The sequence below is a fragment of the Pseudopodoces humilis genome, chromosome 19, assembly GCF_049639895.1.
Source record: "Pseudopodoces humilis isolate 2021_Gansu_Grassland_sample_001 chromosome 19, ASM4963989v1, whole genome shotgun sequence".
In the NCBI taxonomy this organism is placed as follows: Eukaryota; Metazoa; Chordata; class Aves; order Passeriformes; family Paridae; genus Pseudopodoces; species Pseudopodoces humilis.
The window spans coordinates 3,092,588-3,232,064 of NC_142218.1; the positions used below are offsets into that span (position 1 = coordinate 3,092,588).

The window sequence follows — 139,477 nt, forward strand, 5'->3', positions numbered from 1 at the left end:
TTCACTGATGGGTTTCAGGAAAGAGCTTCCTCACCCATGTGCTGGGTGTAATTAGCACTCATTAGAGCTACTTATTATACAGACACTCCCAGAGGCCCTGCCAGGATTTCTGCTGGGCACTGAGCAAATCCATGGAGAGGAACTCCCAGCTCCCAAGCCTCAATATCTGAGAAGCAAATCTCCCAAGGGCAAGGAATTCAATCAGAGTCAGATCAGATTCAATCATCACCCCAAGTGATGCACAGTGGAGTTTCCTGCCTGTTAGAGGTCAGGACTTGGTGTCACAGGAGCTCCTCTGCTCCAGTTCTCCTCCATAAGGAATCATGGAATCACTCAGGTTGGAAAACACCTCCAAGATCATCCAGTCCAAGCTGTGACTGATCCCCACCTTGTCACCCAGACCAGAGCACTGATGGTTTATTGAATATCCAGCAGATTGATCACTTGGCTGGATATTTTCCTACATCCAGGCTGAAAGATATTCCTTTTCCCAAGGAATAGACATCCAATACACACCTAAAACTGATCTCTGATATCCCCCCCTTGGAGCAGTGATGCTGGAGGCCTCACACTAATGGGCTCCAGGTGAGCTCCCATCACCACACTCTGCATGCAGGGGCTCCCTGACCCTGGGCACCTGGACACCCAGAAAAATAACTATTTAACGTTTTGGAGGCTTTGTTGGAATCCTGTTGCCATCTCCCAAATAATCTCAGCTGCAGGCTACGCACAGGTTTTAGAAAAACTGGATTAGAAACAAACAGAAAATGACAGAAATAAACCAGTTTCTCATCATTTTACTCCAGGGTGGCTGTACCTGCTCGGGAATACCCTGTGTGACTACACCAGCCCTGGAGTTACAACCATTCTGTCTTTGGACAGCTCCTGCCAGACCCTCCCAAATCCCATTTCATTTTTATTTGTCAACCACAAGTGATGAGCTGCAATCCAAATACAACACGAGTGAAAACCACTCCTCCCAAAGGGATTTACAGCCTTTAAAAGATTTAAGGCAGGCATTCCAAAATTTTCCCAGGGCTTGGAGCTGGAAGGTTTGCTCCTCACACAAACTTTGGGGATTTACACGCTGTTTCCAGAGCAGCTACAGGCCATGGAGCAGCAAAGGGAGAGGTGGATCTTTGGTGACAGTCTGTAGGGGCACACCCTGCCCCCTGCAATTTGGATGTGGATGTCATCAAAAGGCTGTCACCACACAGCAGTGATGTAACAGTCTCAGGTTATGTCACAATGAAGTATTTTTTCTAATTAAAAAAGTAGCCCCCTGTGTTTTTTGACTACTACAAGAGTACCTAAAAAGCCAGAAGTGAACAAGAAGACATCCAGGATCTTTTGAAAATGAAGAATTCTCTTGATAAATACATCTCTTAATGAAATACAAGCAATTAAACTAAAAGCCCTATCGAATACTGCTTGTCACTCCACACATCGACATTTAATTGAATTTTTTTTTCCATCCCCTGGTCCTTTTTTCCTGATAAACAAATTCATTCACAACGGATCAGGTTTCACTAACCCAGAAACCAGATGATAGTCAATCAACTAATTGACACAACAAAGACTTTTATATGAAAAAAAAAAAAGTCTAATTAAAGCTGAAATTAAATTTAACGATACACAGACATCTTATAGTAATGAACAGTCTTCTTGTATTAATTACTTGGGGTTTAACCCTTTCTCTTCTGGTCACTGAAATCAGGAGAAGGGTGATGGAGGCAGATGCAGAGCTGAAGCTGCTGTGTTCATCCAAGAGTTTGCAGAGTTCCTGATGGAGCAGGGGGCACCTGGATGACCTAAAATCTCCTTGGCTGCTCTGGGTTAAATCAGTTAAGTGCCATTGTCACCTGTTTTTCTTCTTCCCTGCCTGCCCCATGGTGCTCAAACCTGTGAGAGTCCCAGACAGATGACAGAGTGTCCCAGGATGGATGATGGATGGATGGATGGATGGATGGATGATGGATGGATGGATGGATGGATGGATGGATGGATGGATGGATGATGGATGGATGGATGGATGATGGATGATGGATGGATGATGGATGGATGGATGGATGGATGATGGATGGATGGATGGATGGATGATGGATGGATGGATGGATGATGGATGGATGGATGATGGATGGATGGATGGATGATGGATGATGGATGGATGATGGATGGATGGATGATGGATGGATGGATGGATGGATGGATGATGGATGATGGGTGGATGGATGGATGGATGGATGGATGATGGGTGGATGGATGGATGGATGATGGATGGATGGATGGATGATGGATGGATGATGGATGATGGATGGATGATGGATGGATGGATGGATGATGGATGGATGGATGGATGGATGGATGGATGGATGGATGGATGATGGATGATGGATGGATGGATGATGGATGGATGATGGATGGATGGATGGATGATGGATGGATGGATGGATGATGGATGGATGGATGGATGGATGATGGATGATGGATGGATGATGGATGGATGGATGATGGATGGATGGATGGATGGATGGATGATGGATGGATGATGGATGGATGATGGATGGATGGATGGATGATGGATGATGGATGGATGGATGGATGGATGATGGATGGATGGATGGATGATGGATGATGGATGGATGGATGGATGGATGGATGGATGGATGATGGATGGATGATGGATGATGGATGGATGGATGGATGGATGATGGATGGATGGATGGATGGATGGATGGATGATGGATGGATGGATGGATGGATGATGGATGGATGGATGGATGGATGGATGGATGGATGGATGGATGGATGATGGATGGATGATGGATGGATGATGGATGGATGGATGATGGATGGATGGATGGGCAGACTTCTCTCACTGCAAGGCATCAAAAGCCCTTGGGAACTTCATCCTGGCCCAGCACCACAAAAAATACACTCACAGAGAGACCCCAATCCCAGTCCTGCCTTCAGTGAGAGCTCTGCATTTTGGAAGGACAACAGAGCCTAGCCCCTCCTTCAAAATTTACCAAATCATTGAAAACCTTTGGGATTTTATCTCATTCTTAAGAGCTTTCCTGAATAAAGTTGAGCTTGAGTATATGATTAAAGTTCAGCAGATCACTGAATGTTTTATTGAATCAGAGCTCACCACAAACCTTAGATAGCTCAGGAGAGAATCTGAAAACCTCTGAGCATCTCAAGTGAAAAATTCAGAAGCTGAACACATAAAGGGAAGCACAGCAGATACTTCATCCCTAAAGCACATCAAATCTTAAATATATTTGTAAAAACATGGAACCATAGATTGTCCTGAGCTGGAAGGGATCATTGAGTCCAGCTCCTGGTCCTGCCCAGACACCCCAACAACCCCACCCTGGGCAGCGCTGTCCAAATTCTCCCCTGAAAAATAGAAGGAAGAGAGAACAGCTCAGCAGAGGAATAAGAGATACATTTTAAAACTGTCTAATTGTTTGTGCAAGCTGAACCCATGAGGGTGTCAAGTGCCTTCTCCCTCCATGACACAGCGCTCCGGCCCTCGCCGCTGCTCTTGGCTCTCTCATCAAGAAGCAGCTATTATTTTCACAATCATTTTCTAGTGCACTTTACACCACTAACAGAGCAAGCTGTTGTGAATGGTCATTTTGCTTCCAGGCAAGTTTGGATACAAACAGCACTGAGCTCTTTCACCAACTGAAAACACCCTGGGCTCCTCTCCCTGCCCGAGGCTTTGGAGCCTGCCAAGTGCCCAGGGCAATCCTGAGCCACGCTGCTCCCTGGGCCAGGCCACTGCTCTGAGAACTCATTTATGCTAAATAAAAGTTAATGGGGCACAGAGGGAAGAGGAAAGGGGAATCAGCAGTTCTGACAGACTTCTTCAGGTAATTATGTTTTTTCTATCTAAAAATTACAACTGCTCTGGAAATGCCACTTTATTCTGCTGGTGTGTTTGGGATAAGTGTGAATGGAGAAGAGGTGTTTCTGCAGGGGAAAGCTTTGTCTTCCAACAGGCTTGTCAAAGATGAAATTGCTGCAGAATTGCTTGTGACCAAGAAGAAATCAGCTTCTGGTCATTGCTGGAGCCAAGGGATTTAAAGATACGAGAGCACACAGCTGGAACAGCTGGATGAAATCCTTCCTTATCATCCCAAAGCACAGGTTCCCCATCTTCACCCACCAAGGAGCTCAAAGCCAGGCAGCCTGGATAGGAGGTTACTCAGAAAATCCTGGGGCTGCTGGAGAGGACAAAGAGACAGAGCACGAGAACCTCCCCAGAAAGTCTTTTTTCACAGAGTCCTCAGTGATGGAAACTGCTTGTCCTGATCCCTGAGTGCTCCCAGCCCTCTCCCCAGCACCTCAGCCCACCAAAACACCCTCCCCAGCAGACGTTCCCGAGCCCAAGCCTCAAGCCCAAAGGCAGAGAGGCCATGGTGGCACTGGGACATGTCAGGAGAGGGCTGTGACAGGGCCCCATGCCACCAAGCAGGGTCAGCCATGACAATTGTGTGAGCACAGCAGGACCACAGAGCCCTCCAGAAACATGACAGGAGTGTCTGCAGCACCTGCAGAAAGCCCTTCCCCGACCCTCAGGAGCCACTCCTGGCCCCTGTGGGAGAAGGAACACCGGTGAGAGAGGCTGCAGGGCTTGTCTGCAGTGCAGCTGAATTTTCCCTGATATATTTAGACATATTCCTTGACATTCCCAGAGATGGCAGCCTGACAAATGCAAGTACTCCAAGGGTTAAGCGCTTTTAAATGTCTTGGGAGTTATTTGTAAAGCTATTACTTCTGAGTTTGTTAATAAATCAGGATTTAATACACCTGAGTTACATTATCTCCCTGTTCTAATGTATAAATCCTGTCACTAAACCTCCAGGCCCAAGTGCTGTGTGCTTTTAGTCTTAGCTTTAGCTACCTGGTTTCTAAAACGTTGGATTGTTTCACAAGTCAAGAGATGGATTTTTAAATCCTTCACATCTCTCAGCAAGTATACAAATCTGTGTCTGGAGTTACAAATCCGATCAGAAGGTTTGTAAATCCTACAAAAGATTTATTTGAAAAAGTTTTCATTTACAAATTCTTGCTTTGCCTCTGGGACGTGTAAGTGACTTATTTGCCAAGGAGGATTCGGCAGCCCTGGGTTAGATTGAGAAATCCTTCCCTTCGCTCGTCATACACAACGCTGGATAAATCCTCATCCAGCCAGTCTGTAGCTGTCTCCCAAATGAAGTTTGGGGTTTGCAGGGAGCTCCAGAAAAGTCACTGGAGAGGGATGGATGCTCTGGAGGGGCGTCAGCCTCCCGGGTCAGGCACGGTCTTGGGATTCCCAGGCTCTGGAGATGCCTCCTCTCCCCACTGCTCCGAGAGGGAACCACAGCTCACAGGAAAGGCTTCATGGTCAGAGAGCTTGGGCGTGGTGCACCTGGCCTAGAGGTGAACATGAGGATCACCAGCATCCTCAGGAGTTTGGTTGGAGGAGGTCAGTGAGGGGGAGGAGCATTGTAGCCAGTGCCATCCCCCCTTGTTGCTGGCTTTTTGCTGTTGTTCCTTCTGGAGAAGGATCTCGTGGGGTGTGAGCAACCACAGGAGCACCTGGAGCTGCTAAACAGGGGGTGACACCCAGCAGTGACAGCTCTGAGTGGCCCAGTGTGGGCAGGCACAGCACAGGATCCGGGCACAGCTGAGCAGGATCCCATCCCAGAGCATCCCACACCCAGCTGGCAAAGCCAGAGCAGGGCTGGGCACAGCCACCCCAGCACACACTCAGCTCTCCCCTCAGGAGCCCAGGCTCCTGAATGCTTGTGTCCTGCCAGGAAGAGGCCCTCATGCTGGAAAAATAAGGGTGGGTGTGGATGTGGGTGTGGGTGTGGGTGGGGATGGGGATGGGGATGGGGATGGGGTGGGGATGGGGATGGGGATGGGGATGTGGGGGTGGAGGTGGAGGTGGAGGTGGAGGTGGAGGTGGAGGTGGAGGTGGGATGGAAGGCAGCTGAGCTGCAGCACACACCTGGTGATGCCTCAAGCCCACCTTGGCTGCACAGTGAAACCTCCAGCACCCCTCAGTCTGCCCCTGAGCCAGTTTCCATGGCTCTGTCACCTCTGTAGACACTCCCATAGCCAGTATGGAATAAAGTAGTTAAAGAAATTGGGAAGATCAGTTTGGGTTACATCAAATATTTGACTTTTTAAAATAATTTATTTTTTACTTTGCTGTTTCACTTTCTGATTTCAGGCCCTTCCATTCACCTTAGAAAATTTTACTGAGACATGGACCTCTGAGGACACAGAAGCAAATACAAAATGAGATGGGAAAAAAAATCAAGGAGGTTTTATCAAAAGTAGAGCACATAAAACTAATTTAATATCATTTTAATAGGAAAATAGAGAGGAGCAGAGGAGCTAATCTGTCTAGCTTTAAACAAAATATTGCATATAGAGCCTGATGGGAAATCAGTCTTTCAATAGAGATTCTTCCCAGAATCTCCATGGAAAGAGTTACAGGAGTTACAGAGGGGATGTGGGTCCAGCTGAGGGGAAGGCTGTGCAGAATGAATTTACCAGCCAGGACAGCAGAGCCAAAAGGAGCTGCTCAGGGACCTGCCTGGGATCCTCCTGTGAAAATCAGGTGTGTGCTTATGAAAAGGGGGAGATTATGAAGTTAGAAGTTATTGCCAGTGCTGAAGGAGTCTGGGTTGCCAGACTAGAAACGTGGAGCTGGATCCCAAAACAAAACACGGTATGCCCACAGCGACTCCTGCCTTGCTTGCTGCTCCTGGGCTACCCCCATGAGGAGACTGGGGCTCAGGAATGCTGTTTTCCTGGGAAGAGAAAGACCAGAGGGGTTTTCTCTGCAGGATGGGAAGAGGTCTGGTGTCCAGATGATGTGGCTGTGGTGGGAGAAGACAGCAGCAGTGCCAAGGGCAGCCAGTGCTGCTCTGTCCCTCTGTCCCACGGGGCTGTGGGCTGATCTGGGAGGTGCCCGGGGCTGCACGGACCAGGCTGGGCCTGTGGGGCTGGAGCTCAACCTGGCTGGAGGTCAGAGAATCTGAGAATCATGGAATGGGTTGGGTGGGAAGGGACCTAAAATCTCATCCCATTCCATCCCCTGGCGTGGCAGGGACACCTCCCACTGTCCCAGGCTGCTCCAAGCCCCGTCCAGCCTGGCCTGGGACACTTCCAGGGATCCAGGGGCAGCCTGCCCACCCTCACAGGGAAGAATTTCCTCTTCAACTCTAATCCAAATGTTCTCCCTGCCAGTTTGAAGCCATTCCCCCTTATCCTGGAGCTCCAGGCTCTTGTGAATACTTTCTCCATCATTCTTGTAGGCTCCTTCAGGTACCAGAGGTGGTTGAAAGATGGTTACACCACCCTCCTCTGACCTCCAGGTCCCAAAGACACGGCTCTGAGCCACAGGAGACTGCATCCAGCCATCCCAGGGATGCTGGAGGTGCAGATTCCCTGGAGAGCTGGCTCCCTGTGCCCCAGGCTGGGGGTGTGCTTGAACACAGCAGCAAATAAACACCATCCCCTCCTTTGGTCCGCAGCAATACGGGTGGGCTAATAGGATATGACACTTCTTAATTATTAGATCACCAACATCAAATAAAAGATATATTAAACCTTCCAGGAATGGATGCAGCTTTAAACTTTGGCTTTAAATTAAAATAAAAAATCCCCCAAGGTGGTTCAGTGCTGCTTCTCTGCGCGCCTGAAAATCAGAAATGGCTTTGCCATCTCATACTGCTTCTGTTTGTCCATTCTTCCTGTCTCTGTTTTCATGTTTTCATTTTTCTATGGCTATGTGGAACACATTTCTCAGTTAAGTACTTGCTTTTGAGAGTTGTTGCCATAACAACCGTTTCATTCCACGATATGCACACTATCTCTGAAATACAGAATTTCTCCTTAAAGGAGCATGTGCCACACACATCAAAGAGGAATATGGACTCATTATTTTTACATTATTTTGTGGGCAAATAGATGTTTTCCAATAGTTTTGTGTTGTTTTTTTTTTCTTTTCTAACTGGATTTTCTTGTTCAGTGAAACTATGGGTTTTTTAAGCATTCCTATCTCATAGTATAATTTTTTGCCTGAAACCCAGAATATTAGAGGACAAGAATTTTTATTGTAGTTTCTTTTCTCCAAAGGTCTGAGAGAACTATGCTGCAGTTAATGCATTTAAAACCCATCTTATTAGACAGAAAAATTATGTAAATAAAATCCATTAAAAATGCATAGTTCTTGAAGTAAAACCTCAATTTTCCTGCATGAATTGATGGTGGAAGGAGGGAAAGGGCCAGGAATAGGTTGCTTCATTTTTTAGTATCTTGTCTTTGGTGGTCTCTGCAAGAACCATTGTATGTGCAGCTTAACAGCAAGTTTTTCCCAAAAAATGCCCCACAAAAATATTCTATTTCTGAAGTGTCAGAAAAACAGATTTTGGCAGGAGGTGATCTTCAAGGTCCCTTCCAACCCAGGCCATTCTGTGCTCCCATGTGCTGCTCAAGCACGACTCCTGTGGTTTGCCCACCACAGAGGTGTGAAGCCACGAGCACCAGAGGGAGTTTGGATTTATCCATTGATTTCTGGGATCCTTAGGAAAGTCAAGCTTTGCATTGCAGTCCCAGGGACACCACAGCCATAGGAGCTCAAGGCCAGGGTGGATGGAGCTCTGAGCTCTGGGGGAAAGGTGTTCCTGCCCCTGGCAGGGAGATGGGCTTTAAGGTCCCTTCCAACCCGTTCTGTGATTCTGGGATGGAGGAGGCAGCTCCTTCCGACCCCATCTCCCATTACCTGCACTGCTTCCCCCACCACGAGTGACCGACACCTCTTGGCACCACAGGGCCACCACGCTCCTGCTGCACCAGCACCAGAGCTGTCCCAGCCCTCCTGTCCCTGCAGCCTGGCCCCACTCAGGAGCCACCACATCCCTCCTGTCCCCGCACAGGAGCCGTCAGAGCCCATCGGCGTCTCAGCGCGGTGACCCCGCGTCCCGCGGCATCACTGTCACAGTGACACCCCTGCCCCGGCGCACACCACGGCACGGTGACACCCCAGGGCCACGTCACAGTCAGCCGTTGTCACAGCCCCTCGCCGTGACAGGGCCATCAGCCTGCATTACCATCAGGAGAGGGAAGCTTGAAGACCCAACAGCATGGAGCCGGCGATATTCCCAGGATCCCAAAGCTGTTTAGCTCACTCTCGCACCAAAATCTCTCTCCAGCCACGAGCACAGCCCGCTCCCAGCCTTGGAGCAGCCAGGAGATGCAGGCTGGGAGCAGGAATCTGGATCTGCAGTTCACACCAGTGCATGTTTAAGTCATGGTTACAGGCTGACAGCCCCAGGAGTGCAAGGATGTGGTAGCTAAAAACGCTGCCAGGACAGGAGCTCCTCAGCAGCTCGGAAAAAGGCTTGAAGGTGCCTTGCTCTGCAAGTCCTGGGTGCTGGGGAGGAGAGGGCAGCCAGAAAACACCTTTATTTCTGATGTTGCGTGGTCCTGCTTCCAGCTCTGAGAGGAAAAGATCCATGAACTGGTGCCCCCATGCCCTGGGGAAGAACCAATCACTCACTCGTGGCCTCTCCTTCCAAAAGCAGCTCTGAGCAGCGATGCTGGATCTTACACAAAGGAGAAAGAGGCCCAGGGGGAAGTCAAAACTCCAGGCTGGTTCTGAAGGCTGAGGGAGAGCAAAATTTAAGCTCCAGGACCACAAAAATGTAAAGTAGCTGCAGCAGGAGTGCTCCCTATGCAAAATATTTCATGTGGGGTGTGCATCAGCACAGGGGTTCTGCACCCCACACATGACTCGAGACAGATCCACCTTGTCAGTTCTGTCTTGAAGCATCCCAGGGGGTTTGTGTGGTCCCAGAATGAGAGAGATGAAGGAGACCTGTCCTTCAGGAGTCAGGGACTTGGTCCCCAGCATGTGCAGAAGGTCCCCTAGACAGAAATGTCTGAGTCCATCAGGTAAGCAGCAGAAGTATTGAGGGAGCAGGGGATGGAGGCAGAGAGAATTCAGTCATTTATCAGAAAGCATGGCTTTTTAAGGGCCATATCACAGCTCACTCTGACCTGCAACTTCTGCCAGAATCCTCTACATTTCTGGCTCCCACCACCCACAGCATCTGTCTGACTACCTGTGGATTGGAGCCACTCGAGATCCCCTCTGCAATGGATGCAGGACAGGAGGGAGGGCTGTACTCTGTAAAATCAAGCTTCCTTTGCCCTGGTGGAGTGCAGGGCTCTCCCAGACCACGGTCTGACAGCACAGCAGGAGCTGGCTGCTGCTCCTGAGCGAGCCCTGGTGCTGCAGGCAGATCTCTCCCTGTGGCATCCTGTCCCAGGACCACCCTCCTCCATGACCAGTGGTCACCCTCCCCTGGTGGCCTTGAGCACCCTGGCAGTCACCAGTCCTTCAGAGGCACAGCCAGCTCCTCTAGCAGCCTGGGACAGAGCCACCACCTCCAGCAGCTCCCTGAGAGCTGCTTTGAACCCTCTGCCAGCACGAACATCCCATTGATTTATTAATGAAGGGTGCTCACAAACACATGCTGGTGAGCTCCATGAAATAGCCTTTAGCTTGCTCTGATTACTCATGTTTTACATCAGCCTGATGTTTTCTAGATGCGTTTCAATCAATACAATGGCCTTTTTAGCACACATTACCGCTAGCCTTTGGCTAACCAACCATCACATTTCTTCTCAAGTGCCCATTTGCATCAAACTAACCCCAAAGATGCATCAGCTCTCCTTTGACTGCCACCTGAGCTGACGCAAACGTTCCCATTTAGGTTTCAAAATGCCTGGCACGCTCAAGCTTCCTTGCTGAGTGCTTCAGACAAGATGTTGGATGTGTTGTGTCATTCATGTCAGAGTTATTCTCCACACAACTTTCCTGGAAACCACAGCATGAATATTCAACTCACTCTTTTTTTTTCCAGACTCAACGTTTGCCTATGCTATGTTTTGGGGTCAAGGCAGCTCAAAGAGGTAAATGCCAGCAGTCTGCTGAGAACAGGGGAAATATTTTGGCTGAGCACGTGTGGAGCTGTGCATTGATGTGGTTTCATCCCTTCTGGTACCCATGGTGGCCATTTCCAGTTCAGCTCAAATTTGGCCCCCAGAGCTGTTCTCTTCTCCTTTGCACAGCACCAGATAACTTCTGCTCCTGGATGCCATCCAAGGTTTTCATCCAAGGTTTTCACTGGGAAGCAATGGTTTTGATATCTGAGTGACCTTTAGAAAAATAGTAGCAATAGAGAGATTTTTATTTTATTTTTTTTTTTATGCTGGATCCTGTCATTGAGTATCCAGCAATCCTTAAGGTTTGCCTTTATAGGAATATGTGGCAAATGGCTCTGCTCCTATAGCAGCATAATCGTCCTTTTGATCACCATTCCAGTTAGTCCAGCCAAACCCAACCATCCTTGCCACCAACTCTGCTTTTAATGCTCCAGCTGCACTTTTATTGTTTGGGTCATCCTGGCCAAACCTGCAATTCCACATTTCCCTGGAAGGGCACAGAGCATTTTGCCTATTTTAAAGGCCCATTCTTTGTTGGTAGTAAAACACACACTGTTAAATAACACAGCTGTTGTCTTCATTTGCTCAGGAGCGAGGCAAAAGCAAACAGGGAAGGGAGGGGGAAGGGACCCTCTTGTGCTGACGTTGCTTCCACACACATCCACCACGGACAAGCTTCCCGAGTCCATGTGTTTCCTTATTTAGATGCTGACTTTGGTGAATTCCTCTGGGCGTACCCCAGCCACTGCCTGGAGCTTGTTGGCGTTTATTTAGACACCGAGCATGACAGAGTGACGGCAGGCCAAGGACAGTGCCGCTCCTGCCTCGCCCTCCCACCTCCCACACTTCCTTCCCCACCAGTCACACAGGCCATCGAGGTGGTTTTGTCACCAGGTGGGACACCTGGACCCTCCTTTGAGGCCTTTGAGCCTCGCTGAGGGGAATGATGTAAGACACAGAATGAGATGGCAGGGTGCTTTGGCAGCAGGATGTCTGACAGCCCCAGGGAGCTGTGCTGCTTACAGGCAGTAGCTGTGCCACCAGACCTTCAGAAGAGGAGTGGGTGCAGCTTTAGGAACCAGTTAGACACCATGGGCACCAAGCAGTGAGAGCTTCCATCCCTGATTTGTGGGCAGCCCATGTTGGGCAGCGATCACTGCAGCCATCTCCCCTTCACAAGGCTCTCTGGAATAGCAGGGCTGTGTGATCCACGTCCAGACACGCTCCAGTGGCTCTCTCCCGCTGGGGAGGTGTTTGCCTCTTTTACTGGAGTGCTTTGTTCTTCCTCATGTTCAACATTCACCCTGGACTTGAAAACATGTTTCACACCAAGGAGCCCAAAAACTCCTGCTGCCAGCCATCAGCTTTTCCAGGTATCAGCATTCCCATTGCTTAAATTCCCTGTAAAAACACAGAGTTGCTCTGTCTTTGAGGTCTATACAAACACACAGCTCCCGAGGAGCCCTGCAGCTCCAGAAACCCAGGCACAGACTGGATATCTAAACACAGATATGTTTTACTACAGAAATGGGATAGATGAGAATTCCCCATGGATGCAATGGGACTTATGGGAGACCCACTCCCTCCTGACACTGAGGCACCTTAGATTTCTGTCTTAAGGCACTTTATTCACAGACCCCTGCTTTCTTTTGGGCTTCTGGTGAGAATGTTTGAATGGGTGGTCCAGGATTTGCAGAACACCTGCACCCCACGTGTGGTGGGTGCTGTGGATGAGGACCGTGGGGTAGGAGTGTGGTCAAAAACTGGCCTAAGCCATGAGTGGTTTGACAAAACATCAGAGAAAACCTTGGCCACAGAAATATTCCTGCAAGTAACCTGGATTGACAGGACAAGGATGTGTTAGGGGACTGTTGATTAGCCCATGAAGGACTCTACTCCTTGCCATGAGCACAAGGGGACCTTTACCTCTGGCATGGCTGTTTCCAATATAACAGCAGACTGATGAGAAACCTCATGGCCTCCTGCACTGTAAAAGCTGAGAACTGCGACAAGAAAGGGAGAGGGGAAAGTGGGGCAAAAAGGCAATGTGAGTTTCAGTGTGTGGCACTGGGCAGGGAACTTGACTGCTACTTTCACCAGCAGTTATCAGCTCATCTAACATTTCTAGCCAAAACAACTTTCTGAAAGCAGCAAAAGTGGATCTAGCTCAAGATCTTGTCTTCAGTCTGCTGCTCTTCCCTGAGAAGAGGGAGAGACCCTCACCTTTGCTTGGACAACTGAGAGGATGTGCTAATTATACCTTTATTCCATGAAGACAGCAAAGAAGAAATTCCATGAAGAAAGCAAATCCAAGTCTAATTTCTAGGTGGGCTCTCAGCTTGGGGAAAACTCCCTCATCCCACTGCTCCAGACTGGAGCTGTCACTGTGTTCTGGTGAGCTGCTTCCCCTGCTTCCTCTACTGAGGTGGCTGTTCCCAGCTGGCCTTTGCTCCTGGATTTGCTCTGGTCTCCACATGAGCTCTGGTTTCATTTCCTTGGTCAGTGCTGGACGGTGCTCTGTGCTGTGACAGAAATAGCTGAGCTCCAGCAGCTCCTCCCTGCTCTGTTCTCCTGGCCAGGAGAGGGTCTGGGGGTCCAGAGGAGACAAGAGAGGGTCAGAGACACTGCCTGCGCTGCAGAGCCCAGAACATACCTCATCTCTTCTTTCTAGAGGCAACATGTCAAGCTAAATTGAAGATACTAAATGTAATTGCAGTTTGCTTTAGCAAAACACGCTCTCAGCCGTCTGTGAGAGACATCTAAGCACTGAGTGCTCCTGATCCAAATATTAGCACATTTGTGGGATTACAGCTTCAGCCCACCCCTGATGGGAGCTTTGCACTGGCTTCAGTGGGCACTCCAGGGCTGGGAGCTGGAGTTCCCAGGGTGGGTTAACCCTTTCTGCAGACACCAGGTGAACAGGATGGCAGCGTTGTCCCTCCAGGTGGAGCAGGATGGCCAGGAAGGCCACTCCAAGCAGGGAGCACTTGTGCCTGTGCACCATGGAAACCACTGGCTTTAGCAGGAAGGAGCTGGTCAGCAAACCAGGAGATCCTACAAAACCAACCAGAGGCTTTGTCATGATGAGATGAAATGGGAATACAAGGTGGGCAGCAGGAAGCTTGAGTAATTTCCCAGAGTGATATCTATCAGGTTCTGGAATAATCCCTCCAGGGAAATGGTGGCAGATCCACACCTTTAGAAATTGAACCTAAATGAAACACAGGACAATGGAGAGGAATGTGTTTGCAGTGCCTTTTTCAGTGTGGTGGAGAAAGGGAGTCTGCAGAACGATAGTGAGGGAAACCTGTGGGCCAGATTTGCACCAGACTGCCAGAAATCGAGGGGGAGGAGGAGGGGGATGGCTGATGGATGGCAGTGCTGGGATACAGCTCTGTCTCCTGAGGCCAAGGGCAGCTCTGTGGGACACAGCAGCTGTGGACGGTGACAGTGCTGGAGCCCTGACCTGGAGGATACAGACCCAGCAGGGAGGACAAGCTCTGGGCACTGGGAAACTAAAAACCACAGGAGAGACTCACAACTGCGTGGTGGTCTGGAGTGGGATGGGGGGAGAGAGATGAGACTTTGATATAAGTGAGGGAAGGAAAGGGGGAGATGGTGGTGAGAACGGGAGGGCCCTGAGCATGACCCAGCCATGGGGATCTCCAGGCAGGCAGTGCTGGCACCAGCAGTGTGCCCAAAAGAGCTGATTCCTGGATTCTGCCCAGGCCTGCCATCCTGGGAAAAGCAGATTCCAGGCATGAAGTCCTTTTACAATCCAGTAAAACCCTCTCCTTGCTCTGGGGCTCTGTGCCCAGGAGGGGCAGAACCAAGGCACCAGCCATGGTTGATGCTGCTTCTTCATATTTTCCTCTTCTCTTCCCATTTTTCTTGGAGAGGGAGAGTGAAAAACCATCAAGATGAGAACTTCTGAACTTTCAAACTTTTAGGGGACTTCATGCAAGCTGCTTCACCTGCTGAACATGTAGCCTGAATCTATGTTTCCAACCATAGTGCAGAATTTACTTTGGCATTGGTTTTTTTGTTGAAAATAAAACTGAACTGAAGGCAGGATGTTGTCCTTAACTAGTTTGAGATGACTAATTATTATACTCATTTTCTAAAGGTTACCGTATACAGAAAAGCAATTATACAGAGATTAAAACAAGTTCAGAAACCTGATTCATTCTGAAACTATGGTAAACCCAAATCTTGTACTATTTCTGATTTTTAATGACCTCAGGAACATTTTATTTAACTTAGATGTCAAATGCAATTCTGAAATGAGAGATTAAATATATTTCATGCTTTTCTTTCCATTTTTTTTTTTTTTCCTTCCCCCTACATAGCACAGTGCACAAATTTCCAGTGCTAATTCTGTTAGTGGATTTCAGCAGGCTGGCAGGAAAGCTGTGCATGGAGAGAGGATCCTGGTTAACCCCTGGCTGGCTGCACTCCTTTGAGACACTCCTGGCTGGGGGTGCCTTGGGATGCAGCCCCAGAATCCCCACCCTCCATCAGACCCCTCCAAACCACAGGCTGTGATTTAATAATGTTGTTTCTCCTCAGGGCTGCTCCCCACTTGTTCTGGCCCTGACACAGTGACCCCGAATCCTCCCCTGGAGGCTTTTGCTCCCATGGATTATCTGTAAAAAGCAAGAATTTGTTTTGTTTTTTGGCAGTTCCTCTGATCCCAGTCTCTCAGGGGCATCCTGCCTCAGGGTGCTGGCACTGAGCAGTACCAGATCTTTGGTCTTTTCTGCCAGTAGCTGCTCTGGGACATGGGGCAAGGGGAAAATGCCCATTTTTAAGCAAGCAGAAAAACTCCCCTGACCTGAGGAGAGCTCGACATGAGAGATGATGTACACATGTACCATTCTTGCTTTTTTGGTGTCTGCCTCTGCCCACTGATATGGACCCTCCATCCCAATCCTTGGGGTCATTCCTGGGACTTCAATATCAGTCAGATCATGTTGAAGCAAATCTCAGCTCATCCAAGTTGTGAATGGGAGTGCAAGAGGCAGAAAGAATACATTTTGGAAGCATTCTGGGAAAAGTATCACCTTGCTTTTGTTTCTTGTCTTTATTTGTGCTCCATAGGGGGGAAAATGAGTAAAAGGGACTTAGGACCCTTTTAGCATTTGGGTTTGGGCTTCCAACAGAACATGAAGTTGTACTCCTGGACATCCCTGTTTCCCCCAGGCCAAAGACAGAAGTTGTTACCCACAGGAGCAACGCTGATCTCAGTTTCTGTCTCCTAAAGATAAAGGCAGCCAAGCAATGAACAAAGTTTTAAAAAACACCAACTGTAGGTGAAGAGTTCCCAAAATACAGCTGCACTATCGAGGAGCTCACACAGCAAAACACTCCCCCCTCGCTGCCCTTCAGCCCCACTGACACCAGTCCTGGCTCATCCCCCTCCCTGCCCTCACCCCCCATCGCTAAAGAGGCATCCCAGATGGATCTGGGACTGGCAAATTTGGGCTAATTGCACCAGTTTCAGGCCAGAGTTTAAAAGCTGTTTTAATGTTTAACGTTTCGTTTTGACGTGCACTAACCAAAGGCTCTGCTGTTATCGCGTCGGGGCGATCTCGTGTGGAGAAAGGTTTGAGGTCACAACCTGTGTGAAACAACACGAAACCCTCCATCCTCAGTTCAACCAAACCTTGCAATGGGCTTCCCTTTCCCTTCAGGAGCTGATTTCCCTGTTGAGGGCTATCCAAACCTCGCCGTTTGCAGCCACAGAGGGTTTATTTGCCCAGCTCCAGCCTGGGGTGCAGGTGGCAGTGGCACCTGTGGGACCTGCTCTGCCACCACAGTGTCCCACCTGTCCTAAATCTAATCTAAACCACTACACCAAGGACACCCAGTGGATGTGGCAGCCTGGCTCTGCAGGGCTGGAGGACAGGATCTGAGCAGGTCCCATGCTGGAGCCATGAGAGCACAGCAGGATTTCCCAAGCTTCTCCAGGATTACACAGCGCACATGGCTGGAAGAGCTTACCCATCCCTCCGGGGACACCTGTCCTGCCCTGGCCACCATCTCCTGTGAACAGGGCTCCATCCCACAGCAAACACGCTCCTCCCGGTGGCTGGGGATTAATTAGAGCACTGGCGTCTTAATTCAAGGTGCACACTGGCCTCTAGTGGGCACAGGCAGATCCTGTGTGATGGCAACTCCGGAGCTCTCCCAGCAACGGCGGGGACAGCACAAATTATATCAGTTATGTAAAAAAAAAATAAGAGAAAAAAATTATAAATAAATAAAAAATAAAATTAAAAATAAGAATAAGAATAAAAATAAAAAATAAAAATGAAAAAGAAAAAGAAAAAGAAAAAGAAAAAGAAAAAGAAAAAGAAAAAGAAAAAGAAAAAGAAAAAGAAAAAGAAAAAGAAAAAAGAAAAAGAAAAAGAAAAAGAAAAAGAAAAAGAAAAAGAAAAAGAAAAAGAAAAAAGAAAAAGAAAAAGAAAAAAAAAAAAGAAAAAGAAAAAAGAAAAAGAAAAAGAAAAAAGAAAAAGAAAAAGAAAAAGAAAAAAGAAAAAGAAAAAGAAAAAGAAAAAGAAAAAGAAAAAAAAAAGAAAAAGAGAAAAAAAAAGGAAAAAAAAAGAAAAAGAAAAAGAAAAAGAAAAAAGAAAAAAAAAAAAGAAAAAGAAAAAGAAAAAGAAAAAAGAAAAAGAAAAAAGAAAAAGAAAAAGAAAAAGAAAAAGAAAAAGAAAAAGAAAAAAGAAAAAGAAAAAGAAAAAGAAAAAGAAAAAGAAAAAAATAAAAAAGAAAATAAAAATAAAAATAAAAATAAAAATATAAAAATAAAAATAGAAAAATAAAATAAAAATAGAAAAATAAAAATAAAAATAGAAAAGTAAAAATATAAAAGTAAAAATAAAAATAAAAATAAGAATAAAAATAAAAATAAAAATAAAAATAAAAATAAAAATAAAAATAAAAATAAATATACACTGTCATATATGTCCATTCGTGCTTTATATATCTACACACATATGTCTGGTTTTTTCATGTATTTCTATACACACAAATAATTATCTACTTGCCCATGTGTTTATATATACACACATATACATGACCTGTTATCCTATGGATGTCATACCTAACCCCAGCCCTGCCTTGCCCTTGAGTTCTCTCTCATCTCAAACTCCATGAGTTTCTGTATTGTCCTGCTCTGGCAGAGCCAAACCAGCTCCCTCTGAGCTTGAGTCATGGAATTCAAATCCAGCAGAGCTCTGGGTGTTGGTGGTGCTTTGGGGGGTCTATGGACACTACACAGTGACTGGTGGCTCCTACTGGGTTCAAATGGGCTGGAATCTGGAAAGAAGAGTGACAAAACTGGGGGGGGGAATCTTCTTGAGACTCTGAGATGAAAAACAGCTCCTCTGTGAAAATTCAGGAGGGAAAAAAACTTGGTTTGGGCACACAGGACAGGCAGGACAATTTGGTCCATCAGAGGTGGACCCAAAAGTGGGAGCTCTGCTGAGCCTGAGGAGCAGGGACTTCCTGCACTGGGCTCCAAGGGAACAATCAAAGGCCTGGAGTTGTTTCTCCTGAAATAAGTCATAAATGAGTAGATTTGCTTGGTTCACTGACAGGTCTGAAGGGGAGCACAGCCAGATCCCACCCTGCCCGCAGAACCTCCTGCTGCACTCAGGCCAGGGGCAGCAGGGCAAGCTCCCCATGAGGCTCACTGGGAAGGGAGAAACTCCTGAGGTCCAGTCTGGGGTATCTGATTGCCCAGCAGCTGACAGAGCCCCATCTCAGGGCTGGAAGGATAATTTGGTTAAAAAAACTAAAGGTCTTCTAGGACAGCCTCTAGAGACCTCTCTCTGCAGATGGATCCAGCCCTGTTGATGGATTTGTTAATGAAGATGATACTTTAAGGTATTTAATCCCTGGGCCAGGGCACAGGACCTCCTAGAGAGCCAGGACAAGGGCAAGAGCCCCTCAGCACTGCCCAGTGCTCTGCTGAGCTCCTTCATTAGCTCCTGCCCTCCTGTTCAACCTCCAAAACACTGCCTCCTTCCCAAGGGGATCTGATCCTTCATTCCTCTTCCTTTCCAGATCCTGGTGCATAATAAATGTGCCCCACTTTCAAATATGTGTTTTGGCACCCCCAGCCCTCTCACTGGGCAGCTGCCACCTTCAGCACCCATCCAACCTGCCCCAGCTACCTGCACTGGGAAGTGTCCAGCTAGGATGGGTCTGGGGCAGCTCTGCAGAGCATCAGGGCAAAAACATCAGATCCACCACCCTCAAGTGAGGAAATGGCCACAGACAGCCCCAAAACCCTGCTGCTCCTTACATCTCCAGGCTGCTCTGGCCATAAATGCATTTATGCCGTGTGATCCATAGGCATGGCCAGCTCCCACAGGGAGGAAATGAGCCACTCATGGACTGAGGAATCACAGCAGCTTTAGCAGCCATCAAACAGCCACCTTATCTGCTAGGCTGTGGGAAAGGGATTGTCACTGACTGCAGGATGAGAGCAAAAAGGGAAGGAGAGCAAAGAAGAGAGAAGAGAAGAGAAGAGAAGAGAAGAGAAGAGAAGAGAAGAGAAGAGAAGAGAAGAGAAGAGAAGAGAAGAGAAGAGAAGAGAAGAGAAGAGAAGAGAAGAGAAGAGAAGAGAAGAGAAGAGAAGAGAAGAGAAGAGAAGAGAAGAGAAGAGAAGAGAAGAGAAGAGAAGAGAAGAGAAGAGAAGAGAAGAGAAGAGAAGAGAAGAGAAGAGAAGAGAAGAGAAGAGAAGAGAAGAGAAGAGAAGAGAAGAGAAGAGAAGAGAAGAGAAGAGAAGAGAAGAGAATTTTGAACACTGCTTAGAGGTGTATATACACATTAACATTTCTCACACTTATGGATCCTTTGGGTTTCCTCTGGCTGTCTTCCTTTAAACTACATCCACATCACTTTGTGCTTTTCCCTGCAAACACCAGGACACAAAGGTGATGCAGAATACAAACCAAATCTTTGTGGTGAATGTCAGCTCTGAGTCTTTAGCTGGTTCACTAACCAGCTACACTTCAGATGAACTGAAAATTTCCCCATCTGAGAGTTTTGTACAAAAACATTCACCAAGCTCCACTGGAAGAACTTTTTCTAACTGTATACATGAATTTTTGCCACAAGTGGAGCTTCAGGAGCTTCAGGTATAAGAAAAATACTGGTCCCAGGTGATACATCAGACAGTGATCTGCAAAAGTGTTGCAAACCTCCTAAAAGCCCACAAGAGACAGCAGATAATAATCTGTGGGTGTCTATTATCTGATGACTAATAAATGTTGATCAAAATGTTTGCAATTCTTACAGTGAAAATATGAGCTGGCAAACTCAGGTGTTACACAAAGGTCTCCTTCCAGCCACCCCACAGGGGCACTGTGAGAGGAGGGCTGTGGGATTTACTGGAAGGGTTGGATTGTCAGAGAATTGTGGAATTATTTAGGTTGGAAAGGCCTCTAAGATCATCCAGTCCAACCATTCCCTCAGGACTGCCAAGGCTGCCACCAAGCCACGTCCCCAAGGGCCACATCCACAGGGCTTTTGAATCCCTGCAGGGATGGGGACTCCAGCACTGCCCAGAGCAGCTCCAGTCCTGACAACTCTTTCTGTGCAGAAATTTGTCCTAATCTCCAATACAAACCTCTCCTAGTTTAAGGCTGCTTCCTCTCACCCTATCCCTTGTTCCCTGGGTCACCCAGCTGTCCCCTCCTATCAGGGAGTTGTGCAGAGACAGAAGGTCCCCCCTTGCCTCCTTTTCTCCAGGCTGAGCCCCTTTCCCAGCTCTCTCAGTCACTCCTCCTATGTTTGTTTAACCAAAATTGCTTGTCTTTCAATAGTTTTGTTTCAGAGGTGCATTTCATGTTACAGCTCGTGGTGAGAAGGACCAGAATAGCCACCCAAGTCTTGGAGGTGCCTCCAGGAGGCAAAACACCATGAGATCACCCATTCCCACTTGGTCCTCTCCACTCTCAGTTGTGAGTGTTCTGGTAGGAACTTCCCACCTTCAAGTCTTTGGGCAAGTTTACTTGAAATTAGCCATCAGCTGTAAAAGCTGTGCAGGACTCACAGGTGTCAGAAAGACAAACAGGCAGCTGGCATGGCTGGAGCTCACGGAAAAGCAGGCAGAAAATGGGATGTGTGTTGTTTTCAGCAGGAGCTCAGTGCCCCCAGTGCTGGGCAGAGGGAGATGGATCCTGACCCCAGGTTTTTATCCCACAGTGAGGAGGAGAGGCCAGACAGAGACATCCATCAGGAAATATACCTGGTTGCTCAGAGAAGCTGCGGATGACCCATCCCTGGGAACATTCAAGGTCAGGTTGGACGTGGCTCTGAGCAACCTGACACAGTTAAAGATGCTCCTGCCCACTGCAGGATGAGCTTTTATGTCCCTTCCAACCCAAACCAGTCTGGGATTCTGTGAAATAAGAAAGGCTCTGAAAAACACAAAGGAATTGCAGGCTCCCTTCAGAAACAGCTCCAGGATCTCCAGGGCAGAGCAGGGGTTAGAGCAAACTTAGACAAACATGGAGAAAAAATATTTTCTCTGGACCCTTCATCCTACAGGATGAGAAGCCAAAGTAGAGGGGCAGAGAGGAAGGATCACCACAGACATCCTGATCCCAGCATTAATTCTCTCTCTAACACAAGAAGCAGACCTGAGCTGCCTATCAAGTTGTTGCCATAAATATTTCTACTTGGCAGCCAACATAAAAATGAACACAAGTTCTTGATCCAGGCCCAGCAAGGACAGGGTTTTTTTTTCTCACACCTAAGAGAAATAGGGAAAAAAACAATATCAGGGAATGTTTTGACTCCCTTTGAAACATTTTGACTTCCACTGAAGAAACTCCCTTGGGTGCCTGGACATTATTTACCACTGAAAATGGGTTTTGTGCCTTTGTAGTTTGAGTTCTCCCAGCCAGGTGCTATCTCAAAATAAAAGTGGGAAGATTTTATTTTGGAGATTTTGAACTGATCTTCTTCTTCTTTTTTCTTTTTTTTTGTCAACTACCAAGTGAAACATTTTGTTCAAAAAATGCCTAAACAAAATATTTTGACATTTTCAAAATGTTCTCTTGTTCCTTTTAGCCAAAACACGTTGCTATATTCAAAGCAAATTCACAGATCCCTTCAGCCTTTCCAAAATGCTCTGGGTTTGCTGAACTGCACATTAATGGAGAGATAATCCTGTGGCCACTGGGGCTGAGCAAGGGGCAGGGAGCATGGAAGGAACTGAGATGGGCTTTGAGGAGTCAGAGTAGGAAAAATGAGGGAGGCAACAGCTTGGGGGTGCCAGGAGGAGGTGGAAGAAGCTGGGAGAGGAGAAGCAGCTCACAGAGATGAAAAGAGTCAGGGGGCTGAGTAGCTCCATGGGTGTGGGTGATGAGGTTCATGAGGTGGCTTAGGAGCAGAGAAACCTGCTCAGAACAGGGCCAGACACAGCTTTTGTGCCCACCACCTGTGCTACAGCCGCTGCAGGGAGGAGGAAAACCCATCCCTGCTCCTACCAGCCTGTGCAGACACTTGGATGTGCCCCTGGGCTGCGAGCCCCTTCCTCCTGACACACCAAAACTCCTGGAGGAGAGCTCTGCTCGCAGCTTTCCCCTGTGGAGAAACAGGAGGAAAACAAAATAGCCGCATCTGAAAGGCCCCAGTGATTCTGTTTAGCGGCAGCCCTGCCCTGCTGCCACACAGAGACTGTGGCAGTGGAAAGAACCCAGCCACCAGCACCACGGGAAGCTGCTCCCACCTCTCCATCCCAGAGCTGGTCCAGAGTGGATGGGGCCCTGGGACACCGTGTGTGAGGCAGAGGGATGGGCACCATGCATTCAGTCTCCTCCTCCTCCTGTCCAGGCTGGCCAGGACTGGGGGTGTCATTTGGGTTGGACATTTCCTGCAGAAGTCCTCTCCACCTCTCAGGGCTGGCAGAGGTGCACTGGGAGCTGTGGGGCAGCTGCTGTGGGGCTCAGCTATCCCTGCCAGCCAGCACAGGAGGCAAACCCAGCGCCTGGATTCAGGAGAGAGGCAGCTGCAGAGCATTTACCCTTCTGGGTGCCATCCAAGCCTGTTTCCATGGCAAAGGGAGAAGCACGGAACGCGCTATCGGCACGATCAGCGATGGGCTGACGTCTCGTTATGCCCATATTTCCTGTTATTTCACCAGAGTTACACGCGGATTCACGGCTGAATCACGGGGTTCGTGACCTTCGCAGATACTCGGCTGCTGGGGACACTGTGGGTGGCTGCTATAATTAGTGACTAATTTGGAGAATTCAGCAGCACAAGCCTCACATCACCCTGGCACACCAGGTGCCAGCCAGGCACGAGCAGGCCTCAGTGGCAGGCTGGTCACAATTCCCCGTGTTTGCAGCACAGCTGTAAAGACAAGGATGGGAAGGTGCTCTAGGACCCAATCCCAGACCCACAACAGACATCCCAAGCTCTACCCCCATCCCATGGAGCTGTTCTGCCCCAACACACAGCATGCAGTGATGATGATCTACACTTCATCCACATCCTCCCCAAAAAACAGCCCCTGGAGCCCTGTGATGGGGTAACCCCTGTGCCTGCAACAGCAGGGAAAAAGGGGATGCTGAGAGGAAGGCAAAAAAAATGGAGTTTGAGGGAGGCTGTGGAAGGATGGGGTGTGCTTGATGTTCTCAGCATCATACCGGTGGAAGATGTTCTGGGAGCTCAGCACTGGTGCCTCATCCCAGGGTGGCTAATGAAGGTGACCCAAACTGGGAGCAGCGAAGAAGAGATTTGGATAATTCCAGTGAAATGTCTCAGCACGAAGGCAATTCCAGGCTGGCCAAGACAGATGAAGGCTCTGCACTTAGCCTTCTTCTGGTACTGGTCAGGAGCCAAGACGTGACCAGGTGGGACATTCTCAAAAGCTTTAAAGGCACCCACATTTTAAAAAAAGCAGAGCAGCCCTCCACCCCTACCCTCCACCACCTCTCCAGAGGTCACCTGGGACCATTGGTGCCTTCCACATAACCCAGCATGGTGTGGGGTCTTCTGGGCAGGACTCAGCATCTCCCCATCTTGACCATGCCACTACAAGGCCAGTTTTCCCAGCAGAAGTTTTGGCCCAGCAGTTTATCCTTCCATCAGCAGCACAAAGCTGCACAGATGGAGGACTTCAAGGGGAAATTATTTAGATAAGAGATTATCAGGTATACCTCGATGTCAGCTGAGCTTATGGGCTTAATGCAGAATGATGAATCACCCATCCAAACACATATTATTTTCCCTGGAGGCATTGTCCTGTGAAATTTATTTCCCACTGAAGGGCCTTGTAAATCATGTGTAGCAAATAAACCACAGTATTTCCAACCCTACATGTTCCAACATCTGGACTCATGTCTGAAGACCAGCCCAAAAGCCATGAGATCTTTCCCTTCTACCAGTTTCAGGAGATGGACCTTTCTTTGCTTTCTGACCTTTTTCTGCTCGCTCACCCATTTTCCAAGCTTCTCTCTCCACTCCCCACTCCTGGCTGTGTGTTATGTATTCACTTCCCCGTTCTCATGGTGCTGGAGGACAGGATTTCCCCAAAAGCATTTGCAAACCCAGGCACTGAATCACGCCCACCACCAGGACCAGCAAAGAGCTGCTGGTGGGATTTGGAAGGCAGGGATTTTCCCTGGTGGGAACAGTGCACAGAAGGCCACGCTCTACGGCAGCTCTCTCCCACTGGCTTTTTTCAATCAGCAGTGGATTTGCCAAGGTTATCCAGGACTGGCTGTGTTGCCTCCTTGGCTCAAGCCAGTTTTTGAGGCTCTGTGGGGTGATTTTGGCAATGATTCCATTCTTTGTTCTCCACTGCAGGGAATGGATGCAGAGAGACTCGTGTCCCAAGCATGGCTGAAGGATAGCAGACAGCTTCCTCACTGGGGGTCTTCTCCATCCTCTGCCTGGGGACAATCCTGACTCATGGCTCCTTTCCCACTGCTCCATCTCACCCCAGCTTGATGCTCTCCTCTCTTTCTTCCTCTTGGAGCTTCATTTGGAGCTGGATATTCATTGAGTTGGACTTGATGATCTGTGTGGGTCCCTTCCAACTCAGGATATTCTGATTCCATGATTTCGGGGCATCCTTTCTTGGTGTCCTTTTCAGCCATCCTTCACAGCAGAGGCATCTTCACTCCCACTTTGGAGACAACCATGAACCTGATGGTCAGAGATCAGCCTGAGCCTCCAGCACTGCCCTCCAGTGCAGCAGATCCTTTGGCCACCTCCACAGGCAGCTCACGCTTTTGGGGCATCAACATCCACCTCTCCTTGAAACAAGCTGGTGGAGAACACCCCCTCCAGCAACTCTCTCTGGAGCAAAGGTTGTGATGGGAAATGAAATGGGAAATGGCTCACAGCAGGACCAGGGCTCCTTGCAAGCAACCTCGGGGCCTGAGGAGTTTTCTGAAATACTGAAGATCATGGGTGCTGCAACAGCAGATTTTCACCTTTCAGTGGACATTAGGGGGGAATAATTTGTGCCAAGCAAAGTCTGCAGCAGTTGCTTCCCCATATCTGATCATCTCCTGAGATAGGAGCTCGGCCCTATCTGATCCAGCGGTTATTGAAAACTCAGCTGAGTGTGACTGGGATCATTTTTCAGGGTTTTCCATGTTGCTCTTTAACCATGGTGAAAATTAAAGAGCCAACTGTGGAACAGGAGAAAGCGCTGTACTTTCACTATGACACTTTCTGGTAATGAGATATTTATTAATGTTCATTTCTTCTGAAAGGAAACAAACCAAACCCAATCCCTTATCTCTCTCTCGGTGTTTAAGTTATGAGTAACACGGGAAGCTTTTAGGCCATGAGACAGCAAATACACCCTGCTTGGGAGCCTGTGGGTGTAGGAGATGCAGTGATAAATTCAAGATAGATCAAATCACTCCCATTTACCTAGAGCTTTCTGCAACTCTTGAAATGATGGAGGGATTGAAAGATGCTTTGTCTTTTTTATGAGAAAAGCAGCTGTGATTTAGCAGTTTAATCACTTTTGTCACAAAGAAATGCAAAACAAAGCCTATCACCAGGATAGATTTTTTTTCAAAGCTGTGTTTTGTTTCCTGTCGGTAAGGAATGATTTTAAATGCTAATGGTGGGCTGAGATAGAAGCAAAGTCATTGCTTATACAGCAGCCAGGCACAGATCAGCTCTCTGAAGCTGCCATCCCTCTAAGGGCTTAGCAATGGTGTTCATGGTCAAACTCTGCTGGCTTTGTGTGCTCAGCAGGTTGTCACGGGCAGCCGGCTGACCTGAGGGTGATCTGGAATCAGCCACATCACCAAGAGCTGCCTTAGCACCTTGCAGGGTTTGGCTGACTGGTGTTTGCCCTCAGGTGACTTCTGCATGACCTTGTTGCAGGTGCAGCAGCGCAGGCCTGGCTGCTGCAGCTCCCCTGCACTCACACCTGGCACACACCACCCCAGTTCTGTCAGCCTTGCCTCCCTCCCACGCTCCGGACTTGCAAACTCCTCACTGCTCCACACACAGGCCCTGGGGTGCGAGGAGATGAGCTTCTTAAGAAGAAGTAATTATTTCCTTTGTCATTAAGATCATGCTCACGTGATTTATTAGCAGGGATGGAAACTTCACAGAGCTCTGCCAAGGTACCGGCACTGGCACCCACTGCTGTGGGTCTCACCAAACCCTGCTGGCACAGCTCCCACCCCAACAGCAGCTCCCTTCACCAGGTCATTTCCCAGCCCCAGCTCCTCACAAGAATCAGAGAATGGTTTGGGTTGGAAGGAACATTCCAGACCATCTTGTTCCAGCCCCCTGCCATGGGCAGGGACACCTTCAACTATCCCAGGTTGCTCCAAGCCCTGTCCAACCTGGCCTTGGACACTTCCAGGGATGGGAAGTGCTTTGGGGTCTTTGTATTACACCTTCCTATTCCCTCTTCCTCACTGTAGCCCAGCTCTCCCAGTACTTGGGAACAAGCCAAGGTGGATGCAGAGGAATCCATCTCCCAGCCTTGGGGGGTGTAGATGGGAGATGCAACCCTGACTTCCATCTGGGGTGTTTGCTAGATGAGATTTCTCCAAAGGTTTGTGGTCCAGCCAGATCTGGGACACATTATCCCCACAGCAAAATGGCCATCTGTCCCCAGGCTTCACACCCTTGCTAAGCCTTCCCAAGGAAAGGGGGACTACATCATGATGATTTTGTAATACATCCTACATTTTCATGTATGTTAAAAATGGTGGTCAAAGGATCCAAAGCTCACATGCTGCTGCCAACCTGGACAAGAGGGGCTATACAAGATATAGAAGTTTTGTTCCCTCAGGAGCCCTTTTTAAAACCCAATTTTAATTTCCTATTTGCTGGCTTTGATGTATGACTGCATTTCCCAGTGTCAGGCTGCGACAGTGCAGGAAAAGGTCTTGTTGTGCTGGAGAGCACAAAGGGTGACATCTTCCCACTGCCTGAGGGCAGGGTTAGATGGGATTTCAGGGAGAAATTGTTCCCTGTGAGGGTGGAGAGGCCCTGGAACAGGGTGCCCATAGAAGCTGGAGCTGTCCCTGGGTCCCTGGAAGTGTCCAAGGCCAGGGCTTGGAGCAGCCTGGGATAGTGGAAGGTGTCCCTGTGCACGGCAGGGGGTGGAACAAGATGGGCTTTAATGTCCCTTCCAAACCAAACCCTTCTGGGATTCTAAGGCTTAAGACAAAGACTGGAAGAGAAAAAGTCTTCATGGAGCTATGGAGAAGCCCTTCTCCTGGGTGAGCTGTGGGGGCTCCCCACCTGGACTGTCACTGGGTAGGTCAACAGACTCCAAATCACTCAGGCAGAGGCACTGTGTGGTTGTTCTTATGGAGAAAGGCCTTTCCACAGGGTCTGCACCAGCATTCCAGCCAGGAGACACACGGTGTTCCCATGTCCTACTCTGGCTGCACATCTACCCCTGCCCCTGAGGTGAGGAAAAATGCAGGCAGGAGTCAATAAATGAGCATTTACCCTCCTTAGTTATACAGATGGGGAGCAGAGACTGGGAGATTCTCACTTCAGTGAGGGGTGGATGGGAGTGAGTCTCCCTGGGGACGTGAGGAAACACCACACAAGGAACATCAGCTCCCTGTGGACAGGGAGACAGCACGGGTGAGAAGGCAAGAGCCAGCCTGGCTGGGGAGGACAAGTCCTGCTTCTCATGAGAAACTTCAGAAAGCCACATTTCCACCGCAGCCCAGAGCGGGAACGTGCTTGAACCCACAGGCAGCGCTGCAGAGCGGGGTGGCTGCTCCTCACCCGCCTCAGGAGCACAGGTACCTCTGATGTTGGTGGCAGTGTCGGTGTTTCCCAACACCCCAGCAGTGACAGCAGTTGTGAGATGAGCTGGCCGCTCACCTCGCAGCACCCGCTGCACTGCTGCTGGCAGCACGGCTGGAGGCCACGCCGCGCTCCTGGGACAAACTGGGAGGTTCAGGTGACACCAGCAGACCCTAAACAGCCACAAGTCCAGCACCTGTGAGGCAATCTATCCCATGGGACATGGCAGACCTCAGGCTGGGTGCTCCATATCCACCCCACAGTCCACCCCACAGGCCCCACAGCAGGCAGTGCAGGCAGCACGGGCACTCACGGCCACGATGCCCTGGTGCCATCCCAATGTTCCTTAAAATTTCCAGACACGTGGCAGCGGCTGGAGAAGGCACTGATGTACCATGAATTTCCACTGCTTTGGCCGAGCACCAGTGGCTCCCAGGAGTTTTGTTTTGTTTCTTAAACCCAGTGACAGGATCCAAGGGACTGGCATGAAGCTGTGTGATTAGGCTGGATGTCAGGGCAAGGTTCTTCCCCAGAGGTGCTGGCACTGCCCAGGCTCCCCAGGGAATGGGCACGGCCCCGAGACTGCCAGAGCTCCAGGAGCGTTTGGACAGCGCTGCCAGGGATGCCCAGGGTGGGGTTGTTGGGGGGTCTGGGCAGGGCCAGGGCTGGGCTGGGGGATCCTGGGGGTCCCTCCCACCTCAGGATATTCCATAATTCTGTGATTCTGTCTCATGCCATCCAGTTAAAGATCTCAGCTGTCACTAAGAAAAACAAAGTTTGAAGAGATCTCGGACCTTTTAAATCCTTGAAACAAAGAGGAAAACAGGCAGAGCTCAAAAGTTTTAGAACCTTATAATTCTGCAGCCCATATCCTGATTCCTGTGTCCTGCTGGGCCCTCAAACCTAACACAGGGATCATTCATCACCTGCTGCACACACTAGTGAGGACCCTTGTAGAGGACACTTTGAGCCTTCCTTGACTGCAGATTAAAAAATCCCTCCCTCATCTGCAAAAGAAATCTCTCAAGAGTGTTTTTCATTGGATTTTTTTTCCCTATTTTCAGAGAGCAGAGGGAAGTTCCACAATTTCTGAAAGGTCATATTTACCCTTTCAGTTATGAAAGCAGCGCTTTCGGCCACATACATGTGCAAAATTTAAGAAAGTGTATGTTGGTACAAGGTATTACCCACAAAGACTTGTTAGATTAAAACACAGATAAGCATCATCTGAATTTTAACTACATTTCACTTGATTCTATCAATATTCACTTGATTCACTCATTATTCACACTATGTTTTTTGGGTGAATGAAGATGTTCTCCAAGATGCCTTTAAAACAGCCAAGCACCCTGTAGACTTCTAACCCATTTCTACTGTTAACCTTCATTGAGTTTTATTACACCACAGAAAAAAAACAAACAAAAAACAATAAAGTGGAAAAGACAGGAAATTAGCCCAAACAACCAAGTCTCAAAATGAGCAAAATTCTACTCAGACTTGTTGGCAAGAATCCCGCTGAACTTGGTCCCAAAGCTGCCGGGCATTGTTGTGGTAGGGTGGTACCTTGTTATTGTTATTTGCATGTTGGTGCTCATCCAGTTTACGAGAAATCACAACTGAAAAGTTGAGATGCACAAGCCACAGCCCTGAGCTGTCTGACTTGGAAAAGCAGGTGTGGCACAGTGCCTCCTCCAGATGTGCTCTGGTGCATCTCTGCTGCTCACACCACACCACAGATCAGCAGCAGTTTCTGCCACTTGGGCTCAGGTGTAAATCCCAGCCCTGGCCCAGACTGTCCCAGAGTGGCTGCTGCTGGTGTCTCTCTTCTTCCCCTGTCCCTCAAAACCTCAGGACAAAACTTCCTTTTCCAAAATGCCAGAGAAATCTCCCAGCAGCTCCAAACTGCCTCTGTCAGTCCTGCAGCCCAGGGTGGAGTCACACACTCCTGCACAACGTCCTTGTCTGCAGCAGAGAAACAAACTCACCCCTGCTCTGCCCTTTACCTAGCAGCAGGAGATCCTTGCTCACTGACAAGCTGCAGTGAATTTGTTTTACATGACCATAAACCAGGGAATAAAATGTCTCTGCCACCTGTGTTTCCAGAGAACTGCAGGAATTTTTTCTCATTGCTTTCCTTTCTATCCAAACTCAGCCCTTCTTACCACACTCACATGTGCACATGTGAAAAGTGAGGGATTCTCCCTGACATAACAACCATTTTGAACTTCAAATTCTGGCTGAGCTGGAGCCACTAGCCAAATTTCCCAGCCTTTTTCCATTATGTGTAAGGCCAAATAACCCTTCTTGCCATTTTTTTTTTCCTTTGCAAGACCACCAAAAAAAGCAAATTATGCAGTAGGAGCCTGTGCAGACCCTCCTGACCATCATGGGCAAGAGGCTGAGAGCAGACAGACCCTCACCTCTCCCCTGAGGATCTGCTCTGTGGCTGTGGGGACATGATGGATTTATGCCACAGAAATTCTGCCTGTCCCCTGTCTGCCTACAGGCACCATTCACCTGAACACCTCCAAATCTGCTGTGTAAAATATATCAAAGCCACATTCCCCATGGGAAAATCCTATCTTGGATAGAGAAGATGAAGCCTCATTCACACAAGTGGGGAAGTTTTGAACTTTATGGATATCAGGTAATGTGAGTGCCACAAGTACCTGTACTAAAAAGCAAGGCACACTGATGTTAACTCAGTTTTATTTTTGCTTTCTCACTTGTCCAGATCCCAACAGCGAGCCAGACTTGCACAAAACATTCAAAGTGTACATGGAGCCACAGTTCTTTGTGAAGACAGGGCAAAAACTTCTGTATGGCCCAGTTTGGAAGATACCTGGAGCCGGAGCATGGCTAAAAATCACATCACCTAAAGGAAGGCCAGAAAACAGGCAGCCCATCCGTTTTCTGTGTTTTCTGTCCAACTACATTTTTCTCATTTGTTATGTTAGTCAGGTGCTAAACAAATAAAATCAATTCTGAACTTATAAAAAGCAATTGGAAATGTCTAGTCTTTTACAGTGAAATCTCAGCTTAAGCAGCCCACAGCACTTGGAGAAAAATCAATCATCGTTTCCATCCTGCTACGTGTGCTACTAAAATTAAGAATTGATGTTCAGCTGCAAAGGAAAATTATTTCAAGAGAACCACCTTAGCAACAGTTTTCAGTGTTCATAAACCTCCTGTTTACAGTTCTTCTCATGGCAGACAAACTCCTACATCCCACCATGAACTATAAACATTAGCGAGGGATCCTGATTTACATACAGTTTCCATCTTGATGGGCATCAAAATTGCAAGCAGGGCAACAGCACCACTTACGGTAATAGCAAGCAGTAAACACATCCTCAGCCTAAAGAGGTCATAAACCAGTGTTAAACGCCCCTGTAATTGCAGCCTCTCCCATATCCAAACCAAAGTTCAGATGATTTTGCCAGCCTTTCCATATAGACAGCCTGGAATGGGGCATCTGAAGAAGCACTTAACTCTGATGAAGCCTAAATATTTTAGTAATATGCTCTGCCCAGTTGGAAACACCACTCCTTGCATCTTCTTTGATTTATTGAAGCCTATGCAACTTGTATGATATTATGTGCAAACCACATTGACATCCCCCTGAATATGCCACAGCCACAGTGAAAGCCATCCCTGCCTCCAAATAATCTCCAGCTCACCAGCTCTATTTATTAGTGAGCACACAGGTGATTTCCACGCCACTGGAAGTTTCTCCAGCAGCCCGGGCTGTGTGACACCCTGAGCACACTGCTGTCCCCTCCAGCCCACCTGGCTTCCCACAGACTTTTCTCTGCCTGTGTGTGGTGGGGTTTGTGGTGGCCACAAGAGTCACCTCGCTCAGGTGGGGTTTGTAATCAACCTGTGGCTCTCAGGAGGTGTCTGGGAGGAGACAGCCCCGTCTGCCCCCCAAATCCACACATAAGGTTGCCTAATTAGGGTGATGACCACTGCACCAAATCCAGTTTCTTAAAAGTTTTTCCCAACTGTTTTGATCCAGCTGGCTCTCCCAGCCATGGGTTTCTTGCCCATCAATCCCTGGACTCAGTCCCACTCACACCACCTTCTGTTCATCACTTCTTTTGGTGTTTGATTAGTGCAATTAGCACCCGTGATGTTGCCTCCCCGAGATGGGGACACTGCTCCTCCCTCTGATGCCAGGAGGGGAATGCTGCACAGTTCTGTCTCTGTCCAGTCCTGCTTTTCTTGCATCTGCTTCAGAAAGATTGCAGTCAGCTTTGAGAACTGAGTAACTGACTTTGATAGGGAAATTACTGCTCCAGTATAATAGCAAATAGCACTGCAAATAGCAATGCTCTAGAACGCTGTTAAATCAGTCTGGAAAATGAACTTTAATAAAAAGCATTCCAGTAATGTATTGTGACAGCTTTTAGTGAAATCAGCTCCAATAGTTTGATTCTCCCAGGAGCACAGCGAGATACTCCCACAGCCTCGAGCCATGGCATCAGCAAGCAGACACTTTTATGACAAATGGCCCCAGAAACCCAAATTAAAGCTGCAGCAAATGAACAGTATGTTGAAAATTACGGGGTGGCTTTTTGCCTGGGCCATCGTGCTGGTAGCTGGGTGTGCACTGACACCTAGTGGGATGACCCCAGGCTGGGAGCAGAGAGGTAAACTGGGTTATTTTCTCAAAGAATATCAACAGCCAGCCCCTCTTGATGCTAAACCTCCGTGCTCATGGTGGGGTGGTTGGAACTGAGTGATCTTTGGGGTCTTTCCCAATGCAAATAATTATATTGATCTAAAGCTGCCGTGAGATGACAATGTAGGGCTATCGATGCCCCTTCCCCTCCTGCAAGCAGTGTTAATAGTTTTGATTTCTAAACGTTGCACTTCTGCCATCTAAAGGGTTCATTCATCACTTCTCTTGTTTCTGCTCTCGCTGCCTGGGTCACCCCCGCCTCATTTATGGGTATGGGTGGGAAGAACGTCAGGGATTTGCTGTGGATCAATCCAAACCTAGAGATGCAGGCGTAGAGAGAGCTCGGGCAGTGGCTGATGTTGGAATTCACCGCGCTGGTTAAACTGCAGGGTGCCAAAATCGGTGTGACCGTGCTGGGAGTGCGGCCTGGGGAACCCTGCCTGGCGTGAGCCACAGCTCATCACAGCATCCCAGAACGGGCTGGGCCCATCCCATCCCACCCCTGCCATGGCAGGGACACCTTCCACTGTCCCAGGCTGCTCCAAGCCCTGTCCAGCCCAGCCTTGGGCACTGCCAGGGATCCAGGGCCAGACAGTATCCAAGGTTTCTCTGGGAAGTTATGGACAGCCCCAGGGGACTCAGTGCACCCCCAGAGAACCAAGCTGCTTCAGCCCCGGTGTCCTGGATCACCTCTGATCCCTTCTCTGACAGAATACGCCACATTTGAAGCCCAGTTCCAGGGCAGGAGGGTGGCACCATGCACGGATTGAGGCACGGGTTTCCAAAGCAGGTCCTGCTGCATCACAGACCTCACCCCGAGCTGGGTTTGAATTTCGGGGAGAAACAGCACGAGGAAGGTTTGTCAGGAGAGACGCTTACAGGCCAGCAATGCCCCAATGCTTCACAAACATTCCGGCCCGATTCCAGCCCCAGCTCCCGACAGGAACCGCACGGCAGCGGTGCCACGCGGCGCGGCCTCGTCCCACACGGGACCTGCACCTTCCCGGGTGGCACCGCCTCGTTTCTATGGGAGCGTCACAGCACTCGCTAGCTTCATTTATTTATCTCAGGCTTTGGGGCTTGAGAGCAGCACCCAAAGCGCTGCCCGCTCCGCCACTGCCCCGTGCCATCCAGCCGGTGGGTTGCAGCCTCCGCAGAGGTACGGCACGAACAGTCCCGGTGACAAACGCCGCGGCCAGGGCAGCACAGGCCGCTGAGGCGGCAGCACCGCCCCGGGAGCCGCCAAAGCACCGCCGCTCGCTCCGCGGTCCGCACCGCACCGGCGCGGAGCGCTCCCCGCTCCCATTGGCTGGAGGGGAGGTGGGGCGGGGCCAGGTGAAGCGGAGACATATTCTATTGGCTGGTGGGGGCATTAGGGCGGGGCCGATCTGGGGCGGAGAAATCTTCCATTGGCTGGCAGGCGGTGAGAGGGGCGTGGCTAGGAGAGGTGAAGGCCGCTCCCATTGGCTGGAGGGGGAGGAGGGGCGGGGCCAGGGCTGAGGCGGCCGTGAGGGCGCTCGGGGACGGGGAGCGGGAGGGCTCGGGGAGCGAGTCCCGGTGAGGGTCCGGCCATGCGGGGCCCCGGCGCGGCCGTGCAGCGCTTCCTCGGCCCGCTGCTGTGCCTCTGGGCGCTGCGGCTCCCGGTGGGCGGCGGCGCGGCCGCCCGCGGGCTGGACGTGGCTTCCTACCGGTGAGTACGGAGCGGGCCGTGCGGGGCCCAGCCGGGCCGGGGCTGAGCGCGCCGTGCTTGTGCCGCAGGGAGCGGGTGCGTGCCATGTTCTACCACGCCTACGAGCACTACCTGGAGAGCGCCTTCCCGTACGACGAGCTGCGGCCGCTGACGTGCGACGGGCAGGACACCTGGGGCAGGTAAGGGCTAGTCCCGGGGCGGGGATGGGGATGGGCCGCCCCCCTCCGCCAGGTGTCACCTCGATTGTCTCCTCCGCAGCTTCTCCCTGACCCTGATCGACGCCCTGGACACCCTGCTGGTGAGTTGGAGCCAGCCCTGAGTGCCCACAGCCTGCTCAAGGCCCCTGTGTGCCACCTGTACACCTGGATTTTATGTGCTGGTGCCAAAAGGTTATTCATTGACCTGAGAACTTTCCATTTCCCTTTGCATCACCCCTTGGAGGGGTTGTCCCTTTCCTGACACCCTCTGGAGTAAAGACCTAAAGTGTGTGTGAAAAAAGCATTTTGAAACAAGATGAAACTGTCAGTCAGTTTTTTAGTAATATCTGTAGTTAATGATTTCAGTAGTAAGACCAGATTAAAATCAGCCCCAGATATTGAACTGCTCTTTGTCTTTCCATGAACTCTAAGCCTGATTCTCTCTGCAGATCTTGGGAAATGTTTCTGAGTTCCAGCGAGTTGTCAATGTGCTGCAGGAGGGGGTGGACTTCGATATTGATGTCAACGCATCTGTCTTTGAAACAAACATTCGAGGTGAGGTGGGGTTTGTGTTGGCTTTCCTTCCTGTACGAGTCTCAGAGGTGGGGAGGTGGTCAGAGGGAGTTTGGGATGCAGAGTAAGAGGACCCATAAACAGAGAGAAAACCCCAAACAAACATCACTTCCTTTCAGTCTTTGCACACCCCTTTTTGCTTCCTGTCTAAACACAAGCAGAAGTAGATGTGGCACTTTCAGTATTCTGGTGTAAGGTTTTCAGCTTTGGAATAAATATATTTTTTGCTGAAAGCATCCAGATTTTATCCTGTCATCTTTTGTATATTCCTTTGGAGTAGAGATTCTCAATTTTTAGGATTATTCTGTTTTTTTTTCTTCAAAATCACAAAGACTTTTGGAGTCCTACTCCCTGAATGCCTGACTGCTTCAGTGCCACCCAGCTAAAAGACACTGTCAAGGCACAAAATTGTTAGTTATGCTTTTGTTGTTTGTCCTGCCAACTACTGCTGTGCTAATTTCTGTCACAGTGTAATTTCTCTGTGGTTGTTATGTGACCACAGACAACCCTGTGAAATAACTAATATTATCTAATATAGCTGTATTAGCTATGTAAGTAATAGCTAAATACTGCTAATAACTCACAGCTGCTGTCACACGGGAATTCTTGACTCTTCCTGGAAAAAAGAAACATACCATAGAATCTGAGAGTGGTTTAGGGGGGAAAGGACCTTAAAGATCATCCATTCCACCCCCTGACATGGGCAGGGACACCTTCCACTATCCCAGGCTGCTCTAAAGCCTGTCCAACCTGGCCTTGGGCACTTCCAAGGATCCAGGGGCAGCCAGAGCTTCTCTGAGCACCCTGTGCCAGAGTCTCCCCACCTGGAGGTATGAATTTCTTGCCAATATCCCATCTAACCCTGCCCTCTCAAATTGAAGCCATCACCCCTTGTCCTGTCACTCCACACGTTTCTGCTGCCCTGCAAACAAGCAACAAGAAACAGATCACTCTTCTTTTGTGGATTTGAATTAGAGTCATTCCTCCCCACATGGTGTAATGGATTCTGATGTGTCCTTGCAGTGGTGGGAGGGCTCCTCTCTGCTCACCTGCTCTCCAGGAAGGCTGGGGTTGAAGTGGAAGCAGGCTGGCCGTGCTCGGGACCTCTGCTGAGGATGGCTGAGGAAGCAGCTCGCAAACTGCTGCCAGGTGAGCCCCTGTCTGCTGTGTGTCACTGTGCTGGGGGTCATGAGCTGGCTGCTGCCTGTGATGGGAGATGCACTGCTGGATGAACCAGCTCAAAAACCAGTCCTGTGGTACCTGAGCTCCAAGCTCAGTGCTCCAAGTTTAGTTTGTAGGGAAGATGTTGTTGTATGTGTTCATGCCAGGTGCTGTGTGCTCGTTGCTTACTGAGGGGAAATATATTTCATATAAACAATAAATAAAGGCTTTGAGGCAGCAGCTTATAAAGACAAGAAGTTCTTATGGGCTGCAGCTGGGTTGTGTGCCCTTGTGGTGTGGCACTGTTCCCGTGTGTGTACCCATGGAGTGATCACAGCCCCACTGTTTGCCCTTTGCTGGCCAGTGTGTTTAGTGACCACCTTGCTTGTGCTGTAAAAGAATGTGGGGATGCAGTCTGCTGCTCTGGCAAGGTGGAAGAGATGCCCAGGACCTCCTCAGGACTGTGTATACCTTGGGATACCCTCTCTGACCCTCCCAGGATCACACCCTACTTCTCATTTTGTTCTCTGCAGTTACTCCAGACCCACTTCCTGCCGTGTGCAGTGGGATGTGAGGCACGTGTTTGCTTGAGAGTCTGTTAAACACAACTCTGAGCACTTCTGTGACCCCAAAATTCTGTGCTTCAGCTTTTCAGACCCCAACTGGGATGCCCTATGGCACAGTGAACCTGCTGCATGGAGTAAACCCTGGGGAGACCCCAGTCACCTGTACTGCTGGAATTGGCACGTTTATAGTGGAGTTTGCCACCTTAAGCCACCTCACTGGTGACCCAGTGTTCGAGGATGTTGCCAGGAAGGCTTTGAAGGCACTGTGGAAAAATCGCTCAGATATTGGGCTGGTGAGTGAGGAATGGACTTGAAATGTGCTGGGCTGCTTTTTGTGTAGCTTTGTGGATGCAATTCTAGGCATCAAAAAGCATCAACAGAGAGGAGATAGAATTGGATAAATAACCACGGTGCTCCTAACTGGGCTGAAGGCTCATGTTTGACATTGTTCCTGAACACCTGCAGCATCCACATCCCTGCTTTACTGCAGCAGCCCAACATTATCCCATTGTTCTGGCCCACACCAGATGTGGCTGGGAGACAAATGCCTCCTGCTGGGTGCTGCAGCTCTTGTGACAGCAGCTGTAGCAGATTAAATGAAAAGTCTGTCTGATGTCTAGTGGGACAAAGGCCTAGGGAAGAGAGCAAGAGCCTGGCAAGTGTACTGAGACATTACCAGCCTGTACAGCTCTGGTGTTCAGGAATGGCCAGAGCTGGCAGTATTATCTCCATGTTCCTTGTCTCCTGCTCTTTTCTGTTGCTGCTTTTTAACCTCTGTGAACTCTTGATGATGCATATGTGAAGTAAAACAGATTTATTTATACCTTGTGTTTATTGCAACAAATTATTCACAGGCTGTAGGAAGAAACGTTTCCCTTTGTTTGCTTTAGGATTTGTTTATTTTTGATTTATACTCCAAATCCTTGATCATTGCTGGTTTTATTTCATGTTTGCTAAGAAAGACATGATTGTGTATTCTCCATCAGCTGGGTTTGTTCACAGGCTGAAGAGTGCCAGCATCTATTTAAATATTAACATGGCAGCTCCTGTGCCTTTGACGTTCTTGGCCTCTGTCTCTGTATCTGCACCTCTCCATCCTTCTGTACACTTTTGCAAGATCAGAATTAGGACCAGACACTTCATGTTGAAATTGTGCATTTTTACAGCAGCATTGTAATGTATTGTTTTGGCCAGTGAAGCTTTGATATTGGAAGCATAAAATGTTTATTAGATATGTAAAATACATTACCAGCATAAGAATTGTATTTTCTACAGTTTGTACTTCTCTAATGCTGATAAATGTGTCCTGTAATGGAGAAAATACTGGTTGGAATGGACACTGCCTATCTGTGGAACTGATGGTCTGAAAAAAGGATTTCTTGTGTCACTTTAAGTCCCTCTCTCCTTGTCCTTCACTCCTTCCAGGTGGGGAACCACATTGATGTGATCAGTGCCAAGTGGGTGGCCCAGGATGCTGGGATTGGAGCAGGAGTGGACTCCTACTTTGAATACCTGGTTAAAGGAGCCATCCTCCTGCAGGACGAGGAGCTGATGTCCATGTTTTTAGGTGAGTGTTTGTGTTCTGTGGGAAGGGGCCCAGCACCTGTGGCAGGAGGAGAAGAAGGATCTAATGGGGCACATTCAAGACTGTACTGAAGGCTTTGCTGTGATACTTTTGAACAGTCTGTGACAACAAAGTTACCAAAGTGAGCACCCTGAGAAGTCATTGAACATGGCTCAAGTGAAAAAGGGGCATTCTTAAAAATAAGCTTTTTTCTTGTTTTCCTTTGTTGTTGTTACAGATGGCTTACCTACCCATCTGTTTCTTTACAGAATATAACAAAGCTATCAAAAATTACACCAAGTTTGATGACTGGTACCTGTGGGTTCAGATGTACAAAGGAACGGTGTCCATGCCTGTGTTCCAGTCCCTGGAGGCATACTGGCCAGGCCTGCAGGTAAGAGCAGTCATGCCAGCAGCATCTGGTGATTCTGTTCATCTGTCAGGGGCTGGTCTTCAGGAAAAAGATTACAAATATAACCCTCATCTGTGCAGGTTGAAAAGTTTGGTTTGATCTCTGGTGAAATCTGCAGTAGCCTGAGCCTGTAGAAGATGATGTTGAAGAAAACGTTGATTTTATCTACAGTCTCCCATTCAGCATGATGGGAGGGCACTGACAGTAGTCCCATAATCCAAATAGGAATGCAAGGAAAAAGAACCTCACACCTCATTTTCTACCACCTCACAAATGTTTTATTTGTGTGAATTTTTTCTCATCAGTCTTCATGTTTGGACTGAGACTTTGTTTTCCTAACTAAGAGATTGGATGCTGTGATTGACTAAACATTTGACTGAAGAAACAGAGCCTTCTTTAAAAAAAAAAAAAATCAGTCTTCATATTATTTCAGGTGTGGGAATGTGATCCACCAGAAAAGCAGCATTTTTACTTTTACCTGTTCTTAAGGCATTGTGCCCCAGGGTCAGTTACACCACTCAGAGCTGCTGAAATACCCATTTCTGTCACTGGATATTTCTTTGCCTATTGCAGTGTTATTGCATCAATTCCTGGGCTGGTTTTTCTTCACTCCCATGTTTTTTTGCTGTTTCCTGTCTCTCAGAGCCTCATTGGGGATGTAGATAATGCCATGCGCACCTTCCTCAACTATTACACGGTCTGGAAGCAGTTTGGGGGCCTGCCTGAGTTCTACAACATTCCCCAGGGATACACAGTGGACAAGAGGGAAGGATATCCACTCAGACCTGGTAAACAGAACTGAAATTAAAAAGGACATGAACTCCTGCTTTAGCTCTGGTTGGGAGATGTTAGTTACACCACAGTTTCCTCCCCAGTTTTGCTCTGACTCAGTTCCTGCATGGATTTGTGCAGGGATTTCCAGAGTTAAAGCTTCATGTTTTGTTTCCCCCACTCACAAAGACAGGAAGGAAACCATAGTGTTACTATAGAAAGGTGGCCTGGTAAGGAATTTTGTTCACAGTGTGGGATTTGACATGTTTAAGTGTTAGATTGTCTGGCATGGGGTGCTTCAGCCATGTGAAATGTTAAAGGGACTGCTTGTGTCCTTTAAATTGAGGAAGTGAAAGTGAGTGTGAATAGACTGTTCCAGTTCTGCATCTAGGAAGGATTCTGTGTTGTCTGTGATACTGTAAGGAAATTATCTCTCTTTTTTTTCTCATTTTTTACAACTCTGACCAAAAGAAAAAAAAAAAAAATCAACCTGATCAGTGTGTCCATAAATGTAAATGAGAATAAGTAAATTCCTTTTGGTCTGAGTGTTCAGGTGACATCCACACTGGACAAATCTACCAAAAATACTCATCAGCCCTAACTATCAAAGGTGTTAAAGTATAAAGACCAGTTCCTTTAGTAATTAAACACAGCGTGCTACTTATGTTCTCTGTATAGAGTATTTCCACTGTATTTAAAAACTGTATCTTGAGGATTGAATTTCTTTTCTGTAATCCTTTCCAGAAGCATTTTTTTTAACTTTGACAACTGAGTATTAATCTTTTTGTCTCTTGCTTCTTTCCCACTCGCTGAATGTGGGAGGGAGCATTAGTCACTCTTACCTGAGCTGCTGCAGGCTGGTTAGAGGGAATTACTTTGTAGCACATCCTTAGGGAAAGGAAAATCTGTGCTTGGAGCCAGGCAAGCCAGGCTGTTCACCTGGTTTTGCTGAAGTATTTTTAAATTAGTTCAAGGAATAGCTCATCTTTGCTGTTTGTATGGTTTGATAATCTTTGTGCTGGCAAATGTTTGGGTGTTTTGCAGAGCTGATTGAGAGCGCGATGTATCTGTACCGTGCCACGAGAGACCCCACGCTCCTGGAGCTGGGGAGAGACGCTGTGGAGTCCATAGAGAAAATCAGCAAGGTGGACTGTGGATTTGCAACTGTGAGTGCTAAATCATCTGCCATGGCGGCTGAAGGGCTGCTAAAAACCAGCTTTTAGAAGGTGTTCTCATGAGTGATGTTTTGCCATTGAGTCAAGCAATTGTTTTGAGCAAATGTGATATTTTTCCAACAAGCCCCTTGTATTTCTCTGTGAAGCTGCTCTGGTAATTGCTGGTTACGTTTCTGGTCCTAGCTTCCTCACCGTGGGCCAAATTCTATCGTGGGCTGTTGCCCCAGAGCCCAAAACATGGGAAAGCACCAGAAGCTTCTCCTGCATTTCTAGTAGGTGTTGCAGCTGAGTAGGAAGGCTCTCCTGCAGGCTCCTTCTGCCAGGTGTGTGATTTGGCTTTCCTACTATATGCCTTGGAAATCTGGTCAAAACACCTGAGAAGTGCAGTGAGTGATTTCTATAGTTATTTAATAGAGGATTTCAAACATGCTTCAAGCTCTATTTTACAAAAATCTCTTTAAAAATATTGGAAGTAGGTAAAAGTATTATGACTTTTTTTCTTTAGTGGGGAAATGAAGGGAAGCTCTTCTCCTTGGCCAGACTGAACTGAGGGTGAGCTTAAGTGTTAGGAAGAAATTCTTCCCTGTGAGGGTCAGGAGGCCCTGGCACAGGGTGCCCAGAGAAGCTGGGGCTGCCCCTGGATCCCTGAAATATCCAAGGCCAGGTTGCTTGGAGCAGCCTGGGATAGTGGAAGGTTTCACTCCCTTGGCAGGGAGTGGAATGGGATGGGCTTTAAGGTCTCTTGCAATCCAGACCATTCTATGAGGGTGAGTTGGTGTCATACTGTGCTGTTTGACTGAAATGAATTCCAAGTTGGTTTTACTTTTCTCCCTAAATTCATAACTTACTGAATTTGATGTAACTTAACCCACGCTGTTCCTTCTCTTGTAGATCAAAGACTTGAGGGACCACAGGCTGGATAATCGCATGGAATCCTTTTTCTTGGCTGAAACAATCAAATACTTGTACCTGCTGTTTGACCCAGACAACTTCATCCACAATGATGGCTCAGACTTCGATGTGGTGGTCACACCGTATGGGGAGTGTGTCCTCGATGCTGGAGGGTACATCTTCAACACCGAGGCTCATCCCATCGACCCTGCTGCCCTGCACTGCTGTAGGAAGCGCAAAGAAGAGCAGTGGGAGGTGGAAGACTTGATGAAGGAATTCTACTCACAGAAAAAAAACAAGAAATTCACTTTAAAAAGAGCTCCTGACCATGGTGAAGGGGAAAATGCCAAAGATCCCAAAGATGCCTCTTCAGAGAAACCTGGAGAGAAGAGAAACTCTAAGAAAAGCTCACACTCCCTCCTGAGCTGCCCCAGTCAATCTTTTAACTCCAAGCTTGCAGTACTGGGACAGGTCTTCCTAGATAACACCTGATCCTCTTTGCATCATTGGTTTAAATTATTGAACTCGTTTCAGATTCTGGGAATATATTTTTATAGTTTCATAATGGAAAGTGTGGTACCTCACAATGTGAATTCTATTATGAAGTGAAACAACTTCCCATTAAATTCTGCTACTGCTCCTTTCTAAGCCATGACTCGGATACCATCTGTTAATGCTGTTGAGCTGCTGATCTCAAAGCAGCTGGTTGCCTGAATATCAAACAGGTGTCCAGAAAAAGAAAGTTCTGCATGTTAAAAGTACCTTTTTTATTGCATTTTGTAAGTTTTACAGGCTTACAGAAACACTCCAGCTTACTTTGTTCTACAAAAATGAGCCTGAGCTTCTCATCATAAGGGGAAAAGCAGGAAGTACTGTAGCTTCACTACCACTCTCTGTGTGCTCCATCTTTATCTTTGTCCACTTTATAAACATGTAGTTCATGTTGACAAATGGCTGCCCAGTGGAGAAAACTTATTTATTTTAAGGTGAAGGCTCAGATTTGTAGCTGTGGCGTTTCTGTTGGGCATGAAGGATGGCATGGGGGGAGAGGAGCACTTGGAACATGGGAAAGTGCTTGGTCCCCCTGTTTCAGATCAGTGTAGGTCAATAGTACCTCCTGCCTGAAAACCACTTCAGTAAAAATCCAGGTAATGTCTGGACAAAAAACTGAGCTGGAGGGTGGACTAGGAAATGTCTGATTGATTCTTCAGTGTAGCTTGCTTTCTTTTTAAAGAATCTAACATGCTTATTTTTTATTTCCCCATTTCCTTCCTCTTTCTAACTTCCCTTTGGGCCCCACATATTTCAGTGTACCTCAGGCAGTGCAGCCACCCCCGAGTGCCCCAGCTGGGCTGAACATGAGCCACGCACAAGGCTTGGGTGGAAAGGGGACTCAGCCCAGGCTGAAATTGCAGCTCTGCCTTGGTGCAGCTGAACAGATGTTCACAAACCTCTCAGTGTTCAGCTGACTGGGCACATCCAAATCTTTAAATACATTATTAGTGTCTTTGCAACAGGTGTGAGCAGTGACCAGAAAAGGAGGAATCAGCCAACCAAGAGGTTTTTCTTTCTAAAAGAAAAACAAAAAGAGGGGCAGAAAAGTTGATGGACTTTCTTCAGGCCTGCTGGAGAGTGAGGAGCTTGGAGCAAGCTACACACAACCTACAGTTACTTTACTGGGCTAGAGGTACAGGATAAATAAATCCCTCTGAACAGGGAAATGCTTAAGTACAACTGGGCCAGTGCCCACTCTGCTGCTGTGTGGTTGCCTTGAGAAAGTAATTTTTTTGTTGTTGTTTTGACCTCTACTAGTGCTGTAAAGTTAAATAAAATTTGCATTTTATCCTTTGGGGTAGAAATCCTGTTGCAGTTGTGAATGAGCAGTGTGTAAGAGACGCAGTGTTGGACAGGCATATTGAAAGGACTGGAAAGCTATAGAACTTCTAGTTGTGTCCTTCTTTCCCACGGCAGCTGGGACTGTGCAGGAATTCTGCATTGACACAGCCTTTGCAGCCCTTCTGAGAGAGGAGCACCCAAAACCAGGCATTGTTGGACAGCAATGAAGCTCTTGTTAATGGCTTCTTGTTGTCACTGTAGGTTCTGTTTTCTCTTTATTTTCCAGCTGTTCATTTAATCTTCAGAAAACAAACCCCAGGCCTTCTCTAACGGCTTTGCTCAGTGCTGGGTCAGGTCCTGAAACTCAGCATTGTCCCAGCTGTGAGGTAGAGGAAAATTACGGGATGGGGGCAGATCTCCAACTCATGAGATCCCTCCTGACCAGGGCATTTTGGTCCCCTCATCCAGGAACTTCCAGCAGCAGAACCAAGGGGCTGTAGGCTTGGGAGATGAGGTTGTTCCTCAGCATGGCTGGAGCTGAGAGAACTCATTTGTCCCTGGCTGCTGTGAGTAATTAGATGGATCTTGCTTAGACTCCCAGATTTGTCTGAGTTGGAAGGCACACACACGGATGATTGAGTCCAACTTCAAGTCAGTGGCCCAGACAGGAACTGAAACTTCGGTATTATGACCAACTAATCTCGGATTAGCGCTGTGGGCTGAGTAACTCAGAACAACACAGAACAGCCTCAACTGTTCCTTGTTCCGGTGTTCCATCTTACCAAGCCTTTATTTTAACAAAACCGAACTGTGATCGGAGTTCTCGGTACGCTTTTCTTTAAAAGGAAGACGGTGTGGCTGGGCCTTTGTGGCTGGAGGGCTTTATTTCCTGAGGGAAATGAAGGCAGCCCGGTGCCGATGAAGGCAGCCCGGTGCCGATGAAGGCAGCCCGGTGCCGATGAAGGCAGCCCGGTGCCGATGAAGGCAGCCCGGTGCCGACGAAGGCAGCCCGGTGCCGATGAAGGCAGCCCGCTGGCAGTGGGGCAGGGGCCGGCGGGAGGCAGAGCCGCGGGCAGGGGCAGCGCGGCGGGGCCCGGCGGCCATGGCTCCCCCCACACCCTTCCGGCCGCCATGTTGGCGAGGCCGCGCCGCGGCTGCGCACGGGGCGGAGCGGGCCGAGGGGAGGGAGCGCTGTTTGTGTCCCCAGCGCGGAGGCCATGGCGGCCGTGGCGGGGGGCGGCACGGGGCCCGGCACCGGCACCGGCGGGGCCCGCGCCGCGACCACCAACATCTTGGCACAGCTGCGGCACGGGCAGCTCAGCGGGCGCGGTTTGACCAGCGGGGCGCAGGTAACGCGCGGCGGGCCGCCCGTGGGACCCGGGCCGGGTGGGCGAAGCGGGGAGGGCCGCGGGGCCTGAGGGGGCCCGTGCGGTTTGGGAGCGGGGGGTGCAGCGCCTCCTTCCCGGGTGTCTGGCGGAGCTGCGCGGCCGGGGAGAGCCCGGCTGGCCGCGCGGGGCCTGCTCGGGGAGAACGGCCGCTCCCAGCCCGGGCTCGGCGCTCCGGAGCTCCCCGGAGGTGCTCGGGCTTTGCCGCGGTGCTGGAGGGGCGGCCCTGCTGGGGTGTCCCGGGGCCTCGGTGCTCCGCGTGCCGCCTCCCCGGCCTCGGCCGGGCTCCGGCAGCTCCGAGAGCAGCATGGGCATTTCCCAGCCGTTCTCCGCCTCTTCGTTCCGTGTGGCCTTCCCTGCAAAGAAAGGAAGCTCTGCCTGGGACTGTAACAATGCAGCATCGAAATTTAAACGTATTTCCTGGACAAAGGCAGCCTCGTGGTATTAGGGCTTAGGAGACATTTTAGCTCTGTAACGCAGGTCGTTTTATGAGAAGCTGCTCCGGATCTGTTTCTTGTCATCTTTCCCAGTTGATGATGCTGGGAAATACCAAGGAATGAAATCAGCTCCTTGCCCCGGGCCTGTGCCTCTCGTGTGCTGATACTGGCTTTTTTGGAAAAGCTGCTAAAGGATAATGGACTATTAATTTATTTTTATGGAGAATAATTGGCATTTTCCTTGCAGATTAAATGCAGAATGGTGCAAAGACTTGGAAAATGAAACCTGAGATAAAGAACTTGCATTCAGGTGCTGATTTACTGAGCTGAAGTATCTTTAAGAGAGATCAGATGGAATAAAAAGTGGCATTTCTCTAATTCACTAGTCCAGACAACAGCATTTTCCTTGATAAACAAGGACTCCTAGCAATTATTAAGAGAAGATTTATTTCATGCCTTTTTGGGACTACCTAAAAACAGGCACCAGACAAAATGAAGAGAATAAAAAGCAGTTCTGTTTATTGAAGGGCCTTCAGGTACATCCAGGACAGATGGAGCCCCCCCAGGGGCTGCACCCAAAATGGACCAGGGGTCACAGGGTTTCACACTTTTATAACTTTGGTTCATTTGCATATTGGGGGTTAATATTCCAATTACAGCTTCAGGTAATGAAGTCATTTACCCCAAGTTTGCTGCCCCTGACTCCCTTTTGTTTCCATCTCTGGGGGCCTGAGGCAGTGTGAGGTGTCTTTGATTGCCAGGCATGGAGAGGAATTGTGTCTGCCCAAACTGGGAAAGCAGCAGCTCCCAGTGTGTGTGGAGTTTAGAGTTATACACTGAGAACTGCAGGGTTACAAATAGATGGAAAATATAAAAGCTAAAATCCTAAGGCATCGTGTTCATCATGAATATCTGTGCCTTGTTCTGTAGCAGAGAGGTAAAAGAGCAAATGTGTTTTTACAGCTCTTTTATCCTTACTTTGCTGCTTCCTCAGCTGCTAGGTTGGTTAATCCTTAAGAAGAGCCATTAATTTTTGTGAATATAAACCTGTACTGATTCCTTTCCTTGCGATTGTTTTAGGAGTGGATTTCTTACTGCATGTGGACAAACTCTGTCTCACTGCCTTACCTGTCCACCTCTGCACTCTTTCTTTCATGCACATCTTCAGCCACTGCAATTTCAGTCAGGTAAACCTATAGCAACCTTATGCACCTCTGTTGTCTCTGTAATGGTGCTTCCACCTCTGGGCTTTGGTTTGCTTGAAAAATTCAGTGCTACTGTTTTCATTTTGGGCTTTTAAGCTTTTATAGCAATCAAGGAAGCTTCTGCTGGTTGCATACTCCTTATAATGCCCAAGAATGAGGTGGTGTTTTTGTCACTGGGGTTTTGTTTTGTTTTACTTGAAAAATTTTTGCATCCCTCTTGCTGCCCTGAGAGTTAAAGCTTGGACACGTAATGCTCCCAGCACTTCATAAATGCTATAAGAGGATGTTTTAAATCACTTTGTATAAAAGCATGGAGTGACAGAACAACAGAGAATGGCTTCTCACTGCCAGAGGTTGGATGGGATATTGGGAAGAAATTCTTCCTTGTGAGGGTGGGGAGACCCTGGCACAGGGTGCACAGAAAAGGCTGGGGCTGTCCCTGGATCCCTGGAAGTGTCCAAGGTTGGATGGGACTTGGAGCAACCTGGGATAGTGGAAGGTATCCCTGCCATGGCAGGGTGTGGGACTGAAAGAGCTTTAAGGTTCTTCCCAATCCAAACCATTCTATGATTCTCTTACACTAAGGCAGGGGGAATAACAACTCCCTGAATGATTTTGAACTTTATAAATTCCATGTTTCGGTACTTTTACCTTGATTCAGTTTTTTGTTTGTAGACAATCTAAATATAAAACACTTTGATGTAACTTTTAAAGAATCCCAAGGCAGTTTTGCCTGCTTTCTTTTTCTTTTTTTAAGTTCCATGTTTTATCAAAACATCCCCTGTTTTTGTGCAGTTGACTCCTCAGTTGCAGCATGGGAGTCCTTGCTTACGTTTCTCAACTGATTTGTTCCTACCGAGCCTGAGAGCGGCTCAGGTTGCTGTGTTGGGGTGTAGAGCAAGTCATGAGAGTGTCCTTGAAGCTCTTTCTCTCTGTGTTTTGGAAGGAAGTTTTGTGTCATGTGCTGCCTGGACTGCACTGCTGGTGTCCTGTAGGAAGGGGAAACCCTTCTCAAGGTGTTCATTCAGGGAGATTGGGAAACACAGTTCCATGCTGGGGTGCCTGCCATGGGCAGCAGTGGCATTTAGCCCTGAACAAAGCTTTGTGTGCTATTCTTAGGTGATCTCAAGATCCATTTTTGTATGAGGAAAGTAGGAGCTTAGCTGTGAGCTGGGAAGGATCACTGGTGACAGGCCTGCATCTAAAAGTTCATCACTCTGATCTTACAGGGACATACAAGCAGTTTTGACAGCAACAGCTCTCTGAATATCTGGCAGTTTTGAGGTCAGCTGAGGCTCTGAAATCTGGATCTCTGCATGTTCCCGCTGTGCTCACCTACCCAGAGCCCTTGGCTTCCTTGCCAATTGGTGTCTTGCTTTATTATTAATAATAAATTATTCAGAGAAGGGCAACAGAACTGGAGAGTCAGTCATATGAGGAGTGGCTGAGGGAGCTGGGAAGGAGGATCAGTCTTGAGAAAAGGAGGCTCACAGGGAACTTCTGGCTCTGCACAACTCTCTGACAGGTGGGGGCCGGCAGGTGAGGGTTGGGCTCTACTCCCAGGTTGCAAGGACAGGACAAGAGGAAATGGCCCCAAGCTGAGCCAGGGGAGGTTCAGTTTGGACAACAGGAGGAATTTCTTCCTGGAAAGGATGGTTCAGGCATTGTCAGGGGCTGCCCAGAGAGATGGTGGAGTCCCCATCGCTAGAGATGTCCAGGAAACAACAGGACGTGGTGCTCAGTGCTCTGGGCTGGGTGATAAGGTGGGGATCAGGCACAGGTTGGACTCTATGGTCTTGGAGGTCTTTTCCAATCTAAATGATTCTGTGATAAGAAGTTGATTAGCTAAAGCAGATTTCAGTTGATACTGCCATTATTTGTTCCTGGATCTGTTTTATCCATATTGCTGGCATCAGCTGCTGCCCTGCATACAAGCCTCAGTCTTGGTATCAGATTGCATAACCTTGGATCAGGATTTGCCCTGCTCTGAGCACAGAGCCAGTGCAAGGGGCTTTGCAGGTCCTGGTGAACCAGCAGCAGAATAGCTTTCCAGAAGTGACACATTTCTCATACGGAAGAATATTGCTTGTGAGGGGCCTGGAGTGTTGTCCTTCTCAGGGCACAGCTGTGTCAAGGACCACAGGCTCTGAGGCGAGGTTTGTGCTGCTGTTCCTTGAAAGCCAAGAACGCTCTGGCTCAGCTGATCAAGCTCAAATCCGCTTAGCAAGAAGGTACACACTTCATCTGCTGCAGGCCAGCTGTGAACAACGTGGATGTGGCATGAAACCAGAAGATATTTAGGTGCAGCTCTGGGAATCTCTGAAGACAGCAGTGTAATAATGGACTGACCAGGGATTTGTTGGCAAACTAACATGCTCCTGGTGCAGTCCCAAGAGCTGAGCGTCAGCACTGCTCTCACCCTCATAGGATTGCCAAGGCTTAGCTGAAACAATCAGAATGGAAAAAAGGAGTCCATTTTTCCGTCTGTATTTCATGTTTGCTATCCCTTGGAGCAGACACTTCCCTTAGCAAGACAGTCCCTATCCACTCTAAAAAGTGCTCTGTAGAAGGAAAATGTTTTCTTCCTCAGACATACAGATTTCCACCTCCTGCCATTACAAGTTATCAGCAGGAGTAGCTTCCTAACCCTGAGAAAAGATTTTGGTGTTGAGTCAGCTTTTTGTTCCATCCTTACAACAGCACCAACAAAACAACATTCACGTGAATATAATCCACTTGAGTAGCTCTAATTGTGTGGGTGTTAGCAGGCTTAGGCCTCTTCAGGGGAGGACAGTGAGGGAGTGTTGGAAAGCCTGGACATGCTTTGATTATGTAACAGGACCAGAGCTCTGTCATGCACTAGAAATGCTCAAAAAGTGGCTGTGTTGGACTTAAGCTGTGTTGGTGTCTGATTTTTTTTGTGTGACTGAAGATGAGTGAGAAGAAGGTAGATGTGATAATCGTTCTCCCTTTGCTTTTTCTTAGATAGCCCTACAGATTTTATTTTTCTGTCAAAATGAATTAAAGAAGAAACTTAGGAAGTTTTAAGGTAAAGTAGTAATTGAGAAGTTAATATAATTTTAATATGATTATACATATTAGTTGATCTATTTTTCTCTGAGAGCAAGGTCAGCAAAACAAACATTAGTAGCTCTGTTCTGATGTGATAGATCCTGTAGTGGGTTTGGAGAGCTGCTGGTGTCTAAGGTCTGTGTTAGAATTGTCCTGCTCTGGGAAGTGCTGTGGGGATTGGAGATTCAGGAGACCTGCTCCTTGTCTTGATAGACCAGCTCTTCTTCCAGTTCTGGTGAGCAGAGCTGTAGTCTGGGAGCTCTGGGAATGGTTAGGCCTGGCTGGAAGCTTTGGCATGTTTTATCCTAGGACAGTGTGTCCCTGGGTTCATTCCTGGCTTTTGGGCTGGCTGGAGAAGGGATGAGGGGCCCCATGCAGGGCTGGGGAGGATAGAGAAAGGGAATCTAGCTAAAGGAATCTTGATCTGCACTTGAAGGATCAAGGAACCTGGAAAGAGGCAGGACATAAGTGCACTTAAACAGACTTCTCCCAGCAGAGTTTCCTTTGAGGATTAATATCTGTGGGGCTCTGCCCTGTTTTTGATCAGAGCTCAGCTGGTGACTGACCACAGTGTGTTCTGCCCCGGAGCTGCAGGGCTGCAATTCTCAGCTTCTCCCTTGGAATGCTTTCCAGAATCTCCATGGGCCAGCAGCTGTGTTCCTGCAGAAGCTGTTGTGTTAAGACCAAAGCTTGCAGGGTCATTTGCCTTGGTTAGAGGCACGATTGAAGTTGTGTGAGGAGGGAGGTGGCTTAGCCAGGCTGATGGATGGTTGTTAGGAACTGGAAAGGAAAATGCAGTACAGAGCTGGGATGGTGGGACACTCCCCAAAATCCTGAATAATCATCCTCCTGGTAGTCTGTCAGAAATTACTTCCTATATTATTACTGTTCAGAGGAAAATTAAACATATAATTGCACAAATATTAGTTTCCTGGGTTTTTTTTAAAGGTACAGCTTAAAAGGCTTGAAGGAAAGGATGTGGAAAGGCTTCAGATTTATTAAAAATACGTAGAGACCGTGTGCTTGCATATCTTTGTCAAGATCCATAATCTTGTGCCTGTTTCCTTTTAAACTTTGAGGATGTTTGAATATATACTTCAGAAGTGGTCATGGAAAATCCCAAGAATGGAAATTCAGCTTTTTTAAAAAGCACTTCCAGTCTTAATGTATGGTTGCAATGAGAAATTGAATTAAAAAAACCTTCTAAGTGATGTGTCATAGCTGTGAAGTCTGTCACGGCAGGAACCCTTCAGTGCTGTGAAGGATGCCTGGACACCTGAGTCACTGGTTTTGCTTTCTGAGAGATGACAGCAAACGCCCTCCTGTAGCGAGCACTCAGCAAGACAGTGAAATGTTTGAAGGGTAAAATGTGAAACAGAGACACAATTTTATCAGGAAATTGTTTGCTCTGCCCTGGAGAGCAAAGAGAGGATTAGCTGCTGGTATTTCTTTGCTGTCACCATTGCTGGGCCTTCGGTTGGCAGTTTTGGGAAGACACAGGGAGGTGTCACTGACCACAGCTCAGCACAGGGGTGGAGGCAAGCTTAGGAAAATCAGAGGTTTGCTTTGTAGGGCAAGGAAAATTGTCACAGTGTGGAAAAAGAGGTGGGAAGGAAAATTCTCTCTGGAAGAGGAAGGGATTTGGGAGCGACTTTAGCTCCAGGAGATCTCAGGGCAGTAAGAAATCTTTTGGCAATGCTGGCAGCACAGTGCTGGGCACTTGCCAGGGCATGGACGCAGCGGTGGGGAGGAACTGCCCCTGTGCTGCTGGAGCAGCTGTGCCTGGAGGACGAGCAAAGGGGAGGGGGACAAGTGAAAGGGAGACTGGACTGATCAAGGGATGGATTTAGGCAAATATTAGTGCATAACTTCATGAAGATGCAGGTATTTTTCATAATTATTTATCGACCATCATGCAAATCGATGCTGTCAGGGCAGGTTTAGGCTGGATGTCAGGGCAAGGTTCTTCCCCAGAGGTGCTGGCACTGCCCAGGCTCCCCAGGGAATGGGCACGGCCCCGAGGCTGCCAGAGCTCCAGGAGCGTTTGGACAGCGCTGCCAGGGATGCCCAGGGTGGGGTTGTTGGGGGGTCTGGGCAGGGCTGGCTGATCCTGTGGGTCCCTCCCAGCTCAGGATATTCTGTGCTTCTTATTCTATAATTTTTGCAAATATTTAAAAATAACTGGATTAGAAGGAAATTTAAAATTTAAAATAAATAGTTGTGTGCAGTGTCTTTTTTCAGCCCATTGTATACTGTCAAGGAAAATTATGCACAAAAGTTATTTAAACTGTGTAGTCGGAAAGTGTTCCTATGGTAGTTAACAGTCTTTGGAGTCTGTGTCAGTCTCCTGGGAAATCCTGAGCTCCATTTCCATGGGAGTCTTTAAAGAGAAAACCACTCAGTCTGTTCTACCTTGCAGTCACAGGTGGGCTGGTGACACATTTTTTATCACTGAATTTAAAAGCTCTCTGCTTGCCCTTCCAGCAAATCCATGCTGGCACGGCTTCATGGCACAGCTGGAGCAGGGGGATGTGGATGGTCCTGGCCAGGTGGTGATCACCTGGCTGGGGAGCAGCATTCAGGAAAACCACGGGTGTAAAACCAGGATTGTCCAGACAGCTTTGGACTGGGACACAGCTTGGGAGCTGTGGATGAGCTGATTTGTGCTGCTGTGTTTTCAGGGATCTGGAGCAGAAGCACCCCGGGGAGCCCCACTGTGCCTTCCTCGGGTTTCTCTGTGAGCCAGAGCTGGATGTGTTGTAGCAATCTGGGAAGTGACTGTGTTGAGTCCTGGTGTTTGTCCCAGTTTGGTTTGCTGTACCTGTCTCTTAGGGAGGTTTATATGCCGCTGCTCTTGTTTTCCCAGGAAGTGATCCTTGCTGTGTTGTGTCCTAACACCAGTAAGGTGTGACAATTCCAAAGCCAGCTGCCAGCACTTAGGGAGGTCCTGGCTTTTAATGGATACCTCTTCCAGCTGGGCTGCTACAGCCTCTACTTCTTGAGTTTTGTTGCAAGATTTCAGGTATTTTATCCATGGCTTTTCAGTGAATAAAGAATATCAGTGTTGGATTGCATTTTTTGTGCTTGAATGAGACCAAAAATTCCACAGAGGAAAGGAGACCCAAAAGACCCAGTGCTGATTTTGATGACTATTCAGTAAAATTTCCCCAAAAAGAAAACCATTTTTGCTTATAAATGAAAAGCATTGACTAGCTGCTGTTATGGAAAATAGGAGATGCAGTTTTTAACCAAAATGGCTGTGAAGAAAGACAGCTCCACAAAGTCTGATTGAATTTTAATCCCTTCCCAGAATCCAAAATCTTTGCATTGGCAAATACCACCCAGCCACAATGGAAATATCCAGAGCCAGGGCAGCCTCAAATACAGAGCAGGGGCCACAAGCCAGAGCTTGCAGTGAAACCAAAGACATGTTAAATCAGGAGAAAGAAATCCTTTTCTTTTATATATTTTTTTTTTCTTTTGAAAGCAGTTATATGATGATGAGAGCAAGGAAATGTTTGCTTCACTCTTTCAGAATTTCAGTTCTGAAAGTTTCCTGTGGCCACCACTTGGAGCCTGGGGCTGGGAGAGGAAGCCCTGCTAGTACAGAAATGGGAGTGGAGGTGGCTCAGATGGATCCTGCCCCAAACCAAGAAGCATACATGTGATTAACAATGTGGTGTTAAACCCAACACAAGGTTTTAATGTTAATTAAAGGGTTTTGGACTTTCCTGAGAGCATTTAAGTGCTGGATTCTGTTCTGTGCTACTGGAACCTGAGATTGCAGCCTGTGCACGTCATCCCTGCCTGTGGTATCTTCCACATCAGTTGGAGCTGGAGAGTTGGACTCTTTCCCTGGCATTTTGCTGTGTGTTCTTTGCACTTTGCCCAGCAGTTAATCCCGTTCCTTCCACCGCCTGTGGGTTTGTTCTCCTCCCACACCTGGGATGTGGCAGTGGTAGAGCTCCTTTGGCTCCCTCTGTGCTTGGTATCTCAAGGGGAGATGGAATCTGTGACTTCCAAGGAGCTGACCCAGAGCCCAAATGATGAGAAGTCATTTTGGCTTTCTGGTTTGGTTCTCTGCTATTTCTCCTGCTCAGAAGGAAACTGTTTCACTCTCCAGCAGTGCTGGTTGATTCCTCTGACTGAGAAATCAGAAAGCAGGGAGAAGTTAAAAACTGGAGAGAATTTTATGTCCCAGGTGTGCTTATGCTGCTTCAATCACTTGGCTTGTAGAAAGAAAACCTGGTACTTCAAGACCCTTGAAGTTCTTATTTAGCTAAAAATTTAGGTATTTCATCAGGAAAAGAATCCTAAGTACTTGGGAATCTTAGAAAGAGAGTGAGGACCCACATCAGCTACATTGCCAGGCTGAGTTCTCAGCTTGAATCAGGTCTCTGGTCTTCTGTATAACCAGCAGAGAATAGGGTTAAATTCTCAGTCAGAATTTGGAGTATATTTGCATATAATTGTCTAATCAGGAATTGAATGACCCTTTGGAATTGTGCACTGAAATGTGTCTGAGAACAATGTCTTGGCTGAAAGAATAAGAAGCGAGATTTAAGCAGGTGGGAGGGAAATGTCACCTAACCACAGAAGGGTGCAGAATGAGAGCACCTTAGGAGTCCAGGCCTAGGAGTAAGAGCAAACCCACAAATGTGCCAGGGAGGGTCAGGCTGGATGTCAGGGCAAGGTTCTTCCCCAGAGGTGCTGGCACTGCCCAGGCTCCCCAGGGAATGGGCACGGCCCCGAGGCTGCCAGAGCTCCAGGAGCGTTTGGACAGCGCTGCCAGGGATGCCCAGGGTGGGGTTGTTGGGGGGTCTGGGCAGGGCCAGGGCTGGGCTGGCTGATCCTGTGGGTCCCTCCCACCTCAGGATATTCTGTTTACTAAAGTTTGCCTTGAGGTGATGACCAGAGGATTGGAGGGTTTTTTATTTGTTGTTTTTATTTGGAGGGCACATAAAACATTTGTAAACCCAGCCAAAAATCCTGCTGGAATTGTTTGCTTTACCTTCTCCTGTGCACAAGGGTAAGTCCTTGTGTTGGGGTTGGTGTAGGTACCTCTGAAGTACCAGAAAAGAAAGGAGTTGAGTTAAAGTTTGGTCAGCATTGACTGGGTGATGGATTTTAATTGAATGTCCTGAGCTCCTCCTTGACAGATCTCCTGGCATTAACCTGGAAGTATTCAGGCTTCAAAACATCTTCTGTGGATTTTAAGCAGAATATTTTAGTCTTGTGCTGCTACTTTTATTTTTAGGTGTTAAACATAGTGATGAAAATAGGATTTATTTTTTTTTACTTTAGGGAAGAAGGAAGAACATTGAAGAAAGTTTGGAGAGCTATTGTAACGAATGCCAAGTGTTCTTTTTTTGTGGTTTCTCAGGATAATGCCAGCATTGTTGTTCTGCTATTTTAGTTGGTGATCTCCATTTACAACCAGCCCAAGACTAAAGAGGGAATTTTCTATCTTTGATATGTTCCTGCTTGTAAATCTTTGTGGTTTGGGTCATTGCTGTGACCAATGACTTCAGGGACTTGGCTGAGGAAATACTCCTTTCTAGCTGAATGCATCAAGTAATGAAGCCTTTCCAGCCTCAGCATTCTACACCTTTGACCAGTGTAATTTGAGATAGTGTCAGGGCACCCATTTCCTCCTCCACTGACCTGTCAATTGGAGTTCTGCTAATGGAATTGTTTAGAGGCTAATGTGTTCCCATTTAAAAATACACAATCAATATAAAAGTACAGAATGAGATTATGTACTCTAAATGACATCTGCTTTAAGCCCTGTGCTGCTTAAGATATTTTGCATCTGTAAAATTCTGCAGCTACCTCTCCTGGATAAATTGCTGCATGGAAAAAGGTACTGCTAGCTCTTTTCCCAGGATGGTGATAAGGTTATTTTCCTGGTTATGAAGTATTGGACACATGGGAATCACTTTTTTTCCTTCCTTGCAGATCACGGAGGCCTTGTTGAAGGAAAGGGATAAACAGGCAAAATGGAATGGGATCCCCTTGCTGTTGCAGAAACTGTATGAGCACAGCCACCCAAACAGCGACTTCTCCCAGTGCCAAAGCATCCTAAAGGTAATGGCTGCACCCTTCTTCCTAAAGCTTGAGATAATTTTGTTGTGGCTTTCTTTAAAGTCTACTGTGATCATACTCTATTCATTTTTCAAGCTGCATGATGGTATCTGTCCAAAATTGGCTGGTAAGTAAGAGCTGGGTGTGCAGGTAATGATTAGTCAGTGGATCACACAGATAGTGGAAGAAAATTGTGTTTACACTGATGAAGAGTTTTCTTTTTGAACCATCTCTTTATTTTTTCTCTACATGCAGGAAATTTCTCCTCTCCTTTCAATGGAAGCCATGGTTTATGTCACAGAGGACAGAAAAGCTGCTCAAGAGTCCAGTTTCCCAAACACATACACATTTGACTTGTTTGGAGGAGTCGATGTAAGTGTGGTTTTTCAGTATCAAAAGATCTGTATGATAATCATCCCACTGAAAAATCTCTTTAGTGAGGTCTTTGAAGCATCTAAATGCAAACTACAGAATGGCTTTACCAATTTAGTGTTAAGCATTAGATTTCTTCCTCTTTCTGTTAATCAGAATAAGAAAAGGATGTATTTTTCAAGGTATTACATCCAAAGTGAGGTGTTTTGTTCTTATATGATATAGAATACCTGGCTATTTCTTTAGTCAGTCTGTTTTTACCTTAAAAAAATGAGACTTTTAGTTCTGAATGAAGACAATTTCAAATGATTCCTGATTGTGAGATAAAATAACACAATTGGCATTGGAGCAGTGAGAATTTCACTTAACACTGGGGGGTCTGTGGCAGTTTAAGCACTCCAAGACTCTGTCTTAACCATATTGTCTGTGTTTATTGCTTCATCTGTGGCAAAGTTTTTAAACAAAACTGGAAGATTTCTGTGGCCATCCTGGCAATTTGTTATTTTGTTTATTTGCTTGAATTCTACATTGCACAAATACCCATTTGCTCAGTTTTATGGTGCCTTACTCTGGCTCGGTTTTCATTAGAAATGTATAATTTTTATTTTCCAGTGAACTAATTGACTCTATTTAGTTTAGCTAAACAGATTTTGCCATTTATTTCTTGTCACACTTAGCTTACTTTTACTTAAAGGTGCTGTTTATGTTGTTTTGAAATGATGCTGCTTTGGTTGCTGCTGTCAGTTGAGGGCAAAAACCTTCAGCTACCCGAGCAGATGTGAACACTGTGAAAATATTTTAAATTTCCCTTGTTTTTAAAGGGAAATAGTGGTACTTCTGTAGAAATTATTTTAATGTAGTGCACAGAATCTGTGTGTTGGAGGCAAGTTTTTGGTTTGATTGGCTGGGACTTGGTTGTTTTTTTCTCCTTGGGCTGGAGATGGTGAGTATCAGATCTACAGTAATTACCTGGTGCTATGGTCAGAGATTTGGCTGATAGAGGTGAGTTTAATGTGATTAAAGGTAGTGATGGAAGCCAGTGCTGTGTGTTTTCAAAAATCCTACTCTAGGATTTGAAAGGGAAGAAGTTGGATCTGCTGGTGCTGTGTGTGCCATGTGATGATTTTATGTTGCAATGTTTTGAGCAGTGGAACATGAGTAACTTTGAAGGACACACAGTTTGCAGTCCACACTCTAGGCTACAATGTGTGAGAGTTGAAGTATTTTTGGATTCTGACAGCCTTTACATCTAGGAAGAACAAAACCAGCTCAGTGGCTCCTTCCTTTATGTGAATCCAGGTAAAATAAGGCCTGAGGGTGCAAATACACAAATCTCATGGATTTTATATATAAATGTAACCCCATCCCAAAGAACACGATCTTATCATTCCCTTTCTGCTCCTTCTGCCTCTGGTGAGAGGCAGAAAACCCAAGAATTAAAGCATAAACCTATAAACCCCAAACTTTGAGGTGTGCTTCTAAAACATAAGCCATTAATATGAGATCTGTATTACTGCAGTCATTTTTCTCTACCCTATTAATGCTACATCTACTACTACAAATTCTGCTAGAAAATATATATTCCTCTTAAAAGTTGCCTATTTATTTATTTATTTGTCAGAGCTTTTAATGTAGCTTCCAGTGATGTCAGGTGGTTTTCTCTGTGTCTGGATCAGTAGTTCATTAAAAGAAGGGTAATGTTAAGATGAGACAAATAGATCAAGTTGTAAGCTCTTAAATATCTTGTGAGTTGGCACTGACTGGGTGATGCCTGCACTGCTGCTAACAATTTTAAAATTTTTTATTTTAATTTTAAAACCACTGGCATTTGCAGTAGCTCTTTCAGAAGTCATCAGTTCCTTCTGTTTGCCAGCTTTCATTTTTAAATAAAGTGCTGTTTTTTCAAATGTTTTAAGGTAAACCAGTAGAACAGACTAGAGCAACTAAAGATGAGTTGTACATCAGTCAGAACCACATTCCTGATCTTGGAAAGCTGATTGTCCATTCATTAAATAGAAATATAAATGTGAATATACATACGGGGTGCTATACACAAGCAGTGGCTTTTGGAGCTGCTAAATTCTATCTGGACCTGAAATGTTTTTGAAGCCCAGCAAGATTTAGGGAAAGCCTTTGCAAAATTTGCATCTCTTTGCAGATTATTGCTAAAGATTCCTTATTTTAAGAGATGTGTGATCACCATCCTTGATGTTATCTGGAGGCATGTGAAATTACGCTCCTTGCAAGCTCAAATTCTTTAAAATTTGCCAGTGGGAGACTATTTTGTAGAGCTCTTACTGTTTCTTCAGGGTAAATGCAACTATTATTTGTCATTCTGATTTTGACACCAGTGGGGGTTTGATTGTAGAGCCTTCATTATTCACCTCTGTGACTTCAGCAGGGGCAGGTTTGGGTTTGTCACTGACAAATTAATTGGTTATTTGTATCTCAGTGATCATTCCCTTAATTCTTTGTCTTATTTTTACAGCTTTTAGTAGAAATCCTCATGAGACCAACTCTTATTACACAGAAAAAGAAGCAGAAAAGTAAGTAAATAGGTGGTTTATCTCTTTTTCTTTTCCCCAATTTTGCCTGGTGTTTCTGTTTCAGACAGAAATTGTTCTATTTTTCTGTTATTCTCTTTCCATCCCAGCAATTTCCTGTTGATTCATTTAGGAGTGAATCATTGGTTTCTTTGTTCTCCGTGGTACTGATTCGTGCTGGGATTTGGGAGCGTCACCTGTTTCTGGCACAGTTCCGGAGATTCACGCACTCAGCACAACTCACTTGACTCAAAGCACTAAATCTGCAATCAGTGGAAACTCTTACTATTCCTGTGGCTACAGCTACAGTGAAAAATTATTAATAATAAGCCACAAAGCATTGTTTATGTAATGGGAGCTACAGAGATTGTGAGATGAGTAGCTCAGGAAAACAGCACACTTTCTGTTACGTGACTGCTCATTTCCACATTGCTGTGAGGAGAGGGGGTGCAGTGGCTTCAGCTCAACTTTCCTGCTGGAGCAGCTTGGCTGCAGTGTTTTCATTTCCCCTGTTTGGGATTCTGCTGGTTCCCTGAGCCCTGCTGAGGGAAGGGAATGTCATGGTGCACCCTGTGCCTGCCAGCCAGGGAACTTCAAAGGTGAAGTGACTTGAACTGGAGCTTTAGGCAATAGAAGGTCTGTAGTAAAAAGATATTTTAAATATTAAAATGCTGTGGTAAAGCAGATTGAAAGATTTTCTATGAAGTCCAGGTGTTGAGAAAACAAGCATGAGTTTCCAGTGGAGAAAACTGCATGAACTGTCATTTTTTTCCCCCATACAAAAATAATTTAGCATGTGAACAGGTTGGATGTAGAGTGTTTCTTGTGGCTTCAGTCCCATAAAGCATTTGCACGAATGCTCTGAGCTGGCAGCCTGAAATTGTCACCTATCCTGTAGCTCTCCATGTCCCTCCCACAGCCACTGGGGTTCCTTGGCAGGGAATGGCTGCTGACTGTCTGCTCTCTCCTTTGCAGTAAGCGATGACCTCATCAAGGACTGTTTAAGCATACTGTACAACACCTGTATATGTGTAAGTACAACTCTCCTGGTCACTTTTTGCATGTGCTACTTGATAAGACAACAAACAGACTCTTTTAAGTGTAATTTGAACTTACTCTGAAGCTTTACATAAAAATTCCTTCAGTTAAATACAGGATCACTCTCTATTTTGATGTGTTGCTCATATAATTTGTTTTCTGAGCTGCACTGTCATGCTGAAGTTTCCTTGTTTGGATCTTTCTGTCTCTGTCTTTCCATTGGAAAGCTGTGCCAGCCTTTGTTATGTTCCAGCTTAAAATCTGGAGCTGGGAGTGGATGCCTGTTGAGCCCAGCTACAGCTGGTCTTGTTCAGAACTGGGGCTGGCAGAGGGTTTTAAATTTGATCCTGAAACTCCATGTGCTGGATTTTAGTTCAGTTCAGTCATGGCAGATAAGTGCAAAGGAAGGTGCTGTGTTAAAGGCCTCTGGAAATACCTTGTCATTAAAATCCTGAAGCTAAAAGCAAAGGCCTCAGATTATGCATGCAGGGAACATTCTCAGGATTGTTTACTTCATCACACACCTCATTATGCCATAACCTAGGGAACATTATTTAACAAAAATTAAAAAAAGAGCCAGTTAGTGGCTTGGAGCTCTTCCAAAAACATCAGTCTAATCTCCAGAGTTTGAGTCTTACCTAGATCATGTCTCACTGATAAGGATCTGTGTGCACACGGGAGGGGGAAGAGAGGGAACACTTTTTTCCTTGGCTTGGATGATTTATTTTTTTATCTGCAGGTAATGCAACTTTTGCAAACTGAGAATAGCATGATATGCTAAAAAACAATTTTGCAATTTCTAGACTAGCTGCTCTGTTTTAATTCACTTTGGTATTATTGCTGGGATTGGATGAGAACTGTCCAGGATCACAGAAATGGTCTGTGGGCAATATTAGCTATTTTTATGCTTATCTGCAAATACTGGGGGATTATCTTTGGTTCTGTGAATACTTGGAATATGTCAGTCATGGATAAGACACAGTTTTGCAAGCAGTGGGGATGTAGTTATGAGTTCCAGGAAAGCCTGGCTGTGCTCTCAGCAGAGCTCAGAGCATGAAGGGCAGCTTTAAACTTGGGTTTTCATGCCTCAGCCTGACTTAGGAGTTCATCACCCCGTTCTTTTATGCCAGTGCTTGACACAGGTTGCTCAGACAGAGCAGTGCTGAGGGCTCAGGAGCTGCTGTGTGTGCAGACCATGGCAGGGAGCTGATCACACTTTGTATGGCAAAGCAGAGCCAGGTCCCTGTGGTGTGTGCCCAGGCAGGCAGGGTTGGCTTTAGACCCAGACAAGGAAACGGCTGCCATGAGCTGAAACCTCATCCCAGCAGTGTTGCCGGCACCATGCTGACTTCAGACAAGGACTGGAGATGGTTTTGGTTGCCACAAACACAGCATTTCCTGGTTTCAGGAGCAGCTGGCTCAGCCTGTAGGGCTGTGCTGCATGTGCTGTGCCCCGTGGCTGCTCGGGTGGGCTCTCACGGGCTCTGTGTGCGCTCATTTCCAGACGGAAGGAGTCACAAGGCGGCTGGCAGAGAGAAATGACTTTGTGTTGTTCCTGTTTACACTGATGACAAACAAAAAGACATTCCTACAAACTGCAACGCTGATTGAAGATATCCTGGGAGTTAAAAAGGTTGGTTAATACTTTCTTAATATCATTTGTATGGCTTTCCAGCCCAGTAGAGGAGAGACAGCTGTTTTTTTGAAGAGTTGCTGAGGATAGTTCTCTAAGCTGCCATTCTCAGTTCTTGCAGCTTGTTTGAAACCTGCCTGTTTCCAGTGGTAAATAACTTCAATCACTTTTCATAAAGAAGCCAAACTATTCATATGGTGTTATACTTGTAGTGCTTTTACCCAGTTCAGAGAATGATGGCAGCTATGTCCCCATGATCTGAGTCCCTCACTGTCATTAAAGAACAGCCCATACTACAAATAAAGAAGATAAATTCAGTTTTCATCCTTGCCTGCTGATTGTATTTCACATACTTTACTTGTCTTCCTCACATCTGGGAGGTTTCCTCTGTATTTCTGGGTGTTTGTCACCTCTGAGAAGTTGTAGGCTGGGGACATGGGGCACTTAAATCTTCTGCACCAACCTGGTTATTGAACTTATTTACCAGCAGCATTGCATCTCAGTACCCTGATGTGATGCAAGTAAAATATTTGAGGTATAACCTTGGGAAAACCTTGATTGGAAAGTGACTGTGTACATTTTGTGGAGAAGGCCAGGAGTCTGTAACTTGATACTTTATTATTTAGAGTAAGATTGAGATTGATGTACTTCCTGAAATAGGAAACAAGCTTAGTTTATCTGAACAAAAATGTGGGGGTTTTTTTCTGAAAGCTGTTTTCAACATCTTTATTTAAAAGAACTTCTGATGAAAAGACTGAGAAATAATTTAGAAGTTCTTATCTGTGAATTTCAAAGAAAAGACAGAATTGGAAAACAAAATTGAAACTTCTAATACCTAAACATAATTTATGTATTAAATTAAGTTGTTGTTTTATGGGTTTTTTAGTTTAAAAAGGCCTCAATTTTGTTGTAAATATAAACATCGTATTTTAAATGTGGATATCTGTACTTCTTGAATTGCTAAGCCTGACAACAGTTGTAAATCCCAGCTAACACTGGAATAACCCAGAGAGCTCCCCAGGGAGCATCTGCCAGTGTTCACTTATTGACCATCCCATGTGACTGAGCTGGTGTTGCCTCCCCAGGAAATGATCCAGCTGGATGATATTCCCAACCTGGCAAGCCTGGTGTCCAGCTTTGACCAGCAGCAGCTGGCCAACTTCTGCAGGATCCTGGCTGTCACCATCTCAGAGCTCGACACGGGCAGTGATGACAAGCACACACTTCTGGCCAAAAATGCCCAGCAGAAAAAAAACTTGGGCCCTTCCCGAGCTGAAATTAATCAAGGTAATTGTTGTGCTGTGAACAAATCAGAATAATCTCAGCAATGTATAAAATTTTCCTCTTCTCAGTGTCACATAGTGTTATGTTTCTGAAAGATACTGAAGGTGTTGTGTCTTACAAAGCATTTTTCTGGATTCACTCCTCTCAGATTGTTTCCTGGAAACAATCTTTCGTGTTAGTAAAACTTTATAGCTTTTGGTTTCAGATTTTCAGTTGCTAATTAGGTGGGTTAATTTCTGTCATTTCAGCATTCTCTGAGTGGCTTAAAATAATTTGGTTTGTTTTCTGTGTCTCAGCCACATCCACGGTCTCCCCATTAGCAGCTCTCAATAATTCTGTGTCCTCCATAAAATATGAATTCCTAAACTAAAGCTGCCTGCAGTGTGGTTGCTGTTGGAGTAGCTCTTTCTCTGATTTTACCTGATGTTGTCCTGAACAGGATGTCTTGAAAGAGAAGTGTGTTTAATATTAATTGTGTTGCCCAGTGTTACCAAATCAGCCTTGGAAATCTGTGGGGCTGATCTGAGCCTTAACTTTGCAGCTTTCCTTATTTTGCTGAGTACTTCTCAGTGCAGAAGTCTTGCCTAGAAGAATGAGTAGGAATTGAAAAAGTTAAAGTACCATCAGATGTAGAATCTGCTGTTTTCAGCTCTTACTGTGCTGAAAAGCTTTTGGGCTCCTGAAGCAGATATTTGCGTAGGCCCATGCCAAGCAAATGTTTAGCTGATCATTTTTATGGGCACAATCACAGACTGATTCTAAGGCTGTACTGTATATTCTATTTCTAACATTTTATCAGGGAGCCTATTCTTTCAGAGATGCAGCTCTCTCATGTAATGTTCATGGCCAAATTCTTTGTCCTTTTCTCCTTGCCCTGGAATTGGGAAGTGAAGCTTTAGCCATGTATCTTTAATAAACAGGTCCTGTAATTAAGTCATTATTTAGGGCAAAATGCACCTCCCCAAACATTTCTGTCCTTCCCCTGCTCTTTCTAAGGGTGCAGTTGCACAGTTAAAACCCCTCACACCTGCAGCTGCTGTGGTGTGTTCTCCACCTGTTTTGCTCCATGAGGAGCTAATTCAGGAACCTGGTACTTAAAAAGCCGTCCACTTCCCTCCCTGCTGCTGCAGGGAGCCAGTTCAGTCACTCCAGACCAGCACCACAGGAGGGGAAATGAAGGAGGAAAGGGGAGGTGGAGCTGCCACTTGCAAAAGCTGCTGCTTTATTTCTGTCAGCTTAGTTTTCAGCCAGATCAGTTCCTTGATAAGACTGGAGAACAACACTGAATTATTCCTGGGCTATGGATGCTCTCTTCCAGTCCTTAACAGGAGAGTGCACTGAATTCTTCCATCTTCAGAATTTTTTAACCAGATCTTTTGAACTATACACTTCTGTATTCCTAAAGTAGATGTGCTGGTACCTTGTGATATTAAATTGTAATAAAATTTTTTCTCTGTTTTTTTGGTTTGGTTTTTTTTTTCCCAGCTACACTTCTGAATATTCCAGGCTTCATTGAGCGGTTGTGCAAACTGGCCACACGGAAGGTGTCTGAAACAACAGGGACTTCCAGCTTCCTGCAGGAGCTGGAGGAGTGGTACACCTGGCTGGACAATGCCCTCGTGCTGGATGCACTGATGAGAGTGGCAAATGAAGAGGCAGAGCAGAGCAGTACAGGTACCTGGCTTGCATCCCTCCACCCACCAGCAGCTCATGCATGTCTTTAACCTTTCTCAGGGTTTGTTGTTTTCCTTCCATCTCGTCCTCATTCTCCTTTTCTTTCCTGGAGGACTCATATATCAACATTTAGGTCTGACTCCTGTTTTGTTCTCACATAGCACTGATTTTTTACTGAATTAAAGTTAGCCAAAGGAGACATTCTCCAGCAATGTGTGCCCTTTGCACACGTAGCTAACACTGAAATGCTGTGTATCCTCAGCCCTGACCTCCTCTGGAGTGATTAAAATAACCCTTCTGAGGTATGTGGCTTCACCAGCAGTCTACTCTAAAACTTTGGCTCATGGCTTTGGGGTCAAATGCTTCACACCACGCAAGTGGCCCCTTCTTTAAAAAGGAAAAGTAGTTCCAGCTAAAATAAAGAAGTTAATTGGAAAAAAAATAATTGTTCCAGTGGAAGTGTTAATACAACTGTAGGAAAATGCTTTGGAGCACGTGTGTGGTTTGTTTCTTCACCCTTTGGTATGACAAAAATGCAGTGTATGTCTGGTAGAACTCAAAGTACTTCATACTCCTGTTTCTGCTCTTAGCAGGGTAATTCTCTCTAAGGTTCTGAAATTTATTTAACTGTGGCCTAAGAATACTGCTACTGAGGTATGAAATGAAAGTAGATTTAATAGTAAGTGCTTCTGATAATCTCCCATCTACTTTTATTGCCTTTCTGCTATGCCCTGATGCAGTAGTCTACTAATTCATTTAGGTGAGCCTACTTATTTTAGGGAACTGCTGCCATTTAGTTTGTTATGGAAAAATAATTTTAAAAATCTGATTTTATCTCCTCTAAATTTTCAGCTATATTTTTTCTCTAGTATGTAATTCAGGTTGGTTATTTGCTGTACATCACTGTTTTTAGTTAAGTAGAAAATTCCAGCAGATGTGCTGCTCCTTCATCTGCAGTGTTCAGTGTAAAAACATCAACTGTAACAAATCCTTTCTTATTGAAGCTGTCTCAGTCTCACATCTTTGCCATCTTTTTCAGAGTCTTCAGATGAGAGTGGACTGGCCAACACCTCCACAAGGACACAGCTGCCCCAGTCCATGAAGATCATGCACGAGATCATGTACAAGCTGGAGGTGCTGTATGTTCTCTGTGTGCTGCTCATGGGCAGGCAGAGGAACCAGGTGAGCCCCAGTGGATGCTCACACTCACAGCTGGTGTCTCTTTAAACCTGAATGCTCATGAGTGAGGGCATGGACACAGAAACAGCAGGGCAAAGCTCAAGGTGCAGAGCTGGGCAGTCCCATCCTGGCAGCCCTGTCCAGAAAACAGGCAGCGTTTCCCTGGGAGCAGCACACTGCTCTGCAGAGCTCTGCTCTGGTGCAGGAGGATGCCTCCTGTGTGAGGATCCTGGATGCTGCAGGAGCTGCAGTCAGGTATACTCCCCTCTTTTGGTGCCCTGGTGGCCAGTTTGGATGGAGCCCCCCTCTTCAGGCCTTACCCTTCTTTGGCTGCTTTCACTTTTGGAAACGCCCTGGGTGATTTTTGCAGCATATTGCCATGTCTTGGCAAAGTGTGAGCATGCTGTTAAACTCCCAGCTGGGGAGATGCACTTCAGTGCTGTCTGCACTGGTCACTGCCTGGAAATTCCACTCATCTGCTCCTTTGCCTTTTTTCCTTTTGAAATTAAAAAAAAAAATAGAAATTTTTTTCCTGCCTTACACAAGCTTATGAAGAACCAGTCACTGCAGCTTGGCTGTGGTTTGATTTAAATGGGTCAAAAGCAGGTTGTGAAGGGAAAGGCAAAGCAATCCTTGGTGCAGTTTTGACAGGTTTCCAGCTTTGGCAGTCTGCTCAGCTCAGCAGAACTTGGGATAGCAGGTCCATTCAGATGTCCTGGACACTGGGAGGGCCAGACTGCTGTGAGTTATTGAGAGGCTGTTGTATTAGACAGGAGAGGCTGTGTTGTGGGCAGGAGCACATTTATCTGAAGTATTTTGTTTTCTGGTAGTAACCTCCCAGGGTATCAGTCACAAACACTCCCCAGGGCAATCCCCATAATCTCTAAATCTGAATACAGGTGCAGTTGTAGTTCAATCCCAATCATAACTGAGGTGTTCCCTCTGAACCTACAGCAGAGCTTGTGGACTTCCCATCCCTGCAAGTATTCAAGGCTGGGGCTTGGAGCAGCCTGGTCTGGTGGAAGGTGTCCCTGCCCATGGCAGGGCAGTGAGATGGGCTTTAACATCCCTTCCATCTCAAAGCATCTTGGGGTGTTGAGATTCTGAGCAGACACTTGGCATTAAAAGAAGCAGATTCTGCATAAGAGGAAGCAGATGGCACCAGTAATTCTTGCAGAAACAACAGTCACTACCATAAACAACTCCTAATCATGTTGTCATTCCTTTTAGAAGTGCTGTTTCTGTTAGGCATGAAATAAAATGCTTTAAAATAATAAATAAATAAATAATAATAAAATGCCCAAAACATAACTGAAACTACCAAACATGGATCTATTAGGAGATTATTATTTCTTTTCCATTATACCAAGGCAGATAATTCATCCCTGCTTGAGTTCTCCACGAGAGTGCAGGTTTATAGATACTACAGAAACTGCTTGCACTCATCCTGCTGCTGCTGGAGGGAGCTGGAGGTACTGGATTCCTTCCTTCCCTGGGTCACTTCTGGTGTGTTCCTGTCAAATGTGACAAGGCAAAAAAAAATGCGCTGCTGAAGCAGCTAGCTTTGAAGATGAATTTACGTTTTAATTTCCTGGGAACACAACTCTTATCCTTCATCTGCTATTTCTGCAGATGGGAAAGCCAAGGATAAAGGCTCCAGTTCACTTCTTCCCAGGACTGATTCAAGACTGGAGTTGAATTCTTGAAGGATTTGAGTTACTGCATTCCCAAACACTTCTTGTCCATAGACAGGGGTTTTTTTTGTTTGTTTGTTTTAGGTTTTTTTTGTTTTGGTTGTTTTTTGTTTGTTTGCTTGTTTTCTGGGGGAGTTGGCTTGGGGTTTTTTTGTCATTTTGTTTTGTGAAATCCTCTGCCTTTAAAATATATGCTACATCCTTCATTCCTTAATCTGCATAAGACTTATCTGTCAGATTTGAATCCCCTGCCCTTCCTGAGAGCCAGGCTGAGGCAGAGCTGGAGCTGAGCTGTTCTCCATGGGAAGCTCTGGAATGCAGGCACAGCACTGTGCAATAGCACCCTCAGACAAGCATTTCAGCTGCTTTTTGGTCTCTTTTCTGTGAAGAAATAGAAGCACAGGATCTGTGCTACCAGTCTGAACAGCCAAAGGACTTGCTGGTTTCAGATTGGATTGATTTTGCATAGGATTTTATTAAAGGCATCACAAACCTGCTTCAGTCTGCTGTGATAATAGACATAATGATCTGGCATTTGCTTGAAGCAAGGTGCAGCCTCCCAAAGTCGACCTGTCCCCAAATGAATCTCTGAATCCTTGGTTTAAACTTGATTGCTGGCTAATTTGCATAAATTGATAACTGTGGTAGCAGTGACTTGGCTCTTGCTGTTGCCACGTTGGGGATGATCTCACCCTTGGGAATAAGTGGTGTTTCTCTGTAGTTCTAGGCCTTCTCATTATGGTCACACCTTAAATTACTCTCCTTGTGTATTTTTCTAGGCTGTCCTGCATGTCTGTGTTGTAGTGAAGAGCCATCAGCTGATTTCCTTGCTCCTGCTGTAGGGAGCCACACTGCACACACAGAAACTCAGCTTAGCAGAGACAGTTTTAGTGTTGAGAAAGCAACAGAACAATTCCTGTGAAGCTGGATGGCAGCAGGAAAAAGCCCAAGTAGCTTGAAGGTTGAATATAGAGCAGGGATTGTCTTGGCATCCTCGGGCAGAGTAATTGTAATGAGTTTGGGCTCTGGGAGAAAGAGTGATGCAGAGGCAGTGATGTGACTGAGGAGCTCGGTCAGGTGAGAATTCAGAGCTGAGCAAACTAAACTGCACAGATCTGAAATGTGAGTCGTTTGGAAAGGAACAGATCCAGGAGTTAAAACTGAGTGTAGAATTCTTTAGTGAGGCTTGAGGCCCTTGCAGGCAGCTCACGTGCTTGGCTTCCTCTTGTGCCTTTGCCATGGAGGGACAGGAGCACTACAGGGAGTACTTTGCTCAGAGAGATTCCCCAGAGCTGCTGTGACTAAACCCAGGTGTCCAAGAGTGTTTCGTAATAATGGAGCACCAGAGGACTCCAAGCTCAGCTGTCAGGGCAGCATGGGTGGGGTGGTAAGGAGCTGGATGCTCCTCAGGTGTGTATTTGTCCAGCAGCAGGAATGTGATTTCCATGAAGATGGGACAGCTGGTGGTTACAGCCAAGAGGAGTGCAAAAATCCATTGCTTTGCTGCAAACTAGAACTAAAACCTGTAAAAGAGCATCAGCTTCAGATATTTTGGTTCATGCAGGTATTTGAGTAAATAGAACAGAGTAGATTGATCTGCTTGAAATGCTGCTGGTTACAGTTCTGGATCTTGGGACAACCTGGGGTATTTTTAAGTGATTTTGTTTGTTGATTTTAAGGAACATTTCCATTACTTGAGCACATAATTTTTGCAGAATGTTGGATGTTCCAGTCACGTGGTTTTCATCTGTACCCACATCTCAAGGAATAATGCTTGTCCTAGGCCTACAGCTGATACGAATCCCAGTTTCTATTTCCCTTTGTCCTCATCTTGTAAATTCCTTACATCAAAAGTATCCCAGCTTGGACTGAAGGTATTAAACAGCTGTTCACACCAAAATTATTAGCTTTTTTTATATGAATAAAATAATGTATCAGGCAGACTGATAAATGAACCTGAGCAATTTGACATTTTTTTCCTCTTAAAGTTCAGCTTCCCTTTAAGCTGAAGGAGCAGCATGGTGTGGTTGTGTTACTGCTGGACTCTGCTCAGGATTCCTGCTCAGGTCGTGTGAACAAAACCAATATTGATGGGTTTTGTTGTCATCAGAGGCCTGCCTGAGCTGCAGCCATGTGTCTGGAGAGGGAAAGGACACTCAGGGGATTGAGTGGCTGCAGAGTATCCCAGCTCTGCTTTTTGGTGTAGATGCATTTTCAGTGTCCTGGTGATGTCCTGGTGCCCAAAGCTGCTTCCAGAGACATGGTGAAGCACTGCTGAAGAGCTTTATCCCAAAATGCCTGTTTTCTATCCATGTCCACCAAATGGAAACTGCTGCACTGTGGTTAACACAAGCACTTGCTGTTTGAGACATCCTTTTGTCAGAGAATGACGTCATTGTGCCCATCTTTTGCCAGACTACATTAAATCAGTGTTTGAGGCTGGAGCAGATGTGTTTGTACTTCTCTTGTTCCCCAGGTTCATAAAATGATAGCAGAGTTCAGACTCATTCCTGGCCTCAATAACCTGTTTGACAAACTCATCTGGAGGAAGCACTCAGCCTCAGCCCTGGTTCTGCATGGACACAACCAGAATTGTGATTGCAGCCCGGTGAGGAACTTCTGGAATTCTCTCATGGATTTTCATCTTGGCACACAATTCTGAGGAGCTGTGCTGAGTAACTGGGTGTTTGTATAATCATTGCCTTGAGATGTGGTAGCATTCAGACTTTGAGGGATTATTTATTGCATTAAAGTCTATCCTTGGCTCATGCTATCAATTTAGCAGGGCAATTTATCCTCTCCCCTCTCTTCTAGTTTGTTGATTTTAAGGAACATGTCCATTTTGGGAATTGAAAAAGGAGTAAATTTCTGGACCCTGGAGGCCAGAGGTAGAAGACAACCAAAATTCAAATAAATGGTACCTAGGAGAGGCACAGAGTACAAATTGTGACACAGTCAAGTTTAGAGGGGTTGGGTTTTGTGTTGGACTCTTTATATTTTTTTTTCTTTCCAAACCTAGACATTCTGAATTGATCAGTACAATTCTAAGCTTTTTTGCCTGTGTAGTGAGAAGGAATTATTACCTGTTGTGTGCATAGGCTTGGAGGCAAGCTTCACTTCTGTTTTGGGAAGTGCAGCCTCTCCATTTATGCAAGTCACGTGCTCTGCTGTCCAAAGGGGTTTGATTTGGAAAGGTTTTCCATTCAGCTGTTTCATGCCAGCTTGGTAACTAATGATAGCCAAAAATACTAAAGCAATAATGTTTTTTTTACCTTTCTTGTCTCCTTTTAGGACATTACTTTAAAGATACAATTCTTGAGGCTTCTTCAGAGCTTCAGTGACCACCATGAGTGAGTATGAGAAGCTGTGGTGGGTTGTGGCTTGGTGCTGTTGTGGTTCCAGGTGTCCTGGGCATGGAGCAGGCTCCATGTGAAGGGAATATTGTACTGTCCCTAAACGTCATGTTCCTTTCAGCTCTTGCTGAAACAGCCTAAGAATTTGTTCTGTGGTGGGCATGTCTGAATATGTCTGGTGCAGTTAAACCCAGCCCATTTTGTCTCATGTTGAGATGAGCTGAAACATGTACAGGATGAGTTAACACTTTCTGGCTGAAGGAATCAGGCAATTTCCTTCTTTTTGGCCATCTACTGAGAGCTGACAGTGAGCCAGGGAAATAGGAAGATATCTCCTGTCTGCCTTCTAAAGGCATGCTTTAGGAAAACTTGGGTCTGCTGGAATAGTTGGAGGGTGGGTGCAATTTGCTTGGTGCTATTTAATGCTGTGCTGCTGGTGCAGAGGTGTTTGTGACTTGTGGAATTGCATCCTGCATTCCATCAGTGTCCTGTTGCTCTCATTCAGTCCTGGGAGATGCTTTCCACCTCCTTACAAACTCCTGTGTTAGAGGCATGTTGCACTTCAGGTGCTGCTCATTCCTAGAGCCAGGCTGCTATTTTTGTGCAGGATTTAGTTCTGTTGGATAGATTTTAAATATCAGCCTTTTTGATTGTGGAATATTAACTTTGAGAAAGAATGGGGAGATGCTGGACATAGACAGAGAGGGAGTGCTGACCTGTTGTAAATCCTTCATGCAAGACATTGTTTGGCTGGGAATCATTCCAGGTTTTCCAATAAAATCTCTACAGGTGATGTTACTACTTAAATGGCTGCTACAAAGATCTCAGGCTTGTTTGAGCAGAAAACAGCTCCCAGCTGTAACATTTGAGCAAGTGGAATGTGTGGAATCTGTTTGGGGGGTTTAAATAATTACATGAACTTTCTGTGAAATCACAGATAAGCTGAGTTAACTGAGGACAAGATGAGGGCAAAGTACTTGTATGCTGATATTAATTCAGTGAAATTGTGTCCAAACCAGACTTGCAGAACTGTTCATTGCAGGGGGAGAAGGGCCCTGTTCTCATTGCAGAAACCTGTTCAATCCACATCAAGGGGAGCTTTACACAAGAGCCTCAGTGAGTTGATGACAGTGTTGGAAGCAAGAAGGAACCTCACACTCATCACTGCATCCTCTGCTCCCTGAGCTTTCCTGAAAATGAATATTTGCTGTCTGATTTTGAACATTTGGAAGCAGAAAGACTCTCAGGGAGCACACTGCCATTGGGCAAAGGGAGCCCCTGGACTACATTTATACTCTTGTCAGATTTAGTCTGCATTTAGTTCACTTTACAGACAAAGCAATTTATTTTCATTATGAAAAATTCAGTATTTGATAAAAAAGTCATGTGCATTCCTGGAATTTATATCTATTTTTATTTGGATCTTTACATTTTATGATGTTTTTAAATATTTCCAGGGCAAAGTATGTTCAGATAATAAAATGCCAGGATGACTGAGTCCTTTTTTTGCAGTTTCTACTTTCTTGCTTAGAAAGAGATTTATTACTTAAAAAGAGCAATCACTATAGGGTAGAGAAAAACTTCAGGAAGCTGTGAAAAAGTTTGCTATTTAATATTTATTTTGGTCTGAAATTCAGCAAAATGTTGCTGAGATTTTTTTTAAAACGAGCATTATCCAGAAGAAAATATTTACAAACCATAATGTCCCAAGCAAGTCAGCAGAGAACCATCATCTCAAGGCTGGTCAGTGTTGGAAGTGGCATTTGGTAAATTTTGGAAGGGGTTTTCCCAAGCTGCAGCTGGCTGCTACAGGGAGCAGAGGAGGAATGCTGTGCAGAGCAGCCAGGAGAGAGCAGCTTGCCCAGTCCTGCAACCCTTGTGGGCCTGTGGCTCTGCTTTTCGTGGAATTGCATTTTTGCCTCTTGTATTCATCCTGCTTCTCTCCCCTCCTCCCCAACTCTCTTGCTTTAGGAACAAGTATCTCCTTTTGAACAGCCAGGAGCTGAATGAGCTGAGTGCAATCTCCCATAAAGCCAACATCCCTGAAGTGGATGCAGTTGTCAACACTGACAGGTGAGAGGGGACTGAGGGTGTAGGTTGGCACTTTCAGAGTTTTGGAAGCACTTAGACTGGAAGTTCAACATCAGCTGCTTTGTTTTACCTCTGTCTGTCCACCACACTTTGATTTCAGTGGGAGGTGTCCAGGTTTGTGGGATGCTGATGGTCATTAGCAAATCTCAGGTGTGCTCATGCTCAGAATAAGGTGCTTTAAAAACAAAAGCAACTTTAAAACCCTTAAAAAGAGGGGTTTGAGTTCATGCTCAGGCTCCATTATGATGTGCTGCGTTTGCCTGGCTGGCCTTCCTTGGGTCAGCATTGCAGACTGACCTGGAAAGTAAAATGTGATCCCTCAAATCATTAAGCACTCCTGCTGATAAATCTTAATTCTGGCATTCAGGAGCAGTGTGTGCACACATAAATGTCCATTTCCAGGCTGCATGAACACATCCAAGTGTCTGCTCAGGGTATTTTAAGACCAGAATAAGCTAAATTAGATTAACATGTTAAACCACTTACAGAATCTCTTTTGTTACATTTGAGTATCTGTTAGATGGACTGTTTTGATCTAATAATCTCTTTAATTCTGCTGTACACTATTCTGGTGTATAAACCTCAGCAGATGGAAGGCTGTTTGCACAACTTACTTTGTCAGAATACAGGGAATCAGCAGGGACTTGGTCTGCACAGAGCAGATTTACCTCACTCCAAAAGGGAATCTCTAAGAGGATTTCTAGATTACAGTTATTATAATACTGTGTCTGATTGGGAAGAACTTGGGATTTTTTTCACCCTCAGCATTTAGTTTTCATGTTGCTTTTCATGATATGTGAGATCAAGGCATTACTTCTGTATGAGTTTAATGCAGGTGGATACTCCACTGAAGGTGCTGTTCAATACAAGTAGTATTGCAGTTGTACAGCCTCTATGCTTTTACTACAACCTCATGTAGCATCCAGCTTTCCATATTCTGCTCTGCCTCCTAAGTGGAATTCAGACTTTCCTTTACATTTTTGAGGGGAAAAAAAAGGGTTTCATTCATTCCTAAGCTCAAATGTAGTATTTTTTTCTTGTCACTTGATTCACACAAGGTGTGAATTGGTATTTCTGAAATCATTAAAATTCTGAGAGAAAGTTTTTGTTTTGGACTTACGAGGAAGTCGTGTTGCAGGTATTGCAGACATTTACCAAAGGCAGTGAGGAGAACTCTTCTGCTGGTAGAACTAGCATAATATTTGTACTGTGTACTTCAGTATTGAGATTTTGATCATCAAAAGCTCTGGAGCAGTGACTGGATTGAGTGCTCAGTGATTGCCCAGCCCTTCCACTCAGTTGTCATTTCTCCACCTGCTGCAGGAGCCTTGTCTGTGATGGGAAGAGAGGTTTGTTGACCAGACTGCTTCAGGTCATGAAGAAGGAACCAGCAGAATCCTCCTTCAGGTGGGTTCACTTTGCCTCTGCTGGGCTGTTTGAGACCCCTGGGATGTAGCTTTGGTTTCACCCAGCTTAGAGCAGCTGAGAATGTTGGAGAATAAGCTGTGGAAGGGTCTGGCTTTGTAGTGCTGTGGTGGCAGTGCAGGAGTGAAGAAATCACAGCCAGTGTTTTTCTGCAGGATCAACAGGTCTGACTCCAGCTTCAGAGTGGAGTGAAACAGATCAGGAACCTGGATTTAAATTACACTTGTGATCAAGTACTTCCCTTGCCCCAGAACTAACACCTTTCTTCTCTGTCTCAGGTTTTGGCAAGCGAGGGCAGTTGAAAGTTTTCTGCGAGGCACCACCTCCTATGCAGACCAGATGTTCCTCCTCAAGAGAGGACTCCTGGAGGTAAATAAGTTTATGTCAGGCATCCTCCATAGCATTCAAGAAGGATTTATCTGTAGTGAACCAAAAGTGGATAAAAACGTAATGTTAAATATTCTGCTGGGTTTAAAACTCAGCGGGGAAGTGAAGGCCACTTAAGCTGCCCCCTTAACTCAGGGGGATAAGCCAGGATCACAGTTTACTGGAGAAAGCACAGTAGATACAACAATAAATTAAAAACTGCCCCTTTTTCCTGTGTAACTATGACAAATACTGGAAACAATTCTAAAAAATTCCTGTGAATTCTGCTTATGGCAGCCAGATGTGGCCATTTGTATAACCTGCATCACCGGGAAGTTATTTTAACATCTGAATTGTTGTCTTTAGTTTGGTGTTGTGACATTCAGTCACCCAAGAACTTGAAGGTAAAAGCTTTAAATACTGATGAAATCAGTCTGTGTTGTGCTGCTGGCTTGGACTGAGCTGTGGCAATAACATGTTTTCCTCCCCTGCCAGCATATTCTCTACTGCATTGTTGATAGTGAGTGCAAGTCACGGGATGTGCTTCAGAGTTACTTTGACCTTCTGGGAGAGCTGATGAAATTTAATATTGATGCATTCAAGAGATTCAACAAGTACATCAATACAGATGAAAAGGTAAATATTTGTAAAAGCTGCCCCCTTTGGCTCAAGTTACTCCATAGCACTAAAACTTGGATTCATTTGGGTTTGGTGTGGTTTTAGAGCTTGGGGCACAATAAACATTAAGGGATGAATTGCCAAAGTCCCTCAGTGTTTTCAGCAGTGCTCCAGCTGTCCTGAGTCAGTGAGTGCTGAGCTGCTCAGCAAACATTACCCTGTTCCATGATCAGGCAGGTCTAAGGTCAGGCTCAAGGGTAGCAGAACATTTCTTGTGGAGTCGCCAGATTTGCGGTTAAGGGATAGTTGTGGACTTTGAGACAGCTCCAAAAAATCTTTTACTGGAGCTTGCAGTGGGAATCCTTTATGAATAAGGCTTAAAATACTTGATACTGCAAACAGATGTAGATGTTTGATGTTATTTGAACTTAGAGACATTTTAAAAAGCCATGGCTTATGTACTTAACTATAAAATTGAGCTGCACATCAGTGGACAGCTCTATGCAAAGTGGATTCATGCTCTTGTGCACTTAGGACATATAAAATCAGCTGGTGGGTAGGTTGGAATGGCCTTTTGCTCTTGCTTTTGTTACTGTAATTTTTCCCTCATTGCTGTTAGGTCTGGTAGACCTTGGAGAAGGGATGTATAAATATCTTTAAAAGAAAACTGTATTTATTTTTGGGTTATTTTCCTCTAGTAAATTAACTCAAACATTCTATAGGATATCTTTATATTTCCTGTGTGCTTCCTGTTTATTGATCTCTAATGGGGTTTAGTTCTCATTCTGTGTGACTCCTTCACCATATTCCTTCCTAGTGAAGGAATCTCACTTTCATTGCAGTGACATAGCTTCAAAAGAGATTTTAGGGATGCCAGGATGGCATTTTTCCATTCCACAGTGTTTTTAAGGGATCCTTTGGGATCCTCAGTGCCAGTGTTGGCTTGGGCTGGGTGAGGCAGGGCTGGGAGTGATGTCTCCTCTTAGCTTGTTAGAGATAACAAAAAGGTAATGACCCTGAGTATTAATATATTGAAATCTTTTAAATTCAGCACTAAAAAGTGTTTCTGTTCAGTTCCAGATATTTTTAAATCAGATCAACAGCTCTCTGGTGGACTCCAACATGCTGGTTCGCTGCATCACACTGTCCCTGGACCGGTTTGAGAATCAGTCTGATGCTAAAGGTGAACAGGAAGCAATGGGGTGGGACTGGAGGGTATTCACTGGTGATAATGGTTAATTTAAACTTGGGCTTTGACACTTTGGGGGTTAGACAAGGAAATGGCACTCTGAAAGTTTGAGCACCAGTTCTTACTGCCCTGGTGCTTGGATCAGCCTGTCTGAACCTCCAGCACGTGGTGATTGTGTTTCTGCTCTTGCTGCAGTTGCAGAAGTCCTGTCCGAGTGCCGCCTGTTGTCCTACATGTCCCAGATGTCCATGAGAATGTCCTTCCTCTTCCGTCTCATTAACATTATCCATGTACAGACACTCACACAGGTAAAGAGCTGGCAGGGACCTTGCAGTTGCTTTACTGGGGCTGGAGTGGTGAGCAGGGCTGGGAGCAGGGAGGAGCCTGGTTTCTCTGGTCCCTTTTTCCTTGCTGTGTGCAGAAACATCTCCACTCTGTGCTTTCCACTGGCTTGTTTTAAAGGGATGTGTGTACAACAGATATCTTGGTATTTAGATTTTTTTGCTGTGTCACTTTTACTTCCAGGAAAATGTCAGTTGTTTGAACACAAGTTTAGTTATCCTAATGCTGGCCCGAAGGAAAGAAAAGCTCCCTTTTTATCTGCGCACCTTGCAACAGATGGAATACACGGAAAAATACCCTGGATTCATCCTGAACAACTTCCACAGTCTCCTGCGATTCTGGCAGCAGCATTACCTCAACAAGGATAAAGACAGCACCTGCTTAGAAAATGTATGTGTCCCTCTTAGCATGGCAGAAGTCAATCACAGAAACATCTGTCTGCCAGTCTCCTGGCAAAAATGGGAGGTTGGGAAGGGAAAGAAGGGAGGAATTTCTGCCCCCAGTGTCATTCCTGTGGTGCTTTTCACACCTCAGAGCCAGGCTGCCACAAGGCAGGTGCTGGGCTTCCCTGTAAACAGAGCCTGAGGTCTTGGCTCTGGCACACCGAAGTGAGGCTTGTCGGTGCTGAGTGGGGTGGAGAGGCAGGGCTGGCAGGATGGCCTGGGAGGGGGAGGCAGGACAGAATCCAGTTCCCAGACTAGTTAGCACCTTAGTCAGACTGCTCCCTCTTCCTGGAGTGGCAAACAGTGCAGGAAAAATATCTGATGTAGCTGCTGGAAGCCAAGGGAGCACAGCCTGCAGGTTTCTGTGCCAGAGCTGGTTTGTCCTGGATCACTGGTGGGTAAAAAGAACCAGTTATCCATTTATGTGGGTGACACATGGTCTGGTGTTGGGCTGCTGGGTTGGCCCTTGGGCTTTGAGGGAATAATGCAGGGGGGGTGTGTTGGTTTCTGTGTCATCTCAGGAGTGGGAGTTACTTCCAGCATCAGCTTATCTGTGGCACCACAGGGTCCTGGGTTGTGTTTGGAGTGCACGGCAAAGGAGAAGTTTGGGATTATGGGTGCACTGGCCCGGGTGGGCTGGGGTCAGCCCAGGCTGCTCTTAGCAGCTGCCAGAGGCACTGGGAGTCCTTGACTGAATCCAGAGCGGGCAGCTGGTTGTACAGGGTGGAGTTGTTCAACACCCAGCCCTGTTCAGCACCCTGCTGGGCTTCAGGGAATCCACAGAGGGCACAATGGGGAATCCAGAGTGGGATTGTGGGGCTGGGCAGCTCAGGCTGAACAGGAAGTGATTTTCTGCTTTGGGAGGTGTTTCCTGCTGTGGCCTCCGCTGACCCCGCTGTTGTCTGTGCCCACAGAGCTCCTGTATTAGTTTTACCTACTGGAAAGAGACTGTTTCGATACTGCTCAGTCCGGACCGGACGTCCCCCTGTGCCATAGTCAGCTACATCGACGAGGCGTACATGGACATTGACAGAGACTTTTCCGAGGAGTAATTCCCCCCTCCAGGCTCTGACGGACGGCTCGGAGGGTCCCTCGCAGCCCGGGGATTTTCAGGGATACGCTGTGTAGTGTGTGTGTGTGTGTGTGTGTGTGTGCAGCTCGCAGCTGCGGAGCGTCGTCCCACCCCCGCCCCTGCCGGCCCCCAGCTCTGACCTCCGAGACTCGGACAGCTCTCTGGGCAACACATTCAGGGATGTATCTTCCAGTTGTTCTGGGATAAAAATTATCACCTGCACAAACCAGCCTGTATCATTTTTTTCCTCTCTCCCAGTCCGGCGGGGCTGGCAGAAGGGGTTTTGCTGACTTGAGGGTTCTCTGTATGTGCTGGTTGAGGTGTGGCTCTCTCAGGGCTGCCAGGACGAGCAAGTGGAAAAGCACAGCAATCGCCCTCCAAGTGTGAGGTCCAAGGAGCCCATCTGAGCGGGACCCCAGCACCAGCCACGTGCAAAGCCACCACGAGGACTCCTGCAGGTGTAACTCTTCCGCTGGGCTTTGGAATCAGGGCTTTGGGGTTGGTTAGAGCATGAGTGTGTGTGCGTGTGTGCTTTTAATTCCTGAGAGCCCCAGCTCCAGTCACCTCTTTACCATCGCCTTTTGGATCATTTGATCCTTTTGGATCATTTCTCTCCTGTCTGTGCATTAGGAGAGAACCTCTGCTCCTGCTGTCCTTCCTGCAGATCCTTCCCATCCGGAGGCGTTCAGCAGTGCTGGAGAACAGAGACATTGCAGTGGTGGTGGAATTGCAACAGGGGGTGGCTTTTTCAAGGAGCACTAGCATTAAAATGTACTAATTTTTTAAACTTGGCGGCTTGTCCCTTCTTGGGTAACTAATCTGGTTTTAAAATCCTTTTCAGGACCATTGCTCTTGATGTTAACCTGCTATGTTATGTCAGTCTCTGCTTTCAGTCCTTAATATCAACACACACATTAATCTTGAAAGTGCAATATTTACTGGAGATGTCCGTTTTTTTCCTGGATCTGTTTCAATCAGAATGTGTTAAATGCTGGGAATAAACACTCCTGGTTGAAAGTAACTTTGTAGGATATGTTGGGAAAGGGGGAATGGGGTTTTGGCAGTCTTGATTGCCAAACCTGCACCTGCCCTGCCTGCTCACCAACACCATGTTGCTCCAACACATTCAGATACCCAGGAATGAGATACACTACACTTAAGCCACTGTATTTAACTCAGAAACCTGTCTTGCAGCTACAGCTAAAAGAAACCAGTTTTGAAACACGCATCTGAATTTTTTTAACATTTTCTAATTTATTAGACAAGGTGACTTCAGCTCTGTCCAGGTTCTGAAGGGGTGAGGATGTCCCAGAGCTGCAGCCTTCTGTCTCGTTGTTGCAAACAGCATGAGACCCATCCTGAGGCTCACTGTGCTGGGGCTGGAGGAGTGAAAGGCTCCAAGCACAGGGGCAGGACTTCTCTGAACACCTCCCTTCTCCCTTCTCTTCTCCCACACCTCAGTGTCCCTCTGTGGTCTCACGGGGTGGTTCAAGCTCCTGAGCTTATGCATAAAGCTGGAGCCTTGCAGGATCTCCTGGGGATCCTGGTGTCCCTCCCTGGGAGCTGCATCCCGCTCTGGTGAGGCTACCCTGGAGAGCTTCTTGCCATGGCAGCTTCACCTCTGTTCCTCACCTTGTCACCTCGACCCTGCCCCTCCTTCCCCTCAGCTCATTTCTTTCTCATCTGTACTTTTTTTTGTTCTTGGGTATTTGTGGTTTTGGTGTATCTTTGCTTCTTCTTAACTGTAATAGATGTACACTTAAAATAAATGCTTCAAATTAAAAGGCTTTTAAGTTAAGGGATGCCTTTTCCACAGTGTAGTTAATTGGTGCATCCACTGATTGCTTCTGTAACCCTGCAGTCTCGCTCCCCTCTGTGATTTAAAGACAGTTTGGGGCACAGCTGCCTCTGGCCTTGCCCGTGAGCCTGGGGGAAGCTGAGCTGAGCCCACTCCATCTCTGGGGCTCCTCCCAGGCCTGGGAGCACACTCTGGGCTTTGCTGTTGGGCTGAGCTGGCAGAGAAGGGCACAGGGAAGAAACCCCTGGCAGCTCCTTCAGGGCTGGAGTGTGCTGGGCTCCAGGGAAAAGGCTCTGCCCCAGTGCACAGAGGGTGACAGGCAAATCCTTTGGGATGTCTGTCCATGCCAGATGCCTCAATCTCATGGTGACAGGGACCAGACCCATGGAAGTGGCAGTGGGCTCTGGGCTGGGATGGGAGGGAGGTGGGACCCCTGGTACTAACAAATACCTCTGGAAGTCTGCACTGTCCCCATGGATTGCTGAGGTTCATGCTGCCCTGATTAATTCCAATTTGCTAACTGCAAATAAACATATTAAATGGAAACTATTAAAGAAATCTATTTTAAAGAAATGAGTGGAGATGTCTTTCTTTCTAGTGCCTTTGCCAAAGCCATAACCTCCTCTAGGGCTGTATTAGGGGGTTTTATGTTCTCAGGAGTGGTGGCTGAGGTCTGTCCTGCCTCATGCCTCAGCTCCGGTCCCCTGCAGATGTGTTTTGGTGGGGAGTTATGAGGAAAGTCCCAAGCCAGGGCCATGGAACTGGGAGAGGGAGGGCTGGGTTTCTCTCCTGCCTGTGCATTCCTGTGAAAAGTGCTCCCCAAGACCCTGGTTACCCTGTGACACACAACAGCCAGTCCTGGCAGATCCACGTTTATTCATGCAGTGCAAAGCTGACAGTGACTGTTGCAGCCACTTGCCTCCAACCTCCAGCAGCAGCTGGGACAGGGCAGGGCAGCCGGGCTCCTAATGCTGGAAAAAACCCCCAAAGGGCTTTGTTGAGAGGGGGCATCCGGCGGCAGGGAGCAGTGCCACAGCAGGATGGGACTGTGGCTGTGGTCACTCCCCTGGCTCCAGGGCTGGCAGGAGCCCCTGCCCACCTCCCCACGCCCCCATCCAGGAGTGCCCACCTTGGAGATGACAACGTCCCTGGTGCGGGCGCGCAGTTTGTTGACCTGGGTCTCGGCGATGTCGGCGCGTTCCTCAGCGTCGTCCAGCTCGTGCTGCACCTTGCGGTACTTCACCAGGTTGGAGTTGGCCTGCTGCTCCTGGGCAGGGAGAGGGGAGGGGTGGGTGCATGAGGCACAGGGGACAGCAGGCTCCGAGCTCCCCACATGGCTCTTGTGGCCCCTGGCAGCCATGGCAGGCAGTCCCAGGGAGGGACAGCCCTGTTCCCTGTCCCCGAGCAGTGATGGGCACTTACTGCCTCCTCAAACTGGCGCTTGTAGCTCTTGACCTTGCTCTGCAGCTTGTCAATCAGCTCCTGCATCCGAGCCAGGTTCTTCCGGTCTTCCTCAGCCTGCAAGTGCCCCGGCTCCCTTAGCCAGACCCCAGCAGCCCCTCACCTCCACCTTTAGCAGAGGTGCCAGGTCACAAACACAGCACCAACCTACCCCACCAACCCAGCCCTGTGTCACAGCACCCGTCCCTTGGTCCCCCCCTGTGTCCCACCACCCAGCTCAGGAGGTGCTGGGAAATGGGCAGAAGGACCCAGAGGAGGGAGAGGATGTTGTGACAGGGAGAAGCTTGTGCAGCTGTTGTCATTCCCCACACAGAGCCCAGAAGCAGCCCAGGCTGGGCTGGGCTTGGTGGATGGGTTCTGGGGTAACATGAGGCCAAGCAGAGAATTGCTGGACGGGGGCTGGACCTGTGTCCAGAGCTGCTGTACCTGGTAGCTCAGCTCCTTGATCCTGCGCTCGTACTTGCGAATGCCCTTCTGGGCCTCTGCCATCTTCTTCTGCTCCGCATCCAGCTCTCCCTCCAGCTCCCGCACCTGCAGGGGGCACAGCCTGGCTCTGCACTTGGCTCCCAAGCGCCAGCTCAGCTAAAGCCAAGCCACAGCAGAGGCTAAAACAAACCAGCCTGCGCGGGGCCCAGGCTGGCAGGGCCTTGGGGACTGTCCCCTGGTCCCACAGAGGCACCACCTGTCCTTAGAGGGATGGGGCAGAGTCCGATGCCACAGGGACTGGGGCAGCCCCCGGAGTTGGCTCCTCAAGAACACAGCCAGGGATCTGCCCCTACTTTCTCACCCTGGCCTCCAGCTTCTGGATCTGCTTCTTCCCCCCCTTGAGAGCAATCTGCTCTGCCTCATCCAGGCGCATCTGCAGGTCCTTGATGGTCTGCTCCATGTTCTTCTTCATGCGCTCCAGGTGTGCGCTCGTGTCCTGCTCCTTCTTCAGCTCCTCTGCCATCATGGCAGCCTGCAAGGCCAGGAGCAGGGGGACATCACCTCAAGGCCAGGCAGCCCTGCCAGACCAGGGGCTCAGTGGAGATGTTGTGCAACCCAACCACGCAGCACAATCCCCACCACTCTCTTACATCCGTGATGGCCTTCTTTGCCTTCTCCTCAGCGTTGCGGCACTCCTGCACCGCATCCTCCACCTCGTTGCTCAGCTGGGAGATGTCTGCCTCCAGCTTCTTCTTTTGGTTGATCAGACCCGTGTTCTGCACACAGAGCAGGTTCAGTGTGACCAGGGCTGGTCATCCATCACTGCTGGACAGGCTCCTGCTCTCCCATCAGTGCAGACACGGGGCTTGGCAGTGCCTCACCTGCGAGTGGAGCAGGGTGACCCTCTCGGTGGTCTCCAGCAGCTCCTGCTCTGCCAGCTTCCTGCTCCTCTCCGCCTGCTCCAGCGCTGCCCGCAGCTCCTCCACCTCTGCCAGCAGCAGGTTGTTGCGGCGCTCCAGGGCACCCGCCTGCTCCTTCAGGTCGTCGTTGTGGCGCTGGGTGTCATCCAGCTCGATCTGCAGGTCCTGTGGGGCGGCGTGGGGTCAGCGGGGACAGCATGGAGCCGGGCTGGCAGCAGGGACAGCACCAGCCTGCCCCTACCTTGATCTGGGCCTGGAGCTGGCGGCCCAGCTTCTGGAACTCGGCGGCCTGGCGGTTGGCGTAGTTCAGCTGGATCTCCATCTCGTTCAGGTCCCCCTCCATCTTCTTCCTCAGCCTCACGGCCTCGTTCTTGGCCCGGGCCTCTGCGTCGAGCGAGGCCTGCATGGAGTCCATGGCGCGCTGGTGGTTGCGCCTGCAGGAGAGGTCACGCATCGGCCCCGTGCCCTGGGGACACCCAGGGTGCCACGGTGCCAGCTCTGCCCCGCAGCAACGTCCCAGCCTGTCCCCTCACCCCACACACCTCAGGTTCTCAAACTCCTCGTCCTTCTCCACCAGCTTCCTGTCCATCTCAGCCTTGATCTGGTTCAGCTCCAGCTGGATGCGCAGGGTCTTGCTCTCCTCGTGCTCCAGGGCTCCCTGGAGACAACAGCTCAGCCATGGGAAGGTGGTTCCTGGGAAGGGGCCTCTCCCCTGCCACCCACCCCACCCCAGCCTTGTTCCCCAGCCCATTGCTATGGGGCAGAGCAGGTGGAGCCACCCCAGTGCCTGCAGTGGTTGTGGGACCCCCAAGAATGGGATTCCCAGGGGTCACAGCCTGGCTCAGGGCTGTCACCCCCCAGCAGCATCCAACCAGAGCTGCAGGGTAGGCCAGTGGCTCCTGGAGGTGGCAGGAACGTATGGGAAACAAGGACTCACCTCAGCCTCTTCCAGAGCTGCCTGGATATCGCTCTTCTCACTCTCCAGAACTTTCTTCACCTTCTCCAGCTCATGGATGGTTTTTCCACCCAGACTGATCTGGTCAGTCAAATCAGCAATTTCCTCTGCCAGGGACAGAAGGAGTTTGGTCAGGAAGGAGTTTGTGGGGCCAGCCTTGCGCAAGTGACGTCCCCATCCCCCTGCCCAGTCACAGCTGATGTCCCCCAGCCCCTCGGAGAGCAGCCAAGGCTGTGCTTGGGGACATTTCTGCAGTCAGGGAGAGAGGGAAGAGGCATTAAGGACCTGGGGAGACCTGTTTGTCCAACACTGATACCCCCAAGGCAGTGTCATGCCACAGCCATAGCACTCAGCAGCACCATTTGGGAACAGGAGCAATTTCAGAATGCCAAGTGGCTCTGCCTGTCCTCCCAGAGTGTCCCCAGCATGAGGGCAGGACACATGCTGGCATCCCAGCAGGGCTGCTGCATCCCTGCAATGGATGGGCTGGGCAGCAAGGTCCTCTCCTGGCCAACAAGGGACCCAATCCCACATGTCTGAGGACAGGGCAGAGCTTGGGCAGAGCCCCAGGGGAGTGCTTGAGCCCAGTCCTACCCTGCAGGTTCTTGTTCTCCCTCTTGAGGGTCTCCAGGTTGTCCAGGGACTCCTCATAGGCGTTCTTGAGCTTGAAGAGCTCAGTGCTCAGGCTGCGCGATTCCTTCTGCGATGCCTCCAGCTCCACCTGGGTCTCCTCATACTTCTGCTTCCACTCAGCCAGGATCCTGTCAAAGTTGCGCTGTTTCTTGTCCAGGGCAGCGCAGGCTGAGTTGGCACGTTCCAGGTCCACCGAGAGGTCCTCGATCTCGGTCTGCAGCCGGTGCTTGGTCTTCTCCAGAGAGGAGCACTTGGCGTGGGCAGCCTCCATGGCCTCCTCTGCCTCCTGCAGCCGGGTGGCCAACTTCTTCCTGCCAATGGCATCAGGGTGAGCTCCCTGTCCCAATGCCATCCCACCACACAGGGCAGGAGCATGCTGTGTCAGCCCAGGTCTGGGAGAGCCCATTGCTGAGCAGAAAGTTGCCACCTACAAGGACTTGTGCCATGGCACTTACTTGGCTTCCTCCAGCTCCTCAGTCCTCTGGATGGCATCAGTCTCGTACTTGGTTCTCCACTGAGCCACCTCGGCGTTGGCTTTGGACAAGTTCCTCTGGAGCTCGCTCTTGGCCTCCACCTCCTCCTCGTACTGCTCCCGCAGCAGGTCACAGTCGTGTCGGGAGGCTTGCAGGGCATGGGCCAGGGCATTCTTGCTCTGAGGAAGAGAGAGCAGCAGCTGGCTCCAGGACACAGACCATGGCACCACAACTGGGAGCAGCAGCAGGGAACTCCTTCCCAGAGAAGAGCCGCCCTGTGTGCAGGGTATGTCCCACCTCCCCAGCCCAGGGGTCTGGGCCACTGCCACAGTGTCACTCAGAGACCAGCCATGCCCTGAAACCTCACCTTGGTCTCTTCCTCCAGCTGCCTCTTGAGCTCCTCAATGCTCTGTGTGAACGAGACCTTGCCACGGCTCAGCTGGTTGATGAAGGACTCCTTCTCCTCCAGCAGCCGAGTAAGCTCCCCTGAGTGCAACAGAGCCAAGACAGCTACTTCAGGGTTCTAGGGCTGCAATCTGCACTAGCCCACACTCCCCCAAAGCCTGCAGCATCCAGCTGTGTCCCCACCAGGGCAAGCTGGGCCATGGGCAGAGGTGCAACCAGTTAAAGGCAAAGGATGCCTGCAAGGAACCCCCCCTGAGGCACATCTAGATTTTCCCTCCATGGGAGGAGGAGGAGGACAGGCTGCCGGGCTGAACCCCACTCCCCCAGCCAGACACCCCAGAGTCAGAGCGCTCCTGAGGCAGCTGGGCAGCCCTGGCTTGTGCCCCACGCACCGTTCTCGGTCTGCAGCCGGCCCCGCTGGGCGTTCACGTCCGTCAGCTGTCGCTGCAGCTCGTCCACTTTGGCCTTGGCCTCGTTCAGCTGGTCCTCGTAGGTGCGGCACAGCTTCTCAGCATTGGCCTGCAGGCACCAGGCACAGCCTGGCTGAGCTCAGCTCTGGCCACAGAGCACTGCTCTCCCACCTTGGGATACCCTGCCCTGCTCGGTGGGTGCTATGGGCACACCAGGCAGAGAGCAGGAGCCTGCCACAGCTCTCTGCTAGGCTAACAGTGGCTCTCTGCTGTCAAGCCTGCCAGAAAATGTTTTCCCACAGCCTCCAGGCTTCACTAGGACAAGTAAAACATCCTGTAGTGACAGGGGGACAAGCTAAGGGCCAAAACAGGGACTTGGCCATGGCAAAGAGCCATTTGAGACACCACCCCATGGACGTGGCTGTGCTGGTCACACTGATGTCCACAGGAGAGACCAACCAGCCCCGTGGAGAACCAGGACCCACCTTGTTCTTGGTGATGTACTCGACGTTGGAGGATAGATCATCAATCTCCATCTTCATCTCGCTCTTCTCCTTCTCCAGCTTCTGCTTGACGCGCTGCAGGCTGTCGATCTGCTCGCCCAGCTCGGCCACGCTGTCCGCGTGCTTCTTGCGCAGGGCGGCTGCCAGCGCCTCGTGCTGCAGCGTGGCCTCCTCCAGGTCCCGCCGCAGCTTCAGGAACTCTGCCTCCCTCTTCTTGTTCAGCTCCAGCTGCGTGGCCGTGGTGCCACCCGCCTCCTCCAGCCGCTCGCTCAGCTCCTCCAGCTCCCGCGACACCTCCGCCCGCTGCTTCTCCACCTTGGCCCTGGCGGCTCGCTCGGCCTCCAGCTCCTCCTCCAGCTCCTCAACGCGTGCCTGGACACGCAGAAAAGGGCAGATGCTGCAAGCTCTGGGTGAAGCTCCAGCATCTCTGCTCTCCACAGTGGAGCAGTATCTCTGATGATGATGGGAGGCAAAAAGCCACCAGTCTTGGGCTGCCTGGGGAGGCAGGTGCTCCTCGGTAGCATGTTTGGAGCTCCTGCTCTCCTCTGTCCCTGCCACCGGGATCCAGCTGCCATTAGCTTCTTTTCATGATTGTGGGCACCTGTCTCTGACAGGAAGAAGCCCAGTGTCCCAGATTTGGGTTTTCAGAGTTTGGTTACTGGATGAAAGTTTTTATTTTGGATAGAGAACCACACCCTGGAAGCTGTTCCTCAGGCTGGTGATAGTGTTCACCTCAATAACCCATTATTTAATTTTCAACCCACCGTGTTTTGGCTGAGGGCTTGGTTCCTGCTACCCATGCCAGTTTTTTCCAAGGAGATGCCCCTGTGCTCAGAGAGGGACTGGCTCATGCAGATTCCCCCCCATATCACATCTAATGGAAATTTTGGACTCCCAGGATGTAAGAACAGTTCCTCCCACCATACCTGGACCTCCTTGATCTTCTTCTGCAGCTGGGCCTCCATCACTTGCCCATCTTCAATCCTTGAGTTCAGCTGACTCATCTCAAAGTCTTTCCTGTACAGACAGAAGACAGAGCCTCTGGTCAGACAAACATTGTCCTGACAGGTCCTTCTGGCTCCTACATTTCCCTGCACTCTTACACCCAGGCCAGAGGACGAACAAAACCACAAGGGAAAGGGACTGCAGGGATAAGCAGCAGCTCATGGAAGGCTCACAGGAAGGGCTGAAGTAGCCAAATTGGCAGACAACTGGCTCTGAGTGTTTCCCTCAGGTCCCAAGGTGTTCTGCAGGTCCCCAGTAAGGATGGGACATGACTGAAGTCTGTACTTGCAGCTGAGGCCCCAGCAGAGTGCTGGATCCTGCCAGGCAGGTCCCTCCTCTCCAGCCCCATGTACAAAGGCAGGTCTATCATGCCCTGGTCTGGGAGCCTGCCACAAGCTCCTCTCTGCACAGTGCCCAAGAAAACCAAGCCCCCATTGTGCCAGGACTGGTCACACAGCCGTGCCCAGAGCCAGAGCCCAGCTACCCTGCAGACACCACACCTCTGCTGCATTTAGAGGAGCAGAGCAAGCCCAGAGCCCGGGCACGTGTCACACACTCACTTCTTGAGCTTCTCATCCAGCTGCTGTTTGTCATTCTCCAGATCCATTACAGACTCTTGTGACAGCTTCAGGTCTCCTTCAAGCTTCCTCTTTGCTCTCTCCAGATCCATGCGGACCTTCTTTTCTTGCTCAAGAGAGCTTTCCAGCTGGAGAATGAAGGAAGGTGGGGTAGGGAGGGACAGGACCTTCTGCAGCCCCACCCTTACCCATGTCCTCCACTGTGGGAACTTCACCAATCCCCCAGGGGCCAGAGGTGTTTCCCAGCTGTCTCCAGTCCCATTCCCTCAGCCCAGGACTGCTCTCCATGAGGTGTTCTACACCACCTCTCGTTTCAGGGGTAGTTTGTCAGTGGGATTATTCATCAACTGGCCATATCAAAGGGGTAATGATCCCACACTCCAGACCCCACTCAGGGACAGCCTTTGGGCTCTCCTGAAGATGTGACTCAAACCTCTCTTGCTTTATCCTCACTGGCCTATGACTCACATCATCCACTTGCTGCTCCAGTTTGACCTTGGCTTTGGTCAGTGTGTTGACCTTGTCTTCCTCAGCCTGCAGGTCATCCAGGGCCTGCTGATGGGCCTCTTGCAGGGCTTTCTTCTCCTTCGTCAGCTTGGCAATGATCTCATCCAGACCAGCCATCTCCTCAACCAGGTTTTTAACCTGGATCAGTGAGGACAAAAGTTGAGAGCATCTTCTCAGAGGGACGGGGTGCAAAGCTGCTACAGCAGCCTGACCCTTGAAAGGCAGGAGTCAATCCATGGGCAACAGCAGCTCGAGTCCCCACCAGCTGCCAGCCCCTCTCCCCTTGGCCAGGCTGGCCCCACCAGGTGGGTTTTCCATGCCTCAGGTCACTTGCCACAGCACAGAACCATTTGCCACCTCTGGGCAGTGAGGCAGGACATGGAGGGTTTTTCCCTCTCACACCCCCCTTTTCCCTCTGCCCTGCCCCAGTTCCCCCACACCAGCAGCCTTATCCCAGATGTTTCTCAGGTGTCCCCACAAGCACTGAGGCCCCAGGGCAGCGAGGCTGGAGCCTGCAGGGAGGTCAGTTACCTTGTTCTCTGTGGCATGTTTCTCCTTCTCCACCTTGGCCAACGTGATCTCCAGGTCATCGATGTCCTTCTTCAGCTCTGCGCACTCATCCTCCAGCTTGCGTTTCTTGGCGGTGAGCTCCGAGTTCATCTCCTCCTCATCCTCCACACGCTCCATCAGCTCCTTCACCTTGGCCTCCAGCTGGATCTTGGACTTGATGAGCAAGTCACAGCGTTCCTCTGCATCTGCCAGGTTGTCTTGCTCCTGGGGGAGCCACAGGAGAGCCAGTGCTCACCCTCTGCTCTCAGCCCTGCTGTCCTGGCCTTCTCCTTGTGGAAGGGGCAGAGTAAGCCCAAGGTGCTCAGGTGTACAAAAAGTACAGCTCCAGTCACTGCCCGTCATCAGGGCTCACAGGACAACCACTCACACTAACCAGGGCCAAAGAGCAACTCAATCCTTCCAGAGGAAGGACACGCTGGCACAAAAACAGCACAAAATCTGGCAAGCAGACATTGCCATCCCCTCCCAGCCCTTTGTGAGGAGAACAGCCTTCCCAGAGCCAGGGGATGACAAACCCCTGTGACAGCCCCAGGGTGTGATGGCACTCCAGGCCTGCAGTCTTAGGCTGTGATTCAGACAGATTGTGGCAGTGAGGCAGCTTCAGAACTGCAAGAGGCTGAAGGTTCTAGGACATTCTGCTCCTTCTTCTACCCACAGACCCTGCACTGTCCCCAAGGAGAGGGTGAGGCACTCACTGCCTGCAGCTGGAGAGCCAGGTCGTTCTTCTCCTGGATCATGGAGACTTGCTTCTCTTCCAGCTCCTTCCTCTTAGCCTCAGACTTCTCCAGAGCCTCCTTCAGCTTCTGGAATTCCTCCTTCAGGTTGGACATTTCCTTCTCAGTCTGAGCAGACTTGAGTAAAGGCTTGATCTTGAAGAACAGCTTCATCCAGGACCAGTTCTTGACAGCGTTGAAGGCACGGATGTTCCACTGGATGGTATAGAGGGCTTCCCTGGGGGAATACAAGCACAGCATCATCAGGGGTGGGCATTCCCCCTGTCCCATCCTGGCTTCTGCAGGGCTGGATATGGCTCCATTCTCCACCAGCTGGACAAATGGCAGAATGGTGAATGGTCTGCACACTGCACTGGCCCTGCTGGGATGGGTGGGGTGGCCTGGATTTCAACTCTCCTCACCCTGCCTCCCTCTGAATCTTCCAGTGGAAAGCAGAGGCTCTCCACACCTAGATCCTCCCTAGCAGGGCCATGCCAGACCTCTTCCAGGTTTGCTCCCATCCCTCAGGACCAGTCACTGCCAGACACAGGCAAACCCCACAGGTCAAACCCACAGAAATGTGCAGAAGAGACGAGGAGACACAAAGTTCTGCCTTTTTCCACCACAGCTCTACCTCCTGCTGATGATCTTCTGATACTCCACACGCATGAGGTACCCACGGATCCTGGCCTGGAGCATTGTCAGGACCTTGGCCAGACGCTCATCTCGCATCTCCTCCAGCAAGCCCAGCAAACCAGCCTTGAAAAACACCTGTGGGCAAGAGAATGGAGTCACCAGCAGAAGGACAGAGGGCGCAGGGGTGACACAGGCAGCCAGGGAAACACAGAGGTGCATCCACACGTGGCACAGGGAACCAGATCTGCCCTGAGCACATCACGCTCCCCAGCAGGGACAAGATGATGTGGTGGGTGGGACGAGGCCAGGCAGCAGTGACCTGCTCAGAGCTGCTCTTTCTCTTCCCAGCCTGCATCTCCCTCTGCCCTCCTGGGTCCCTTCAAGGGCCACACCAACCCTGCAGAGTGCAGGGCTACAGCAGGGCTGTGGCCAGGCAGAGACAGGCACGGAGTGACAGGAGGGGAAATCTCTCCCTCCCAAGAGTGGTTTGGCCCACTCTCACCTTGGTGTGGCCAAACTTGTACTGTGCACGGTCCAGTTCCAGGGAGCTCAGCAGCTTCTCTGTGGCCTTCCTGCTGTCCACAAACTTGTCCTCTGGAATGGCTGCTGGATTGAGGATACGGTAGCTGCGGGGCAGAGCAGAGGGAGGCTGTGCAAGAGGGCAGCAGCAGCTCCACCATCACCCCAGAGCCCCAGACATGCCATGGGGCTGCACCACAGGCTGGAGCTTTGAACCAGTTGCTCCAGGGCACAGGATTGCAGGGAACCCTGGCAGATTTTAGCCCCTGAACATCATGGAGACTGTGCAAGGAGGTCACTGGCCTCACTAGGCCTGGGCTAAGCAGCGTGGATGGGCCCCTAAGGTGAGAACCCTCAGGATCCATCCCAAGGGCAGAGAGAAATCTGAGCCAGGATCAGAGGGAGGCCTTGCCACCCTCCCCCTTCATTCAGCACCTCAGACATCCAAATCTCATCCCAAACTCTCCATGCCTGGCACCCCAGAGCCAGCAGCAGAGCTATCCCAAACTGGACAGGCCCTGGGGGCTCAGAGCAGCCCTGCACAAGCTGGGGAGCAGCTCGGAGCCAGGACAAGTCTGTCTGCCCTTGAAACACGTGCTGGGTGAGGAAGGAGAGGGCGTTACCGCTGCTTGAAGTCAGCGTAGAGGATCCTGTTGGGGAATCCCTTGCGGCAGATGCGGATCCCTTCCAGGACACCGTTACACCGCAGCTGGTGCAGCACCAGGAAGGAATCCATGGCTCCTGTGGGGGAAGGACACTCATGGAGCAGCTGCTCAGCCCAAGAAGACAGAGGAAATGCAGCTGGACCCTGGGAACATCCCGTGGACTGGACACGGCTGTTAGCCTGTCCTGCAGGTCTGTGCTGAGCACAGCGCTGCAGCCTGGGCCTTGGATGGTGGGACTCAGCCTGGACCACTCATCCATGCCTGCTGTTACACAGGTGCCAGGCTGCACAGCCAAAAAAGCTGGCAAAGCTCATTCTCCCTAGCAGAGATTGATCTGGGTCACAGGAGTTTCAACACTGAGGTGGGGTCAGGGCTCAGCAGCATCATGGAAAGGGCTTGGGAGAGGGTGGGTGCAAGAACCCCTGCCAGTTCCCACGTGTGGCTGTCCCCAGGGGCACTGCTGCCTCAGCTGTCCCATACCTGGGGTCTTTGTCTCGTTGGGGATGATGCAGCGGACGAAGTGGGGCTGGGTGGAGCGCAGGTTGGTCATCAGCTTGTTGAGATTCTCCTGCAGGGCGGACACAGCGGGTGAGGGGACAGCTCTGCTTCCCTGCATTGCTTCTCCTTCTCTCCAGCCCCTTTCCCCCACAGGCAGGGAGGGAGCAGACCCTGAGAGCCCTTTATGGCATGGGAAAAGGGGGATTTCCTCCTGCTATCCTGGCCACAGCCATCCCCACCTGGGGCAGGATCAGTGCCTCCTGCCAGGGTGGGAGGCTGGCCCCATGGCAGAGGGGGCTGGGATGGGCCAGTGGGACAGGTTTTGCTGTGCCACAGAAGTTTTCTGTGCCAGATGCTCCCCGATTCTTTGTAGGTAAAGTTTTTCTGCAGGGGAGAGCCAAGGACATGGGACTGAGCCTATTCCTGGTGCAGAGCTCTGTGCTCAGCAATCCAGTGCTGGTGTCCACACTGCCTGCAGACACAGTGTTAGGATACGTAGGATTTACCTGCACCTCCACAGTGCTTCACCCCTTTTGGCTGTGACAGAGGGCCCTGCTGAGCCAGCCTGTGTCTCATTTTCTCTCCAAGGCACCTCTACCCTTGATCTTCCCAGCTGCCTTCCCCTGCTTGTACAGGCTCAGCCTGTCCAGGACCAGCTCAGGGAAGGGAACAGCTTCCCACAGCTCCACATCACCACAGGGCAACTCCTCACCACAGACACCTTTCCCCAGTGACTTGTCCAGAAGGAAGAAAATCACATTTTTCCCTGAACAGGGGCTCTGCCACAGAGCTGCCTTCTTCAAGCACACCTTGGCAAAGGATCACAGAATGTCCTGAGTTGGAAGGAACCCACAAGGATCACCCAGCTCAGCTCCTGGCCCTGCACAGACACCCCAACACCCCCACCCCATGCCTGGGAGCAGTGTCCAAACACTCCTGGGGCTGTGGCAGCCTCAGAGCTGGGACCTTTGCCCTGTCACCACAAGGCTGTCATGACAGGACACACCCCTCTGTGCTGCTTTCCAGCTGCTGAGCTCTGGCTTGGACGAGCAAGGGGATGGAGCTGTGTGACATCCTGAGCTGTAAAATGGGTCAGGTCACCCCCCAGGACAGGCAGCTGCCTGCTCAGAGACCTGCAAGATCCTCCTGCATTTTCTTCTGCCCAAAGGCTGTCCTTCCCGCTGACAGGAATGAGGAGAGAAGAAGCACAGACTTAAAGTGATGTTCATGTAATTAATTATCTAAACATCACTACAAGTCTTAACTGCCGCTCTCTCGAAGGCGGAGGAGCTGCCGCAGGCGTCACGGGGGCAGGAGCAGCACCAGCCCAGCTCCAAGGGAGCTCTCCCAGCCTGGAGCCTTGTGTCCTGCCCTAGGAGCACGGGGACAGGGCTGGGACTCTGCCAGGCACAGGCCCCTTGCCCAGGGATGAGAGGGAGCTGGGAGCTTTGGCCCAGTGGTGGTCCCTCAGGAGCTCTGGTGGTCCCTCAGGAGCTCTGGTGGTCCCTCAGGACGTGCAAGAAACCGAGAGCCTTGGCAGGGAAGTGGGATTGCCAGTGGGACCCTCAGAGCACGTTTCCCTCATGGCCCTGGATGAGGGGCTGGCTCTCACCTTGTGCAGCTGTGACACTGTTTGGAAAGAAGCGGCCTTTTTACGCTTCTCCTTGGTCCCCGGCTTGTGAGGTTCCTCTGTTGGGTTGAAATATTGATTACTCACATCAGCAAAACATCTGCCTGCCCTGAAGGACACAGGGGCACCCCCAAACACCCCTAAAATTCCCACAGCCCTTGCTGTCTCTAAAGCAGAGGTGGCTGTGCCCTGCTGCAGAACAGGGTACTGACCACCAAAACATCTCCCACAGCACCCAGCACTGGGTGGTTCCTCAGCTCCTGGTTGCATCCCAAAGTCACAGGGCCACCACAACAACCCTACAGCCCCACACAAGCCCTCAGACCAGCACCCCCCTACTCAGGCCAGGGAGGATTTTAGGGATCAGTGTGGGTTTTCCCTTTGCCTGGCCTGCCAGGGACAGGGATGCTGCACCAACAGCTGGGCATGGAGACGAGGAGGGGAGAGACCGAGGTAAAACCAGGGTGAGGGTGCTCTTCACCTGAAGCAGAGCCCACATAGTTCTCATAGAGGGAGGCCAGGAGCTTGTTCTGGGATTTCTGGAAGACGGACACCACTGTCTCGTTCAGGGGGTCCTTGTTCTTGTCCAGCCAGCCCACGATGTTGTACGGCACCTGTCCCCGTGGAGGAGAGGTCAGGACAGCCTGTCCCTGCCAGGGGAGGGTGTGGGGGCTGGGAAGAGCTGCCAGGACGTACCACACCAGCGTAGTGCACCACCTCAAAGTGCGCCTCGTACTTCCGCTTCTTGTCCGGCCGCGGCTTCTGGAAGTTGGGCGACTTCCCAATGTGGTTGTCGTAGAGCTTGGATTTGAAGGTCATGTCAGAGGCTTTGGGGAACATGCACTCCTCTTCCAGGATGGACAGGATTCCCATGGGCTACAGGGGGAGAGAGGGCTGAGCTCAGGGCTGAGCTCAGGGCTGCCACATCCCATCCCAAAGCAGGGATGTGCCACTGAGCATAGGCTTGACCTGGGAGATCCCACCCTAACCCAGCTGCAAGGCACTGGCCACAGGGCCAAGCTGTCACTGGATATTCCAGACTGCATATTCCAGGCTGTCTCTGACCTCCCAGCCCATGTGGGACTGCCCAGTCCCGCAAGAAGTGGGAGTTCGCCCTGGTTCAACAGATTGTTGAGGAGGGATCCTCTCCAGGATTGCTCCTTTCCAAAAAGTTTCCTTCATGTTTCCTTCATGCAATGGTGGAAATATTTTCAACAAGCTGCTCTGAACCTGTGAATGCTCAAGGCACTGATGGGCTGTAAGTGGGTAGGAAAAAAGGGGAAGAGATTATTGCTTTCTGGAGGAAAAGGCTGCACCAGGTTTTGTGGCTCCTCAGTGGGTAGAAATAGAATTTCCATCTTTTCATAAAGTCAAAATTTGTGTCAAAAAAGTCTCAAGGGGCTGGAGGCTCTGAGCTGTAAGTGTGGGGATAAAAAAGCTAGGCACTTGCCACCGACCAGGGAGGGAATAATTTAATTTTGGTAGCAGAGCACCTCTCTATTGCAGCCTTTGCAAACAAACCATCCCCCAGCAGTACCATTTCCATGCCCTGCCTCACACTCCACCTTCTCAATCAGGTCAATGCAGGCCTGCAGGTCCAGGCCAAAGTCGATGAAGACCCATTCGATGCCTTCCTTCTTGTATTCCTCCTGCTCCAGGACAAACATGTGGTGGTTGAAGAACTGTTGCAGTTTCTCGTTGGTGAAGTTGATGCACAGCTGCTCGAAGCTGTTGAACTGCAAGAACAAAACAGATTTGAGTGAGAAGGAGGAGCTCCAGCAGTGAAGGGATTCACTCTTGTGCTCTGCCTGGCTGTGAAGGGCGGTCCCTGCCAGGCTCAGCTGTGTTGCCACCAGAGCAGGTAGCCAGCAATCACTAGAGGTGTGCTCACAGCAATGGTAAATCTCTCCCTGAGAGCTGTCTGTTTGCTCCAGACACATCAATTCACACAAGAATCCTTTCCTCATCAAGGCCAGCAGTTCCTTAGAGGAGACAGAGCTCTCAAACACCAGGGGACTGAGTCGTCCCTACAACGCTCCCCTGGCTCCACTGCAGGGGCCTGCAGAACTCACATCAAAGATCTCAAAGCCTGCAATGTCCAGCACCCCGATGAAGAACTGCCTGGCCAGCTTGGTGTCCAGGGTCTTGTTGATCCGGGTCACCAGCCACTTGAACATGCGGTCGTAGGTGGCTTTAGCCAGGGCCCCCACAGCGTAGAGCACCTGCCATGGCAAACAGAGCACACAGTGAGCTGCTCCCTGCTCCTGCAGGAGCCACAGGCTGGGAGCCAGCTCCTCCTGGCACACAGAGGAAGGACAGACAGATCCAAGGAGCTGGTGCTTACAGTACAAGCTCCAAAATTAGTTTTACATTCCTCACAGGTGTGTTCCTGCCTACCTGGCCTATCTGGCCACCAAGGTCTTAGGATATAAATTCAGTTTAAAGTGATGTTTTCAGAAGCCCTGTGCCTGGCAGGAGCCCACAGCCCACTTTGGATAAGACACCAACTCCTGATGTCCCCTTGAGTTGTGCTCAAGGACTGGCTTGCACTGTTCAGGCCAGGTCTGGGCTCCCAGCTGGGGTGTGACTGGAATCTGACAATTTGGTGTATTTGAGTCTTCTACAAGATCAACTCAGATGAGTGTTCAGATATCTAGAGTCTTCTACTTTTCAGGGCTGAGCTCTTCATAGACTGTCCCTGAAGCAGATCCATAGAGCCTGGACCTCCTCTGGCTGGGATCCAGCCCACATTTCAAAGACACTGCATTGAATCTCCAGCCTGGGTTAATGTGCAAAGCTATCAGCCAGCTCTGCCACCCATTCTCCCTGCTCCTGAAAGCCAAGAACTGTGGATGCACCTTCTGCTGCTGCTCTGGAAACTCCTCCTACACCCAAGACAGTGAACTGAAGCACCAGTGGCACCCCAGAGTCAGCAGGGGACACGTGTCCTGTCACTCACCTGCTCCACGTTCTGACCTTTGGTCACGTACTCATTGCCCACTTTCACACGAGGATGGAGCAGCCCCTTGATGAGGTCTGCTGAGCTGATTCCCATGAGATAGGCAGCTTTGTCAGCACCTGGAAAGCAGAACAAAGGCAGGAGGAGCTCACAAGGAAGGTCTGGGAAGGGAAAAAGGAATCAAAATTAAAAATGACCTGCTGTTATGATGATTAGTGTTAACCACACTAGATTTTAACACCTGCTCCAAAGCTTCCTCCAGTGTCTAATGTGATTTTCCATCTTGCATAGTCTATGATGCTTTGAAGTTTGAACCTCCTGACTGAGAAGTTACTGTCTGGAGGCCTGCTGCACCTTATTAAGTTCTTATCAGGTTTTACTCTTCTTGATCTGGGATTCTCCATGCATTTTCCAGTGGAGGTTTGAATTTCCACACAGTGAATTTGAATTGACCAGAAGAGAGGTGATTGTCTTTCATAAAGTCCTAATAGCAGGTTGTAGCTAGAAAATCACCTCTGTAGGGGAATCACTGCCATATCAAAACCTTCATTAATTACCAGGTAGCACCTAAAGCCTGTGTTGCCACTCCTGAGGCAAAGAGAACTTTTCCTTCATGAATGTTAACGTGACAAAGACTGATCCAGGTAATAATTTCTGCTGGATCCCTGCTGAAACCTTCCAAGTGCATGCTAGAGCTCCCCCTTCTCACCCTTCCACATGCTGGAAAGTCACCCTCTCCCTCCAGCTTTGCTCTGCAGCCTGTCTGTTCTTAGATCCGTGAATTGCATTGGATTTTGCTGAGCAACAAACCAGGAAAAGTGTTAGACAGTGATTGTGTCCCAGTCTAACTGCTCTTCAGGAGCTGAGCAGTCCTGCTCCCAGCCTGGCTCATCCCCTGTGGGTGCCTGGAATGCTGTCCAGTCAAGTGCAAGAGATGAGGAGCAGGAGGAGACTGCACAAGGTGAAGCCCAGCTGGGGTGAGACACCCTGTGATGCTGCTGGGACAAGTCTGATGCAGATGAGACCACCTTGCAGAGACTATCCCAGATATTCCTGCTCAAGGACAAGCCCTTGGGGCACCCCCAGCAGGGCCTAAGACAGTGTGGATGTTTAGGATCTGACCTCCAGAGGCCAGGCATGAGGAGTTATCCCAGCCTGGGCAGGTCTGGAGCACAAAGCCCAACTCACTTTCAGTGCCATCAGCCTCTGCCTGCTCTTCCCGCTGCTTTTGCTTGAACTTCATGTTCCCAAAGTGCATGATGGCCCCCACTATTTTATAGGAGCCGTATTTCTCATCGTTGCTGAAGCCCAGGATGTCCATGGCGTGCTGAGGAGACACAAAGCAGTAGAGAGGTGCTGAGGTGAGGGTTGGTCCCTTCTCCCACCATCTCCTAAGGTACTCTCCCCGTGCTGGGGCTGGGCAGCGTGTCCTCTCTGGTGGGCACCTGAGCAAGGAATCCTGTCCATGGGCTTTGAATGTGGCTCCAGCTCCCACAAGACCTATTTGAAAGGAAAAAGACTAGCCTAGCACCCACAAGGAGGAGGTTTTCCAAGCTGAGGGCTCAGGAGGAGACCTGACTGATCTCCTGACAGGAGAGGACAGCCAGGGGGGATCGGACTCTGCTCCCAGGGAACAAGGGATAGGAGGGCACAACCTCAAGCTGTGCCAGAGGAGGTTCAGGTTGGACATCAGGAGGAATTTCTTCACAGAAAGAGTTGTCAGGCATTGAAGGGGCTGCCCAGGGAGGTGGTGGAGCCCCCATTCCTGGAGGTGTCCAAGGAAGGACTGGACTTGGTGCTCAGAGCTCTGGGCTGGGGACAAGGTGGGGATAAATCACAGCCTGGACTCAATCATCTTGGGGGTCTTTTCCAAATTTACTGATTCTGAAATCTTCTTTCTCATGGGCACTACGGGAAGCACTCATGTGCCACAGGGTGCAGGGAATTACTCTCCCTTCCCTGCCTGGATGAGGCTGCCAGTGGAGATCAGAGTCCCCCTGCCCTTTCTTGTAGGCTCACAACAACCACCAAAAACCAGGGGGGATTCCCAGGTGATTTAAGGAGGGACCCACAGAAAGCCAGGACACGTGGCCAGCTGCCCAGAGGAAGGCTGTGCCCTCCCCAGGCCCAGGGCTGGGCACGTACATCTGTGGCCATGAGCTCCTCGCCGTCATCCAGGTTGTCCACCGTCGTCACCCCCTGGGAGCAGAAGTGGTAGTCGTAGGGGTTGAGGGACAGCAGCAGCATATCTGTGGGGGATGACATGCAGAGGGTGAGGCCAGCCTGGCAGGGACATCCCTGGGCAGAGGGACAGCCCTGCACACAGATGGAGCAGGAAGGCTTCCCCAGCCTCAAGCAGAGGGCAGCAGCTGGGGGAGGAACAGCCTCTTCCAGCACAGGCAGGTCCACACATGGGTCCACCTCTTCTGTGCTTGCCTCCTGCTTGCTATCTTGGGATATGGCCTGGCTGCAGACTGATTTAGAAGTGGCCACCATGCCCTTGTGACTCCAGATAAGATTACTGCTCTCTCAGACCTGCCTAATAAGGTGCTGCTCAGCACCAAGCTCAGGAGCCCTCAGCCAAGAGCTGACCACCCCAAGGGGCTGTGCCAGCCATCCTCCTGCGTGGGGAAAGGCTTCCTGAGTGTGATGTGGCACCAGGAGGCTGTTCAGAGGCACCAGGAGGCTGCTCAGAGCACAGAGCTGCCCCAGCACACACTCAGATCACATCACATCAGATCAGGTGGGGCTGTCCTGGCCATCACATCTACACCAGCGCCCAGACAGAGCCGTCAGCTGTTTCCAAGCTCACCTGAAATAGGTCATCTCACTTGAGGAGGCTGCAAAACATTTCCCTCTATCCCAAGATGAGTAAATCTCCAGCCTGCACTCGCTGAGGTCAGTGCTGTACCCACCACCCCACGAGGGCAGCTTTGCAAAGCACATTCCCACCTTGCAGATAGACCCTGGGTGATCTCTGCTCCTACACAGTGGCAGGAAGGGCTTTAGTGTGGCTTCTCAGCCTGTGAGGATAATGGAGGCTGGGCTAGATGACCTCTTGAAATCCCTTCCACCCTGAATTATCCACCAATCCTATGATCCACCGCAGCTAGCAAAGCATTCAAGGGCAGAACCTGCATGGTGAGCTGGGTCTGCTCATTCCTGTGGGCCCCAAAGATGACAACAGAGCTCTCTGGGGCTGTTTCATCTTGTGTCATCCTGCTCCAAGGGCTGTGCTGCATCTTTGGCTGCCTTACCTTGCAGCTCTGGTTTCTTCCCAGAGAGGATCTGGTAGAAGATGTGGTAGCTTCGCTCTTTGGGTTGCTGGAAGATCACTCTGGATTTTTCCAGAAGATCTATAATGAAATAGGGCAGAGGGGTCAGAGCAGGGCTTATCCCTTCCCAGAGCTGAGCACAAATAGTGGGGTGAATTCCCTTCCCAGTGCAGCCACTCACAGATGTCAATGTCTGCAGAGGCCAGTTTCCCCGAGGGACCAAAGTGGATCCGGATGAACTTGCCCTGAAAACACACACTGGAGGTAAGTGCTGGGCTTGCCCACAGAGGAACAGTTCTGAACAGCCCCTAGGAACTGAGTTAATTTCCCACTTCTTGAGCTTCTGCTGATTCCAGGCAACTTACTGGGCTCTGTAAAAGGGTGAAGTGCTCTGGTTTGTAATGTGAAGAAGCTCAAAGAGCATTGCCCAAGGGTTTAAATACCAGGCAGGCAGAAATTTCACTGACAGGAGATAAACCCCTGTCCTCAGGTCTATTCTTACCACTGACCATTTCTGCAGGGCCCTGTGACACCGAGCGTGCCTGCAGCCCCTGCTCTGTGCTGGGCTCAGGGTCTCCCCCAGCAGTGCCCCCCTTCCCTCCAGGCACAGGAGCTCTGCAGCCACAGCAGAGCCAGGCTGGGCTTAGCAGAAATGGCAGGGCCACACTTGTCTGTCCCAGAGCACTCCAGGCTGTGCTCCCTGTCCCTCCCAGCTTTTGTCCTGCCAGGGATGTCTCTGCAGCCACAGGCTGTGACACCGGTGCTGTTCGTGCTGGCCACCATTTGATGTAACCAGAAAAACTCGGCTCTGGCAGTCCAGCGCCCCAGGGGAGCAGTTCCAGCTCCCTGCCTGTGGCTGTCACTGCACAAACCCACAGTGCCACCCTCCGTGCACACAGCCCACACCAACAGCCGCAGCTCCCTGGCCCGCTGAGGCACTCACAAAACGCGAGGAGTTGTCGTTTCTTATGGTTTTGGCATTGCCAAAAGCTTCCATGGCTGGGTTAGCCTCGATGATTTGATCCTCGAGGGTGCCCTGGAGAACAAAACCAAAGGATGCGTCAGTTCCTGCACAGCCAGAGGGGATCTGTCACCACGAGCACGGAGCAGTGCCAGGGGCTCCCTGCTGCACCCCTCAGTTGTCCGAGGGACCTGCTGCTCCCCAGGCATCTCCTCGTCTGCCCAGGCCATGCAGCTCAGTTTAGGGCCCAGCACAGCTGGGTTTGCAGCAGTGTGGCCTTTGCTGTCCCCTCTGCACACAGCAGTGTCACCCCCCTTCTCAGCAGCTATGCTGTGCAAACCAAGAGCAAGCTCGTGTTGTCACCACAAGTCTGAATCATTTCAGCCTCTGAAGTTGGGCATTTCCTCTTCCACCAAACCAAAGTCCAGGACAGCTCACATCAATAGCATACTGTGAAACAAGAGGTCCCTACACCAACAACATCCATTGCAGGGTCCCAGTGTGATGGGAACACACCACAGGATGGCATGACCTGCCATCCTGAGCTAAGATGAATCCTCTCCTAACCTTGTTTTCCCATGTGTGTTTCTCTGTTTAAAGATAGAGACAGCCTCTGCCTAATGCAGGTAAAGCAGGACAAGGATTTGAGGAGAGGAGCAAGAGACCAGTGCTAAACCACATGCAGGATGGTGGGGTTTGACATCTGATAGAGAGTTTGGTGGCACAGGCACCTGCAGGATTTTTCATGAGAGCTTTGCCCGTGCTCTGACACATTACAGTCCACAGGGCTTTCCTCAGGGGGGGAGCACCAGCTCTGGGCTGCCCATCCAGAGCCACCCTCTCTTTCCAGAGAGCCACTCTCTGCTCCCCACCTCTGCAGCTCCAGCCACATGAAGGGCAAAAGAGACAGGGAGCAGCTGTGAATCACAGCTACCAACACACCATCACCTGAGTATCCCTCGATCTCGTCTCTAAATTCAGCCTGGCCTAGAATTACCTGGCCTGGGAGATCCAGTGAGGGCAGCCCCAAGACCCACGGGTGCAGCCCCTGAGCTGACTGTCCAAGTGGTCGCTCATGTGATGATAAACATCCCCCAGCCAAGGGTGTGCACCAGCTCAGAGAAATCAAGGACCAAGGATGTGTGACTGAGCCCTTGGGGGGCTCCAGGGGCTGAACCTTTGCTGGGTTCCCTTGGAGCAAACACCTCAGGAATGTCCCCGGGGCAAGGCCATCAGTGCCTGCAGCGGTGGGCAGCGCCAGCCCAGGGCTGGGCATCAGCAGGGCACAGAGCACAGGGCTGCCTGGGGCAGAGGGTCTTCTCCTGCCCCTCAGCACCACCACCCCCAGCTGGGCTTTGAGGCTGAGGAGGATCTTCAGGCTGCGAAGGCTTCACCTCACCTTTGGAGGAGCCCACAGCACTCCCATTAGCAAACACTGGCTAGAAATGAATGTTTGGAGAGTAATTATCCCTCGAAGGAGAGGTTGGAGTCAGAAAGGCGGAAAGATGAAACAGCAAAACACCCAGCCATGGGAAGGAGCGAGATACAAAGCCAAGTGGAGAACTAAACACTGCCCAGGTGCTGCTCCCAGACCTAAGGTAGAGACCTCACACCTCATCCCATCATAGATCTGTGGTGCAGCAGAACTCTGTTCTCAGCATTAAAGAGCCCACAACACTTACCCCAGTTTTAGTGGCAAGAGCTGCCTAGAGAAAGGAGAGAAAATTGTCTTTAGAAACCCAGAAAAGCCAGGCAAGAACCACAAGAAGCATGGTCAGAAAAGCAGGGCATGACCATTTAGTGCCAAAAAAAAATCCAAGAAAAAAAAACTCGGAGGATTAAACTTTATAGGAGAGGCCAAAAAGTTGTTAAATAGATTAGCTCAAGAAAATAAAGAAATGCATCAAAAAGCAAGAACAGTTAAATTCAGACTCAAAGAAGAGGAAAGAAAACAATGCTGAAGTGTTGCTTGTCTGATACCTAAAGCAGCCAGTTTGCTTCCACAAGGGGAAAGCAGGCTGGAGCCTCAAAGTATCCAGAAGAAATAAGCAATTGCAAGGGCAGCTTAAAAATAACCAGCACCAAAGAAAAGCAAGATTCAAAACAAAAGCAAGAAAGGCACAAGGTAGAAAAGGGTCAAAATTAACAAAAGGAGGAAAAAAAAAAGGAGAAAATGCTGAAAAGCAAGGCTTAAAAGAGGCAAGGTGGGAAATGGAAGGTTTGCTTCATCTCTTTAATGCTCCTTAAGAAGATCACTGGGGTGTTGAAGGAGGAAGAGAAAGAGAACAACTAAAGCACCTCTTCCAGGCTGCACGGATTGAGCAGCCACATTAAAAAAAAAATTCCATTTCCCCTTGAGCAGAATAATTTCAAGCCTTGCTTGTTCAAAAGTCAAGGAAAAGCCAAGCCCTGGGTGGGTCAGACCAAAACACGTTTCCAAACGCAAAAAGCTGGGGAAGAAAAAGTAAGAAGAAAGGGGAAGGAGGGGAAAAAAAAAAACAAACAAAACCAAAAAAAAAACCACAAAAAAAGAAAGAAAGGAAGAAAACAGCAATAACTTTTTTCAAAAGAAGGTCTTACTAATTTCTTGCCCGGTGTGTCGCCCAAGGCTGCGACAATGGCAAAGTACTGAATGACCCGCTTGGTGTTTACAGTCTTACCAGCACCAGATTCTCCGCTTAGAGTAACAGAAATACACAGATCAAGGGCATGAGACAAAGAACAGGCACAACTCATCCCAGCCACCCTGCCGGGCCGGGAGGGAAGAGCAAAGCCTCGGAGGGCTGGCGAGGCTGGAGCTCTCAATCCCCGGCTTCGTGCTTTGCTCGGGGCTGTCGGTGTGTCCCCGGCTGGCAGCCCCGGCCGTGCCCGGCTCCCGGAGCTGCCGCGGGGGCTCAGCTGCGCTGCGGACACGGCTCGGGCCGCCGCAGCTGTCCGGGATCAGCCGGGGCCGGCAGCGCCCAGCACGCCCGGCTTTCTTGGGGCATCTCGGGGATGGCAGGGCCGGATCGTGCCCGCCGTGGGCTGCGGGGGGCTGCCGGGCCCCGCTGAGCTCATGCCTATAGTTAGTGAGCTGCTCTCCCATTGTAATCCCAGATCACAAAGAGCCGGGGGGAGCGGGCAGCGGAGCCGCCACCGGACACGCGCCAAGCATCCCTCCGCAGCCCCTGCCTTTCCTAATTAGGCCATGGCCGAGGCTAAAAATGTCCGTGGCTCCTGGCAGCGGCGAAGGGTCCTTTAGAGTCCTTTATATAGCCCTTATCTATATGTCACTTGAAATCAACCTGGCCTCCACCCTCCCACGTCACCCTCCTCCCCCGCCGCCGCCCCTCCGGCCACCATCTCCCTCCGGCCTTGGCCTCCATCTCTGCTTTCCCCTGGCTCCCGGGAGGCTGCCGGTGCTCGGGGCGCCCCACGGCAGCTCCCGCAGCTGTCGGGGTGCGGGGGAGCCCGGCTTTGTCAGCTGGCCCGGGCGGCAGGGGTGACAGCTGCCGGGATGGGGAGGGGACGCTGCCGGGGGCGCTCCTCGGGGCACAGGGTGCCCATGCAGGGACGGGGGGCTCTGCTCACTTACGTGATGAGCATGGACTGGTTTTCACGGTCTGCAAGAGAAGGAGGCGGCGTTAGGGCAGCGCTGGAGCTCAGCCCGGTGCCAGGAGCCCCTGGGGCTGGGGTCCCCAGGACAGGGCTTACTGCGCAGCATGTCGTTGTAGGCGTTGTCGGCGATGGAATAGATGTGCGGGGGTGCCTCCGAGCGCCTCTTGCCCTTGTAGGCGGCCACCACGGGCGCCGTGTACACGGGCAGCCACTTGTAGGGGTTGATGGTGACACAGAAGAGCCCCGAGTAGGTCTGTGAGGGGAAAATGGGTAATGAGGGATGGGGTGCCCCGGTCCCCCCTCGCCTCCCCACGCCACGGGTGCCGCGGGCTTACGTAGATCATCCAGTGGGAATAGCGGCGCTTCAGGTTGTAGAGCACAGAGGCCTCGTTGAGGTGGGTCAGCATGGCCATGTCCTCGATCATGTCAAACTTGGGGGGGTTCATTGGCTGCACCTCGTCCTCCTTCACCACCCGTGTCTGTCAGAGGAGGGGGACACGTCAGAGGGAGCCCGGTCCTCACCGAACACCCTCTGCCCCAAAACCTGCCAGGTGGAACCCTGACACCGGGGACAGCCCTGGCCCCAGTGCCTGCTGTCATCCTGACAGGGCTGCCCAGCCTTTTGGGGTGACAGGCCCAGGGCAGCCCCAGCAGCACCCAGCCACAAAGCCCAGCTGGGACAAGCCCAGCTTGTTCCCTCCTCAGGGAGAGGGGCTCTTGCTGAGCCTGACAGAGGGGTCCAAGTTGTTCCCCCACAATGTGCTTTGACACCCCCATCCTGTGTTCTCCTTCCCAACCTAAAAGCCCATGCCAGCGCTGTCTTTTGCTCCAAGAGATCCCCGGTTATTTGGGCAAACAGCTGAAGCCTGTACCACATCACTTAAAACTGGATTTATTTAATCCCATGAGACCAAGCACGGGGAAAATATCACATTACGTATCTGGCCTGGATGGGAGAAGCTGGATTTAGCAAATGGTCTTGTTAATAAAGATTAAATGAAATCTTTCAGAGGTTTATCTTCATCTTGAAGATGAAGTGTGTGGTGTTAAAAGGCGCCAGGTGTTAAAAGCAGGAGGGTACACAGAAGGATAAGGGAGGGCTCTATGACTCTTGAAGATTTCTGCTTAAAATACTTATCCAGGGAAAGCTGATATAGTTTCTGATTTCATAAATCCATGACAAATCATTAAAAAGACAGTTTCAAGAGGAAACAGCAAAAGAGGATTTGGAAACTGCTCTGTTCTCAGAATCTGAATGTGTTCTAAATATCTGAGTGAACTTCTAATATTTATAACTCCTCTCTGACAAATTTTACTTTGGAGAGGGAAAATCTCTTTACTTGCTTTCCAAAATTCATACAAAAAATATTTTCAAAGCTTTGACATTTTTCAAAGACAATTGCATATTTTTTTTTTTACATTTAGCAGGCACAAACCCTTCTTAGTGCTAGTCTGACTAGAGAAGAAATAGAAATAACGAAGTCTGTCATCTACTGCTTGGTGAGGTCCTTATTCTTTTTCCCAGTTTCATACCAGGGTGAGTCTCTGCTCTGCAGTGAAGTTGCAGAGCCATGAGACTCCCATAGCCAAGAAAGGAATATTAATTAAGCTCATTTGCAGCTAATTGCGCTGGATATTATCTTGACAAATACCAGCTGGTCCTTGCTTGCTTTGCCGAGGAAAGCTGGAGCCTCTCTCCTGCCACAGCCTGTCCTCCCAGCAGCTCACCCCACTGCAAACCTGGGCTAAAAGGAGCAGGAATTGGCCACTTGGCCCCTTACCTGTGCTGTGAGGCTCCGGGATGAGCCGGCCACCGGCTCAGCATCACAAAGGGCTGTGCTGGGGGTGTTCCCCCATTCAGGAGCCGTGCCGGGCCAGCCCCAGGCTGCCCTGGCTGTGTCCCGCAGGACACCCGGGCTGCGACAGCAACCCCTCGGTGGGAGATGCTGAACTGGTGCCACTCTTGGCAAGGAGCTGGCCTGAGTGTGCTGACAGTGCCGTGTGTGTCCCCCCGGGGCAGGACTGAGCAGCGGGACAGGGTTATCAGCAAGAGCTCATGGCTTCAGACGTGATCTTGTCACACGTATCCCCCTGCCACACACACTTGCTCTCCCTTGGAAAAGGAAAGGTATTTGCTTACTTCCTTATCTTTGGTTTCCACAGTGACTTTCCCACCAGAGCTTTCTTTTATTTCCACTTCAATGTAGGCTTCTTTCTCATCTGGGATCCAAGCTCGCTTCTTTCCTGGAGGAGAAGTGGAAGAAGGAAGGGAAAGGAAAGGAAAGAAGATATAATACAGGTTGCAATGTAGGAGACCATGTGAAACTGTCAACTGAAAGCCACATAAATGCAGTTTGATAATGTGGAAGGACAGTGATTATTCCTTCCTATATTCTTGTTCATAGGGGCTGGGGTTTCTTTGCCTTCTTCATATTTGGCAGCTTTTTACTTTGGTGGGATCAGCTTCTAGACAGACAGAAATCTGCTGCTTCATGTGTGCCTGCATTCAGACTGCCATGAGAAGAGGGAAGTGTAAAGAAGCAAATCTCTTCTCTTCTGCCAAACTGCAAAGGAACAAGTTGGGCCCTGGATCCTGAGCATGGCAAGCCATGGAAGAGCTGGGACAGAGGGGACACCTCCAAAAGGAAACAGCTGCAGGAGGCTTTGACACCAGTCCCTCAGCCCTCATGGCCCTCAGGGTCGGGGGAGATGAAGGATCACCTCCACGCACACCTCAGCAAACCAGGGGAAGGTCAAAAACCTGCTTTTCTCACTTGTGAGATCTTCTCACCCTCCAGGGTGCTGGGGGAATTCTGCAGTGCCCGTGATGCCTTGAGGAGCAGCACAGGGGAAGGGGCAGGGAGGACTCCTGAGAGAGCCCTGGCAGAGGGACAGGCTCGGGGACACACAGGGGCTCTCACCATCAAACGGGATTGTCTGAAGCTTCAGCTGCTCTGTGTAGCTTTTCCGGAGGTACGGAGCAGCCTCCCCAAACTCGCTCATGTCCAGCAGAGACATCTTGTCCAGCTGAGGGAGACTTGGCAGCAACAAAGGAAGAGTGAAAAGCACCTGAGCACTGAAAAGAGGGAGGGACAAGGGGTCAGTGCATGGGGAAAGTGCCCACCGCTGGATTGAGAACCGAGAGTGACACCAGACAAGCTTTTCATTTTAGGGAGGGAGAGAAGACAGCAAGAGTGCTAGCTGATAAAAATTATATTAATGAGACAATTACTGAACACTTTGCCTCCTGATGCTGTCATCCCTTCACTGGAAATCCCAGCTGGGTCAGCTGGAATCTCTTTGGTGTCAAAATCCACATTCCCACTTTAGGTGAGATTGTCAATAACACCCATTTCCTTGATAAGCTCAGCTAAAACCTGTCCCAGCTCTACAGACCCGCTGGAGCCCTGGTGCCCTACACAAAGACCCAGGGCTGTTCTGCTGAGCGATACTGCAGCAAGATAAAAGCCAGGCTGGATGTATTCTCCCTGGGAAGACCCTTCTAGAAGGCTGGAGTGGCAGCTGCTTGGAAAAGCGCTTTTATGATTGTGCTTCTTAATATCCATCTAATGTAGTGCCACCCTGCAGAGCTCTGGAACGCCACAGCATCATGAATGGAGCTACAACTTGGAAAAACACAAAGTCCTCAGCAAAAATGCTCATGATCCAGGTCTGTCCCACCCTCCCCTGTGCCACCAGAGCCAGCCCCTGTCCTCTGGGCTCAGCCAGCCAGCAGGGGTGAAGCGGGTTAGTACAGGGGACACGCGTGCACACAGACATGCTCTGTATTACTGACCTTGGTGCTAGGACTGAGTGGCTCTGTGCATGCTGCAAAGCCCCTTTTTATTGTGTCTGTCAAGGTCAGAGTGGGAAAAGATATGTCAGAAATTCCCATGTGTCATGTCCACACAGCTCCATTGGTGCTGCTGTCCCACTGCCCGGACAGACACAAAAGGCAAACTTCACTTTTATCTCTCTGCAAATGCAGCCTGGTTATTTTTATTCCTGTATTGTCAGGCGAGTACAAAGGCAGAGTGAGAGACTGCAGCTTGGGAAGGCAGCACAGCTCTCCCAGCCTGCTCTGCCTGCTCCAGTGGGGAGCTGAGGAATGAGAGCTCTGCCAGTTCCTCCTGCACCTGAGCACTCGATCCCATTGCTCCTGCCTCACACCGTGCCAGGGGAGCTGCTGCTTGGTGGGATATGTGTGTGGCTGCTGGCTTTTCCAGCTGGAACATCCCAACGTCTCACTCAGCTCTGGTTTAGCTTCTCCCAGACAGACTGTCTGGAAGGAGAAGAACCCTGGGGCTTGATCCTGCAGGTTCTGCTCCCCAAACTCCTCACCTTGGCATGGGAGATTGTTTTATGGCTAGGCCAAGTTCATAATCTCTCAACGGAGAGGTTGCTGGGTTTCCTGCACACCATTTTACCCAGAGAGCACCCAAAGGTGCTGTGTGATTGCAGCCCGGAGCACACCTCCATCCTGGCTGCCCGAGATGGGAGCAGGACACCCTGTGGCTGTGCCAGCTCCAGGAAAAGCCATTTAGCTGCTGACATCCAAAGTGCAATGAGGTTTCTACCCTGGAGAACCAGGGCCCGTGGCTGCAGGGTTTGATATTCCCCATTCAGCACATCTCACACCCCAGAGTAACTTGGGGCTGCTGTATCCTCCTGACAGTGGGGGAAACTGAGGCAGGGAGTGGTTAAGGATCAGCTGTGCCCAGGCTGGATGTGGCACAGGCTCTGTCACAGCCAGAATAGCAGCACTGGAGGCTGCTTTGGGCGTGTGGCTTCAGCCTGGGCACACAGCCGAGGCTGCAGAGAGATTTTTGCCGCCCCAGCACCTGCCCTGAATCCGAGCCCCAGCCATGGTCAGTCTTTCCATCCAGCACAGGTTTGCTGCTCCCCCCACCCCCAGTCTGGGTTCCCAGTGCCATCATGTCTGCAACCCCCAACAGAAAGGTGCCTGCCCTCCCACCCTGCTTTGGAGAGACTCTGGGAGATTCCCAGGGTGGAGGAGGACTCCACACCCATCCCCTGTGGGTTGAGCCCCAGCAGGGAGGATGGCTGGGCTCAGGGATGGGTTGATGTTGCCCTCTGGCAGTGCAGTGCAATGTCAGTGCTTTACATGGTGCCAGACTCCCCCAAGAACAGAAATGCTCACATGGAGGGCAATCTGTAGCACGAACAAGGACTTTGAGTACATCAGGATAAAATGGGGTGCAGGGCCCCATCTCCATGTCCCATGTGGGCACTCCTCAGCAGGTTAGTGCTCAGGAGTGCAGGTCCTCATTTCCTTTGTGAGCAGCCGGTGCAGAGCTGGACTCCACCAAAGTATCTGCTGCAACCCCCAGGGGAGACCACGGGGACACCGGTCCTGAGGTCCCTCTTGACCATGGCATGCTCAATCTTGCCAAGATGGCAGAGTTCCAGCATCCTGAAGAGCCACAGCCTCTGGGGGACCCCAGGTCCCTCTGAGGTCACCCTGGTGGTCTTCTGCCTCTCTGTCCTGGGCTTGGCGTCAGGTTTCCACCCACTCCCTGGAGGGACCCGAGGTTTTGGTGGGTTGTGTGCCAAGTACCTTTGCCACAAGCGGCCCGGTAGTGGGATGAGCCCTTGGCCCAGACCCACCAGCTGGCCCAGCCTCACACATTCTTCTCAGGGCACAGACTCGCCCCGCACTCTGCTCACCCCCTCCCCTGCCTTATCTTTAAAGCGATTTTATTTTCGGAGATTCCTCCTGCAGTTCCTTCTGTTCGCCCTGGTTTCTCTCCCTCTTTGAAGAGGTTCCAGCAGGGTCCATCAAAGGCCAAGCAGATCTGTAGAAAGGGGAAATGTGAATTGGTCACTCCAGCAGCTGCTGAAGGGTTCTTCCGCCAGGTTTGGGTGGTTTTGGCGCTGGTGTTTGTGATGTGGTTTTTCTGGATGGTGGGAAGCTCATCCTTGTATGGATGGCAAGGCCTGAGCTGTGCCCTGCTCAGGCAGGTGGGAAGGGCAGTAGCATCCTGTGGAGCTCCCACAAAATCCCATGGGCACAACGAGGAGCTCATGGCTTCAGCCTGAGCAGAGGGGAGCTTTCTTTAGGTGGCTCTTGCCCAGAGTGAACAGCCTGCCCAAATGATCCCCCAGCCCTGCATGCCCACCCTCAGCAGTGAGATCATCTCCCCTGACCTCTGAGACACTGCTGTTCTTCCCCCTGGGCTCTGTGCTTGGTGTTGGTGTCCCACGCTACGATGGAAAAGGATGGAGCTCCTCAGCCAAGCCCCCGAGGGCTGGACAAGTCTCTCCCCATGAGACAGGACAGCACCAGACAGCAGAGCTGCCCCTTCAGTGAACATTCTGTGCTCAGACCAGCTCCTGCCCAGCCCTGGAGAGCCAGAAGGGTGTCAGGGGCTCAGCCACCCTCTCCAGAGAAATCCCCTGGCTGCTCCCTGACCCCCAGGAGGAATGTTTCCCATTAACAGGCTCTGATAAGTGGCAGGAAGGAGAATTACTCTCCGTGTCGGGCAGCTCGCTAGAGGTTTCCACACTTAACATATCCCCACTATCAGCTCCCTGAAATGCACAGGAGGGGGGTGCAAAGGCAGCTGATTAGATAAAGACAATCTGCAGAGGGGCTATTTCAGGCATATTTCCATGGAGTGGAAGGCAGGAGGTGACAGGCCAGTGCTGCCAGACCGCTCACATCCCTCCAGCTCAGCCTGGAGTGCCAGGCCCCCTCCAAGGCAAACCCCTTGAGCCCCCCCAGCCCTGCCCCACCAGGGTGACAGAGATAGCAGCCACCAGCCCAGCACAGCCCCCTCGAAGTGAGCGGAGATGGGGGCACATCCCAAAGTTAAGGTGCTCCTGTGGGGTCTAGGATGGGGTTAGCACTGGATCCCCTCATCTCACAGCTCCCTGGGCACTTCCCACCACGGGTACTGCCTGGGTGTTCCCCCTGGGGACAGTGCCCATCCTGAGCTGGCTGTCCTTTGGCTGGCAGTGCTGCCTTCTGACCCCTCATGAACACACACACAAAGCTGCTGCTGCCATGAGCACCCTCCTGCAGTGGTTCCCACCTCGCCATGCACGAGCCCTGGGCAGCACAGGCATGGGGGTGGCTGAGTCTTCACATTGGGAGCCTCCAAAAGGAGTATCAGGAATGAGAAAGCACCTGGAAGAGGCATGGCATGAGAAATCGGTGTATAGAGTTAGCAAGCAAGGTCACACACAGGCATGAAGAGAGTCAGGTCACTGGAGACTGGGAAAATTGGAGGGTTTTGTTTGTTTGCCTTGAATTTTCCAGCTTTGGGGTTCTGGGGGTTTTCTTCTGGGGATTGCCATGATAAAGCATCTGTGTAGGAATGAAGGTTGTACTGAACACTGCCAAATTACAGGAATGTGTGGGCCTCCGGTGAGGTTTTGGCAATGCACTTCAAAACAATGAAAATAAAGAGAATCTTGCCCTGATGTTCATCTGAACACTTAATAGCACCTTAATTGCTGCTGGCCTGCCAGGACAGACCCTGGAACACAGCAGCCTTTGGAAATCATGACCAGCAGCTGCCTTGGAGGCTGCAAGGGAGGGGCAGAGGCTGATCAGAACCAGAGCTGGGCTGCAGTTCTGACACTCGTGGGCATGGTCTGCCCCTGCAGTGCCCCAGCTGCTCTGGTTTTGCACCAGTTTCCATCTGCTGAGAGATCTGGGAGCAGATCTGGGAGATTTTTGGAGGGGACAGCCCCCTGCTGTCTCCATCCCTCTTGCACCTTCTCCCTCACTCCATGGGAAGCCTCCCCACTGCTCTGGGTCATCAACCCTCACATGAGATCGAGCTCAGTCCATCTCATGGCAGGGGACAATTGTTCAAAGTGGAGTGGCAACAGACATGGGAGTTCTTTATGGGATCCACTCAGCTTGGGCCTTTCTCAAGACCCCAGAGGGAGGAAATATTCCTGCATGTCCTCACTTCACGACAAGAGAACTTCTCACCTCACTATGGCACATCAGCCAAGATGGGCTTTTCTGTGTCAAAACTGCAGCAAATGCCTGGTTCCAGGTATCCAGTCTCTAGTCTGGACTGAAGACAGCAGCTTTCCCCTATAAACCATCCCCTGTCCCTAAACAAAGCTCTGTCCCATGGTGTTTGGGCTCAGGGTTTTCCTGAGCACCCCAGCACAGCAGCTGAGCTGGACACACACACACAGAGTCCGTGCTCCCACCTGCCTGGTGAGTGAAATAACCCTGCCAAGAAATCTGTAACTCCCTCCTGAGGGGCAGTGGAGGGACAGGCGCAGATCTCTGCTCTCTGGGACAGGGAGCAGCTGGAGCTGTGCCACGGAGGCTCAGGCTGGATGTCAGGGCAAGGTTCTTCCCCAGAGGTGCTGGCACTGCCCAGGCTCCCCAGGGAATGGGCACGGCCCCGAGGCTGCCAGAGCTCCAGGAGCGTTTGGACAGCGCTGCCAGGGATGCCCAGGGTGGGGTTGTTGGGGGTCTGGGCAGGGCCAGGGCTGGGCTGGGGGATCCTGGGGCTCCCTCCCAGCTCAGGATATTATCAAAGCTCCCCAAGGAAGTGCCGGTGTTGGTGGGGATCTGCCCCCAGGACCAGCTGCCGGGTCCCTGCCCTCCAGCCCTGGGGCTGTGCCTGCTCCCTGCCCGCACAGGGGGATCCATATCCATGGCTGGAACCCTCCCTGGTGCTGCAGAGGCTTGGGCACAGCTCGGGAAGCAAAGGAGCAGCCTGGCACTGCAGGTCCATTCGCCACCCCCGCTCCTGCCAGCCTCGGGCTATTTATGCCTCACTCCACGGCCACTTCACGGCACAGAAGGGTCTGGTGGAAAAGCCAAGGAAGTGAAATTACTTTGGGGAAGAAATGACACTACCCGCTTATAAATAAACCCGGGTTTCATTGATCTTTTAGATGCTCCCTTGGCAGAGTCCAATGTCACCGCTCCAGCAATGCAGACAATACTCGGGCATTGTTTTATTCTCAGTTACAGGGAAAAGGACAGCACCAGCTGCCGCGCTATCTTTAGCCCATGAGAGCACCCTTCAATTGTTCTGCACTTCAAACAATAGCCACACGTGGGGGAGAGGAGGACTGCTGGCTTTACCAGAGCATTTTGCATCGAAATACAGCCTTAGAGACAATAGATTTCTGTCACGCCCTGGCTGAAGCTGCTGCTTATACCGCAGGGAAGCCAGGTTTCCAGAGCTGTCTTGTTTTTCTTGTGGATGATGCGCCAGCGAGAGGTTTCACTCCCCGAGGAGACCTCCGAACTCTCTTCCATGAAAATAGCCCTATTGTTCTGTCTTTATGGGTCTGGTGCTGCGCATCACATCATCTCCTCCTGCCGTGCCTTTGGGGCCGCTCTATTGCAAACACAGGTTTCTGCATTGATGCCCAAATATCCTGAGGTAAAACAGAGCTGCCCAAAACCTCAGACTGGGCTAGATTGGGTTCTCTGCGAAATGCACAGGAGAACCCAAAGGGGCTTTTTCCCCTCATTATAGGGAAAATGCGAGCGATGAGCAGCTCCCTGGGGGCACGGAGGGGCAGGCAGGGCCCAGCTCTGCACCCACCGGCAGCTGCAGGGGATCAAATACCCGTGCGGAGCTGGGCAGTACTGTGGACAAGCGAGCTGCTGCCTCTCTGGTGGCCGTGCCCTCGGTGCCCGCACTCCTGGAGCACCCGGGATGTGCCGCGGGATGCCCGGGGGATGGAGCTGCTGGAACACCCGGGATGTGCCGCGGGATGCCCGGGGGATGGAGCTGCTGGAACACCCGGGATGTGCCGCGGGATGCCCGGGGGATGGAGCTGCTGGAACACCCGGGATGTGCCGCGGGATGTCTGGGGGATGGAGCTGCTGGAACACCCGGGATGTGCCGCGGGATGCCCGGGGGATGGAGCTGCTGGAACACCCGGGATGTGCCGCGGGATGCCCGGGGGATGGAGCTGCTGCAGAGCTCCCATTCGCAGCAGTGTCAGGCTCGGCTGAATGAGAGAGCAGGGTCACAGCACAGCTATTCATCCCCCCCACCCCGCTGTGGCTGATGTTGGCTCGAGTTTCAATTGTCTGAGCGCAGCGCAGCCTTTGAAAGGGGATGCGACAGCCCAAAGCCACAAAGCCCATCTTTGAAGGCTCTTTAACAGCGACAGGAGAGGTTTACAAATATAAAATGCATTTCTTTAAACTTTGCGGGACTCTATTTTTAGCAAATAAAGATAATGGCCCAGTTGCTGTTGTTCATCTTTTGTTGCATGGAACATGCCAAATAGTTACCATGTCTGCCATATTTTTTATGATTCAACCTCTGAGCTGCACTGCAGCTCTCTGATCCTGTAGCAGAGATCATGAGCAAACTGCATCTACAAATCCTCCCCGGGCTACTGGATTACTCTGAAAATAATCTCATTCTCCAGAGTGAACTGGGAAAACATACAGAAAAGGCAAGTCACAGGTCTCTGTATAACTTCTCCTGTTCTGAGCAGGGTACATTCATTCCCGGAAATCCCAAGGAAAGGGCAGAACTTTTTTTCCCAGCTTTTTGCATGAACCTGGAGTATTTTTGCAATGTTTTCCTTAGAAACCAAAGCTTTTTATGCCCTTTCTCAGAGCAAATATCAGGTAGGGGAGACATAGGACCCCTATGAAGAGGACTGAGGATTGAGAAGGGAAATGCTTCTGTTTGAGAAAACTTTGTGCTTCTGCACCCTTGTTAAAATTTGTTCCTTGCTTCTGGTGGGCTCTGAGTTGGATCCTGGCCCAGGGCAGTTTTCCAGTGAGAAAAGACTGGATTATCAGTTGTCAAATTCACAGCCTGGATCTGTATTAATTACAGTGTGAATCCACAGTTACTGATGGATGGGGCAGCAGAGAGGAAAAGGAAAGAGGAGGATTCCTGTGCCCAGAAACAAACAGGGTGGGTGTTTATAGAATCACAGAATGATTTGGACTGGGAGGGACCTTAAAGTTCATCTCATTCCATGTCCCTGTCACTTCCACATTCATGTCCATGTCCCCAGCACCCTTCCACTAGACCAGGTTGCTCCAAGCCCTGTCCAGTCTGGCCTGGAACACTTTCAGGGATCCAGGGGCAGCCACAGCTTCTCTGGGCACCCTGTGCCAGTACCTCACCACCCTCAGAGGAGAATTTCTTCCCAGTATTCCATCTAATCCTGCCCTCTGGCAGTGGGAAACCATTCCTCTGGTTTGTCACTCCAGAACCTTGTGCAAAGTCCCTCTCCAGCTCTCCTGGAGCTCATTTAGGGACTGGAAGGGGCTCTGAGCTCTCCCTGGAGTCTGCTCTTCTGCAGGTGAGCACCCCCAGCTCTCCCAGCCTGGCTCCAGAGCAGAGGGGCTCCACCCTTGGAACATCTCCATGGCTCTGCTCCAACCTTCCAGGAGAGCTGAAACTACAGAACTTCATTCCTTTATAAGAACAGGGCTAAAAAGCTCAAAATGACCTGGACAGCTCCAGGCATAGGCAGCAGGATAAAGAGCCAGCCATGTCCCAGCCATGTCCCAGCCATGTCCCAGCCTGTCCAACACTGACTGATGAGCTCTCTGTGGAGGGTGACCAAAGGCAAATGTAACAACAGGCACTGTCCAGCTTGCTGGAGGCACATCCCAGGGTCAGGGCTGCCTTTTCATCCTCCTCTTACTGCATCCCACTTCAAGGTGACTTCCTGGGATTTTCCCTTGCTGCCCCAGGGTGTTACCCTTAACCCACCCACAGCAGGTTAGGTGGGTCAGGAACCCTCCTGGTTTGGGACAAAGGGTTTTCTGTGGGGCTTAGCACAGGTGCTGTGGGGCTTGTTTGCAACTCTTAGGACAGTTGGGACACTGATGCAAAGGTTAAAGTCACTGGCCCAAGGTCACCAGCAAGTCAGTGGTCAAGTGAGGAAAGGACTCAAAGGCAGGCAAGTGACTCATCCTCTAGCTCTGGGACAGGGTCACCCAGGGAGTGGGGAGGTCTCCATCCTGGGAGATTCTCAAGGTGTGGCTAAATAAACCCATGACTGCTCAGTTCTTGTTCTAGGGATGCTCCCACTGGGAGCAGGATATTGGGTTAGAGAGCAGACACGTCCCTGACAGGGACTTGCTTGCTTCCACAGCAGGAAATGTCTGAGCTAATCCCTACTGGTAGAGCAGACAGAAAAAAATAAGTATCTAATGGCAGCACAATTGGGCCAATTAAATAATCTAAAATTTCTCAGTTTTGTGACTGCAGGATCTGAGCATCATATGTGGATTTACTCATCCCACTCCCAAAGCTGCACTGGTAAAAACTGAAGTCCAAAGCTGCAGCTGTCAGGCTGGTGTCCAGCTGTTCTGTTGGCTACACACAAGCATCACACAGGCATCTCCTCACCAGCCATCGATGTTTTCAAACATTCATAACACAATCCCAAAGGCTGTCACGGGCTGGGCAGAGTCAATGAGGGTCCTGCTTTACGCTGTCTCTCTCTCGGTGGGGCACAGGGTGTTTGTAAACTCTTATTAACGAAGCTGCAAGCCCGCTGTGGAAGCTGTGCCGAGTGCCGAGTGCTCGGGGCTGTCCGGGCTGGATCCGCGGGGCGAGCAGCGGCTGTGGAGCAGCGGCCGGAGCGCAGAAGGCACCGGGAGCTCCCCGGGGCTCTGGCGGAGCGGAGCCCGTGCGGGGCCGCTCGGGAGGGCAGCGGGGCAGCGCAGGGCGGGCGGGGCCGGCGCTGCCGCAGCCCCGGAGCCTCCGGCCGGGCCGGGCCGAGCCCCCGCAGCTCCGGGCGGGGAGCGCTCCGCCAGAGCCCCGGGGATGCTCGGGGAGCGCGGGGCTCGGGGAGAAGCCGCCCGGGAAGGGCTGGCCGGGTCCGGGCACCTGTTGAGCCACGGGCTTGCTGCGGAGCGGCTTCGGCTGGTGCGGGAGCCCCAGCGCCGCGGTCCCGCAGCCCCGGCCGTGCCGGCATCGCCTCCCGCCGGGGCTCTGTGGCAGCCGGCAGAGCTCTCCCAGCGACCCCGCAGCACCTGCGGCACCCACGGGGCACAAAGGCCCCGCCCGGCACAGCCAGAGCTGCCTCTCCAGGCGTCACCGAGCGGGGCACAGGGGCCAGTGGCCGCCGCGAGCAGCAGAAACGCAAGCAGGGCAGGATCCCCTCGCTTGGCTTTTGTCTCCTGAACAATCTGAGCACGGGCAATGCAAAGCAGAGGAGGGCCAGAGCTTTTGGGGGCTCCAAGACCTTAATATCAGCCCCTGCAGCTGCAAAAGCTGCTCCCCAGATGCTGGCTCCAGCAATTCCCAAGGCCATAAAGGCCTTCAGAGCCTGAATGTGGATTTTGCATCCCTGTAGCTTGATGCCAGCTCTCAGCCCAGGAGTCCCTGTGGCTGCAGCAGGAAGGGTGGCAGAAGGTTTCCTGCCTGCTTTGCATTGCTGCAGGGGCTGCTCCTGTCAGAGCCCCCTCTCTGCTGGTGACAGCTTTGCTCTTGGGGACACCGCTCTGCAGCAGCCCAGGAACACGAGCGGTGCCCAGTGCCGGGAGTGCCACCAGTGGTTCCCTCCTGTGCACGGGGACCCAGCCCCAGGGTGGCTGTGCCAGCACCCCCAGGGACCTCCAGCCTCAGGAACCCAGGGTAAGGGGAAACCACAGCTGTGCAAATGCTGCCTGTGCCCAAAGCAATTGCAAAGACAGACAGCCTGTGACAAACAAGGACAATTTATTTACACAACAGCACCACCACCACCAAAGAAATACAGAATGTATTTACTTCATAAGAATCTTCATAGCAACCATCTATAAAATGTATTTACAATGAAAGGACCTCTATAGCAATTGCAATCTAAGAAATGTATTTACATACAGAAGAATCTAACTACAGCCTATAGAACATATATACTGAAGGGACTGCGTCCATCATCCCTGCTATTCCTGCAAGAGAAGGAGGCACCATGGCCCCTCCAGCCCAGCCCTGAGGGCTGTTCCTGTGCACGCTCTGGTGCCGTTTCTGCTCTGTCCAGAGCCGCTTCAGCAGCAGCGCTGCTCGAGGAGACATCACCACCCTCCCCATGGAGGCAGAAGCTGTGCAGACACAGAGCTCTGTGTCAGGGGAGCCTCGGTCTCAGCACCGTGGCCTGGGCAGGCGCGGGGGCCCGGGCTGGCCGCCAGCCCTGCCTCTGCCCACTGCCCTGGCAGCACCCAGTGGCTGTGCCCTGCCAGGGCCTCCTTGCCCTCCTTGTCCCCAGCCAGCCCAGCCTGGGCACCTCGGGGCTGCTGAGGCCCAGCCTCGAGGGCTTCTGCCGCAGGCATGGGAGTCTCTCAGGGGAAGCAGCAGAGCAGCAGGTGACAGGAACAAGGCGACTGCCTGGGGGCTGCTCGTGGCCTCTGACACCCAATTCCTCAGGGCTTCCACCAGCCCAGCCCCTCACGGGCCTCCTGTGCCCTTGGAGCCTCCTGCCACCTCCTCCCTCACACCTGCCCCTTGGGCCTTCCCACTGCCTTGTCCCGTCAAGGCCTCTGCAGCACCGCATCCCTTCCGGGCCTCCCTCCACCCCGGCCCCTCTGGTCTCCCCCACCCCGGCCCACCTGCCCGGCAGCGGCACATCCCCGATAGAGCTCCAGAGGAGCCAGATTGAGAGAGCCTCGGAGCCCTCAGCAATCCAGCCAGCAACCCACGGGCTGGAGGACACAGACGGCGCTTCCTGGCTGGGAGAAGCCTCGTGCCCATCTCCAGGCACCACAATCACAGGGATCCCCACAGCTCCAGCCCCTGCCCAGCTCCTCTGTGGGCAGCGTTAAGGCTTCAGCAGAACCACCAAAGGCCGAGGGCCTTCTGGCCATTTTCCCTTCCCCACTGCACGCCTGGGCAGCTTGCTGAGCACAAGCACCCTTTTCCCCTCTCCCCCTATGCCCTGCAGACACTGGACACCAGAGAAAGCTCCTGGGACACTGGGTATGAGAACACATTCTATATTTCTATATATAAGTCTATATCTATATTCTATGTATGTCTATTTCTATAATTCTATATTAAAGAAGAACGAAAAAGAAGGAAAAAAAACATCCTAAAGAAAAATCCTGCCTGGCTCAGATGGCCCCGGCAGACAGAGAGCCTCTCTAATCAGCTCTCCTCAGAGCTCCAGCAGCACAGCCAGCCACGGGCCCACAGACAAGGGCGATTCTTGCGTGCCCTGTGGAATCGATCTTGCCACTGCTGCAAGATGGAGCCTGGAACTGCCATTACTGCCCGGAGAACAAAGGCTGTTTCCAGAGCCAGCCTTCTGATGGCAGGGCTGATGTCCTGTGCCTTGTCATCAAGGGCTGCAAGAGAGAGGAACAGAGCCACGGTCAGATCTGGATCTGCAGGGACCCGAGGAGAGCCCCGTGCCAGGGCTAACCCAGGCGGCTCTGGCCATGGCCAGGAGGGAGCAGGGACCAAAGGGATCAGCCCAAAGCCACTGGACACTGTTGGCACTCGTGCCCCTGAAATCTCTGTGTGTGCCCTGGCCACGCCAGGCCTGGTCCGCACAGGGAGCAGAGCCCTGGGCAGCCGGGGCAGGGATTGCAGCTCCCCTCGGCAGCCGGGGCTGGCAGCCCGCTGCCCTCACTCACCCTGACAGATGCTCTGGAGCTCGCGTTTGTTCCCCCGGAGGTGCTGCCCGGCCATCCCTGGGAACACAGAGCCTGTCAGGGCCCAGCAGCACAGCTCCCTGCCAGCGGCGCTGCCAGCCCTGTGGCCACACGGCCTCCTGCCCCGGCAGGGCTCAGCCCAGCCCTTGCCGCATCCTGACTCAGCCCAAGGGCCCGGCTGCCAGAGGCCGGCAGCAGCAGCCCCGAGGGCAGCCGGGGCTCCAGGGCCGGGGCAGCAGCCGGGGCCGGGGCCGAGCTGCGGCGGGGCGGGGAGGGAGCCCAGCCGGGTTCGTGGCTCACCAATGAACCTGATGGCCGCCGCTCGCAGGGACTCCTGTGGGCTGTCCAGGTAGAGCAGGGCCCGGTGCAGGTGCTCGGTCCGCTCGGTTCCTGCCCTGTGCCAGCTGCAGAGAGCGGCAGGAGGGAAGGGTTGGTGCGGGCTCTGCCCCTCGGCCGGGCACTGCTGCCTGCGGCCAGCCCCGGCCTCCCGTGCCCGCCCAGCCCTGAGGCCCGGCCAGCAGCCGCTGGTGCCGGGCTCTGGAGGGGGCAGAGGGCCGGCTGCTGCCCGGGGAGCCGCGGTGCTGCCCTGCCCGACAGACCAGCTGGGCCGGGGCTCCATGGGCACACGGCTCGGGGCCACAGGGGGCTGGAGTAGAGCCCGCGGGGCCCAGGGAAGGGAGCAGCGTGTGGGGCTCAGGCTGGCGCCCCTGGGTGCGGCACTGGGCAGGGCACAGCTGCCAGCCCCACACACTGAGCTCCTCCAGCCCGGGGCTGGGGCTTCCAGCCCGACCTTACCAGTCCCTCGCCGAACCTCCAGGTCTGATCCACCCGCAGCATCTGCTGGAGATCCTTCCTCTTCAGGAATCGGGCGGAACAGAGCAGCGTTTTCCGGGAGGCCTGGAGAGCAGCAGAGACCCAGAGATGGCACCACAGCCCAGGGCACAGGACCCACGTCCCTGCACCAAGCCCAGGAGGGAGCTGCAGCCTGCGAGGCAGCAGAGCAGGAGGCAGCCGAGCGCCCTGCCAGGGAGCCACGGCAGCTGCCGAGTCCTCACATCAACCACGCGCTGGTTCTCGTCATGGCAGTGCAAGGAGAGTGGGAGCAGACTCTGCTGCACGTGGGACTTCAGGGCCTTTTTTCCCTCCTTTGGCAATAAATCCATCACCTCTTGAAAGATGAACATGGAGCACAGCTGCACCTGGCTATCGTCCTGTACGAAAGGAAGAAATAAAGACCTCAGCATCAGCTGCTTCAGGCCCACCTGGGCACAGGCCTGCAAATGCACAGGGCACAGTGCCTAGGCAGCAGCCATGGCTGGAGACACAGAGCCTTACATTGTCAAAGAGCGGCAGGAGCGCCTCAGCCAGCTGCAGGCCGAGGGGGATGGTTATCGGGCCACCATTGTACAGGAACAAACGGCTGAGGAGAGCGATGCTCATCCCAAGCACATCGCTGTCATCTTCCCACAGGAGCTCCACCAGCCTTTCACGCAGGCTCCACATTCTTTTGGCCTGTGTGGAACACAAGTGTGTGAAATGCCACCCTGCTGCCACAGGGCCCAGAGGCCAAAGGCCTGTGCCAAAGCCCTGGGGCAGGAGGCAAGAGGCAGGAGGCAGGAGAGCTGGCAGCAGCTGCCTCAGTGGCCAAAGGCCAGCCAAGCCCAAGCCACTGCCTTCCCCAGCCCCACGCCGGCAGCCGCTGCCCCCTTCTCACCATGGAGGAATTCTTGCCGAGCACCACAAGGCCTCTGAGTGCCAAGCGACGCCTCTCCCTGCACTCGCTCTGCAGTTTGTTTGATGTGACCTCCAGGACGCTGTCACGGTATTCACTCGAGTCCAGGCACTCCAACATCTGAAGAGCACAGGCCGGTGATGGGGCAGCACCGCACAGGGCTGGGCCCAGGCAGCAGCACAGGGCGCGGGCACCGTCCCGGGCGGCTGCGGCACCGAGAGGGCAGAGAGCTGGGAGACAGCTCAGCGAGACAGCGCTGGCCTTCAGGCTCACCTCCACAAGGAACGCCATGGCGGCCAAATCCCCGTGTGCCATGTCTTTGCTGAGCAGCCCGAGCAGGTAGAATGCAATCGCAGAACACAAGGGCAGGGACACGTGACGCATTGCTCTGACGGGAGGAAAAAGGAACCAAGAGCCTGAGCCAGCGGGACAAACCTCTCCATGGACTGACTCACAGGAGGAGCTTGGCCCTTCTCCACCACCCTGCAAGGGGACCTGGGGCCCTTTGGGAGGCAGCTGCTCTTGGGCACCCTCCTCTCCCAGGCTTTTGCGGTGTCCTTGGCCATCCCTTGGTGACAAGGCCCTCTGGCCCATGACCACGGGGACTGTGTGGGGCACCCCAGGCACGGGGCACAAACGCTGTTTGGGGGCAGCTCACCTGGCCAGCACACCCACAGCACAGTGGTGCGTGCCAGCACACAGCAGCGTGTCCCAGCCACACTCGTCTTCCACTGCCGCCACCACATCCTCATAGTGCAGTCGGCAGAGCAGGGCCTTCAGGGTCTGCACTGCAAACCTGTGTGCACAGCAAAGCCCAGGTGATGCTGGGAGCACGGGCTCCTGCCCTGGGGACATGGCAGGGACAGGAGGACTGGCATGGAGCACCTGCTGGGGCTGATGGCAAGGCCGTGTTGCTGCTGGCATCTCTTCCAGAAGGTATCGACCTTCTCTGGCCTATCCAATGTGCTGAAGAGCACTTGCAAGAGCAGATGCACCAAGAGGCGGGGGAAATACACTGTCACTGCATGTGGGACACAGGGCAGCTGGAGCATCTTCCATATCACCACAGTTGCCTGCGAAGGACAGAGCAGCCCGAGTCAGCGCTCAGTGCCCAGGTGTCCATGTGGCAGGGCCTGAGCGTGGGAGGGAGAGGCCAGTGGAGATGTAGGGACAGCAGCCGGCCTGGTGGCCCTGGAGCTGCTCCTAGGCCAGGTTTGAGCCCAGTGCCTGAGGCAGGGAGATGCCATGGGAGGAGGGAGGATGGAGACCTGAGGGAGAGGTGACCTTGGGGTGAGCAAAGGTCAGCTGCAGAAACTCACAGCCAGGCCAAGGACAGCCGTGTGGTCCCCGTCAGAGGTGCACATGCTGTGCTCTGGCCAGTTGCCCAGCACATCCAGGAGAATCAGCATGGCCGGCTCTGCAGCCCTGCACGAGCACATGATGCTCTTCCACATGGCGGTAGCAGCTCTGTGGGGTCAGAGTTCTGTGTCAGGGGGGTCTGGGACACATCACCGTGGCCTGGGCAGCAGCAGGGAGCTGAGCTGGCTGCCAGCCCCCTGCCTCTGCCCACTGCCCCTCAGTGGCAGCCCAGCCCTGTGGGGACTACTGGCCCCTGAGGGCAGCAGGCTCGGGGGCTGCTGTGCCAGGGCTGACAAAGGGAAGAGCCACAGGGCCCTGGAATCCTCTGTTTGTCAGACACCTGGGCCAGGTGTGCAGGGTGATGCCCTGAGCCTTCTGGGCACGTGGGCCCTGTACCTGTCACACGATGGGGCCACACGCAGGAGAGCCATCACCACGTCAGCAGGCTGTGCCTCTGTCAGATCCAGAAGGGGCCTGTACAGATTGTACTCAGGAAACTCATTAGCCTTGAGCCACTGGTGGATGTACCTCACCATGGGGAGCACCTGGAGAAGGCACAGGGAAACTTGGAAAGCTGCCAGCAGGAGTAATGTGCCCAGCTTCCCAGAGAAGTGCTTCCCTTCCCACCACACTGCCACGGCCTCAAAGGCTCGCAGTGAGCAGCAGGCGTGGCCAAGCAATTCCTGGGAGGATCGAAGCCAGGCCACAGGCTGCTTACTTGCTTTGGACTGGAAGGACCCTCCTCCACAAGCATGTCCAGCAGGGCAGCACTGATCTTGGTTTTGAAGATGGGAGAGTATGCTCTGACCATAGTGCCCATGGCACTGGTCTCTTCCTCCCGAATTCTCTTCATGAATTTGCAAATCATCTGCAGCAGAAGGGCAAGAAATGAGGGACGTTGCATGGAGTGCTCCAAGCGTGGTGCTGGGCTGAGCAGGGCCAGCAGGCCCAGCCCAGGTGGGGATGGCTGCAGGTACCTGCGCTGTCGTGCGGAAGAGGCCACGGCTGCGTTCCTGCTCTCGAGTGCGCTCCATGGCTGCTCCTGGCAAAGAGCGAGCGCAGCTTGAGCTGAGGGGCTGCGGGAGAGGCCGGAGAACACAGCCCAGCCCTGCACTCCCCAGGCAGGGACAGCCCCGGGATGCCCCAGGGCACAGAGTACAGCTCCAGGGTGTCTGCCCCAGCCCCACTTCTGTCCTGTCCATGGGCGTGTCCCCAGGGGATGGGATGGGATGGGATGGGATGGGATGGGATGGGATGGGATGGGATGGGATGGGATGGGATGGGGCCAGGCCAAGCTGGCTGCAGGCACCAGCCCTGTGGCCCAGGTCTGCCGCTCACCCTCCTGCGGTGGCTGGAATTGCTCCAGCTCTCCAGGCTGCTGTGCTGGGGCAGTCCCAGGGCCTTCTTTCTCCTCCTTCACCCAGGTCACCCTGGGGACACTTGGAGGTCTCTGCTCAACATCACTGCCTGGATTCATGGCTACTTGCAGCAGAGATGGCTCAGAAAAGGTCCAAGTCGGTAAGTCCTGCAGCCGTGCCTGGAAGGCACCTGCAGGAGTGAAGTCTTGGCAAGGCTGCAGGACAGCCAGTCCTGCACTTGGGTCTCAGGGGCTCGTGGCACAAGGACAGGAGACTCGTCGTCAAGGACCGCGGTGAGGAAATGCCACGGTCTGGCCTCGAGCACACCTGAGAAGTGCGGTGCTTCACCTCACCAGAAGTGAAGCCTCGGGAAGGCTGCAGGTCACCGAGTGCTGTGGTCTGGCCTCGAGGTGACCTGCAGGAGTAACGCCTCAGAAAGGCTCTGGGTCAGCAAGGAATGAGTGCGCCGTGCGGGGGCTCCTCACAGCACCACTCTGTCCCGTCCTGCCCTGTCACGTGCACCAGGCACTGTGGTGTGGCTGTGTCACCGCCAACACTAATGTCACCCCATGTCACAAAGGGCCCTTGGACACCCTGTCCCGTTCCATTCCACGGTTACCATGCTGCACCGTGTCACCAAGGGCCGTTGCACACGCTGCCCCCTGCCCTGGGGCCACACCCATCCCCCCCAAAGTGGCCCAGCTTGGAAGCAATGCCTTGGCCCAAGTGTCTCAGACAGCCCAACAGGATCTTTAGGAACAGCTCAAACCATCAGCAAAGGCTGCCCTGCTCTGTGGGCTCAGGGCAGCAGAAGGAGCCCCCTGGGCTGCCGAGGCAGCCGTGGCGGGAAGGGCGCGGGGCCCTCCACAGAAGCCGTCACGGCCTCCTTGGGACATGTCCCACCTGGTGGCCATCCTAAACGTGGCGGTGTGACACAGACCAGGAACGTGTGGGCCAGGGCCCGAGTGCTGCTCTGACCCCACTGAAATCAGCAGGGGTGTCAGAATCCTGCCAAAGCAGGCCTGCCACCCCCTGAGCCCTGGCAGCGCTGGTGCCCATCTCCTGCCCCAGAGACCTGTGCCCTGGGGGGGCTTCTGTGCCAGAGGGCAGCCAAAGCCAACGTGCATTGGGGGCTGTGCTCCATCCTACAGGGATTGTTGGCCAGAGCACCTGCAACAACTGGTTGCAACACTTGGGATGTGTCAGATGATGTTGCTCCTTCCTGGAACGTTGTTTTTCATGGAAGGGACTAGCAGTAGCACAAAAACACCAAAAGCTACTGAATTTTGCTGGACAAAGAGACTCCACAGAGATGCTGCCATGTATCCTTGTGCCTTTCTGTCTTTCTTGCATTTTGGAAGAAAAAGAATTGGCCCAGCCTCTGCTGCAGTTGCTGTGTGTCTGCCTGTGGCAGCTCATGTGCAAACACAGCTGGCTGCCTGCTGAGCACGGCAATGGACGGCCACAAACAGGGAGGTCCCCAGTGAACATCGAGGCAGACACCTGGGGAAGTGCAGAGGATAGGGATAACTGGGGATAACTGTGGGAACAGAAGCTGGTCTGTGTCTCTGATCATGGTGCTGATGCCCTAAAGCTGGGCAAGAAAACAGTACTCCATTGTATAAAGGCCTATAGAGCAGGTATTTATTTATTTGATGCTGGGAGTGAGTGGCATAGCTTCAGCACAAACTCACTCCTCCATTCTTCACACAGTACTACCTTTTATACATTTTTTTAACTTAATGTTCACATTATACTTTCCTAACCTTCATATTGCAACCTATTTTATAATCACATGCTAAATTTGCTGATTTCCAAAAAATTCTTCATTCACGTACCCTTTTACAAAGTCACTAATTCTTTCTGCATCCAGCTTTTTGCATAGCTGAAGCATTATCTCACTGCCTCGGCACCAGCGTGCCTGGTGTCCAGCCTAGGACACTGCAATAAAATGGAACAAGGCAGTGTTGGTACCTCCAACACAACAGTGGCAGTAGAAAGCAGGGCTGTTGTTATCCCAGGCCAACCATTTGTGTATCCACTGGAGTCACAGAAGCACCTGAGCATTTCTGCAGCTCATTTAGGATACAACTGGGAGGCTCCAACCAAAGCAGCAGGGCTGCAGTTGATTTGTGCCCTGCGCTAGGAACATTTGAAGCCACGGATGGCTGCTGAGGAGACGGGGCTGTGATGCTCACGTGCAGCCAAGAGAGCAAGAGCAGCACCTTTCCAGGGTGTGAAGGGGCTACAGAGAAGTGGGAGAGTGACTCTTTGTCAGGAACTGTAGTGACAGGACAAGGGGAAATGGGTTCCAATGGAGAATAGGAGTGGATTTGATGTTAGGAAAATATTCTTTGGTGTGAGGGGGGTGAGGCCCTGGCCAGGCTGTGCAGAGAGGCATTAAAGGCCAGGCTGAACAGGGCCCTGAGCAACCTGGTGAGGTGGGAGGTTGCTCAGGGCTGAACAAGAGGACCTATAGGGTCCCACCCAAGCCAAACCATTCCAGAATTCCATCATTCCAGGCCCTAATGGAAGTGGTCCCAGGACTCCTGTAACATCACTGCTCCCAGAGTTGTGATGTCTCAGCCCGTGTCCCAGCAGCAGAAACGCAAGCAGGGCAGGATCCCCTCGCTTGGCTTTTGTCTCCTGAACAATCTGAGCACGGGGCAATGCAAAGCAGAGGAGGGCCAGAGCTTTTGGGGGCTCCAAGCCCTTAATATCAGCCCCTGCAGCTGCAAAAGCTGCTCCCCAGATGCTGGCTCCAGCAATTCCCAAGGCCATAAAGGCCTTCAGAGCCTGAATGTGGATTTTGCATCCCTGTAGCTTGATGCCAGCTCTCAGCCCAGGAGTCCCTGTGGCTGCAGCAGGAAGGGTGGCAGAAGGTTTCCTGCCTGCTTTGCATTGCTGCAGGGGCTGCTCCTGTCAGAGCCCCCTCTCTGCTGGTGACAGCTTTGCTCTTTTGGACACCGCTCTGCAGCAGCCCAGGAACACGAGCGGTGCCCAGTGCCGGGAGTGCCACCAGTGGTTCCCTCCTGTGCACGGGGACCCAGCCCCAGGGTGGCTGTGCCAGCACCCCCAGGGACCTCCAGCCTCAGGAACCCAGGGTAAGGGGAAACCACAGCTGTGCAAATGCTGCCTGTGCCCAAAGCAAATGCAAAGACAGACAGCCTGTGACAAACAAGGACAATTTATTTACACAACAGCACCACCACCACCAAAGAAATACAGAATGTATTTACTTCATAAGAATCTTCATAGCAACAATCTATAAAATGTATTTACAATGAAAGGACCTCTATAGCAATTGCAATCTAAGAAATGTATTTACATACAGAAGAATCTAACTACAGCCTATAGAACATATATACTGAAGGGACTGCGTCCATCATCCCTGCTATTCCTGCAAGAGAAGGGGGCACCATGGCCCCTCCAGCCCAGCCCTGAGGGCTGTTCCTGTGCACGCTCTGGTGCCGTTTCTGCTCTGTCCAGAGCCGCTTCAGCAGCAGCGCTGCTCGAGGAGACATCACCACCCTCCCCATGGAGGCAGAAGCTGTGCAGACACAGAGCTCTGTGTCAGGGGAGCCTCGGTCTCAGCACCGTGGCCTGGGCAGGCGCGGGGGCCCGGGCTGGCCGCCAGCCCTGCCTCTGCCCACTGCCCTGGCAGCACCCAGTGGCTGTGCCCTGCCAGGGCCTCCTTGCCCTCCTTGTCCCCAGCCAGCCCAGCCTGGGCACCTCGGGGCTGCTGAGGCCCAGCCTCGAGGGCTTCTGCCGCAGGCATGGGAGTCTCTCAGGGGAAGCAGCAGAGCAGCAGGTGACAGGAACAAGGCGACTGCCTGGGGGCTGCTCGTGGCCTCTGACACCCAATTCCTCAGGGCTTCCACCAGCCCAGCCCCTCACGGGCCTCCTGTGCCCTTGGAGCCTCCTGCCACCTCCTCCCTCACACCTGCCCCTTGGGCCTTCCCACTGCCTTGTCCCGTCAAGGCCTCTGCAGCACCGCATCCCTTCCGGGCCTCCCTCCACCCCGGCCCCTCTGGTCTCCCCCACCCCGGCCCACCTGCCCGGCAGCGGCACATCCCCGATAGAGCTCCAGAGGAGCCAGATTGAGAGAGCCTCGGAGCCCTCAGCAATCCAGCCAGCAACCCACGGGCTGGAGGACACAGACGGCGCTTCCTGGCTGGGAGAAGCCTCGTGCCCATCTCCAGGCACCACAATCACAGGGATCCCCACAGCTCCAGCCCCTGCCCAGCTCCTCTGTGGGCAGCGTTAAGGCTTCAGCAGAACCACCAAAGGCCGAGGGCCTTCTGGCCATTTTCCCTTCCCCACTGCACGCCTGGGCAGCTTGCTGAGCACAAGCACCCTTTTTCCCCTCTCCCCCTATACCCTGCAGACACTGGACACCAGAGAAAGCTCCTGGGACACTGGGTATGAGAACACATTCTGTATTTCTATATATAATTCTATATCTATATTCTATATATTTCTATTTCTATATTCCTATACTAAAGAAAAACAAAGAAGAAGGAAAAAAAAAACATCCTAAAGAAAAATCCTGCCTGGCTCAGATGGCCCCGGCAGACAGAGAGCCTCTCTAATCAGCTCTCCTCAGAGCTCCAGCAGCACAGCCAGCCACGGGCCCACAGACAAGGGCGATTCTTGCGTGCCCTGTGGAATCGATCTTGCCACTGCTGCAAGATGGAGCCTGGAGCTGCCCGGAGAACAAAGGCTGTTTCCAGAGCCAGCCTTCTGATGGCAGGGCTGATGTCCTGTGCCTTGTCATCAAGGGCTGCAAGAGAGAGGAACAGAGCCACGATCAGATCTGGATCTGCAGGGACCCGAGGAGAGCCCCGTGCCAGGGCTAACCCAGGTGGCTCTGGCCATGGCCAGGAGGGAGCAGGGACCAAAGGGATCAGCCCAAAGCCACTGGACACTGTTGGCACTCGTGCCCCTGAAATCTCTGTGTGTGCCCTGGCCACGCCAGGCCTGGTCCGCACAGGGAGCAGAGCCCTGGGCAGCCGGGGCAGGGATTGCAGCTCCCCTCGGCAGCCGGGGCTGGCAGCCCGCTGCCCTCACTCACCCTGACAGATGCTCTGGAGCTCGCGTTTGTTCCCCCGGAGGTGCTGCCCGGCCATCCCTGGGAACACAGAGCCTGTCAGGGCCCAGCAGCACAGCTCCCTGCCAGCGGCGCTGCCAGCCCTGTGGCCACACGGCCTCCTGCCCCGGCAGGGCTCAGCCCAGCCCTTGCCGCATCCTGACTCAGCCCAAGGGCCCGGCTGCCAGAGGCCGGCAGCAGCAGCCCCGAGGGCAGCCGGGGCTCCAGGGCCGGGGCAGCAGCCGGGGCCGGGGCCGAGCTGCGGCGGGGCGGGGAGGGAGCCCAGCCGGGTTCGTGGCTCACCAATGAACCTGATGGCCGCCGCTCGCAGGGACTCCTGTGGGCTGTCCAGGTAGAGCAGGGCCCGGTGCAGGTGCTCGGCCGCTCGGTTCCTGTCCTGTGCCAGCTGCAGAGAGCGGCAGGAGGGAAGGGTTGGTGCGGGCTCTGCCCCTCGGCCGGGCACTGCTGCCTGCGGCCAGCCCCGGCCTCCCGTGCCCGCCCAGCCCTGAGGCCCGGCCAGCAGCCGCTGGTGCCGGGCTCTGGAGGGGGCAGAGGGCCGGCTGCTGCCCGGGGAGCCGCGGTGCTGCCCTGCCCGACAGACCAGCTGGGCCGGGGCTCCATGGGCACACGGCTCGGGGCCACAGGGGGCTGGAGTAGAGCCCGCGGGGCCCAGGGAAGGGAGCAGCGTGTGGGGCTCAGGCTGGCGCCCCTGGGTGCGGCACTGGGCAGGGCACAGCTGCCAGCCCCACACACTGAGCTCCTCCAGCCCGGGGCTGGGGCTTCCAGCCCGACCTTACCAGTCCCTCGCCGAACCTCCAGGTCTGATCCACCCGCAGCATCTGCTGGAGATCCTTCCTCTTCAGGAATCGGGCGGAACAGAGCAGCGTTTCCCGGGAGGCCTGGAGAGCAGCAGAGACCCAGAGATGGCACCACAGCCCAGGGCACAGGACCCACGTCCCTGCACCAAGCCCAGGAGGGAGCTGCAGCCTGCGAGGCAGCAGAGCAGGAGGCAGCCGAGCGCCCTGCCAGGGAGCCACGGCAGCTGCCGAGTCCTCACATCAACCACGCGCTGGTTCTCGTCATGGCAGTGCAAGGAGAGTGGGAGCAGACTCTGCTGCACGTGGGACTTCAGGGCCTTTTTTCCCTCCTTTGGCAATAAATCCATCACCTCTTGAAAGATGAACATGGAGCACAGCTGCACCTGGCTATCGTCCTGTACGAAAGGAAGAAATAAAGACCTCAGCATCAGCTGCTTCAGGCCCACCTGGGCACAGGCCTGCAAATGCACAGGGCACAGTGCCTAGGCAGCAGCCATGGCTGGAGACACAGAGCCTTACATTGTCAAAGAGCGGCAGGAGCGCCTCAGCCAGCTGCAGGCCGAGGGGGATGGTTATCGGGCCACCATTGTACAGGAACAAACGGCTGAGGAGAGCGATGCTCATCCCAAGCACATCGCTGTCATCTTCCCACAGGAGCTCCACCAGCCTTTCACGCAGGCTCCACATTCTTTTGGCCTGTGTGGAACACAAGTGTGTGAAATGCCACCCTGCTGCCACAGGGCCCAGAGGCCAAAGGCCTGTGCCAAAGCCCTGGGGCAGGAGGCAAGAGGCAGGAGGCAGGAGAGCTGGCAGCAGCTGCCTCAGTGGCCAAAGGCCAGCCAAGCCCAAGCCACTGCCTTCCCCAGCCCCACGCCGGCAGCCGCTGCCCCCTTCTCACCATGGAGGAATTCTTGCCGAGCACCACAAGGCCTCTGAGTGCCAAGCGACGCCTCTCCCTGCACTCGCTCTGCAGTTTGTTTGATGTGACCTCCAGGACGCTGTCACGGTATTCACTCGAGTCCAGGCACTCCAACATCTGAAGAGCACAGGCCGGTGATGGGGCAGCACCGCACAGGGCTGGGCCCAGGCAGCAGCACAGGGCGCGGGCACCGTCCCGGGCGGCTGCGGCACCGAGAGGGCAGAGAGCTGGGAGACAGCTCAGCGAGACAGCGCTGGCCTTCAGGCTCACCTCCACAAGGAACGCCATGGCGGCCAAATCCCCGTGTGCCATGTCTTTGCTGAGCAGCCCGAGCAGGTAGAATGCAATCGCAGAACACAAGGGCAGGGACACGTGACGCATTGCTCTGACGGGAGGAAAAAGGAACCAAGAGCCTGAGCCAGCGGGACAAACCTCTCCATGGACTGACTCACAGGAGGAGCTTGGCCCTTCTCCACCACCCTGCAAGGGGACCCGGGCCCTTTGGGAGGCAGCTGCTCTTGGGCACCCTCCTCTCCCAGGCTTTTGCAGTGTCCTTGGCCATCCCTTGGTGACGAGGCCCTCTGGCCCATGACCACGGGGACTGTGTGGGGCACCCCAGGCACGGGGCACAAACGCTGTTTGGGGGCAGCTCACCTGGCCAGCACACCCACAGCACAGTGGTGCGTGCCAGCACACAGCAGCGTGTCCCAGCCACACTCGTCTTCCACTGCCGCCACCACATCCTCATAGTGCAGTCGGCAGAGCAGGGCCTTCAGGGTCTGCACTGCAAACCTGTGTGCACAGCAAAGCCCAGGTGATGCTGGGAGCACGGGCTCCTGCCCTGGGGACATGGCAGGGACAGGAGGACTGGCATGGAGCACCTGCTGGGGCTGATGGCAAGGCCGTGTTGCTGCTGGCATCTCTTCCAGAAGGTATCGACCTTCTCTGGCCTATCCAATGTGCTGAAGAGCACTTGCAAGAGCAGATGCACCAAGAGGCGGGGGAAATACACTGTCACTGCATGTGGGACACAGGGCAGCTGGAGCATCTTCCATATCACCACAGTTGCCTGCGAAGGACAGAGCAGCCCGAGTCAGCGCTCAGTGCCCAGGTGTCCATGTGGCAGGGCCTGAGCGTGGGAGGGAGAGGCCAGTGGAGATGTAGGGACAGCAGCCGGCCTGGTGGCCCTGGAGCTGCTCCTAGGCCAGGTTTGAGCCCAGTGCCTGAGGCAGGGAGATGCCATGGGAGGAGGGAGGATGGAGACCTGAGGGAGAGGTGACCTTGGGGTGAGCAAAGGTCAGCTGCAGAAACTCACAGCCAGGCCAAGGACAGCCGTGTGGTCCCCGTCAGAGGTGCACATGCTGTGCTCTGGCCAGTTGCCCAGCACATCCAGGAGAATCAGCATGGCCGGCTCTGCAGCCCTGCACGAGCACATGATGCTCTTCCACATGGCGGTAGCAGCTCTGTGGGGTCAGAGTTCTGTGTCAGGGGGGTCTGGGACACATCACCGTGGCCTGGGCAGCAGCAGGGAGCTGAGCTGGCTGCCAGCCCCCTGCCTCTGCCCCCTGCCCCTCAGTGGCAGCCCAGCCCTGTGGGGACTACTGGCCCCTGAGGGCAGCAGGCTCGGGGGCTGCTGTGCCAGGGCTGACAAAGGGAAGAGCCACAGGGCCCTGGAATCCTCTGTTTGTCAGACACCTGGGCCAGGTGTGCAGGGTGATGCCCTGAGCCTTCTGGGCACGTGGGCCCTGTACCTGTCACACGATGGGGCCACACGCAGGAGAGCCATCACCACGTCAGCAGGCTGTGCCTCTGTCAGATCCAGAAGGGGCCTGTACAGATTGTACTCAGGAAACTCATTAGCCTTGAGCCACTGGTGGATGTACCTCACCATGGGGAGCACCTGGAGAAGGCACAGGGAAACTTGGAAAGCTGCCAGCAGGAGTAATGTGCCCAGCTTCCCAGAGAAGTGCTTCCCTTCCCACCACACTGCCACGGCCTCAAAGGCTCGCAGTGAGCAGCAGGCGTGGCCAAGCAATTCCTGGGAGGATCGAAGCCAGGCCACAGGCTGCTTACTTGCTTTGGACTGGAAGGACCCTCCTCCACAAGCATGTCCAGCAGGGCAGCACTGATCTTGGTTTTGAAGATGGGAGAGTATGCTCTGACCATAGTGCCCATGGCACTGGTCTCTTCCTCCCGAATTCTCTTCATGAATTTGCAAATCATCTGCAGCAGAAGGGCAAGAAATGAGGGACGTTGCATGGAGTGCTCCAAGCGTGGTGCTGGGCTGAGCAGGGCCAGCAGGCCCAGCCCAGGTGGGGATGGCTGCAGGTACCTGCGCTGTCGTGCGGAAGAGGCCACGGCTGCGTTCCTGCTCTCGAGTGCGCTCCATGGCTGCTCCTGGCAAAGAGCGAGCGCAGCTTGAGCTGAGGGGCTGCGGGAGAGGCCGGAGAACACAGCCCAGCCCTGCACTCCCCAGGCAGGGACAGCCCCGGGATGCCCCAGGGCACAGAGTACAGCTCCAGGGTGTCTGCCCCAGCCCCACTTCTGTCCTGTCCATGGGCGTGTCCCCAGGGGATGGGATGGGATGGGATGGGATGGGATGGGATGGGATGGGATGGGATGGGATGGGATGGGATGGGATGGGATGGGATGGGATGGGGCCAGGCCAAGCTGGCTGCAGGCACCAGCCCTGTGGCCCAGGTCTGCCGCTCACCCTCCTGCGGTGGCTGGAATTGCTCCAGCTCTCCAGGCTGCTGTGCTGGGGCAGTCCCAGGGCCTTCTTTCTCCTCCTTCACCCAGGTCACCCTGGGGACACTTGGAGGTCTCTGCTCAACATCACTGCCTGGATTCATGGCTACTTGCAGCAGAGATGGCTCAGAAAAGGTCCAAGTCGGTAAGTCCTGCAGCCGTGCCTGGAAGGCACCTGCAGGAGTGAAGTCTTGGCAAGGCTGCAGGACAGCCAGTCCTGCACTTGGGTCTCAGGGGCTCGTGGCACAAGGACAGGAGACTCGTCGTCAAGGACCGCGGTGAGGAAATGCCACGGTCTGGCCTCGAGCACACCTGAGAAGTGCGGTGCTTCACCTCACCAGAAGTGAAGCCTCGGGAAGGCTGCAGGTCACCGAGTGCTGTGGTCTGGCCTCGAGGTGACCTGCAGGAGTAACGCCTCAGAAAGGCTCTGGGTCAGCAAGGAATGAGTGCGCCGTGCGGGGGCTCCTCACAGCACCACTCTGTCCCGTCCTGCCCTGTCACGTGCACCAGGCACTGTGGTGTGGCTGTGTCACCGCCAACACTAATGTCACCCCATGTCACAAAGGGCCCTTGGACACCCTGTCCCGTTCCATTCCACGGTTACCATGCTGCACCGTGTCACCAAGGGCCGTTGCACACGCTGCCCCCTGCCCTGGGGCCACACCCATCCCCCCCAAAGTGGCCCAGCTTGGAAGCAATGCCTTGGCCCAAGTGTCTCAGACAGCCCAACAGGATCTTTAGGAACAGCTCAAACCATCAGCAAAGGCTGCCCTGCTCTGTGGGCTCAGGGCAGCAGAAGGAGCCCCCTGGGCTGCCAAGGCAGCCGTGGCAGGAAGGGCGCGGGGCCCTCCACAGAAGCCGTCACGGCCTCCTTGGGACATGTCCCACCTGGTGGCCATCCTAAACGTGGCGGTGTGACACAGACCAGGAACGTGTGGGCCAGGGCCCGAGTGCTGCTCTGACCCCACTGAAATCAGCAGGGGTGTCAGAATCCTGCCAAAGCAGGCCTGCCACCCCCTGAGCCCTGGCAGCGCTGGTGCCCATCTCCTGCCCCAGAGACCTGTGCCCTGGGGGGGCTTCTGTGCCAGAGGGCAGCCAAAGCCAACGTGCATTGGGGGCTGTGCTCCATCCTACAGGGATTGTTGGCCAGAGCACCTGCAACAACTGGTTGCAACACTTGGGATGTGTCAGATGATGTTGCTCCTTCCTGGAACGTTGTTTTTCATGGAAGGGACTAGCAGTAGCACAAAAACACCAAAAGCTACTGAATTTTGCTGGACAAAGAGACTCCACAGAGATGCTGCCATGTATCCTTGTGCCTTTCTGTCTTTCTTGCATTTTGGAAGAAAAAGAATTGGCCCAGCCTCTGCTGCAGTTGCTGTGTGTCTGCCTGTGGCAGCTCATGTGCAAACACAGCTGGCTGCCTGCTGAGCACGGCAATGGACGGCCACAAACAGGGAGGTCCCCAGTGAACATCGAGGCAGACACCTGGGGAAGTGCAGAGGATAGGGATAACTGGGGATAACTGTGGGAACAGAAGCTGGTCTGTGTCTCTGATCATGGTGCTGATGCCCTAAAGCTGGGCAAGAAAACAGTACTCCATTGTATAAAGGCCTATAGAGCAGGTATTTATTTATTTGATGCTGGGAGTGAGTGGCATAGCTTCAGCACAAACTCACTCCTCCATTCTTCACACAGTACTACCTTTTATACATTTTTTTAACTTAATGTTCACATTATACTTTCCTAACCTTCATATTGCAACCTATTTTATAATCACATGCTAAATTTGCTGATTTCCAAAAAATTCTTCATTCACGTACCCTTTTACAAAGTCACAAATTCTTTCTGCATCCAGCTTTTTGCATAGCTGAAGCATTATCTCACTGCCTCGGCACCAGCGTGCCTGGTGTCCAGCCTAGGACACTGCAATAAAATGGAACAAGGCAGTGTTGGTACCTCCAACACAACAGTGGCAGTAGAAAGCAGGGCTGTTGTTATCCCAGGCCAACCATTTGTGTATCCACTGGAGTCACAGAAGCACCTGAGCATTTCTGCAGCTCATTTAGGATACAACTGGGAGGCTCCAACCAAAGCAGCAGGGCTGCAGTTGATTTGTGCCCTGCGCTAGGAACATTTGAAGCCACGGATGGCTGCTGAGGAGACGGGGCTGTGATGCTCACGTGCAGCCAAGAGAGCAAGAGCAGCACCTTTCCAGGGTGTGAAGGGGCTACAGAGAAGTGGGAGAGTGACTCTTTGTCAGGAACTGTAGTGACAGGACAAGGGGAAATGGGTTCCAATGGAGAATAGGAGTGGATTTGATGTTAGGAAAATATTCTTTGGTGTGAGGGGGGTGAGGCCCTGGCCAGGCTGTGCAGAGAGGCATTAAAGGCCAGGCTGAACAGGGCCCTGAGCAACCTGGTGAGGTGGGAGGTTGCTCAGGGCTGAACAAGAGGACCTATAGGGTCCCACCCAAGCCAAACCATTCCAGAATTCCATCATTCCAGGCCCTAATGGAAGTGGTCCCAGGACTCCTGTAACATCACTGCTCCCAGAGTTGTGATGTCTCAGCCCGTGTCCCAGCAGCAGAAACGCAAGCAGGGCAGGATCCCCTCGCTTGGCTTTTGTCTCCTGAACAATCTGAGCACGGGGCAATGCAAAGCAGAGGAGGGCCAGAGCTTTTGGGGGCTCCAAGCCCTTAATATCAGCCCCTGCAGCTGCAAAAGCTGCTCCCCAGATGCTGGCTCCAGCAATTCCCAAGGCCATAAAGGCCTTCAGAGCCTGAATGTGGATTTTGCATCCCTGTAGCTTGATGCCAGCTCTCAGCCCAGGAGTCCCTGTGGCTGCAGCAGGAAGGGTGGCAGAAGGTTTCCTGCCTGCTTTGCATTGCTGCAGGGGCTGCTCCTGTCAGAGCCCCCTCTCTGCTGGTGACAGCTTTGCTCTTTTGGACACCGCTCTGCAGCAGCCCAGGAACACGAGCGGTGCCCAGTGCCGGGAGTGCCACCAGTGGTTCCCTCCTGTGCACGGGGACCCAGCCCCAGGGTGGCTGTGCCAGCACCCCCAGGGACCTCCAGCCTCAGGAACCCAGGGTAAGGGGAAACCACAGCTGTGCAAATGCTGCCTGTGCCCAAAGCAAATGCAAAGACAGACAGCCTGTGACAAACAAGGACAATTTATTTACACAACAGCACCACCACCACCAAAGAAATACAGAATGTATTTACTTCATAAGAATCTTCATAGCAACAATCTATAAAATGTATTTACAATGAAAGGACCTCTATAGCAATTGCAATCTAAGAAATGTATTTACATACAGGAGAATCTAACTACAGCCTATAGAACATATATACTGAAGGGACTGCATCCATCATCCCTGCTATTCCTGCAAGAGAAGGAGGCACCATGGCCCCTCCAGCCCAGCCCTGAGGGCTGTTCCTGTGCACGCTCTGGTGCCGTTTCTGCTCTGTCCAGAGCCGCTTCAGCAGCAGCGCTGCTCGAGGAGACATCACCACCCTCCCCATGGAGGCAGAAGCTGTGCAGACACAGAGCTCTGTGTCAGGGGAGCCTCGGTCTCAGCACCGTGGCCTGGGCAGGCGCGGGGGCCCGGGCTGGCCGCCAGCCCTGCCTCTGCCCACTGCCCTGGCAGCACCCAGTGGCTGTGCCCTGCCAGGGCCTCCTTGCCCTCCTTGTCCCCAGCCAGCCCAGCCTGGGCACCTCGGGGCTGCTGAGGCCCAGCCTCGAGGGCTTCTGCCGCAGGCATGGGAGTCTCTCAGGGGAAGCAGCAGAGCAGCAGGTGACAGGAACAAGGCGACTGCCTGGGGGCTGCTCGTGGCCTCTGACACCCAATTCCTCAGGGCTTCCACCAGCCCAGCCCCTCTGGTCTCCCCCACCCCGGCCCACCTGCCCAGCAGCGGCACATCCCCGATAGAGCTCCAGAGGAGCCAGATTGAGAGAGCCTCGGAGCCCTCAGCAATCCAGCCAGCAACCCATGGGCTGGAGGACACAGACGGCGCTTCCTGGCTGGGAGAAGCCTCGTGCCCATCTCCAGGCACCACAATCACAGGGATCCCCACAGCTCCAGCCCCTGCCCAGCTCCTCTGTGGGCAGCGTTAAGGCTTCAGCAGAACCACCAAAGGCCGAGGGCCTTCTGGCCATTTTCCCTTCCCCACTGCACGCCTGGGCAGCTTGCTGAGCACAAGCACCCTTTTTCCCCTCTCCCCCTATACCCTGCAGACACTGGACACCAGAGAAAGCTCCTGAGACACTGGGTATGAGAACACATCATGTATTTCTATATATAATTCTATATCTATATTCTATATATTTCTATTTCTATATTCCTATACTAAAGAAAAACAAAGAAGAAGGAAAAAAAAAACATCTTAAAGAAAAATCCTGCCTGGCTCAGATGGCCCCGGCAGACAGAGAGCCTCTCTAATCAGCTCTCCTCAGAGCTCCAGCAGCACAGCCAGCCACGGGCCCACAGACAAGGGCGATTCTTGCGTGCCCTGTGGAATCGATCTTGCCACTGCTGCAAGATGGAGCCTGGAGCCGCCCGGAGAACAAAGGCTGTTTCCAGAGCCAGCCTTCTGATGGCAGGGCTGATGTCCTGTGCCTTGTCATCAAGGGCTGCAAGAGAGAGGAACAGAGCCACGGTCAGATCTGGATCTGCAGGGACCCGAGGAGAGCCCCGTGCCAGGGCTAACCCAGGTGGCTCTGGCCATGGCCAGGAGGGAGCAGGGACCAAAGGGATCAGCCCAAAGCCACTGGACACTGTTGGCACTCGTGCCCCTGAAATCTCTGTGTGTGCCCTGGCCACGCCAGGCCTGGTCCGCACAGGGAGCAGAGCCCTGGGCAGCCGGGGCAGGGATTGCAGCTCCCCTCGGCAGCCGGGGCTGGCAGCCCGCTGCCCTCACTCACCCTGACAGATGCTCTGGGGCTCTCGCGTTTGTTCCCCCGGAGGTGCTGCCCGGCCATCCCTGGGAACACAGAGCCTGTCAGGGCCCAGCAGCACAGCTCCCTGCCAGCGGCGCTGCCAGCCCTGTGGCCACACGGCCTCCTGCCCCGGCAGGGCTCAGCCCAGCCCTTGCCGCATCCTGACTCAGCCCAAGGGCCCGGCTGCCAGAGGCCGGCAGCAGCAGCCCCGAGGGCAGCCGGGGCTCCAGGGCCGGGGCAGCAGCCGGGGCCGGGGCCGAGCTGCGGCGGGGCGGGGAGGGAGCCCAGCCGGGTTCGTGGCTCACCAATGAACCTGATGGCCGCCGCTCGCAGGGACTCCTGTGGGCTGTCCAGGTAGAGCAGGGCGCGGTGCAGGTGCTCGGGCCGCTCGGTTCCTGTCCTGTGCCAGCTGCAGAGAGCGGCAGGAGGGAAGGGTTGGTGCGGGCTCTGCCCCTCGGCCGGGCACTGCTGCCTGCGGCCAGCCCCGGCCTCCCGTGCCCGCCCAGCCCTGAGGCCCGGCC

At 51.4% G+C, this 139,477-nt stretch overlaps 3 protein-coding genes across 6 annotated transcripts; 2 read left to right on the forward strand and 1 right to left on the reverse strand.

Annotated features, from left to right (window-relative positions):
- Positions 1 to 34,512: 34,512 nt before the first annotated feature.
- EDEM2 (ER degradation enhancing alpha-mannosidase like protein 2) lies at positions 34,513 to 43,845 on the forward strand. Of its 2 annotated transcripts, XM_014261406.2 has the most exons (11): positions 34,513 to 34,676; positions 34,745 to 34,855; positions 34,935 to 34,974; positions 35,323 to 35,428; positions 36,470 to 36,595; positions 37,255 to 37,466; positions 38,599 to 38,740; positions 39,007 to 39,131; positions 39,793 to 39,937; positions 40,965 to 41,086; positions 41,987 to 43,845. In XM_014261406.2, exons 1-11 carry the CDS (start codon positions 34,558 to 34,560, stop codon positions 42,476 to 42,478), a joined length of 1,740 nt encoding a protein of 579 aa, XP_014116881.2. In that variant the 5' UTR covers positions 34,513 to 34,557; the 3' UTR covers positions 42,479 to 43,845. The 2 variants fall into 2 exon arrangements, with proteins under 2 accessions (XP_014116881.2, XP_087920858.1); XM_088064732.1 differs by lacking the exons at positions 34,513 to 34,676; positions 34,745 to 34,855 and having other exon boundaries at positions 34,967 to 35,065.
- A 1,162-nt stretch (positions 43,846 to 45,007) lies between these two features.
- Positions 45,008 to 79,342, forward strand: TRPC4AP (transient receptor potential cation channel subfamily C member 4 associated protein). 3 transcript variants are annotated; one of them, XM_005532862.3, is made up of 19 exons: positions 45,008 to 45,171; positions 55,880 to 56,008; positions 56,261 to 56,377; positions 58,866 to 58,923; positions 59,896 to 59,951; positions 61,463 to 61,591; positions 62,677 to 62,878; positions 64,361 to 64,549; positions 65,589 to 65,731; positions 69,899 to 70,030; positions 70,714 to 70,772; positions 72,747 to 72,848; positions 74,190 to 74,273; positions 74,570 to 74,660; positions 75,153 to 75,293; positions 76,350 to 76,458; positions 76,660 to 76,772; positions 76,990 to 77,196; positions 78,164 to 79,342. In XM_005532862.3, the coding sequence occupies exons 1-19, from the start codon at positions 45,040 to 45,042 to the stop codon at positions 78,299 to 78,301; spliced, it is 2,331 nt and encodes a 776-aa protein (XP_005532919.2). In that variant the 5' UTR covers positions 45,008 to 45,039; the 3' UTR covers positions 78,302 to 79,342. The 3 variants fall into 3 exon arrangements, with proteins under 3 accessions (XP_005532919.2, XP_014116880.1, XP_087920588.1); XM_014261405.2 differs by lacking the exon at positions 45,008 to 45,171 and adding an exon at positions 46,784 to 46,831; XM_088064462.1 differs by lacking the exon at positions 45,008 to 45,171 and adding an exon at positions 49,767 to 49,796.
- A 1,633-nt stretch (positions 79,343 to 80,975) lies between these two features.
- On the reverse strand, positions 80,976 to 108,275 carry MYH7B (myosin heavy chain 7B). Its single transcript, XM_005532874.3, has 43 exons — positions 108,215 to 108,275; positions 107,340 to 107,494; positions 106,559 to 106,662; positions 104,754 to 104,897; positions 104,515 to 104,671; positions 104,396 to 104,423; positions 103,402 to 103,498; positions 102,504 to 102,527; positions 100,804 to 100,896; positions 100,042 to 100,105; positions 99,843 to 99,941; positions 98,731 to 98,834; positions 97,774 to 97,912; positions 96,586 to 96,704; positions 95,699 to 95,848; positions 95,192 to 95,362; positions 94,323 to 94,502; positions 94,108 to 94,240; positions 93,609 to 93,685; positions 91,979 to 92,066; positions 91,457 to 91,574; positions 90,817 to 90,940; positions 90,313 to 90,449; positions 89,661 to 89,916; positions 88,927 to 89,169; positions 88,357 to 88,533; positions 87,871 to 88,016; positions 87,232 to 87,322; positions 86,288 to 86,677; positions 85,785 to 85,911; positions 85,355 to 85,473; positions 84,970 to 85,166; positions 84,476 to 84,825; positions 83,864 to 83,988; positions 83,469 to 83,584; positions 83,168 to 83,360; positions 82,888 to 83,091; positions 82,657 to 82,782; positions 82,368 to 82,538; positions 82,007 to 82,111; positions 81,542 to 81,637; positions 81,249 to 81,386; positions 80,976 to 81,090 (listed from the first exon to the last, which is right to left on the reverse strand). Exons 2-43 carry the CDS (start codon positions 107,434 to 107,436, stop codon positions 81,085 to 81,087), a joined length of 5,823 nt encoding a protein of 1,940 aa, XP_005532931.2. The 5' UTR covers positions 107,437 to 107,494; positions 108,215 to 108,275; the 3' UTR covers positions 80,976 to 81,084.
- Between the last annotated feature and the right edge of the window lie 31,202 nt (positions 108,276 to 139,477).

What these genes read in the sequence shown, in the direction of transcription:
- EDEM2 (XM_014261406.2), top strand. Translation starts at nt 34,558, where the DNA reads ATGCGGGGCCCCGGCGCGGCCGTGCAGCGCTTCCTCGGCCCGCTGCTG. An exon ending in CTGGACGTGGCTTCCTACCG is followed by an intron (nt 34,677 to 34,744) that starts GTGAGTACGGAG and finishes CTTGTGCCGCAG; the next exon opens with GGAGCGGGTGCGTGCCATGT. An exon ending in GCTGATGTCCATGTTTTTAG is followed by an intron (nt 38,741 to 39,006) that starts GTGAGTGTTTGT and finishes GTTTCTTTACAG; the next exon opens with AATATAACAAAGCTATCAAA.
- MYH7B (XM_005532874.3), bottom strand. Translation starts at nt 107,436, where the DNA reads ATGTCTCTGCTGGACATGAGCGAGTTTGGGGAGGCTGCTCCGTACCTC. An exon ending in ACGACAACTCCTCGCGTTTT is followed by an intron (nt 100,106 to 100,803) that starts GTGAGTGCCTCA and finishes GTGTGTTTTCAG; the next exon opens with GGCAAGTTCATCCGGATCCA. An exon ending in AGGAGCTCATGGCCACAGAT is followed by an intron (nt 97,913 to 98,730) that starts GTACGTGCCCAG and finishes GTGTCTCCTCAG; the next exon opens with CACGCCATGGACATCCTGGG.
- TRPC4AP (XM_005532862.3), top strand. Translation starts at nt 45,040, where the DNA reads ATGGCGGCCGTGGCGGGGGGCGGCACGGGGCCCGGCACCGGCACCGGC. An exon ending in AGAATTGTGATTGCAGCCCG is followed by an intron (nt 70,031 to 70,713) that starts GTGAGGAACTTC and finishes GTCTCCTTTTAG; the next exon opens with GACATTACTTTAAAGATACA. An exon ending in CCAGCAGAATCCTCCTTCAG is followed by an intron (nt 74,274 to 74,569) that starts GTGGGTTCACTT and finishes TCTCTGTCTCAG; the next exon opens with GTTTTGGCAAGCGAGGGCAG.